This window comes from Bos indicus x Bos taurus, chromosome 18 (genome assembly GCF_003369695.1).
Source record: "Bos indicus x Bos taurus breed Angus x Brahman F1 hybrid chromosome 18, Bos_hybrid_MaternalHap_v2.0, whole genome shotgun sequence".
Taxonomy (NCBI): Eukaryota; Metazoa; Chordata; class Mammalia; order Artiodactyla; family Bovidae; genus Bos; species Bos indicus x Bos taurus.
Genome location: NC_040093.1, coordinates 49,247,626 through 49,391,804, shown reverse-complemented (window position 1 = coordinate 49,391,804; position 144,179 = coordinate 49,247,626). Strand labels below are relative to the sequence as shown.

At 45.7% G+C, this 144,179-nt stretch overlaps 1 protein-coding gene across 1 annotated transcript; it reads right to left on the bottom strand.

The window, feature by feature from the left end:
* Positions 1–73,605: 73,605 nt before the first annotated feature.
* ABCC12 (ATP binding cassette subfamily C member 12) lies at positions 73,606–135,140 on the bottom strand. Its single transcript, XM_027514464.1, has 29 exons — positions 135,022–135,140; positions 131,482–131,637; positions 126,792–126,939; positions 126,280–126,513; positions 124,802–124,975; positions 124,238–124,385; positions 119,613–119,761; positions 116,881–116,988; positions 112,469–112,744; positions 108,557–108,628; positions 106,801–106,925; positions 104,880–104,952; positions 103,000–103,203; positions 99,659–99,793; positions 99,468–99,549; positions 99,319–99,393; positions 96,381–96,470; positions 95,580–95,683; positions 93,336–93,533; positions 92,470–92,696; positions 89,587–89,724; positions 85,928–86,084; positions 81,891–81,980; positions 80,061–80,250; positions 79,446–79,605; positions 78,125–78,203; positions 77,060–77,173; positions 74,474–74,638; positions 73,606–74,371 (listed from the first exon to the last, which is right to left on the bottom strand). The coding sequence occupies exons 1-29, from the start codon at positions 135,138–135,140 to the stop codon at positions 74,279–74,281; spliced, it is 4,083 nt and encodes a 1,360-aa protein (XP_027370265.1). The 3' UTR covers positions 73,606–74,278.
* Positions 135,141–144,179: the final 9,039 nt, after the last annotated feature.

The window sequence follows — 144,179 nt, the reverse complement described above, 5'->3', positions numbered from 1 at the left end:
TTCAGAGAGAAAGTTCTGGAAGGGGCTTCTTCCTGGAAAAAAGAGCTATGGGGAGTGTAAGGAGCCCCCTATTGTCTATAATGCGAGGCATAGGGATTGTGTGAGAGGCACCCTTGTGGAGCATACGTTTTGGAATCTATGCCTGAATTTGAACCCCAGCTCTCTGTAAAACTGACTATATAGACTTACAGAATTTATTTACTTTTTCTGTGTCTAGTTCACTTGTCTGTAAAATGGGGAGGTCTATAGCCATCAGACACTCCAGACCATCTTATAAGCTAAAGAGCAAACAGAAAGAAAAGGCTTTTCCCCAATAATTCTAGTAAAAGTCCCAGCAATGAGTCTGGAGGGCCAGCCTTGAGTCACATACCCTTTCATGCATCAACCAGGGGAAATAGTCTGAATGGGTAGCTCTGTGTCAAATGGCCAATGGTAAAATTGGAGAAAAGGCAGTGCTTAAAAGCCACATGATCTAAGAGTGGAGGCTGCATGGTTCCTCAAAGGAAGTCAGCCTTTCTTGAGCAGCATAAAGAAAAATGGACACAGCTCCCTGGTGGTAGTCTGTGAACCTCATGCTTTTCTGAGCACACAGTAGGTGCTCTGCAAGCACACAGTAGATGCTCAATAAATAATCTTCCCTTTAGCCTGCTAGCACCAAGCCTGACTAATATTGAAAACTCCTTGATTTTCAGTACTATGATCCCATCCTGCTTTTTAGGCAGAAAAGTCTAGAGAAATACCAGGATCAGAAATATAGCATAACACTTGAGAAAACTTTCTCTCACTGTTTCAAAGTTGTGAATGATGCTCAGTAGCCTTAGACTCAGGCTTTGAGCAGCAGGCTGCAAGGTGTCTTTGGAAACTCAGATGGGACTAATAGTCATTCAATTGCATGTGGATCACATGACTCAAAGCGGACCATAAATACACAGTCAAATATGAACCAGGTCCAGTGCTGTCGGTCTGAACAGGGCTTTATGGGGACACCATGTAGGGTCCCAGTGTCCCTGTGGGGACCCTGCTGCCATGGGTTTGTGGCCCCCAACCAGCCTGGGATGCAGACCTCCCAGGACACAGTTGGGGTTTGCTCTTCAGTTAATATGCTGTGGAAAGGAAGTGCTTGTCTGCCTGTAAGTCTGCTCAAGCTCAAATGCCGAGATAGTTCTTTAAAGGCAAGGATAATCTGACCAATATAATAACACAGATGGAGCCCGCCTGGTTAAATGTCACGAAATAAGGGAATTAGGATAATAACAAGAATGAGGAGAAAACCTCCCTCTGTTTTCTCGCCAGCAGCTCTGAGGCTGCTCCAACTAGGGAGTGCTGCAGGCTGGCTCAGAGAAGGAGAGGGGGTGACAGGGACCTGGAATTCCTCCAGCTGGTGTGAATTTGAGGCCGGAGGTTGTGAAAAGATTATGGTCTTTACTCTGTTTTTTTAAATATAAGAATAATGATGGGAAGAATCACATTATCAGACCCTAACAGGTAATCTTTTGTTGGAAAGAGAGAGAAAGACAGGGAGAGATGGAGAGAGAGTATATGAGTACGTGTGTCTGATACCCTGCAGATGATGATGTCATCTCTTGTTGATGGTAAAAAAGGAAGATCTGGAGAAGGGAGCAGCTCCTGGAAAGACTCATCACAGCAAGTGGGTGGGAGCAAAACAGTGCTTGAGAGGCTCTGAAATTCATCGACATCTGGTGGAGGAAGAGGAAGTGAAGGATGTGCTAGTAAATACCGTCTGCTTTACCTGCCCAGCATCACTGGTCCCTTCTGCCTGGAATTCCTTTAGCCTGTTATGCATGGGGTCTGTCTTAATCTTACTTGCCCCTCCTATAGCCATAGTTGATTGGTCAGAGGTGGGAACCTGACCTAAGATGGGCCAATCATAGTATCTCTACCATCCTGGTCATGACTGATTGGTTTAGGAATGAACCTTTGATACATCTGATTCAATAAGCCTCTTCCCTATGAATTTAGGGCTTCCCTGGTGGTTCAGCTGGTAAAGAATCTGCCTGCAATGTGGGAGACCTGGGTTTGATCCCTGGGTTGGGAAGATCTCCTGGAGAAGGGAAAGGCTACCCATTCCAGTATTCTGGCCTGGAGAATTCCATGGACTGTATAATCCATGGGATTGCAAAGGGTCAGACCTGACTGAGCGACTTTCACTCACTAGGAATTTATATTAGAAACATACATCTTCTCCACTCAATGTCTCTCTGATGGATGAAGTAAATTTGGAGCTTCAGGGAGCCGCGTTCTCTACGGTGTAGAGAAAGCCTCTCTATGGAGAGTGAGAGGTAAAGCCAAGGTATAGAAGGCAGCAGGGATGCAAGCGTTTGGTAGCATTTGAGGCCTGGCCTCCATCTGCCCCTGAGGCTCATTCTTGCCTTTCTGTGGCTGACTGCCCAACCTTTCCTTGGATTGCCTTGGGCCTATGAACTTCCATTATTACTTTGGCCATTTCCAGTGGCTTCAGTTACTTATAGCTGAAAAAGCCTTAACAGCTCGGGCACTTAAAATGGTCCTAAGAAGACAGAGAGTAGAAAGGTGTTGCCAAGAGCTTGGAGGAGGAGTGATGGGGAATTAGCAAGCAGTGTTTCAGTTTTCTAAGATGAAGAGAGTTCCGGAGATCGGCTGCACAACATCGTAAACACCATGCTTGAAAGTGCTTAGAAAGATAACTTTTGTTACTGTATTTTACCACAATTTTTTAATGCCTCTGAAAAGAACACAACAAAAACATGCTTCCCCCAAATCTCAAAGTCAGGGGTCAACCTTGTGGCGGATTCAGACCACTGATTATTTTCTTGGTATCAGTTTTGTGACTGAGCTTGAAGCTCTTTTCACCCCAGTCTGACTAGTTCCCATCCCTGATCACCTTTGCTTTGTGTGACCTCATTTTAATAACATGGAGCCTATGAGGCCAAGCTCTAACAAGTAATTTAGAAAATACATTGGTTCCCTCAGAACCAAGTTCATTTGGTTTCTTACAAAGCCTACTCCAGTATTCTTGCCTGGAGAATCCCATGGACAGAGGAGCTTGGTGGGCTACAGCCCATAGGGTCACAAAGAATCGGACACGACTGAGTGACTAACACAACCACAAACCTTGTAGAAATGATGTGGGTCTTTAGCCCTGTAGCCACCCTCCATCAGCCCAGGTGACGGACAGCGGCCTGAGCAGATGCACATGTGTGTGAAGAGGGCCTCAGTCTGGATGGGGGTCTCACAGAGGGCAAGAGAAGGACGCTCTGATCACAGCCCAATCTTAAAATCCTATTCTGGGCTGAAATTGTGGGGAGGGGCTTCTAATGGACACAGTGTGGTCCCCAGCGCATTCAGCACAAGTCGGCTGAATGACGGTGATAAAAGAGACAGGGCAGTGAGTCTTCCCACTTTGGGAAGCTTTCCTCCAAGGGCTCAGCCAGAGGCAAAGCAATCAACAAAGAAAGGATTTCAACAAAGAAAACTCCCGAGCTGATTTCCCTTTACCGTGCTGAAAAGACCTATCAATCACAACTATATAGCTTTGTCCCCTAGACACCTAAATATTTTGTATTTGAGTGTATAATCTTATCCACAAACCGAGAAATCCCTTTCTTTGCAAAGTGTGCTATTAAAGACAAAAATCTTCAAAACATTTAAAGGGAATTGACTTGTCAAGATGAAAATCTGTCCCCCCCGCCAAGATGTAAAAATGGAAAAGGATTTTTATAAAATGTGTGGTGAAGGTGAGTTTACATTTTAAGAGACGGAAGAAGCGGTGGGGGTGGGGGCTAATAGACACACATTTCTTTTCGAGCTAAATGCAGGATGTGTTTTAAAGTGCAAAGTGTAAGATTTTAAAGTCCTTCGGCTTTAAATCTATGCTTGTGTGTGTCTGTGAGCACACCCTGCTGAGGTGGCTCCACTGTCAACACTACATATTAATATTCTGGGCAGCAGCAAGATGATTTGATTTTACCAAATTTGGGAAGCTATTAATAAAAGCAGAATTGAAATAAATCACCATCCTGCAAATGCTGGCTGCTGGACTTTGAGGGAAGGCGAGAATCGTGAGACTGTGCAGCGTGAAAAGAAAAAAAATGAAAACAGTTCCCTTCTGAGCACCCGGCAGGGACGCTGTAGTAAGACCACCAGCTCTCTCTGCTGGAGCCAGCCGTCCCGCTGACAGCAGGTTTGCTCAGCCCTTCTCCCAGCGCTGTGTGGATCCATTTGAGCCCTAACCCTCGCCTTGCTCTTCTTTTTTTCCCCTTCTTTTTTCAAGGACACATACACACACTGGAGTTCATCTGTTTCTACCTCTGGGAAAATGTGATTCACCTTTTCAAGACAGCCAGTTTCTCTGGAAGAAGTTTCTTCAGCCTCAGAAAAACTGATAAAAATACATATTCTGCTTTTTCCTCCCCACAAAATCCTAAGAAATGGGTTTGGACAAAGTTATGAAATAGATAAGGTATGTCTTAGTCACAGTTGCCCATAATTCCCATCGACATCACTCTTCTGTGCTCAACCTGGCATCATTTGACCTCTGATCCTTATCCTGGATGTGTATTCCATCCCTCAGATCCTTCTTTTTTTCTAGGGAATAACAGGTAACAGGGATAGTCACCAGATAACAAACTCTACTCAGTTAATTTTCAAGGAAAAAAAAATCTGTACTTTAGTTAGAACATAAGTTTTTAGCAAGTCCTTGCAGTGCAATTGGTGTTATTGGAGGGTATTTAAAACACAGCAGGTGTCCAGTGAGATAGGGCGATTGGGAGGCTGTTGGGGTGATGGCACTCTCTCTGGTCCTGGCCTGCCACTAGGTTTAAATCTTAATGTTTGATTAACTTCCTTCTCCCCAGACCACGCTGGTTCACTTTCCTGGTCGTGTGTTTGCTGAAAACAAAAGTAACTGCCTGGTATTTTTAAAAGGCAGGCATTACTACCTCTAACCAAAATGATAGCACAGCAGTGGAATGAGGGGCCTATTGACCAAGAGGGCCTCCAGCTTGTGGGGGGTTCCCACTGCCACCTCCCCACTAGATTTTGCTGGTGTGGAACTAGCCTACCAGAACAACACTGAGGGAAAGAAGTTCAGAACTTATTTTGATGCTGAGACATTCGGATCTCTATCACTGACCCTGACAACTGAAGTCTTTTTAGAGGATGTGAGTTTATGTGGAAAACCATAAAGTTGTCATTCAAAATGACCCTGATCATTGGTCAGATAAAGTGTGTGCTATGATGGTTCTTGCCATGACTAGTTCCAAGAAGGAGAAGATGATGGAGTTAGCTCCTGTCTGGCTTCCTGGTAGCTGGGAAGGTCTGAGATCAACAGCTGATGTAGCTCCATTACTTGCTAATAACAAAGATGTGGAGGAGAGCCGATTGTTAAATTTAACAAAACAACAACAAATCCAAAATAATTATTCAGGGAATCACATATCTGCTCTATTTGTTGAGATAATTCCCCAGCATTTCTCTGGACCAAGATCCAAGTCTATTTCTTTGGCTTGTGCGTGCACATATTTGTATATGTCTGAGCCTTCAGAACAAACTTCATGGACCAGGAGAAGCACACAAAGTGTATTTTAGATTAAAGCCAGAAAGTGTGCTCATGTATGCATATTTGTACGTGTGTACATGCGAATGTGTGTGATTGATGTTGCATCCTGGCAAGACTACAGAAATTTGATGAAAAGCAGATTGAAGGCAGCATGGAATTGCCCTGTTCCCCAGCAGTGCTGAACACCTGCTGTTCCTGGAAAGGCTCCAAGGCGCCATGTTGTTCCCCGTGCCTCTGTTTCCGCAATCATGCCTCACGAGCTGGAAGGTCCTCTTCATTACCTCTTTCAAGGCTTAGCTTAAGCATCTCTTTCAAAGCCTTCCTTGACTCTAAACAGGCAGTTAGTCATTTCCCCCATGGTTCCCACTATACCTTGCGTTCTCCTCTGATAGAGCATTAAACCTCGCCACCAGTGTTTATTTACATGATTCTCTCCCCCAGCTGTCTCAATTAGCGCAGGGATTATGCCAGGCAGGAGATGCTTCTGTGGCCACAAATCTGCACTGTGCAGAGCATGAAGACACCTAGCTGTGAGGAAAGCTAACGCGGGCAGCTCCTGCCCAGGCAGCCATCTGCAGGGCGCCAGTCCTGTGCACTGCATGCCTGACTGTCAGAGTGTGACAGGAGTGACCGGGATCATTCTGGCATCTTACCGGAACTTCTAAGGGTTTCACAGATCTCACACCAAAGGAGAAAATCGGTTTGTTTCAGATTTCATTTGAAGAATATTTTGGTGTTATAGAAGAGTTTTAGAAAATGAGAAGATTTCTTTCTGGGTATAATTGATTTTCTTATGTCATTTGCATATGAGACAAGATTTTAATTTTTCTGCTTATCTCAGCTTCGCCATTTGTTCATTTACTTCTTTGACTAGTGTTTACTGGGCAAAATAACTCCCAAATTATCTCATGCACCTGAACATGACACAGAAATCTTTATCCAGAGTGTCATAATGTGGGATTTAGAAATATTGGAGGTACAACCACTGTATTATCCATCTGTGGTAGCTGCCTCCCCGTGCAACTTAATCTTTCTTCTGAAGAAGCCCAGACACCCTGATCATGGAGTTTACAGGAAGCTTACCAGCTCCTTCTGTGAGCACCTTCTCTGCATAGAGGAAGAAAGGCAAGACACAGTAGGGTGTGATGAAGGAAAAAGAAATCAGTCAATATTTATTGAACGTTCTCTACATGCTCAACACAAAGAAGACATAAGGAGAGAACAAAGCAGTCTTCTCCAGTCCCCTTCCTCCAGTCTATCGCAACGACCAAATAACACGTGGGCAATAATTACGAACAATAGAAGACGGTTCATTCCCAATCAGCTTTCCTAAACTTCTTCCGCAGAACTGGTGCTATGGGAAATGCAGGGTAATGATTCAGTCCCTGTTCACAGGGGGCTCCTGGCCTAAGGGACACCAACATGTACCATGTAAGGTGTTCCAGTGGAGAGCTGTGCTTGTGCAGTGAAGCAAATAATATGTCGACTGGAGGCCAGTGCAGCCTTTCAGAGAGGATGACACAGAGGGGTGAACTCTGTGACAATGAACACAGAGGGGGAGACTCTGGGACAATTAACTGCTACTGAAGTATTCTCAGGAGGTATTCTGATTATACCGAGGTCTGATACTGAATAGTATTATCAATTTGTTTGAAGAAGAGTTTCACTTTTCCAAGGCCCATTTGCTTCAAGATGTATCTTAAGCCAAAATGCCCCTGAAGGACATGGGTCCTTTTTCTTTGTTGCTTCCTTTCCCATTGACTTCTTGATTCATTCCACAAACTTTACTGAAGTCCCAGGTTCCAGGCAGGGTTCTAAGGACTGAGGAAACAGTGGCATACAAGATAAAGTCCATGCCTTCAAAGAGCTTTTATTTTGGTGCAAATAAACAAGATTATATCAGCTTTTGACAAGTGCTGTGAAGGATGAAGGTGTGATGGACTAGGAGGTGCTTCATAACAGGGCCGTCCATGAAAAGGCGATGTTTACATGTACAAATGGCTATATTTAAAATGGATAACCAACAAGGACCTATGGTATAGCACACGGAATTCTGCTCAATGTTACATGGCAGGCTGGATGGGAGGTGAGTTTGGGGGAGAATGGTTAATGTATGGCTGAGTCACTCTGCTGTGCAACTGAAACCATTGAATTATTAATCATCTATATGCCAATATAAAATAAAAAGTTGAAAAGAAAAGGTGATATTTGAGCTGAGACCTGAAAATAAGTAAGTGCTGGACTGTGTGAAGATCTGGTGGATGGGTGGGTGGAGGAGAGGCTCTTTTAGGCTAATGGGGTTAGGAAATATCCATTAAACAAAAGTGCCTTCAGACCTTGATCACTCAGCCCATTCATAAAAGGACTTGACCATCAGTCAAGATAGGCTGTGTTCTGCTATAACAGTAAGTGATTCCCAGTCTCAGTGGTTTAGAGTGATACAGGCTAACATGGCATTCATGGCATGCATCCATAGTGTACTGAGGAGAGGGGGTGTTTCATGTCTCCTCACCCTAGGACTCAGGGTGATGGAACAGCCTAGATCTATTTTTTTTTTTTTTTCCATTTGGCTGTATTGAGTCTTGGTTTCAGCATGCGAATTCCTAGTTGTGGCATGTGAGATCTAGTTCCATGACCAGTAATTGAACCTGACTGCCTGCTTTGAGAGCATGGAGTCTTAGCCACCGGACCACCAGGGAAGTCCCCAGCCTATATCATAATTTTGTGGCATATGAAAGGAGAGGAAGAGAAGATGATCAATCACACACTGGCTCTTACAGCCTTGAACTGCAAGAGACCACATACATTTTATTGCCCAAAGGGGTCACATGTGCATACCTAACCCTAAGAGTTCATGTAGTGCAATCCTGCGTTTGTATCAGAAGAACAAAAATGTTTAGTGAACAGCACTAATGACACATTACGTGGGAAGAGTAATGAATTTATGTTTCTCGCGTATCTGGTACGTGAAATCAAGAATTTACACTTTCAAAGTTTGTCAGTGAGCCCAGGCAGTTTTGGCATAGTCTTGCCGAGCTCTCTGAACAAAGGAGCAAGCTTGGCTTCTGCTATGAACACCCCCGTCTTAGTCTGCTCAGGCTGTTCAAACAGAACACCACAAACGGGATGGCTTCAACATCAGAAGCTGATTTCTCCCCATTTGGGAGTTTGGAAAGCTCAAGGTTGTGCTTTGTCCTCATGACCTCATGCAAACTTGATGACCTCCCGAAGGTCCCACCTCCAAATGCCATCATATTAGTGGTTGGGGCTTCAACATGAAACTCTGAGGAAGGACACCAACATTCAGACCTTCATAAGCCCTGCCTGTCACGAGGCGGCCTTTCAAAACCATTTTTCTATCTGAACATTCTCCACTTCCCCTGAAATGAAGGACACTGTGGGCGACAAAATCTCCAAAGATCTGGCAGCCAAACAAATGTGCCTTAATTTCTATCACTTTAGGACCCCAGAGCCACAGAGGAGAGAGGTCCAAGGAGCCAAAGTACCCATGAGATCATGTGGAAAAGCAGAGAAAGTCAAGATCTGCGAGGGTGAAGTAAATGTCCATTGACAGAAATGCTTGGCTCTTCCTCCAGGCTCAGAAGTCTGAGAGGAAGGAGACAAACCTGGCCCCACACCTCTCAGCCTCTGCTCTCCCTCAGCAACCAAAACCCAGCGAGAGATGGTTCATCTCCCCAAATCTCAGTTCCCTGAAGCACATGCTTCAAAATGCTCAAAGAGCAACCGAGAAAAGCCTCTGGGCTCATATGTGTCTGAGCTGGGGCCTCAAGGAGAGCTCAGAAAGCAGTAGGGAAGCCGGGCTCTGGTTTCTAATGACAGTGGGAAAATGCCAGGAGAAGGGTGGGCAGAAGGGGAAGACGAAAGACTGGAAGCATTTCTGATGAAAGAGCCCGAATGAAGTGAGTGTGAGGAGAGGTGGGTGAGAGACACAGAAAGCGAAAGGAATGAGGCAGAATGAGTGCAGGTCAGGGGAGAATAGGTATCCAACGGAGCAGGGTGACCCATCAAGTCACACGGAGGCCAGCTTGGCACAGTGCCACCTGCCAGCCACTCCCACCTTAGGGAGAGGAGAGATGTTAGGTTAGGGTTAGGGTTAGGGTTCTGCCTTTTAAAGCTGAAGACTCAGAGTGGGCAGAAGCAGTGGGTGCAGGATTTGGCTGATGAATGGCTGGTCCCCATTTCTATGTCGATCCTGGAGAGCAAGGGTTAAGGACACTCACCCTGTCTTCTGCTCACAGCACCGATTTTCATATGGGGACCTTCCTTACCAATGCTTAACATCTTCCCTCTGTTACCTTGTGCCGAGTTTGGGCAGGTGACCCAGATTTGGCCAATATGAAGACAGCATCAACCAAATAATTGCTCTGGAGGCTGAGATGTGACCCAAACTAAACCAATAACACTAATAAGCCTCTTCTGGCTGCAAGCTTTCTGCCCAGTTTTCCCCACGTCTACTAATTTGGCTTCTTCCCATGGCCACAGCCCAAATCCAGCGTCCTAATGTGTGATTTGAAAGCTAACCCTGCTATTTACAAAGTGTGAGGCTTTGAGTAAGTTTCTCAAGCTCTCTGTGCTTATTCCCTCATCTGTAAAATGGGAATAATCATATTATTTATCTCATCAGATTGTTGGCAAAATTAATGCATCAACAGATGTCAGTTGCTTAGAATGATACCTCGCACATAGTAAGCTCTCAATAAGCATGAGCCAGCTCACCCCGCCTGTTATCCCATTTGCTGGCTCAGGAAGAGATGCAAAACAGTTGCCATTGCCGCAAGGTCTCTCCCTGCTGTGCCTGCTCTTATTAGAGTACTGGGCTTTCCTCCCACACTTCCTGTGACCTTAAAAACCTGCAAGGGGCAAAGGGAGTCTTGATGTGCGGGGCAAGATTCCAAGGTGCATCCAGCCATGGCCCCAGAGAGGTGAGGTGAGCATCCCATCTTCATGGCAGCAGGAAAGGCATGGGCTCTGAAAGGCACAGCAGCTGCAGGGCTGGCGGTCAGCAGGAAGGGCTTTCTGCAGCTGGGCAGCGAACAGCTTCAAAAAGGACAGCACATCAGTCCCTCCATGCTCTGAAACTTCTCCAAAGGGCTTGGAACCATTTAAAAGTTTATTTGTGGGTCTACTGCCTGCATAGGAATTGAATTATACACCCCTGAATTATATACTCTAACTACAGTCTCCTCCTCTTCATTTTATTTTCTGAAGTCTTAAATTGTCTATATAAAAAAGACAAAAGGTGAACTTGTAGGGGACAATAAGCTAAAAAACTCTGATGTCTCTAGTACTCCGCTTGCTGGGACCTTTCCTGCAGTGATGATGCTGTTTACCTTGGACATGTGGTGGGGTAGCCCTCCAAATGCCCAGGGTTCGTTTTCAACTCCCCCATGTCAGTACACACAGTTCTTTCTTCATGGACCCTCCACTCAGCTTGTTACCATAGAAACTGCTGCCTGTGTCAGAGCACCTCTGAGAGGGTAGGAAGGAGGCATGAGCTGCTGCCATGGCAACATGCATCTCCTCAGCAGCAGCCCACACTCGGTGCCATCTTGATTCCAAAGAGGGGAAAATGGTCATGGGGATGCCTGAGTAGATTCCCCAGGCCGGGAAGTGGGAACTCAAATTACTGATCCTTATCAGGAATTCAGGCAGCTCTGCCTGCAAGGAAAGAATCAGGAAAGTTCATTTCAGAGTCCTGAGATGACCACAGGGGCCAGAACCACTTGAAGTCAAAGTACCAGTGAGGCCGCTTGCGGCATTGAAAAAGTTTAAGTGTTAATTAATCCTAATGTTTCCACTAACATTGTACTCACACGACTAATGCACACAGCATCAGGGTTAACAGTAAGGTGAGGAGTCTGGACTCCACGGAATGAAATGCTGGCTTTGTCAAGTATGGGCTCTGGGACCTCAGACAATGGGTCTGTGCCTCAGTTTTCTAATCTGTAAGATGATAATAACAGTCCCTAATTCGCAGGGTTTCTATGAGCAATAAGTCACTGAGTTTTATGGCAAGCTCTAATCCCATCATATAATAATTCCCCAGTAAACATTCCCCAAATCTCTTATGATTAACACTAGTAATAATGTGATAGCAGTTATGAGTGCTTAACTGACCCCAAGCATGTGCTGAGCTCGTTACTTGCAGTATGACCTTTAGTTCTTCAATAACCCCCTGAGGATGTGCTGTTTTTTCCTGTACAGACCAGAAGCAGAGGCCACGCTAATCAGTACTATCTCTCTAGAGCCTGCATTCTCAATGGGGTGAAGTCACCCCCAGGGGGGTAAAAATTGGCCCTTGGGAGGACAGGGGTAAAAAAAAAAAATCTCTCTCTCTCTTTAGGCATAAGCAGAGATGTATGTAGTATGTAAACAGACATACAGTGTATGTGTGGCACTAATATTTCATGGATGAGTGGAAGGCAAATAAGGAAAAATGTCTAAAAAGACTTTTGATAAAGGTGATAATGAAACAGGGTTGAGAAATTAGCACACAGGAAGATTTGGGAAGCTAAACTGAGGGAAATCCAATGCCAGCCCGCACTCCCTACAGGCTGTCACGACCAGAATGTCCTGACCATCATCCTTTTATACCAGCTAGGTATTAAGGACAGGCAGGAGAAAGCACACCTTCCATAGTGACCTTGGAAGAAATGAGTCCAACACCCAAGAAATCGTTCTGAGCTTGTAAGAAGCAAGACCCCCCATGTAAATATATAGGATCGTTGTGATTCCTGCACTGATGGTAAAGTTGAAGTTGCCTGGGAGTCAAGTCCCAAAGCTCCTCTCTGACCTGTGAAAGAACAGTAGAGCAAAGGCTGGGGTCGGGGAAGCTGGCAAGGGCCAAGGAGGAACCAGCAGACCCCTGCCTCAGTCTCCCCAGCTGCTGGGGTGGACGATTTACTGCCCTGACTAGCTCTCAGGTGTATGGAAAAAAACTGACAGGGCTAAATCTTCCTGGAAACATTTCCCAAAGGACTGGAAGCTTTTCTATCCCCATCACCTAAGCAGATAACCTCTGGGCGTTGAGCTTCTGATTGGAAGAAACAGCACCAGAGGGCTGGCAGGTGGCAATGACCACAGGGCAGTGAAATGGGAGACTCGGAGCCCGTGATGACATCCCCGTGATACACACCACCCCCGCCCACACATCTGCCCCTGGATATGTGAACAAAGCCACTCAGCAGAAATGAAAATCAACCTGGATACTGATGATATGCAACATTTCAGGATTTGCTCAGCAACTTCACATCCATCAGAGCAAGAAAAAATCTCTGCCACTGATTACATAATTACAAGAAGTAGGAAAGAGAGGGAGCAGGACCCATTCAACATTTCCCCAGAGGGGCCCCATAGCCCAGAGAACTTCAGACTGTTTTTGGTTGTAACTAAACTTAGGAGGGACTCCTTACCCTGTAAACAGGGATGTGTACATACCTATGTGATAAGTGCAGAGAAATAATAAAAGTCCTTAAAATATGGACAGTGCTCTTTGATGTTCCCATTTGGAACCTGAAGTAGTCTATTTTTACAAGTGCATGATTCACTAAAACAACTTTGTGGGTCACAAGCCAAGATGTGAAGAAAGCTGTGGAAGATGACATGTGACTCTTTAGAACACCGATGCACAGATGTTAAGAACCTGGGCTCCGGAATCAGACTCCCTTGGTTCAAGATCACTGCTATAGAGAATTCAGCCAAGTTACTTACCTTCTCTAATCTTCATTTCCTTCCTGACAAGGTGGGAGTCATGTTTGTCATATCTAAGCCCCACGGGCTGCTCTGAAATTAACTGAAATAGTGCTCATAAGGCACTTAACACCATGCTTGACACGGCGTAGAAAATGGCCTCTAAATAGTATCATCATTATTACTGTTGCTGTTGTGGTTGTTACTGGTTTTAAATCATGCAGAAGGAGGAATGTGCACTGAAGTGTGGTCATTTGGGAGTTCAAGGCTGGATAAAGTAGTGGTGGAAATGAAGCCAAGACACAAAAGAGAATACTGAATAGTAAGAAGAAGGAGAGGGTGGGGAACACAGTGGGGAGAACCCAGGGTGGGTTGGAAGGGGTGCAGTTCCTTCAACAGGCTGCTATGTGTGTTGGGGTGGGGGGTCAGCCTTAGAAGTCTTCACTTACGGATTTTTTTTCTTGCAAAAATCTAGACTGACTTGTTTTTGGATCACAGTCAGTTGCACCATTAATTCCAGAAGAGAGCATGGTGGCCTAGGTGAACCTGGAGGCTTGTGATGCGCTGATAGAAAATTATACCCTTGGTTTTCTGACTGCCAATCACGGCACAAGGATGATGTTAAATATGTGTCTGAGCACACAGTTTACCCTGCTCCTGACTCACAGGCTGTGTTTACTGAACAGCTGAAATTGCTGGTAAACCTGCAGAAATAGCCCAGTTTGGCTGAAAATCATGGCGTTCAGGCCAGAAGCTATATGCCAGCTCCTCGCCCTTGCCCTCACCCCGCAGGACAGCCAGTCCAGGCACTCCCAGAGCCAGGTGGTCAAGGGAGAGGTGTTGGGGGGGTCAGGGGGTGGTGCGGGGGGTGGGCTGTGCACATGAGGAGGGCAGCAAAAACAGATGGCTCTCAGGAGTGATGAACAAGGCCACTGTTTCCCCAAACTGAGCACTGCTTGTCCCTGAGATGCAGCATTAGAAAGGAAGAGATAGTCATGATGATAATCACAGTAATATAAAAATGACTAACATCTGTTAAACATTTGAGCTCTTTAACTGGCACAGTCACATTTACTCTTCATAATAACTGTGTAGCATAGCTGTTACTATTACCCCCACTTTACACAAGAGGAGTCTGGACTCAGAGATGTCAGGCAACCAGCTGGCCAGTGTCTGAGTGGGGACTTGGGCAGTTTGACTTAAAGCAACATCCTAAGGGAGGCAGCCAGCGGAGTGCATCTTCTATGGAGGGGGATAGTCTTCCGAACTGGGCTTGGAGCTGTCCCTCCTTTTCCAGGTTCAGATGCGGGGGAGGAGGGGTTGTTGACATCTTCAGACAAGTTGGGGTGTTGAGGAGGAGTGGGAAGAGCAGGAAGAAGAGCTGGAAAGCTTGGCTTGAATATTGTCTTTCCAAGAAGTATAGACTAAAATATGTGCTCTGGAATTGCCTTTTAGCTTTCACGATAGGGACATTGAGACTCAGAAAGGGGAAGTGACTTGCTGAAGGCTACACAACCAGTTAGTGGCAGAGACAAGACGAGGACTTTCAGGCCAGAATGCGGCTTCCACAGTCCCAGTGACCACAGTGGAGGTAATAGCAATGTAATAAACATTTACTGAGTGTCTATTATCCACCAGACACCGTACCAGTTACGTGTATAAACTCGATTATGCCTCGCAACAACCTGATGCATGTGTACGTGCTAAGTCACCTCAGTCGTGTCCTACTCTTTGCGACCCTATGGACTGCAGCCCACTAGGCTCCTCTGTCCAAGGGACTCTCCAGGCAAGAATACTGGAGTAGGTTGCCATGCCCTCCTCCAGGGGATTTTCTCCACCCAGGGATCGAACCCAGGTCTCTTGCATTGCAGGCAGACTCTTTACTGCTAAGCCACCAGGGAAGCCTCCCAAGCCTGATCATGTCAGTTTTATTATTATCCACATGAGGAAACAGCAGCACAGAGAAGTTAAGCCACTTGCTCAAGATCACACAGCCAGGGAATGCTCTGGGTCCATCAAAGCAGACAAGGGATTTACTGTCCTTCCCTGTTTCCTTTGCTCAGTTTATTTGGCCCAAATTCCTCCCGATTCCAGTTGCCCACAGCTGCCTCCCCACTCCCCTTGCAGAGAACTCCAGGGATCCTTTCTCTCTGATTTCAAGAAGTCTAGGCTGATGGGTATGGGAAGGTGTGGCAGGAAGCCAAGCCGGCAGGACAAGGAGCAGGGCTCCTACTCTTCCAAACTGAGAGCTTTCTAACAGCTGCAGCCTTGCCGGCTCCTAGGTGGCTGATGGCCGAAAGGAGGGTGTGGGCTGGGCTGTCAGGCTCGTGCATTGTAAGTCTAATAGCTTTGCACCGTCCCCTCAGATTCCACTCTGAATCAGGTGTCATCTTAGATGGAAAGGCTTTTGTTTAATTTGGGTTATCTGGGTGGCAGTTGTTTTTTTCAGCTTCACCCTACCCTTTTTATAGCCGTAGATAATCTTTCTTTCCACAGACAGGCCCAGAAATGTAACTGTATTTATGGGTCAGGCTTCGCAGACGATCATCATTCAGAGGATGAAGACAGGGCAGTAACTCACCGCGGCAGCCAAGGCACCTTCACACACTCGGCTCTCTCTTCCCAAGCTGGCTCACATGGGAGGGGGTTGTGAAGGTGACCCCCCACCACAGTGGAATCGGAGATGAGATCTCAGCCCGGTCAGGGAAGGAGCAGCTGGGAGGCCCAGAGGGGCCTGAGTGAGGTGGTTAATGACCTGCTTCCAGCGCCGTGTGACCTGCGCCAGGTTCTTGGGCCCCCAGCTCTGGAGTCAGACCCTCAAGTTCAAATTCTGACTGATTCACTGACTGGCAATGCGATCTGAGCAAGTTACTCAAACTCCGCAAGCCTTAGTGTCCTCTGCAAAATGCGGATGATAACCACACGCCATGAGATTATTGCGAGGACGTAAGGAATGGAAAGCACTGAACAGTTCCTGGCACACCAGGAGGGTTGGAATATGTTAGGTGTTATTTGAAAGAATGTAGATGAATCTTAAAACATCATGTTGAGTGAGAGAAGCCAGACACAAAAGAGCACATACTGTCTGGTTTCCTTGAGAGGAAGTTCTAAAACAGGCAGGAGAAATCTATGGTAAAAGACATTAAAACAGCAGTTCTCCTTGAGGTGGGAGGTGGGGACAGATGGACCAGGAAGAGACGCAAGGGGTCTTCCAAAGGTAATGGAATTGTCCTGTGTCTTAATAGGGGTGTTCATACATTTGTCATCAAAACTCATTGAACTGAAGATCTAACACCTGAAGTTTACTGTATATAAACTACATTCTCATTAAAAATTACAAGTAAAATCATTACCATTAATTATTATTCTACTTGTGTTTAACATTTTGTGTCCTAGGATCACTCTTAATGAGGAGTCCTTCAGTGATGGAGACCAAACTAGATTAAACAAAAAAGGGGAATTTATTGACTCTCTTCCTTGAAAAGTCCAAAAGAGTTTGGCTTCAGGAGCAGCTGTGTTCAACGGCTATGTCATTCACCTCTCCAGTAAATGCAGATGGCATTAGCTCTCCAGCCTGCATTGTGGTGGTCAGAAGATTCAGAGAAGCCCATCCAGTGAAGTAGTTTGACAGTCACAAGCACTGACAGTCAGAGTTCCAAGGAGTCATCAGCACCCAGGTAGAGAGATCCTCGTCTGTCCCCTCAGCCACCTGCAGGTTCACTGTCCAGAGTCCTGAAGGAGGCTCCTTATAAGCCTCAACCCAAGCCTGAACAGGAGATGCTGAATTAACCCCATCGGGAAGTACTTGTCACCCTCCCCCACAAGCCCCTGTCCTCTGTCCAGCTGCCGTGGTGTCCTTTAACATCTTTAGGGCAGAATTTAAGCATATTCTTCGATGCACTTCCATGTCAGAGAATCACCCTTATGACGTGGTCATCCACACATACTAAGACCTCCAGAAAAGAGGGCTCGTTGCACCGTATTTGTGATAAAAACACTTCAGAAATATTATCAAGGACATGGATAAATATATTAAGGTACATTTAGATTATGGAATGCTTGGTGGTCTCTAAAAAAAGTGAAGTAGGTCAATAGATCTGCTTCTTGGGGGAAAAAAAAAGAGTACATTGATGAACAAACCATTTATTCATCTAGCATTCAACGCACATGATTGGCCACCTACCCAGGACTACTTCTGGGAACTGTAAAAAAAAAAAAAAAAAGAATAAATGGAAATTTCATTTAAATAGAGTTGGGAGACTAAAAAGGGGAGTTCTCACACCCTGTGACCACAGCAGAGCCCAACAGGAAGAAGAAAGACCTCTCTTATTTCCTGTCTAGGATTTGGTCAGTGGAAAGCCATGGACTCTGTTTACTAGAGCCCTCCTGCCTTCCTTTCCCCTCTCTAAAAGCCCTTGCCCTGTGGGGACTTGTGTGCAGCTCACCACAGTTGCAGACCCCAAATTGCAGTTCTCTGTTGATCCTGAATAAACTCATCTTTACTGGAGAAATATCTGGCTGTCTTTTTGTTTTAGGTCAACAGAACAACAAGGAGCAAGATAGACACAGTCCTGGTTCTCATGGGCCTGTTTTTGGTATAGAAAAAGTTGGTGTCACATCCTCAGAAAATGCCTGCTAATGGCCACTGTCCCCAGAGTGTGGGATTTGGGGAAGGCCACAGAAGCTGGGGGTGGTGGGGAAGAAGGAGGGTGGTGTTCTCACTTCTTCCATTGTAGATGTCTATGCTATTTGTTATTTGAATATTTTCACATTGAGTATTTATCACTTTGTAATTTCTGTAAAACCAACAGAGGAAGCAAAATAAATGAACTGCATGTACCCGTGAGCCCACATCATCCACAAAGAGCCAGGCTGGAAGGAGATAGAGCAGAGATAGGGAGAATCTGAATGAGAGAGTGGTCTTCCCCTATTCCCAGGGGGGCAGCTGAAAGGAAATTGCTTTCAGAGTCAGCAAGTCACTGTGTTTCCTTGCCCCAGTACTCCTGATCCAGAGGCCAGGCCTGGCCTGAGAATGTGGCCCCTTGTGGTCCTACGCATAGAATGGGCAGACACCAGCCAGGATGCACTGTTCCCTCTTTGGGAGAGGAGGTAGGCTCTGTCCCTGGCTTCACTGGGACTTCATCATCTTCTCCAGGGCCCCCATCCTGTGCCTTCCTGCACAGAACAATCCAGAACCCTGGTATAATCCTGCAGAGTTCAAGTGCTAACTGTACTGCTCCTGAGCAGTGTAACCCCGGGCACCTCCCTCCAGCTCTCTCTGACTCAGCTTTCTCATCGCTAAAGGGGAGACGATCATAATGATAATGTTCTGAGGTTCTGATAATGAATGTGCTGAGGGTTTAGTAAGCTGATACGTGTCAAGTCTTAGAATAGTGTCCAGCACACAGCAAGAGTTCAGTGCGTGTTAGCTTTATAGTTGTTGTTATGATTGCCTCTTACCGTGGTGATCTTACTATGCAAGAAGTAGAACAAGTTTTTACTTGGCTGCAGTGGCTTGAGCTATTATTATCATCCAGTAAATCTGCCCTCAGAGTTGAATGTCTCAAACCCAGAAGGCCTTAGAAATACACAACCCAACTTCCCACTTTACAGATAGAACCACTCAGGCCCAGACAGGCCAGATCTCAGGTCCTGAAACTCACTGGGAGTATGGATTCACCCCTCTGCCCCTGTGTTAAAGAGTGTGTAGGCACAAAGGCGAGCTCTGAGGGTGTGCTAACTTGATTTGTACCAAAATTTCCCTGCTTTTCTCCTGTGGGTATGACTGGATGTAAATTTCTTGCTGTCACGTGTACCTTCATCTTGGACCACTGTCGCAGTTAATTTTCTGTGCCAGCTTGGGCGGATCACAGGGAACCCAGATATTTGGCTAAACGTTATTTCTGGATATGTTTGAGTGTTTCCAGATTAGATTGGCATTTGAATTGGTAGAGTCAGTAAAGTAGATGGCCCTCCCCAACGTGGGTGGGTGGCATCCCATCCACGGAGGGCATGAGTAGAACAAAAGGAAGAGGAAAGGAGGATTTTTCCTTCCCTGCCTGACTGCTTGAACTGATTCTTTGGTCTTCTCCTGACTTTAAAATGAGAATTATACCATCAGGTCCCCTGGTTCTCAGCCCTTCCAACTCAAACTGAATTACACCAACAACTTTCCTAGGTTTCTGGTTTATAGACAGCAGGTCATAGGATGGTTCAACCTCATAATTATGTGAGCCATATATAGCCAATCTACATATGTGTGTATATGTAGATATTTATATAACCATGTATTTTTTTTAAACTTTTATTTTGAAATAATTTTAGACATAGAATTGCAATGATAGCATAATGTTTCCATATATATACCTTTCATCCAATCTCCCCCAATTTTAATGTCTTATATAACCATATACAGTTGTCAAAACTAGGAAATTAATATTGATGTAATCAGTTCAGTTCAGTTCAGTCGCTCAGTCGTGTCCGACTCTTTGCGACCCCATGAATCGCAGCACACCAGGCCTCCCTGTCCATCACCAACTCCCAGAGTTCACTCATACTCACATCCATCGAGTCAGTGATGCCATCCAGCCATCTCATCCTCTGTCGTCCCCTTCTCCTCCTGCCCCCAATCCCTCCCAGCATCAGAGTCTTTTCCAATGAGTCAACTCTTCGCATGAGGTGGCCAAAGTACTGGAGTTTCAGCTTCAGCATCATTCCTTCCAAAGAACACCCAGGACTGATCTCCTTCAGAATGGACTGGTTGGATCTCCTTGCAGTCCAAGGAACTCTCAAGTCTTCTCCAACACCACAGTTCAAAAGCATCAATTCTTTGGTGCTCAGCCTTCTTCACAGTCCAACTCTCGCATCCATACATGACCACAGGAAAAACCATAGCCTTGACTAGATGGACCATTGTTGGCAAAGTAATGTCTCTGCTTTTCAATATGCTATCTAGGTTGGTCATAACTTTCCTTCCAAGGAGTAAGTGTCTTTTAATTTCATGGCTGCAGTCACCATCTGCTGTTAACTAAACTATAGGCTCTATTTGGATGCCCTTTTTCTGTTCCAGAATCCAATCCAGGCCATCACATAGCATTCAGTCATCAACTGCTTAGTCTTTTCTAATCTGTGACAGTTCCTCAGTCTTTTCTTTTCCTGCATGACCTTGACTTTTGAAGAATACCATAGGCTATTTGAATTTGGCTGAAGATCTTGTGATTAGATGAGGCTGTAGATTTGGGGACATATACCACAAAGACGAGGAGTTCTCATCCCATCATGTCAGGGGAGACCAACATGTCTTATTGCTGGTAATGTTAACTTTCATGGGTTGGTGAAATTGGTGTCAATTGTGTTTCTCCCTATAAAGTTACTGTTTTCCCCTTTCCATACTCTGTGAATTAGATGTGACTCACGGAACCCAGCTCACACTCAAGGATACAGGAGATAAGCTCACCCTCCTGGAGCAAAGCCTATCAAAGAGCTTGTATTCAGTTCAGTTCAGTTCAGTCGCTCAGTCGTGTCCAACTCTTTGCGACCCCATGGACTTCAGCACACCAGGCCTCCCTGTCCATCACCAACTCCCGGAGTTTACTCAAACTCATGTCCATTGAGTTGGTGATGCCATCCAACCATCTCATCCTCTGTCGTCCCCTTCTCCTCCCGCCTTCAATCTTTCCCAGCGTCAGGGGCTTCAGCTCTTCACATCAGGTAGCCAAAGTATCAGAGTTTCAGCTTCAACATCAGTCCTTCCAATGAATATTCAGGACTGATTTCCTTTAGGATGGACTGGTTGGATCTCCTTGCAGTCCAAGGGATTCTCAAGAGTCTTCTCCAACACCACAGTTCAAAAGCATCAGTTCTTCAGTGCTCAGCTTTATAGTCCAACTCTCACATCCATACATGACCACAGGAAAAACCATAGCCTTGACTAGACGGACCTTTGTTGGCAAAGTAATGTCTCTGCTTTTCAATGTGCTGTCTAGGTTGGTTATAACTTTTCTTTCAATGATCAAGTGTCTTTTAATTTCATGGTTGCAGTCACCATGTGCAGTGAAAGCTTGTATTAATAGGCATATATTAAATCCACCACAGTAATTAATTAATATTTGAAATTAGATACTTTAAGGCAAATATCCTATTTCTTCTTAAATTTTCCCCATGAATTTTAGCATATATTGGTGGATTTTGCCTGCAGCAATGAGTACTGCAGTGCTCTAATAGTGATTTTCTATTCCCCTCACTCCTTCTCCAATTATTAATTGGAATTCTTCTTAAGGGAGAGTCAGCCTTTCCCCTCCATTCATTTATTTATTCAATCATTTTTATACAGGGTGGGCTCATGACTATGTATTTTCCTTTTTGGGTTAAAATGCAAGACCATTATTATTTATTTTGTTGATGAAAGTGTTTTAGTTCGTTCACTGGGAGCTATTTCAGGTTGATGTCTGTGACTTTTTAATATGATCCCAGCCTTTAGGGGTTGGTTTTGGTTTGGTTTTGTTGTTTTGTTTTTCTTTCTTCCTGCGAACAGAAATATCTTGACTATTAATCCTATTGTTATTATTATTATTGAGCCATATATTAAAAAAATTTTTTTTCCTTGCAATGAGAACTTTTTAAGGGTTTACTCTCTGTTTTTTAAAAAACTGTATTTATTTTTGGCTGTGCTGGGTCTTCATTGCTGCACATGGGCTTTTTTTGTGGTGGGCGAGGGCTACTCTTCAGCGCACAGGTTCAGTAGCTGTGGTGCACCAGCTTAGTTGCAGGTGGCACATGGAATCTTCCCAGACCAGGAATTGAACATGTGTCCCCTTCATTGGCAGTGAACTCCTATCCACTGTACCACCAGGGAAGTCCTGAGCCATGTATTTTCAAAGCATCAATTAGACATGTTAGTCTTCAGCTCCAAACCTTCTAGTGGTTCCTGTTGTACTCAGACTAAACCCAGAGATTTCCCTCAGCACATGCTGCTGCTGCTAAGTCACTTCAGTCGTGTTCGACTCTGTGAGACCCCATAGACGGCAGCCCACCAGGCTCCCCCATCCCTGGGATTCTCCAGGCAAGAATACTGGAGTGGGTTGCCATTTCCTTCTCCAATGCATGAAAGTGAAAAGTGAAAGTGAAGTCGCTCAGTCGTGTCCGACCCTCAGCGACTCCATGGACTGCAGCCTACCAGGCTCCTCCATCCATGGGATTTTCCAGGCAAGAGTACTGGAGTGGGGTGCCATCGCCTTCTCCCTCAGCACATGAGCCCCTGTGTAATCTGACCTCACTTTTCTTGCTCTCGTTTCTTGCTGAACTTAGCTCCCTCTGGGTTTCTTCTTACACCTGTGACATACCTAGTTTGTTATCTGCAAGTCCTTTGCTCCTGGGGCCCCTCTGCCTGGAGTATCCTTGTCACCTTGGCTAGCTCCTTGTCATTCAAGCCGAAGCCCAAGGAGGCCTCCCTGACCATGAGTGAAGTGATAGGAATACCTAGAGGAGTGACTGAAGAAAACTTAATGAAGGCTTACTTTACAGAGGTACGGATGGACTTATGGGAACCAAGAAAGAAAAGTGAAGCATCAGGGATGAGCCAGATGGGGGACATTACTGATCCCTGGCTTGGAGGGGCAAGAGGAGGAAAGAATGCCAACAGTGCTTGGCAAGAGTTGGGACCACAGGTTCAGGAACTCAACCACTGCCCAACCCGTGGTCCGGCTGGGTCAGAGGTGGGTCCTGGAATGTACTAACCTTTGCCTCCCACTCTTCAATCTCCTGTGAGTGTCCTCCATTGGCCAGACCCAACAGGGAGAACAAAGAGAGGACATGTCTGCTACTGTACCCCACAGAGTTCAGCCTCCTGTTATACAGGGCAGGGGAGAGAACGGATCTGCAGGGGACGATGGAGAATACCACCATTCTGACCACCCAACCAGACCATGCCCATCATTTCATCTGGTTCGTTCCCCACCCTTCCTTGTATTTATCACTATCAGAAATTGTTCCATTTATTTACTGCTTGTTTCCTCTATCCCCACCTCCAACATAATGTGATTTCTGCGGAGAAGAGGCCATCTTGTTCACCACCATATTCACAATCTCTGGCACATAGTAGGTGTTCCAAAAAGAAAAGAAAGTGAAAGTCACTCAGCCGTGTCCGATTCTTTAGGATCCCATGAACTATACAGTCCATGAAATTCTCCAGGCCAGAATTCTGGAGTGGGTAGTCTTTCCCTTCTCCAGGGGATCTTCCCAACCCAGGGATCAAACCCAGGTCAACCACATTGCGGGTGGATTCTTTACCAGCTGAACCACAAAGGAAGCCCAAGAATACTGGAGTGGGTAGCCTATCCCTTCTCCAGGGGATCTTCCCAACCCAGGAATCAAATTGGGGTCTCCTGCACTGCAGGTGGATTCTTTACCAACTGAGCTATCAGGGAAGCCCATAAATAAATTCCATAAATAGTTGTGCGTAAATAAAAAGTGAACCCATGTTCAAAGGCCAAACCTCACATTTGGGCCCATGGTACTACCAGCTGGCTCTTCTCCCTTCAGAATGCTTCTGTGGTAGGAATGATCTGTGTTGGAATTCCTCCAACACGTCTGCTCCACCCTCTCCTCACACAGTCCTCATCAGCACACAGAGCTGACTTTCAGTGCAGCATTGACATGCCATCTCTCTCCCCCTTCTTTCTCTGAGGCCCAGCTCCACTTCCCTCCTAACCTCACCATTCCCGTTTGAATGCAAGTGCCCTTCACCTTCCACTGCTAGCCAGTTTCTGTAGGCCTGTGCTGTCCTCTGAAGCAGCCACTAGCCATGTTTACCCAGCACTTGAACCGTGGCAGCCAAACTGAGATGTGCTAAGTGTAAAGCCAGATTCCAAAGAGTTAGCATGAATAAGAGAATGTGGATATCTCAGTTACATGTAAATGATAACACATTGCACATATTGGGTTAGATAAAATACATTATGAAAGTTAATTTCACCTAATTTCACTTTTTTAATCAAGCTACTAGGAAATTTGAAATTACATATGCAGCTCACAGGGCTTTCCTGGTGGCTCAGTGGTAAAGAATCTGCCTGCAATGCAGGAGACCAGGGTTCGAGCCCTAGGTTGGGAAGATCCCCTGCAGGAGGGCATGGCAACCCACTCCAGTATTCTTGCCCAGAGAATCTCCATGGACAGAGGAACCTGGTGGGCTACAGTCCATAGGGTCACAAAGAGTCGGACATGACTGAAGTGACTGAGCACGCACGCATGTGGCTCATATTCTATTTCTATCGGACAGAGCTGCCCCAGATGAAATGTTTCCAAGAGGCATCGTTTCATTTGCTGCAGCATTCCTGGCACGGAGCATGGCGTCTTAATAGAGATAATAAATACCTGTTGGGACATAGAAACAAAATTTGTGATTACCAAAGAGGACTCCAGGCAATTGTCCCGATCCAGAGATCAAACGCAAGACTCGTGTCTGCTGCATTGGCAGGTGGACTCTTTACCACTGTGCCACCTGGGAACCCCAAACAGAGGGACCTATATTCAATATCTTGTAATAACCTATAGTGGAAAATAATCTGAAAAATAATATATATATACATACATATGATAGATAGAGTGCCTGATGAACTATGGACGGAGGTTCATGACATTGTACAGGAGACAGGGATCAAGACCATCCCCATGGAAAAGAAATGCAAAAAAGCAAAATGGCTGTCTGGGGAGGCCTTACAAATAGCTTTGAAAAGAAGAGACGTGAAAAGCAAAGGAGAAAAGGAAAGATATAAGCATCTGAATGCAGAGTTCCAAAGAATAGCAAGAAGAGATAAGAAAGCCTTCCTCGGGTATCAATGCAAAGAAATAGAGGAAAACAACAGAATGGGAAAGACTAGAGATCTCTTCAAGAAAATTAGAGATACCAAGGAAACATTTCATGCAAAGATGGGCTCGATAAAGGACAGAAATGGTATGGACCTAATAGAAGCAGAAGATATTAAGAGGTGGCAAGAATACACAGAAGAACTGTACAAAAAAGATCTTCACCACCCAGATAATCACAATGGTGTGATCACTCACCTAGAGCCAGACATCCTGGAATGTGAAGTCAAGTGGGCCTTAGAAAGCATCACTACGAACAAAGCTAGTGGAGGTGATGGAATTCCAGTTGAGCTATTTCAAATCCTGAAAGATGATGCTGTGAAAGTGCTGCACTCAATATGCCAGCAAATTTGGAAAACTCAGCAGTGGCCACAGGACTGGAAAAGGTCAGTTTTCATTCCAATCCCAAAGAAAGGCAATGCCAAAGAATGCTCAAACTACCACACAGTTGCACTCATCTCACACGCTAGTAAAGTAGTGCTCAAAATTATCCAAGCCAGGCTTCAGAAGTATGTGAACCGTGAACTTCCAGATGTTCAAGCTGGTTTTAGAAAAGGCAGAGGAACCGAGATCAAATGGCCAACAGCCGCTGGATCATGGAAAAAGCAAGAGAGTTCCAGAAAAACATTTATTTCTGCTTTATTGACTATGCCAAAGCCTTTGACTGTGTGGATCACAATAAACTGTGGAAAATTCTGAAAGAGATGGGAATACCAGACCACCTGACCTGCCTCTTGAGAAACCTATATGCAGGTCAGGAAGCAACAGTTAGAATTGGACATGGAACAACAGACTGGTTCCAAATAGGAAAAGGAGTGTGTCAGTCAAGGCTGTATATTGTCACCCTGCATATTTAACTTCTATGCAGAGTACATCATGAGAAATGCTGGGCTGGAGAAAGCACAAGCTGGAATCAAGATCGCCGGGAGAAATATCAATAACCTCAGATATGTAGATGAAACCACCCTTATGGCAGAAAGTGAAGAGGAACTAAAAAGCCTCTTGATGAAAGTGAAGGAGGAGAGTGAAAAGGCTGGCTTAAAGCTCAACATTCAGAAAACGAAGAACATGGCATCTGGTCCCATCACTTCATGGGAAATAGATGGGGAAATAGTGGAAACAGTGTCAGACTTTATTTTGGGGGGCTCCAAAATCACTGCAGATGGTGACTGCAGCCATGAAATTAAAAGACCCTTAACTCCTTGGAAGGAAAGTTATGACCAACCTAGATAGCATATTAAAAAGTAGAGACAGTACTTTGCCAACAAAGGTCCATCTAGTCAAGGCTATGATTTTTCCAGTGGTCAGGTATGGATGTGAGAGTTGGACTGTGAAGAAAGCTGAGCACGAAGAATTGATGCTTTTGAACTGTGGTGTTGGAGAAGACTCTTGAGAGTCCCTTGGACTGCAAGGAGATCCAACCAGTCCATCTTGAAGGAAATCAGTCCTGAATATTCATTGGAAGGACTGATGTTGAAGCTGAAACTCCGATACTTTGGCCACCTGATGCGAAGAGCTGACTCACTGGAAAAGACCCTGATGCTGGGAGGGATTGGGGGCAGGAGGAAAAGGGGACGACAGAGGATGAGATGGCTGGATGGCATCACCGACTCAATGGATGTGAGTTTGTGTGAACTCCGGGAGTTGGTGATGGACAGGGAGGCCTGGTGTGCTGTGATTCATGGGGTCACAAAGAGTCAGACACGACTGAGAGACTGAACTGAACATACATATGAGTGTGTGTGTGTGTGTGTAACTGAAACTAACTGTACTTAGCTATATACCTGAAACTAACACAACATTGTAAATCAACTATATTTCAATTTTAAAGATAGAAAAAAAAAAAAAAAAAAAACCTCTTGGATACAGGAACATTCCCCACTAGAAGTCTTCTTCAAAGGGATTATGAACTTTTGGAGGACGAATCAGGGCCAAATGCCTGGGAGATAGGGAGGGTATCCAAATCTCAAATAGACTGAGAGTGGCATGCATTTGCTGATTGAAGTTTATTGGGGCGAGATTGAAAGCTGACTGCAGCTCCAGTAACCGAACCTGGTAGGGACTGATGTGTGAAACAGGAAGTAAAGTCAAAAGACCAGATTGGAGTATATGAGGTGTTACCTTTCTACTAAGAATGGCCCACTCAGGGATTCCAGGAAACACATGGCTCTTACAGAAAGAGCTCAAGACCCTAGAGACCTGTTTTGCTCTGCAGGAAGGCTGCCACGTGCCAGTTTTGTTGACAGGAAGATACTTGTGGGTGCTGGCTCTGCACATGTTTACCTGACAGACGGGGAAAATATGTAACCTTTTCTGCTGCAGGAGGTTGTAAAAGGAAGAGCTATCGGCCTCTCCCCAGAGGCAGAGCTTGAGCCAGACATTGTCGTGAACACTTTAGAATTGTTATTTCATAAATCCCTTCAATGCCTCTGTGAGGCAGGTCGTATTACCAGCTCTGCTTTACTGATGAGGAAAATGAAGCTCCAAGAAGTGAAGTAACTTAGCCCAAGTCTCAGAGAGGCAGTGGCAGAGTCAGCAGCAGAATGAAGTTTCTTGCTTCTTTATCCAGTGTACTGTCAGCTGCTCCATACTGCATCCATCCCTAAATTGAAAGAGAGGGAGAGAGAAAGAGAAGGAGAGAGGTAGACAGAGAGTTTGAGGAGTCTGTAATTCATTGGTTTCTTCCTTCAATGATAGAATTTTTCAATGATTAAGTTTTTCCATTTTTCGATTTCTTCAATTTTTCAATTCCTTCAATGATAAGTCTTCAATGATAGAATTTTTCAAAGCAATACAGGTGAGCTTTCTTTCAGAGCACAGCTATGTGACAAGAGCCCAGCTCTAGAATTCTAGAATCAACAGCCAAAGCTACCTCTTTCTCCATCCAACCACTGGTGTTCTGAATCCTCAAAAACAGTATTTCCCAGTTGCCCATGCCCCTTCTTCCCCTGAGATGCTGTGAATCTCCAAGTTTCCTGTACATATACATACAAGAGGCCTTGGGCAGGCAGGGCCCTTGTATCAGTCAGTCACTGCTGTGTTACAGAATACTCCCAAGTGGACGTGTGTGTGGATCTCTGGCGGCCTCTTTGCTTCACAGATCTCAGCTCAGGGCCCAGACCGAAGGGGCAATGACTATTCAAGGAATGTTCTTCTCAAGTCAAGGGCAGAAGCACAAGTGGGTAACAGCAATCCTCTAGCACACTTTGAGCCTCGGTTTATATGCCCATCTGCTAACATCTAATTGGTCAAAGCAAGTCACATGGCCCAGCTCAAAGTCAAGGCAGGGAAATTCACTTCTCCCATGGAGACTGGATGAGATCGGTGGGAGGAAATTTTGTTTGTTTGAGGATAATCCAATCTACTATGTCCCTTCATTGATCTGAGCCATATGACTACTGGTGTCAATGACTATTTGGCCAAGGAATAGAAACACACATCATAGTTCAAAGATAATAGTGGGTGTATTCTTGGTTTGTAAAATAATCCTACAAGAGATTTCTATTACATTCTGGTTCATTATTTCCTAGATTTCAATATTTCACAGGTTAAATCCCATCTCTTAAACTGAACTACATCTGATTTGATGTAATTTGCCAATATATAAATCTCATTTTTCATTACCAAGGTGGTGACATTTCCATTGCAATAACATAGAAATTTACCATAGCATTGGAAGAGAGCACTATTCTCCAATAGTAGTTTTCTCCCTCCATGAATTATTAATGACAAAGACTCCCCTCATAAATCTACTCACTTTTCCATGGCCTTTCCAGACTTTAGAGCTTGCTACTTTTCTAAGAGCTTTCTGTGAAGATTTGCTGTGTGTAAAGGCAAATAGGTTGGGTGTGTTTATTAGCAAGTAATCGTAGATATGTGGGTACCAGTTACGCTCAGGGCACTGCATAGGAAAGTAAAGAGACTGAGTGGAAAGGAGACAGTGCCTACCCTCAAGGAGCTTAGAATCTGGTTGGGAAGATGATATGCTCCCTGTGCTAACACAGGCCAGCCACGTTAGTACTGCAGTGTATGTGTGGTCCAGGTCAAATCGTCACTGGAAATATCACCTTAAATTCCAGAGTTGAGGCCATGGAATAGCATGTTTTTCCACATGTTCTCAAATCTGACCTTTGTAACTTGAATCTCAGAAGCAAATATGAAACTTAAAAAAATAATTCAGTTTCCTGAAATGATGATTTCAAATCTCTTATCAGCAGTGCTTAGGCTTCTCCAGCACTCCTTTCAGCTAAATTTCTCATCTCATCAAGAATGCTTTTATGAACTGATGGAAAAAAACTAATTTTATTTGATAAAAGAAAAATAGAGACACTAGATGGTAGGCATTCATCTTGCTTTTGGTTCATGTTTCGTTATGCATGTCCATTGCATCTGACACTCTTGTGTTAACAAATCCTTGGATGCATCATGTTGGAGTTAAGACAGTAATTTGCGTGCAAATTTGACCAAAAATTCAGTAATGCTGGAGATCCATCATACAGATATAATTTGTTACTGCTGTGATCATTTTCAGTAAAATGATCCAATTACACTCCACATAACTTATTATTAGTTTCTCTCCCTCAACCAGCTGGAAAAGGGAAAAGAGTGTCATGCCATTAGTAAATGGATAAGGTTTGTTCTGTGCAACTCAAAGTCTGATTTTAGTAGTGAATTTTGAGGATGTTAAGCTCCAAGCCTTGTGATCACTTATTTGCTTAATAAATACATACCTTGCTAGACACTGTGCTGGGTATAAAGAGGAAGAAGAGGAGTAATACAAAAAAGTAAGAAAGGAGGGCCCCAGATTCAGGGTTTGCAGTTGCCAGGGTGATGACATAAATGACCCATGTGGGCACAAGGCACTCAGCAAACGGGAGACCACACATCCCTGACTTCTCAGCTCTATCACTTCATGCAAACGTGAAAGGGAGAGGTGTGGCCAGATCATCTACATTTTTAAAAGAAGCCATGAACTCGGGTATTTGGTAAAATGTTCTAATTTGAAAACTGTCTGTTGGCCTATGGCTGCTAATTGGGATGCCCCACTGGAGACAGGACTCCTGTCCTCAAGAACAAGAGGCAGCAGTGGATACAGGTCACTTGCTACAGAGTAGAGTGAGGTTAGTGGTGGGATAGATGTATCCACAAAGTGCTGGCAAAGCAATAAGGAGAGGGAGAGCCTTCCAAGCATGAGGTTCAGCAGGGGTCTTCCCAGTGAGACATCTGTAAAACCTCACATACTTTTTCCTTTGAAGTTCCTGCCCCAGATATGGTAATCATACTAAAACGCACCCAGTTCTCATGTTAAATTTAATTTTTTTTTGTCAACATTTATCTTGAAAATATTTGAATTTTGCAGTATTCATATTTTGGAACTCATGCTTTCTTTCTGAGAGGAACCTCCACTGTGGGTCTCAAAGCTTGTCACAGGCTCACGAATGCCCTATGGGTCCTGATGGATAAATCCTCTTGGGGTCAGGAATGATGGCATAGATCTTGAAAGAGGAGAGTGTTCCAGCAGTAGACAGGGAGCTGAAGAGCTTTCTAGAAAGAGGAAAATGGTGGGATAATGTTCAGGAACATTCTGGAAGGGATGAAGTGTTCAGCCTTTGCCAGAGGCAGTATAGAGAGAAGTCTGAAAAGATAAGGAGGAAAAAAAATTTTGGAGACTAGATGTGGATTTCAGTTAATTAGTTAGTTCAGTTGCTCAGTCATGTCCGACTCTTTGCGACCCCATGAATTCCCGGAGTTCACTCAAACTCACATCCATTGAGTCGGTGATGCCATCCAGCCATCTCATCCTCTGTCGTCCCCTTTTTCTCCTGCTCCCAATCCCTCCCAGCATCAGAGTCTTTTCCAATGAGTCAACTCTTCACATGAGGTGGCCAAAGTACTGGAGTTTCAGCTTCAGCATCATTCTTCCCAAAGAACACCCAGGACTGATCTCCTTTACAGTGGATTTTAGACTCCACTTTTTAGGCTGTGAAGGACCACTGATGGTCCTGAGAGAAGTCTGTCCCTTCATTGCCTCAAATTTATAGTATGGAAAACTGGCTTAGGCAGGAAAAAATGATTTGCCTAAAGTCACCAGAATGAGAACCAGAGTTGGGACAAGAATCTGTGTCATTTGGTTCAGATAAGCTTTCTTCTCTGTACCTGGTCACCTCCTGGGGGTATAACTTGGAGATTAAATTGACAAAGTGTAAGACATAACACTGTCTGAATTGAAATTAGTATCCTCTCTGAGACAAGCTAGAAATACTTTTGGTCCTGGGTCGCTGGGATTTGTAACCAGACCATGTTACCTTGCAGTTGATTAGACTGAACCCGGGAGGCACTGAACCTGGATGCACATGGATTCTTCAAGTCAGTCTCTGATTTATTCCTTTTTTAACCTGTTCAAATTAGAGTAAACTAAATGTTGGGACTGATCAGCCACCCTTTTCCTGATCCTCCATTTTTTAAGGCTGCTGTCTACCCTTGGAAAAATAGTGATTTCAAAAATAACCATGAGTTGCCTTAGTCATTTAACCCACCTTCTCCAACCATTTCAACAGAGAGGGCTTCCCAGGTATCATGAACTCATGAAATCTTCATTTGTCTACAAAGGAGATTTAGTGTTGAAACTTTCCACAACAGTCTGTAAATGTCAGTATTACTCATGGTGTTGCGGAGGAAGTGAAAGTGGGCAAAATAGCTGTGAAATCACCCTCAACTATTAAGAACCTATGTTATAACTCAGAGAACTCTACTCAATGGCCTGTGATACCATAAATAGGAAGGAAATCCAACAAAAGAGGGGATATATGTGTATGAATAGCTGATTCACTTTGCTGGACAGCAGAAACTAGCACAACATTGCAAAGCAACTCTACTCCAGTAAAAATTAACAGAAAATAAAGAACCTGTCCCACTCCCTCTCCTGGAGCTGTCTTCAGGGAGCTATCACATCGTTCCCTAAAAATCTCCAAGAAGGGACATGCTGTGCCCTGACTCCACAGCGTCTACCTGGTGTATTATCATTAGACTTGCACAAAGCTGATTCTCTGATCAAAACTGCAACCCCTTCAACATCCTTTTAACTTCTTCCTTTCTCAGTGGTGTTTGAAACACAGAAATTGACACTCAACTTGTTCTTCCCCTTCTTATTCTTCACATGACATCATTTCTGATGAGACTGGCACCAAGGGCTCTCGGGGGTACAAGCAGTTCACAGGGAGGCTTCCTTGGACTCATGACCCCACGTTCTCACTCTGGGCTGCATTTCAGATAGGCTGTCTTGGAGAAGTTGGTAGCTCACTTCTCTGCTGTCTCTTCATTTCTTTAGGATCCAGCAAACATACTGCCTGCAAAATGAGAGTTCTTCCCTTGTTTGAATCTGTGCTCACAGCTCCTAATTAAATAATAACTTTCACAGCACTCTGCTGTTCTAATCCTGAACAGAATTTTCATTCCCTCTACAACTGAAATCAAAATTACAGGCCTGTCATTTCCTGGATTCTCTCATAAAAGCAAGCATTAAATTATACCTACACTCACCCATTAGTAACTTCTCTTTGTGGTGGGTGTTTAAATGTCTTACAGCGACTCTACCCCCTCTTCAACTTTCCATCCCTCCCAGAAAAGCAATAAATTCCGCCTTGTTCTAGAGTTCCTGTCTAGTTTGTCTTCTAATTTCTTGATGTAACATGAATTTGATTTCATAAAGTTCTTTTTTCCTTCTCTTTGGGAGAGGAAAAGAGAAATGTCTTTCTTATGTAGCTACCATTCTTTAAAGAGTGAGAAGCTGCTTGGAAGAAGAATCATCTTTCAACTTCCAAATTATTCTTGGAGAACTACCGCTTGGGTCCTTTTGAAGACAGATTGGGTTCTTCCCTCTGGGGTTTTTTGCCACTTGATCATACTTCAATGACAACACATGTTCTGGGTGCTTTATGGGGACTGACTGTTTTAATCTTTCCAATCACCCCATGTTCCCATTTTACAGATGAGGAAACTGAGGCGATGAGGTTAATAAACTTTCTCAAGCCCACACAGCTAGCAAGTGTCAGATGAGACTGAATGGAACTCTAGTTCAGAGTTTTTTGAGTGACAAGTGACAGAAGCTTCACTCAAATTAGCTAGGCAAAAAGGAGGGCTTGTTTCCTCACAAAACCGGTCCTTGAAAAGAACAGGAAGGGAGTGGCTTTCTGAGACGATGGAGACTGAGAATTTGACTGCCGTCAGGACTCTCTACTTCTGGTCTCCAGGTGTTCCTTCAAACTGGCTTCTTTCACAAGGCTGGAGTCTTTTTTCTTAACTGACACTCTCCTAGCTTCACAACGAAAAGAAGGCTCTTTGCCCAAATCTCCAATTGTTTAAAAAAGAGAGAGAGAGAAGAAGAAACAGGAAGGGATACTGATTGACCAAGTTGGGCCCCAGGCCCATGACCTGGACCAATCACGGTGGCCGTGGCCAGCAGCCCAAGGTACCAGGATCATTCAGGCTGAGTTAGTTGCCTATCCTTGGAGAGGTTATTGCAGAGAGAGAGAGAAAGTAGCTTCTGGTAAATCACATTTTTGTGTTATTTTTTTTAATTTTAAATAACAAAAAGTGTTTTTATCTTTTTTTTTAAAGAGTACAGAATAGGAGAAAAACAAAACAATTCCCTGAAAGATGGAGAAAGCAGATTTGCCAGTGGAAAAATTACTGCAAGCTGAACAGCTTCAGGAAAAACAGTTTGTGTTAACCTTTATGTTTCTCTGGGTTTTATTGTTGTTCCTGAAGTGGATGGGACAGATCAGGAGGTCTGGCAAGAGTAGCCTTGCAGGTCAACAGTCAGCTGGAGTGGAGGACCAGGTCCTCAGGTGGGAAGGGGACAGTCCACTTTGTCAAAGCTGCCATCAGTTCTGCTTGCTCATTTATGTGGCCTGGCTGGCTCCTGTAGGCATTAGAGTTTGAAGCAAGTGGTTTAATGTATCACCAAATAGTCCATTCAATCATCGGGATGACCAAGGAGAGCATCCGTCTCCTCCATCATCTTTGGCCAACAGCCCATGAAGAAGGTTAATGCTCTGAAGAAGAAAGAGGCAAGGCAAAGGATCTGGCAGTTAAAAACGAGAGTTTTCTTGACAGAATGGCTTATGGCATTTGACAGAATTTTTCAAGGTGCAGAAAAACAAGTTTGACAGCATGGGTTTTAAGTAGAGATTCGTTCATGGCACTTCCAAAGTCAGTCACTGCCAGCCAGTGAGGAGGGGGGAAGATGGGAGGGAGGGGGACTTTATTTCTCTCTCCTTTCTTCTTTCCACCCAGAGCCTCAGTCTGCCCTCTTTAGACGGTTGTGTAAATAGGCAAAACCACTTTCCTCTCATTCCCACTAATTTCCAAGTCACTCTCTGCTTTGGTATTCCCTTTGTGATGATACTTAGAAGCTCCTGGAGAACCATGGACCCCAGGGCATCATATAATACTGAGCTTTTCAAACTGTCGTCTAGGAGATTCTTTGCTGCATAAACCAGGAGATGTTTTCTGGCAAGATGCCTGCCAAAAGCCCTCTAGAGCTTAGAGAAAAGATTTTGTTTGCCCTGATGGGCTGGGACAGAGAGGGCTGATAGTGGAACCAAGATGAAAGTTTCATGCTACGCATTCAGTCTTCATATTTTCCACATCTTGCAGCTGTAACAATGTCGGGAGGGGAGGGCAGGGACCCTGTGGTGGGAAGTGAAAAGAGAGGAAGAAGGTGCTCATTTAGGAAAAGACATGACATCACTCTGGTCAAGCACCCTTCCCTGAGTGCCTGTGAGAAGATGCATCTCTTGCTTCCTTTGATGCGATTATTGGTTCCATTATTGTATTTGTGGTGGAGCAGAAACGTGGCTGCCAGTGACTGTCTGTCCCTTTCTATTGTCCCTTTTGGAATACAACCCATATTTGTGCAGTGGATTCGGTTTTCCTGACTGCTTTGCAGCACCTCTGGGCACTGTTGTCCTCTCTCGTAACTTGTGTAATCACCCTGCCACATTTCTAAATGGTTTTGGTGTTCATTGGTATGTTTTCCTCTCATTTCACAGAGAGAGGAGAAACAGTTTACTGCTCCCTGGTTGCACACCAGAAGTCTCAGCTTCAGCTTTACTATTAGATTTAGAACATCTTGTCCAACCACTCATTTTGCTGATTTTTTTAAGTTAAGAAACACTGTCTTTATCAAATTCAGCTCTTAACCAAAGTAAATGAGAATGTGTTTTAACCACATTTTTTGTTTCAAATTTATAAACTGTGCTCAAGGTCATCTTTACTCTAACAAATGATTATCTTTCACACCACATGAGTCATTTATTCATCCAGCCAGTAATCCATCCACTCATCCAGCCAGCCAGACAACTAGCCATTTTAACAAGCATTTTGTTGAGTGAATACTGTGTTCCATTCACGAACAAGTTCATGAATTTGCACATGAATTTTGCAACTTCCCAGTTGCAAATAATATTTATTCATGTATAAACACCAAATAACAAACATCTTTTTATATTTAAATTCATCCCAGTAATGTTATAGAATCAACTGTATCAAAAAACATAGGTACCATGCAGATATCAGGTTTTTTTTTTCAATTTGTTTATGTTTTAATTGGAGGATAATTGCTTTACAATATCGTGTTGGTTTCTGCCATACATCAGTATGAATTAACCATAGGAATACACCAAACAACTAGTAAGAAGGAACATAGTCCCACCCGTCAAAAAAAGAAAAAATTAAACAACAGATATCAGTTTTTAAAACAAAGACTCACTTTGACTAGGCAGTAATTAAGTTTATAACTGAACTTCCTGGAGAGTTGTTTTTCATTTTTGTTCAGTCACTCAATCGTGTCCGACTCTTTGTTACCCCATGAACTGCAGCATGCCAGGCTTCCCTGTCCTTCATCTCCTGGAGCTTGCTCAAATTCATGTCCATCAAGTCAGTGATGCCATCCAACCATCTCATCCTCTGTCACCCCATTCTCCTGCCTTCAGTCTTTTCTAGCATTAGGGTCTTTTCCAGTGAGTTGGCTCTTCGCATCAGGTGACCAAAGTATTGGAGTGTCAGCTTCAGCATTAGTCCTTCCAATGAATATTCAGGGTTGATTTCCTTTAGGATTGACTGGTTTGCTCTCCTTGCAGTCCAAGGAACTCTCAAAAATCTTCTCCAACACCGCAGTTCAAAAGCATCAACTCTTCCTTCAGTGCCCAGCCTTTTTTCTGGCCCAACTTTCACATCTGTACATGACTACTGGAAAAACCATAGCTTCAACTGTATGGACCTTTCTGGGCAAAGTGATGTCTGCTTTTGAATACACTATCTAGGTTTGTCATAGCTTTTCTTCCAAGGAGCGAGCATCTTTCAGTCACACAGTCACACTCTGCAGTGATTTTGAAGAGTATTACTCCTAAATTCTTAAAAGTAATTTTCAGTTGTGGAAGTAAAGTATGTTCCTATTTCTTAAAAAAAGAAAAAAGAGAGAAAAGGGAGAACAGGAGAGAATGTTACACATGTCCCTTAGTTCGGGTCTCTTTCCTCCCTATGGCCCACCTTGGTCCCCTCCCTTGTCCCTAAAGGCCACCTTTGTTATGAGACTTGCAGAACTTTTTAGATGCATTTATAGAACTATTATATCATACTGTGTATTTAATATATATTTTATTTCATTATATTTTACATAGGTTATATTTATATCAAAATGCACACAAAATAATGCCACATATTTCTCCATGTTTAAATAAAAATGCATATACTCCCTTATTTCTTTATGGCAAATGATTTCAAAGATTTCCCATAGTTTCAGTAGAAATAGACTTCAGTCATTTATTTCTTGTTTTGGGGCATAAGGCCCTAGTTAAACATCAGTGCTTTGCGGGGCAGCAATGTCTGGGCTTGGGTCAGAAGACTGGTGTAAATTTGGAGAAATGTAATTTGCCTAGGTCAATTGAAAAATTGGTGGCTCAGAGGTTAAAGCATCTGCCTCCAATGTGGGAGACTTGGGTTCGATCCCTGGGTCGGGAAGATCCCCTGGAGAAGGAAATGGTAACCCACTCCAGTATTCTTGCCTGGAGAATCCCATAGATGGAGAAGCCTGGTAGGCCACAGTCCACAGGGTCGCAAAGAGTCAGACACGACTGAGCAGCTTCACTTTCAATTGAAAAATGAACCCACCCACTTTTACAGAGTGCACTATGTGATCAACTTCACCTAGGGCATCTCCTCAATAGGTGCTGGGGATTGGAAGAGCAGCTTGCAGCGCCCTGTTTTCCCAGGCTAGCCCTCTCCCACCAACCCATGCGCTCTCAGTTCACTCTCCCTGAACTGAGAGCAGAAAAGATGCCACCCAACAAAAATTAACTCGAAGAAGAGAGAGTCTAAAAGCATGGGGCTGTCATGGTAATCAAGCCCAAACTGGAGGTGGTAGAAACGCAAAACAGGGTTTTAGGTCTTAAAGGCTAAGCTTGCTGTCATTGACAGGAGTCTTCCAGCTCTTCCTTCACATCATAACTCTGCTGTACATTCACTTTTTGCTTCACTCTGGTAGGACTGATCAAAATAAATTCATTTGCCTTTACCACAAGAGCTCATTCCTCACCCTCTGCCCCAAACTTATCACCAGCTCTGAACATGGATAAAGAAAGCATGGTGTCATGCTTCAACAGCACCATTGCTGTTAACATACAGAGAAATTTCTAAACTGGAAGTCTTCTTAGAATTTCTTTTAAAATATGTATTTATTTATTTAGCTGCCTAGGGTCTTGGCTGTGGCACACGGGCTCTAGAACGTACGGGCTCAGCAGTTGCGTCACAAGCTTAGTTGCCCCGGCACGTGGGATCTTAGTTCCCCAACCAGGGATTGAACTTGTATTCCTTACGTTGCAAAGCGGATTCTTTTGTTTGTCTGTTTTTTTAATTGGCAGAAGTCTTTATGCTTAAAAAGCAGGTATCTTAAGTTATAAATCACCAGGATTTATAGACATAGTCAAATAGTCTGGGTATGAAAAATCACATATGTTATCCTAAGAATCCACTTTAAATTATTTATCTCTACAGCGGATTTTCCAATTAACCCAGGGTTCTTTTCCTCAAGATGCTTTTTTTTGAGAGTAATTTTTATACAGGGCTTTTTGTTTTTAACAGTTTGTGTTCATTATAAATAATTTAGGCAATGCCAAATCTATACAGAATGAAGTTAAAGATTTATCCCAAATCTAACCCCTAGAAATAGATACCAGTAAAATAGTGTGAATATTTTTTAAATTATAAAAATATTATTCCAAATACCTCTTTCTCTTTTACATATATATGAATTGGAAGCCACGTAAATCATGTAAACTATATTTCTGTGAAGTGGATGATACTATACATGCTGTGTTTTAAATTTAATTTTACTTAAACTGAGTAGGAAAAATGACGTTAACCTAAAAGAATTTATAAATTTGAAGTAAAAATTATAGTACCACTAGAGGTATTAATTCCTTTAAAAAGCCTTCTTAGATTAAGATAATAATAATAATTAAAACGTGAAAATGTCATTTTTAACTTTATATATCAATTTTAAATAATATTTATTTACTCCATTCTGTGGAAGATATGAAAATCAGCATTACCCTCCCTTCTTTTGCTAGTTGTTAACAAAAATTTTTAAGGTTTATGACACTCATAGGCTAGTCTATAATTATGATTCCCAATTTATTTTGTCTTGATTTCTATTGAGGCGACTCTTGCTCGGAATCTGCCCTTTCCCTGGTGCTTCTTTACTATGCTGGTGGGTGTTCTTTTCAAGAGGACTCAATATTGTTTTTCTATGGTTCTTTCCAATGAAAGTTTGGGTCTGCTACTGTTACATCCAAATGACACCTCGTTGGAGTAGAATAGATTAGAAAACTGCTACATTCAGAGCCTCTGACAGAGATGCGGGCAACTTGGCACTCAGTCTGTTGGGTTTCAGTGGTCCCAACATCATCATGCTTAGAAGAAGAACGAACTGGGGAAAGAGGAGGAGGCCGAGGAAAACATGCAAGAGCGGCAGGGGCTGGAATGACTAGATTCTGCTTCAGCCCAGATGAGGGGAGGGCACCCTGGTCTTCTGCGGGTGCCAAGGAGGGGGCCCCCCCATCACAGGGTGACTCCCACACTTGTTCCAGCTCTCCCACCAGCTGACATGGAATCCAATGGAGGGCAGAAGCACCATAAAATCCCAGAGGACTGGATGCGAGCCTGCCAGGGAACGAAGGAGGAGTTCTGCCACCTGAGAGCTGAACCCTCTGAGGCAAAAGCAGAGTGAAACTAACTCAATCAGAGCAAAGGCAAATGAAAGGGGAGTGAGACTAGGAGGGAATGAAAAGCTGGTGATCAGGCACAGCTGGCCCATTCACAGCAAGCTGAATACCTCGCAATTACAGGATGAGCTCTGCTCTTCGAGAATGTTCACACTCATTTCCTCATTCACAGCCACCCTGCAAAGTTGACAGAACTCGCCCCATTTTATCGCAAGGATGCCAAGCCTGGAGATGCGGGGCTGGGCCTAGGGCCCCACGTGCTAATACAGGTCAAGGTCCTCATGTGCTGCCTCCAGTATATTCAAAAGACAATAAAAAGCAAAGACTTTGCATTGTAATTTTTTTCATTGCCTTTTGCAAGATGGAGGTTGGGCCAGCTACCTAGTGGACATTCATCAGCTTTGACTACCCACCATAGTCCCTTCCCTGATGGCCCACCACTTTCCTACTGCAGAATCATCTTCAGCCCCTCTCCACTGGTGATGGTCTTGGTGAAAAATAATTCTAGGTGATCACCTTTCGCTACAAAAACTGAGTCAATCCCACCCCAGGATAATGAGAGCACATATTCTCTCCCCAGACCTTCAGTCTTGAAAAATGCTGAAAAGAAAAGGGTTAATGGTCAGAGGTCAATCATTGTGGCCATGGCAGATGGAGCAGCTCCTGCCTGTTATATCTTTCCATAAATCTCCATTTGTACAAGGAAGCCAAAGTTGCTTGCTGTTGCAGGCAACCCAGAACCCTAACCAATATGAAGTGCTGGCAGGATGAAAAATCTTTCCTAAACTACAGCCCCCTCCTTGGTCACTGGGGCCCTCACGGAACAACCAAGAAAATGGGAAGGGAGCAGAGAGGACTAAGTCCTCACTGGGCCATGCAGCTACACATAAGCAGGTGGATGGTCAGCAGCATCACTGGGCCATAGTGAGGAGCTCCTGGAGCCTCCACGATGGTGGATTCCTGGCCAACCAGAGGAGTTCCTGTCTCAAGGGGGACTCTGGGACCAAAGGCTGCATTAAGCTGGGGTTGCCTGTACACAGGCTTTGCAAGGAACATCTCAGAAGTGCCTCTCCATCACAAAGCCTTTTCAAAGTGTTATTTCCTCCTACAACTGATTCCCTGCACCAGTAGAATGGCAGGCATCCTATACAAAGGCTTTTCTGGATTCTGACTGCTGTTTGCAGTAGAGATGCTTGAGAGAGCTTGACCAGGAAATGTCAGTGAGTCATCTGGAGTGCTCCTCTCTGGATCTGCACTGAGGCAGCATCCACCCCCTTGGCTGCCCCTGAATATACATTTTGCATTTTATAGCAGACCTGTGTTTCCAGAGCACTTACTTGGGGAGTGGATGGGCATAAGACCCTCTGTAAATCATACCCCGGAGCCCACTTCCTTCAGGCTCTTTCTTGCTGCCCTTGGGGTGGAAAATGCTGCTTACTTGGTGCTATGGGACCTCTGCTTCTCCCGTTTCCTCCTCTTGCTGCCCAGGAAAAGCGATGTAGTTGCTCCTTGTGGGAGTCAGTGTTGAATGAAAGAGTGGGTTTAGGCCCAAACAAAAAGCTTTTCTTTTGCTTTATTTATTCTCTCATTCTTAAGAGGGCTGCTGACAAAACAGAGATAAGGAATAACTGATGGGCCTACAGTTATAGCAGCAAATCCTGCTCTCTGGCCTCCCCCATCTGAGTTGCAGAGTGTGGGCTGGAGAGCCACTAGACGGGTGCCGCTCTCCTGGCTCCTCCGTTCTGTCGTTCCTTCTTAGAAAGGAAGCTCCATGAAGGCTGAGGTGCTGTGCTCTGCATCTCCAGGGCCTAGTAACATGCCTGGAGGGTGGGCTGAAAAGAAGTAGCGTGCCCCAATGGTGCCATGTGGTGGCAGGGAGTCTTTTTCCTTCCAGTCAGAGCCCAGAATAATAATATAGAACACGCAGGGAACTGGGGATGTGTCCCAACGGCCTCATTTTATTAAAAAAAAAAAATACTTTTAATTAACAGCTTTACTGAGATATAATTCAAATACCACACAGTTCACCCATTTAAACATGTACAATTCAATGGTTTTAATGTATTTACAGAGTTGTGCAACCATCACCACCATCAATTTTAGAATATTTTCATCAAGGCCAAAGAGAAACCCCATATGCATTGAGTCACTCCACATTCCCCCGAATTCATTTAACTTTAAAACACTTTATTTTTAAAGACTTTTTTAAAGCAATGCGTTAAAGCAATTACTGCCTAAATACAATTCAGTGCCTTTCTTATTAACACTACTCTTATCTAAACGCATCTATGCCAATGGCCTGATTTTAGACGAAGATGCCCAAAGAAGTGAAAGGATTTACCCCCTCCCCCACAGGACTCCCTGACACTTCTGTCCAGACCACAAAAGTGTAAGTCCCTCTAAACCACTATTTCTTCAGGCTACCTTGGAAATACATGATTTTTTAAATATACTTGTATTGTGGTAAGGACATTGAACATGAGATCTACCCTCTTAAATTTTTAAGTTTTGTTAATGATAGGTACAATGTTGCACACAGATTTCTATAACTTCTTCACCTTGCCTAACTGAAATTTTATGCCTTTCGATTTGTAACTTCCCAGTTCTCTCTTTCACCAGCCCCTGAAAACTGCCATTTCACTCTTTGATTCTATGAATTTGACTGTTTAAATACTTCATGTAAGTTGTATCATGCAGTATTTGACCGAGACTAGTTTATTTCATTCATGTAATGCGCTCAAGGTTCATCCATGTCTTTGCATGTTGTAGAACTTCCCTTCTTTCTAAAATTGAGTAATATTCTGTTATGTGTATATGTTATGTTATGTATATGTTATGTGTGTATACTACAGTTTCCTTATCCATTCACCCACTATGCTGTGCTATGCTAAGTCGCTTCAGTCGTGTCTGACTCTGTGTGACCCCATAGACAGCAGCCCACCAGACTTCCCTGTCCCTGGGATTCTCCAGGCAAGAACACTGGAGTGGGTTGCCATTTCCTTCTCCAATGCAGGAAAGTGAAAAGTGAAAGTGAAGTCGCTCAGTCGTGTCCGACTCTTCTCGACCCCATGGACTGCAGCCTACCAGGCTCCTCTGTCCATGGGATTTTCCAGGCAAGAGTACTGGAGTGGGGTGCCATTGCCTTCTCTGATTCACCCACTCATGGAAATTTAAGTTCCTTCCACATCCTGGCTGTTGTGAACAGTGCTGAAATGAACATTACAGTGATAGTACCTCTTCAAGATCCTGATTTCAGTTCTTTTGGGTAAATAAACTTTTTTTGGAAATATTTACATTTTGTATCTGCTTCCACTTGTGGTAAATATACTTCTCTAAGCCTAAATATGGGCCTCCCAGTTGGCACTAGAGGTAAAGAACCTGCCTGCCAATGCAGGAGACATGAGACTTGGATTGGATCCCTGGGTTGGGAAGATCCCCTAGAGGAGGAAACGGCAACCTACTGCAGTATTTTTGCCTGGAGAATCCCAGGGACAGAGGAGCCTGGCGGGCTACAGTCCATAGGGTCACAAAGAGGCAAACACATCAGAAGTGACTTAGCATGCATGAGCCCAAATACAGAATATTCTATTGAATTAGTAAGATAGAAACTACCAGGTGTCATCTTCATTTCATCTTAACAAGTGGTTAGTCCATGAATACCCCAAATCGAGATTACTGGATCATATGATTTAAAAGGAAAAAAAAATATATGGTTTTAGTTGGTGGTTTAGTTGCTAAGTCGTGTCCAACTCTTACAACCCTGTAGACTGTAGCCTTCAGGGCTCCTCTGTCCATGGGATTTTCCAGGCAAGAATACTGGAGTGGATTGCCATTTCTTTCTCCAGGGGATCTTCCCAACCCAGGAATCGAACCCAGGTTTCCTGCATTGCAGGAGAATTCTTTACCAACTGATCTATGAGGGTCTTGGTTAAGTGCCAATTTTTAAGAGGGATAATTCTTTGGAAAGAATTACTTTGACAACTTGGATGAACTGAAGAAGAATGGGAAAGGGGTCTGAGAGCCATATTGTTTGAATACATTGGGAGTCTGGAGAAGGGAAAGCCATGGAATGAAGACCTGTTATCTTCACATACACATCTTTCCTACTGTGCAAACACTTAGCACAGAGTGTGCTCACCAGAAATATTTGTTGGGTGAGTGATTTAATTGCTTTACTTGGAAAAGAAGGGGATGACGTACTGCATGCCGCTTCAGAAAGCCCGATGATAGCTAATAAGTAAAAAGTTTCGAAGAGCTGTCTGACTTTGGGGGAAGTGGGTGGCATCTGTCAGAGCTGAAGAACGGTGCTTCTCAAATTTCAGCATGCTCCAGAATCACCTGGAGCTCTTTCTAAAATGCAGATCCTGACTCTTTAGGTCTGGGGTGGAGCTGCGATTCTGCATTGTCAACAAGCTTCCAGGTGATGCTGCTAATTGTGGAGCATCCTTTGTGCAGGAAGGATATAGGTGAACTTCCTCAGCGACGTTAGCGTTAATCATCACTTTAGATCACTTCCTTCTCTAAGAATCCCTGAGTGCTGAACCTTCTACAAAAAAAGACAAAGTTGAGAAATCTGGTATGGTGTGATTTCCAGACATACAAATGCATCTTTATATTTATGTAAATCCAGAGATCTCTATGCTGGGAACTGTGATCAAAGGATGGAGGAGGTATTTATTTGTCTTTGTGTTTTCACACCAGGAGAAAAGCAGTCCTGGTGGCTATGATTCTAAAATACTCAGCATATGTGTACCACACTTCACAACGAATCTGCTTGGTTTGATGCATTTAAAACCTGTCAAATGCTTTACAAGCAGAAAATACATAACCCATGCAGAACCCATGAGACAGTTAAGGCCCTTTGCTGTTACTCTCAGCAAAATGGGGTCTCTCATACTCCCACAGCATCTCCATTGAGTCTGTTTCTCTGGGTTACCAGCTTTGCATCCAGATTTTCACCCTGATGCTGTTCCTCCACTTGGCCCTGGAGAGCCCAGGAAATGGCCCTCCAGGCCCTTGAGCTGAGGACATCGGCCATTCCTAAACCGCTGGCCATTCCTTCATCAGCAGAGATCACTGAATTAACAGCTTCCCTTTGGAGTGGGGGTAGCAAGTTGAGAGGAAAGGAAGAAGGAGAGGAGGAATCACATCACTGTGCACAAGTTGCATGCCAGACAATGGACCAGGCTTATTTACACAATTTTCCCTAATGCACATTGCACAATGATTAGAGGGCAGTGAAGGATACAGATAGAACAAGAAGCTTCCTGACTATGCGTTAGTGTCAGGAGTGAGCTAACAGCTCTCAGACTGCTCTCCTGTCCTGCCACACAGGTTCCAACTTTGACTATATCCAGAAACCTCCTTCTGTCTCTGGGGGGCCACAACAGACACCAGAGTGTGCCCAGATCAAGGCTGCCTGACTGCACAATGAGAATCGAGCGAGGCTGGCTCCAAATTATTTCCTCCTTGGGCTGTCTGCTCCCAGGGGTGGCTGCAGATAGCAAATGCAGAAGTCCTGCCCAGATTCTACCCTCACCAAAATTACAGATCCTCTGCTGGAGCCTGAAATGCCAATCCATAGAGTGCCAGAGCCCAGACCAAAATGTTGTTGCCCAAACACCTTGCTATCAATGCTGCTGGTTTCAGATCTATTGTCAATAGGGGAGGAATGGGTTTGTCTTTTTTTTTTTTTCAAATTGAAAAGGGCTAAATTAATAAGCAACAATAGGTATTCTCTATGGACAATTGCTCACACTGGCAAAAAATGTTCCAGGTAAGAAGGACGATAATAATAAAAACAGCAATGACAATGCCACCATGCTTTTTTAGCACGTGGAGGAAATCTCTCTTCAGCAGGGAAGCATTTTCAAAACCACAGGAAATAAAGAAAGCAGTGCATGTTACTCTAATTCACTGTTTCTCCCGTCCAGTGTCTATTTCCTGATAAATAAATAGGTGCAGTTTACAGGCTTTTCTCACTTTCCTTGCTCCTGTGAGCTCTGTTTTCAAAAGCCTCTTAACTCTCCCCCATCCCTCCCTCCAAATTTCTAACATGGCTCTTTTGAATAGAGTTTATGTAAATATTGTTAAACTAGAGTAAGGTATCTTGCATGTAGTAGGTGCTTAATAAAGGCTACCCTGGATAATACTGAAGCACCAATAGTTCCTTATCTTGGCCTCAGCCTGATAGGGAACTACAGAATCTGGGGGAAAGATACCTTGCCTCCCTAATCTAGTTTGCCCTCTTCCATGTTTATTACTCGAGGTTTGTCACTGACAGTCCAGCTCTGCTCAGCCCCCTTGGAGAAGCCGTGTGATACAGATGAAGCCTGAAGCCCAGCCCAGCCCCTGTCAGCCACAGCAGCCTGCACCTGTCAACACAAGGCCCTGATCAGCCAGAGGAGACCTTCAGATGGGACTGCCCTGGCAGGGCCACACTGTAAGAAAGGACCCACGTACTCGCTAAATGGGGGCAGAGGGCAAGCACCCAGATCCTCGGAAATCACAAGGATATTCACAAGCTGAAATAACCTCGGCTTTGTCTTTCTTCTTTCTCCCTCTGAGTAAACAGCGCTCCATTCTGTCTACTCCCTGCCCACAGCAGCCCCTAGTGGCGGCCAGCTGGGCCATGCACTCTTGCACAGGATCCCAGGCATCCAGACAGTTCCAAGCACGCCCTCCCTGCTCACCTTCATCCATCTACTTTTTATTTCTTGCGGGCAGAGGTTAACCTTTTGGTTTTTCAATGCATGCAAATCCACACAAATAAATGTTCACTCACACTGACTCTGTGTAGGGTGGGGGCACCCAGATCAAGAAGCCTTGTGGGTAGAGGGGGTGCAGAGCTGGAGATCAGTGAGGAGGGAGGGTGTCTTAGCAAAACCCAGTGTTCACTGGTACAGCGTGGCCTGGGAAACTGGGGCCTGGCTCTGACTTGGTCTTTTTCCAGCAGAATCTGCTGTTGAAGAGTGAGGGCTGGGCGGGGCAGGCCTCACCCAGAGGCTCATAATGTCTGCTTTTATCCTCACACCCCGACAGGCAGCTGCCAGCAGCCGAGGTGAGAAAGGCACAACGGCACCCCTGAGAGAGAGAGCCCCTCATTAAGCAACAGAATGCCTTCTCTTTTCCCAGGAAATGACTTCATAAAACCTCAAACTTCTACCTTGGATGACAGTTTAAACAACTTTTCTTAAAGAAAACCTAAATGCAGATGCTTATTCAAACAGCATCCCAGGGGAGTCTTTGGATCCCTAACCCGGGTGATGAATTGATGCAAAGACTACTTTTTCTTACGGGAATTTAAGTAGTCAATCCCTTCACAATCCCCCTTCCTGGAATCAGAGGCTGTGGAAATACTAGGCTGCTCCCAGGCCCATTTTGGAGGGGCTGGGAAGGGAAGAGAAATGGATCTGTGGATGCCTACTAGGGGCTGAGGCTCTACTGAATGCTTCCTTCACTAAATTTAGCTCACTTCAGACTCTGCACAGGGAGCCCAGCAGGAGGAGAGTTCTTCTGGGAGGGAACTGATGCTTGGGGGAATGGAACTCTTGATCCTGCCTTTAATGGACCCTGAAGTTTAAATGGATTCAAATGCAACTGAAACTGAGTTGGTTGATTTTGACATCAATTAGTATACTCCAATGAAGTTAGCAGAAGGGGTCTCTGAATTAAGCTCAAAAAAAAAAAAAAAAAAAAAAGATAAGAATAAACAGCCCTTATACTTTCTGCTTGAAATTAAAACAGTGCACAGAGGGCAATTCCCCTAGGGCTTATTTCAAAGTCTCAGAAGATGTTTAACCCATGAGGAAAAGTCTGGAGCTCTGGATCTTGGAGAGAAATATGAGTTAGACAGTAAGTGGATGGCAGATCCTTCCAGCCATGTGTGGTCTTGGACTTGGTATGGCTTGCTTCTCAGTTGTTTGGAGGATGGATGTCAGAGCAGGAAGGCTGGGCATTCAGGGATTAACTTCTAAGCCAAGACCAGGAGAGAAGGAAACTTTCCCAAGGGATCCAGGCAGTTTAAGAACATGAGCCTCCTTCTCGAAAGGCCTGCTCTCAGCTTTCTGTGGGTGACTTGGGGTTATTGAATATTTCTAAGCTCCTCCCAAATCTCAAAATATGACACACACGAACTGTTTCCACCTGTCCATCCACCTTCAGCTAGCTGCCTCGCTAAAGCAGCTTTGGGGAAGGGCACCATGTGGAGAGGGCTTCCCTGGTGGCTCAGCGGTAAAGAATCTGCCTGCAAGGCAGGAGATGTGGGTTCAGTTCCTGGGTTGGCAAGATCCCCTGGAGAAGGAAAAGGCAACCCTCTCCAGTATTCTTGCCTGGGAAATCCCATGGACAGAGGAACCTGGCAGGTTACAGTCCATGGGGTCCCAAAGAGTCAGGCGCGATCTAGCCACGAAACAACAGCAACAGTACCTCGTTGCGCACCCTCTCCCCATGCAGACCCAAGAATCTCCTCCAGCCCTTCCTGCAGCTCACCTGCCTCTCTGAGCCGCGCTCCTCGTGGAGCTCCTGAGACATCCGCTGTTCTTCCTCATGCTCAGGTCACCCTTGGTGATGCTGTCTTGGCACGCATCATTTTGCTGATGCTATCTGTGGTTTGGTGGTGGGCATCCACTCTTTGTACAAAGCCAATCACCTCTTCCCTTTCATCCATTTATTCATTAAATGCCTACATGTTCATTAAGTGCCTACACCGTCTGTCAGGCACTCTTCCAACCCTGAGGATGCAACAGTGAATACAACAGACAAAAGTCCCTGGACCTTAGATTCTCATGCAAGGATTGACCAACTTTTCAGCTCTGTTTTTATAGCTCAAAAGCAGCCATAGGCAATGCATAAGCACATATGGCTGTGTTCTAATAAAACTTTATTTACAAAATGGGTTGCAGGAGGGAGGGATTTGACCTGTGGACTTCAGTTTTAGTGGATTAACAGCACCTCCAATTTTTCTTTGGAAATACACTCTGCTCTTCTTTCATTTCATGTTTGGATAGGTCTGAGTCCACTCCTCAGGGCTAGGGGTGGTCACGTGACCCAGGCTCAGACAAGGTCATAGCGATTGTCTCAGGAATGGGTCCAAAGCCAGCAAACAGATGAGAAGTAATCTTGGTCCTTTTTCTGTGAGTGAGGAAAAAGATATACTCTTCTTCTGTTGGTATTTCTAAGCAAATAGAGTAAGTCCTCAGGGTCATCTTTGTCACAACACAGGGAGAGCATGCATGAGAATGAAGCGATGTGGAAGGAAGGCAGAAGGAAGAATCCTCATGTGATCTCTGAGCACCCAGGATCAACCACGCAGCCATGAATGAGGCCATTTGGGCCTTCCCTTGCACCTTTGGTTGCAGGAGTCAGTAAACATTCCTCCCTTCTCCGTTTTTTTCTTAATCCAATTGAATTGGGGTTCTGTCTTTTGGAACCAGAGTCTTGACTGATACAAAACCCAAACCCATTCTTGAACACCCTTTCTCTCTGTTCTACGTACTTTCTCTGGTCAGTCTTATCTACGTCCCTGAGGTTCTGCTGTCACCTTTATGCAGATGACCTTCCTATCTTTATTTCAGGCCCTAACTTCACCACTGAATTCATACTATCTACTGCCCACTGAATGTTCCTACTGAGAAATCTTGCAAATATAACATCTAAAACTCAACTCATTATATAGCCTCACTCCTCCAAACATTTTCTCCTGTTTCATAATACTACTAAAAACAGCAGCACCAAATGAGCTATATCACTCTGTGCAAGGCCCTCTAGTAGCCAATACGTAATCATTGGTAGTCTTCCCAACTAACATGCAAGGCAGATAGTATAAGCCCTACTATCAGATGAGGTAACTAAATCTCACAGAGTCTAAGCTCATTTGATTAGTAAGTGACTGAGTCACAATTTAACTTCAGACCCAATCTTTGCTGCCTGCCTTCAACTCTTACTATATCAGGCTTAGTGTCATCTTGTTTGGTTAAGAGCACCCACCATTCGATCAGTCACACAAGTCAGTAACTCATATCCCTTTGGTCATTAGGGCCTGCTGACTCTTCTAGGCATCTCTCTGTCTTTCTGTCTCTACACAGCCTTTATCTTGGTCCAGGTTTTTATTCCTGAGGAAACACAGTCTTCTAAATACTCCATCTCTCCATTCCACTCCAGTGTACATTTCATTACAGCATAAAGCCAAACCTAAAAGAACAAAAATAACAAGTCTCTACCTCTTGAGACTCCTCTGCTCAGAATAAAAACCAAGCACCTTAGCTTGAAGCCAAGTGCATTTTCTTTTCTTTTTGTTTTCTTTTAATAGCTTCATTGATATAAATTGTATACAAAAAGTTACACACAATCATTGTGTATAATTTTACACATAATCATATACATTTACACACACATATACACAACGCATATACATACACAACTTGGTAAGTTTGGACATAAGCATACACATATGAAACCATCACCACAATCAAGGTAGCAGACATACCTGTCACCTCCAAAAATTTTCTTGCGTCCTTTTGTATGTCTGAGGTAAAAATATTTAATGTGAGGTCCACCCTCTTACCCCGTGGCTCAGTGGTAAAGAATCTGACTGCAAGGCAGGAGATGTGGGCTTGATCCCTGGGTCTTGAAGATCCCCTGGAGGAGGAAATGGCAACCCACTCCAGTATTCTTGCCTGGGAGATCCCATGGACAGAGCAGCCTGGTGGGCTACAGTCTGTGGTGTCCCAAAGAGTCAGACATGACTGAATACAGCAACAGCAACAAACAACTACCCTCTTAACAAATTTAAAAATTTTTAGCACAGTACAGTAGTGTTAACTATGATCAACTGGTAGAAAGTTTCAGTTAAACACAATGAATAAGTTCTAGAAATCTGTTGTGTAACATAATCAAGGCTGTGGTCTTTCCAGCAGTCATGTACGGACATGAAAGTTGGACCATGAAAGAAGGCAGAGTGCTGAAGAAATGATGCTTTTGAACTGTGGTGCTGGAGAAGGCTCTTGAGAGTCCCTTGGACTGCAAAGAGATAAAACCAGTCCATCCTAAAGGGAATCGATCTTGAATATGCATTGGAAGGACTGATGCTGAAGCTGAAGTGCCGATACTTTGGCCACCTGATGGGAAGAGCCAACTCACTGGCAAAGACTTTGATGCTGGGAAAGATTGAAGGCAGAAGGAGAAGAGAGCAACAGAGGAGGAGATGGTTGGGTGGCATCACCGATTCAATGGACGTGAACTTGGGCAGACTCCAGAAGATGGTGGGAGCCAGGGAGGCCTGGCGTGCCGCAGTCCGTGGGGTCACGAAGAGTCAGACACGACTTGGTGATTGAACAACAACAACACAAGGACATTTCAACCCAGCCCGTGCCCTACCTTTTTAATCTTCTTTCTGACCCACCACTGAATATATTCTTGAGCTAAAGACTACTTTCAGGAAATAACAAGTTCAATCTGCTTTTCTAGAACTATTGAGACCACTTCAACTTGGAATGATACTTCTGTTGTCTAATTCTCCTAAATCCCTTCTCAAGCTCCAATTCTCCTGCAAAGTCCTCCTGAACACTTAAACTTACTCTCATCTCCTGAACTTCATTTTTCTTTCCTCTCATATGGAAAGTTCTCTCTCTCTCTCTCTACTTTGAAACATCTTTGGAGTCTTGTCTTAGGTCACTTGCTAATACGTACATCATTTTTTAACTACATCTTATTTCCCTAACTAGGCAGTAGGTAGCAAATATTTAGAGTCCAGGATTCTTTTTTTCCTTTAATCTGGACATGATTCCAAACACATTTCTTATTATAATTCTTCTCAATGTTGGCTTTACTTTAGAGTCTCCAACAGAGCTTTGCAAAAAAAATATAAACACCAGGTCCCATGACCAGAGATTTGAATTTAACTGATCTCAGGTTTTATTGTAAAGCTTTCCAGGTGATTCTACTATGCAGACAGGATCGAAGACTAATGGCTCAGCACATCACAGAAACTCAGAAAACAGTCAATGGTTATTTGATTGATTGAATTGAGACCAGACGAGAACCCAAATTTAATAATTGATTACTCCACATTTACTTGGTTATCATCACAAGGTGCCTATCCTGCAGACTTAATAAACACTGTCTAAGGATGAGGATGATAATGTCATTGATGATGATAATGATAGTGATGGTGATAAAAACCTCCTGAAACATATTCACTCTTGTGTTTCTAGTCTCAGCAGCAGGACAGTTCCCCCATAAGAAATCAGGTCAGCCCCAGCTTGATCTCTGCAAATTCTTTTCTTCTCTAATAGGTACCTTGTGCCTTCCTGGTCACTCCATACAGGACTCTTTGCAAGACAACATCAGTGGAGCAGACTCACTGGGAATAACCCAGTTCCTTCTCATCTCCAAGGCCACATTTTATAAAAAGCTTAGTTAATTTGTCGTTTTGAGGAACTTTTGGGTACAACTAGTTCTTTTCTTAATAAGGTCTGGTTCCTAGGGAATGGAGAGGGACACAGACTTCTAGTCCAAGACCTAAAATGTGTTTGGAAGAAAAGGCATTTGCATCAATGGTTGTCACCAGTTGTTCAGAGATGTTTGCTAATGAGGCTAGTGTCAGGGCTCCACCCCCATACAGAGTAACAAACTTTGCTTGTCCTGTTAGCGAAGTCCTCTCCTAACCTCACCCAGCATCTGACAACTGTCCTTGGAGCATTCATACAGATGGTATGAGGGTGTAGAGGATGACTCTTTACTGCTGGATTGGAGGGAGCATCTTTTTTTTAATTGAAGGATAATTGCTTTACAATGTTGTGTTGGTTTCTGCCATACAACACCACGAATCAGCTGTAAGTATATATATATGTCCCCTCCTTCTTGAGCCTCTCTCCCACCCCACCCCCACCCCACCCCTCTAGGTCGTCACCGAGCACAGGGCTGGGCTCCCTGTTTAATACAGCAGTTTCCCACTAGCTAGCTATTTTACACACGGTAGTATATGTACATCAGGGCTACTCTCCCAACCCATCCAACCCTCTTCCCCTGCTGTGTCCACAGTTACATTCTCTACATCTGCATCTCTATTCCTGCCCTGCAAATAGCTTTATCAGTACCATTTTTCTAGCTTCCATATATATGCAATGCTATGCTAAGTCACTTCAGTCGTGTCCGACTCTGTGTGACCCCATAGACGGCAGCCACCAGGCTCCCCCGTCCCTGGGATTCTCCAGGCAAGAACACTGGAGTGGGTTGCCATGTCCTTCTCCAATGCATGAAAGTGAAAAGTGAAAGTGAAGTCGCTCAGTCGTATCCGACTCTTAGTGACCCCATGGACTGCAGCCTACCAGGCTCCTCCATCCATGGGATTTTCCAGGCAAAAGTACTGGAGTGGGGTGCCATTGCCTTCTCCGATATATGCAATAATATGCAATATTTGCTTTTCTCTTTCTGACTTACTTCACTCTGTATTACAGGCTCTAGGTTCATAAACCTCAGTTCAACTAACTCACATTCATTCCCCTTTATGGCTGGGTAATATTTCATTGCATATGTGTACCACAACTTCTTTATCCATTCATCTGTCAGCAGACATCTAGGTTTCTTCCATGTCCTGGCTATTGTAAATAGTGCTGCAATGAACATTGGGGTACCTGTATCATTTTGAATTATCGTTTTTCAGGGTATTTGCACAGCAATGAGGTTGTTGGATCATACGGTAGTTTTACTCTGAGTTTTTTAAGGAACCTCCATACTGTTCTCTATCTGTGAGGCAGCCCCGCAGTTACAGCTAAGCATTCAGGACCTGGGGGCTGCTTTGACTGTTTTATAGCATAATTGATTAAGGACTTTTATCTTTGTGAGAAGTCAAATAAGATTTAAGAGGCAAAAATCAGGCATATGCTTTCTTTTTGTTTAGTCCAATTTCCACTTAAAGTCAAAAGAAACCAAAGCAGGTCTGAGCGGATCAGAAACAGGGGGCCTTGGGTAACACTTATTTGGGAGACCATGAGGACAAGAGGTCAGGGGATCAGTGTAGTATGGTGGTCAGGAACATGAACTCTGGAGTCAGCCTTCCTGTGTTCAAACCCCACACTGACCTTTGGCATTTAACTTCACTTCTCTAGGCTTCAATTTCCATATTTGTAAAATAGGACAGTGATAGTAATGGTAACAATCTTGGAATGTTCTAGGTCAGGTAGAGATGAATTGTGAGAACTAGAGCATTGAGGGAGCCTCTGTGACTGTTATGTGCTAATGATGTTGACCCAGATCCTTGCTTCTTGCAGCCTGGCCTTTGTTCATCATAGTCCTCAATTGGGGGAATCAGCTTCCCACCTCATTGGCCAGTGGAGGTCTTACCAGTCCCCAACCCATAAGATAGACCATTTTAACCAGGATCCAGTCAAAAGTGTAGAAATCACACCAGGTCTTCCAAACAGAATCAGGTTTATTATGGAGAACTGGTGACACCGGTAATGCAAGAGCCAAGAAGCCAAACAAAGGACAGTGAGGTGAGCCAGAAATCAGCATCGGCAAGAAGTCACTATCGTCTGAGGACTGGAAGGACTTGAGAAAATACAGCTCTACAGATCCCAGAGGCCAGGCTTCCAGGTAGGTGCTGAAACCATAAGGTGCTGCTAGGATGTACCTGGGACACTGGAGGGAGGGACAGTTTGGTGGAAGCCATGGATGCCTGCCAATGCAGGAGACGCGAGTTCAATCCCTAGGTCAGGAAGATCTCCTGGAGAAGGAAATGGCAACCCACTCTGATATTCTTGCCTGGGAAATCCCATGGACAGAGGAGTCTGGAGGACTATAGTCCATGGGATCACAAAAGAGCCAGACATGATTTTGAGACTGGAAAACAACAAAGCCTTGAAAGAGACAGAGCCACTGCTGTGTATGCTATAAAACAGCATAGTAAACAGAGGGAGACGGGGAAAAAACTGGATTTTCTCCCCATCTCTTTCCATCCAGTGATCAAGGGAGTCTGGGAAATGTAGTTTCTTATGACACCAATTTGGGATACAAAATGCAGGCAATGGTTGAGAGAGATGGGTAGTCGACAGGTGTAGCCACCTCTCCGAGTTGCTAAGGCACTCATCTCCCCTGGAGCCAGCACTGAATTTTGTCTCTTGAGTGAATTAAAATGCAAAGGGGCATTTCTCACCTGAGAAGCATCAGAGGGTCCTGGAACCACACTCCACCCCCAGAGCAGTTCTGTTGGGATGGAATGTTGTAGACAGCAGGAAGGAAAATGAGGCTGGGATTGAGGGAATTAAGTTTCCTTGTTTTCTTTAAATTTTTTCTGACAAGTGCTTTCGTTCTTTTTATTATTAATTTGAAATTTTTCTTTCATGTTCTCCATACATCTTTGGAAGATTAATTTAAACCAAATCTGTCAGTTCCCAAAGGGCTAATCCATTTCTCTGACTGAACAAAGGACAATTATTATTTTCTTATCAACAGAAAAGCACAGCTGTTTGAGTGAAAACCCCAAGAAGCTTCCTGCCTCCTTGGCAATCTGAAGGCTTGAGACTTGGTTGAGGATCTCAGCACAGAATGTCTTGTGGGATTTTTAACATAGTTGGAAGGGAAGGAAGAAAGAGAATGGCTTTTGCCACACCTGGCAAAGACTTTAGGACCTTGGACACTGCTTTCCCTTCACTGCCTCCCACTCCAGTTGTGTGAAAAGGGCAGTTTGCCCTCAACCCAAGGGTAAATGCCTATTGAGGGAGAGGATTCGACTGCAAGCAGAAGTGAGCCTTCCATCTTTGGTACAAAGTTCACAAGCTGGGGTTTCTGGCAGAAATGAAGCCATGGCAGAGACTGCCTAGGGGCACTGACAGACCCAGCTAGTGCTAGGCTACACCAGGATTTGTGCTCAGTCGTGCCTGAGTCTTTGCAACCTCATGGACTGCAGTCTGCCAAGCTCCTCTGTCCACGGAATTTTCCAGGCAGGAATACTGGAGTGGGTAGCCATTTCCTACTCCAGTGGATCTTCCAGACTTAAGGATCAAACCCGCGTCTCTTGCATCTCCTGCATTGGCATCTAGCTAGTGCTAGAGATGCCAAATAAGCAGAGAGACTGGGAAGTAGTGCCCTGGCTTTCCCCTCTTCCTGCCCTCCAATCCTGGCTGGCTTGTGTCCATGTTCAGTCGTGCCTGACTCTTGAAAACCCCATAGACTGTGACCCACCAGTCTCCTCTGTCCATGGGATTTCCCAGGCAGGAATACTGGAGTGGGTTGTCATTTCCTCCTCCAGGGGATCTTCCCAATGCAGGGATCCAGTCCATGTTCCCTGTGTCTCCTGAATTGGCAGGCAGATTCTTTACCACTGAGCTACCTGGGAAGCCTCCTCCAATTTTGGAGCTAGCATCAAAATGAAGATGTGAAAATGACACAGTCTCAGAGCTAGAATGTCAGCCTTCTGACAAATGTCTCCTCCCTTACACATCCCGCCCCCGCCCCTCCCCTCTCACAGACCTAGATGCTGTTAGGATCTGCCCGGTGCCAGGAAGCTCGCAGTCCTTGAGTCCCCACCGTGTCTGGCCCGAGTGCACCACTTCTTCCTGCCTCTGAGCCAGATCTGGGCACTGACTCCCAGGGGAAGAAGGACTCAGTCTGCCTCCCGGAAAACCCCTCAGGCCTCCCCCATCTCTCAAGTGTTGCCTCTTCTGGATAGAGAGCCTGTTATTCTTATACCAAAGCACTACTTTCAGCTTTTGGCTTTATGTTTGCCTGCTAACTATCTGAGCCAGGTTTATCCAATATGTGTCACAGTGTAGGAACTGGTATTCCCTGAAGGGAAATAGAAGTCTGTGGTCAAATAAGCTTGAAAATGCTGGATTAATCAACTGTGGCGGTCACTGTTGATGCCACGTCCCTGACTCTTCAGTGAACGTGGTCCAAGTTTCATGGTCGGAACCTGCATTTCTGTTCCTAAAGACTTTGTTTGACCCTGGGAGTCTACCCTGCTCACCCAAGACAAGCAAGAAGTGCCAAGGCCTGGGCACACCTGAGGAGCAGCCCTCCAGCCAAAGAGCCATGGAGGTGGTGTGTGCCCACCCAGATCTCCCACCCCGCCCTTTCATGGGGGCAGCAGACCCATGCTCTCACTGCTGCAAAGCTCCCCAGTAGGACCAAGCTTCAGTCACAGGGTCGCTGGCCCTGCAACTCATCCTTAGCTGTCTCACTTCCCTGCCTTCATTCCCTATCTATTAGGAATCAGGAAACTTCTTTTTTTGAGCACTTTACAAAACAACAACAATAATAAAAAAAAAAAAAACCTTGTTCTTTCCTCCCCCCTCTTTTTTTTTTTTTTTGGTTGTGTTGGGTCTTTGTCGTGACGTGGAGGACCTTTGTTGCATCGTGTGGCATCTTCGTTGTGGTGAATGGGTTTCAGTAGTTGCAGCGTGCCAGCTCTCTAGTTGTGGCACATGGGCTCCAGAGTGCACAGGCTCAGCAGCTGTGGCTCACAGGCTTAGCTGCCCGCGCCTCCCCCCAGCATGTGGGATCTTAGTTCCCTGGCCAGAGATGGAACGCATGTACCCTGCATTGGAAGGCAGATTCTGAACACTGGATCACCAGGGAAGTCTCTGGAATCAGAAAACTTTATCTCAGTCAGTGCTCTTGGGAAATGGAGACGAAGACACACCCAAGACGCATGTTAAGTCTCCAACCAAGGCCCAGAGTCTGAGGCCTTCTTAAATATATTTGACTGAGGAACCCTTCTCTCACAGTTTATCTTGAAGAGCGAGGGTTCTAGAGAACAGTCTTTGGGAAGCCCTGTGGTAGCTCCTGGGCAGGACGTGCACTTGTCACAGAGTTGTGTCAAGGGAAGAAGTCAGGGATGGGTTGGATGATCAGTATGTGAGGCAGGAGAGATGTTGGTGAGGGAATATTCAGCCTCCCAGAAGTACCTGGGCTTAGGACTCCTCAGGGACAGAGCCCTCCCAAAGGCCCAGGCTGCCCAGAAGTTCTGATGTGGGTGTTAAACAGGTTCATCTGCTGTTACAGGGCCTGCTTTGAATTCCTGCTCTCCTATATCAAGGACAGGGTGTGGATTAGGCTAATTCCTAGAGGATTCACACTTCACAAACAAAGAATATTTTGCTGCCTGGGAGGGAACAAACCGTCCTGCCATGTTCCTACCTGTAAGGAAACGGTACCAATCTCCTTCCAGCTGTGAGATGGAGAGGCAGAGACACCCCGGACTGGGCAATTATGTCAGGAAACTCAACATTTGAGATGAATGGAAAATAGCTGGGGAGGAATTTTTCCAACTTGGCTTGAGCAGGATTGAGTCCGGGTCTGAGAGTCATTCAAGCGAAGCAGAACCTGCAGTGTTATAAAATAGGATCATTTTATAGTTGGAAAATCTAAGGTGTGCCCTACCAGCAAAGCACAGGCATTTAACAATGTTAGTGGAAGATGCGGAAGTTGGGAGGAGGGAAATCAACCATGAAACGCTGGGTCGAACCTATGTTTGGAGTCCAGAGCATCACTGAGGCACAGGGAGACCCTCCAAGTTTCGGCAAGGACTGGGAAATTTTACTTTGCCCTAGAAGGACATGGGATGTCCTCTCTGGGACACCCCACAGTACTGTCCCAGGAAATACCTGTGATGATCCACAGCAGACAGAAAACTCTGTCTGAACCTGCACACAGATCCTTAGCCTTCCGCTTGGCAATTGCTTCACGTTTGGCATTTGGTGGTCTGTTATATATGTGATGGGATACAATTTTAGAAGAGAATGTTCCGAATCTTTCCTGATCCCCTACCCACTCCTGAACATTATGGCCGGGCCTGCTTCCCACCCTCCAAGAAGGGCATTGCTTAGCAGACCAGCTCTTCAGAATTGGAAGCACAGAATCTAGAGAAAGGAAAAGGGAGAGAAGCACAAGGGGTCTGGGAGGCAGAGTTGAGAGGGGGAGTTTTCCGGCGTGGCTTGGGAAAAATAAGATCAGAGCTGCTGCAGCGCATGAGCAAAATGGATGAGAGAGAAAACAGGAAAGGGTTAAGAATGGCTGAAGATTTTTGTGCCCTCTTTGGTGTCTGAAATATATAAACTAAGCATAGGAGTGCTTACTTTGAAATTAGTCTTGATTGTGGAGCCTCTTGAACTCTAAACCCACCTTGGGACAGGGTTTTGTGGATCACAGCATAAAGCACTGCATAGATGCACATCCAGACCCCAAGACTTTAAACAAATCCACTCACCCACAAAATGTATGGCTAACAATCAATAAAAAGAGGCATCGGGACTTCCAGCCCAGTTCTCAGCAGAGTGTCAGGAAATCTTTTCTTCCAATCCTGTTCCTCACCGTTTACCAGTTTTTTTTCTCGACTTCTGACTTTCCAGTAGTTCTCCCCTTTTTGGCCCGAGCATCCCCCTTGAACTTGAGCACAGAAGTTGACATCCCTGGTGTTGATCCTTGCTGTCCTTAGGAAACAGTTTTTTCTCTTTCTGGTTCTCTCCTGTCCTAAGCCTCCAGCCTGAGCACAGCCCAGCCTTCCTCAAGCCCCTAGACCACCCAGATGCCTGATGTTAACTGGGCTGGCTCTGCACCCCACCACCACTTTTGATCGTGTAGAACATGTCCATTTCCCCTTAAACGGTACCTTCGCATTTATGTCCTGTCTACATGCTGTGCTCCCCACTGCCAGGCCTCCAGCTCTTCCAGAGCAAGGGCTCAACAACTCCCCATCCCAGAACCAGCTTCAGTTCTCAGCCTGGGAGAAACATCAATAGGAACAAAGGTATTTGGAATTTACCATGGTGACACATGAGTTAACAGAAATCCCAGAACACCAGCGAGGCTCCTGGATAAATTAGAAATCATAGGAAACAGGGATGCTATTTTCTGGGCAATAGCCAAACATTGATGATTTAACAAGAGCAGTTCACAGAGCCTCCATGACTTTCCCACACTGAGTCAAGGTTCGTCTTTGCTCATAAAGATCAGACCTCTCCTGGCTCAGCTGATTTCTCCCAGGTGGACTGCATTTTTCCCAGGCCCCTACAATCCTGCCTTGTGTAGCCCTCTCTGCCCTCTTCCTCCTCCTCATTAAACCTAGAATCTGGAATCTGATAGAACCCAAACTTCTGTAGGTCTGTGATGGAATCTTGAGTTGTTTTTTAATTAGACTGTATTTTTTTCCTGTTTTTATTTACTTTTTTTTTGGTTTTTTTTTCGTATCTACTATGGGACAAGCCCTCTGCTGGGCTCTTGGGAATACAGGGACAGTCCTGACATTAAGCAGTCCCAATGCAATCAAGAAGACAGTCAGGAAATTACAAAATGCTGTTGTGATGGGGCTGGTATATTGCACATGTAGAGGAGGGCTGCCCAACCTCACCTCTACAGGTAGAAGCTAAAATTCCCACTGCTTTTTCTTCATCAGAGGAGGGAGAGGGGCACCACTGTGGGAAAGTCACCAACCTGCACGGCACAGCCTGAGATCCCATTGCCCAGCTCCCAGTAACACACAGGAAATTGTGAAGCCTGAAGCCTTAGAAACACTCCTATTACATCCATCTTTCCTTGGAAAAGCTGCCCAAATCTGACTGGTCCCTGGCCTTCTTCCCCATTGTGGTTACCAACACCTCCAAGAGAGCTCCATCTTCAGGCAGGTGCCAGGAGCCCATGGAGCAATGATTCTCCGCTGCACCCCTCAACACCCCTGCCTTCCTCTGGTGGAAGCCTGCCCCCAGGGACTCCACTCTGCCCACAGTTGCAAAATGTAATTTTATAGCATCATGCTCTTCACGTTCTTGACTTCCAACTTTTCCTCTGCTCTCACCCTCATCCTCCTTTCTGGTGCCAATCTCTTGAATCCTGCCATGCCTTCATGTTTCCGTTTAATCAGATAGCTCGTCTCTGGGGCTGCTGTCACCAAGGGCTTCCACCAAGGCGCTTTTGGTAATCATTTTCTGTGTCTTCCCACATCCCTGCCCCCCAGCACCTCTGACTGTGCTCTGCATCGTTTTGTTGTTGTTCCTCACTTGGACTCATTCATGAAAGCCATTTTAATTTGTTTTCTGCTTGAGTCTATTAATACAAGGCATTTCCATTCTATTGCCCTCATTAATTTTGTTTGTGCTGCTGACTTCAACCCAGTAGATATACATCAGTCCAGACGTGGTAGCTTTGCAGAAGGGAGAGTGGAAAGGCTCCGCTTAGCGGTTAGAGTTTGCATTGTTTCTGGTGATCTGCATTCTTCACGACCTCTCTAGTGTGGGTGATGGGTTTCTCTTCCCAACTATGAGCTCCTCCCAGCTGCAGCCTCCTTCTGTGTCTTCTCTGTATTAGTGACAGCCCACAGGCTTGCCTGCCTGGCTGGTCAAGCCCTCCACTCCCACCTTCTCCCTGTTCGCTTTCCCAGACATTCACAGTCTGGGCAGAGAAAGACCAGAGTCCTCAAAGCAACCCTGTTGCACACAGGAGCTCTGACCACTGCTCCCCACCCCCAGGATGGTGGTCCCTCCATCATGTACTTGCCTCCCCCTTCAGCTCAGAAAAAATCAGGGAAACCTTAAACTCCCTTGGACAATGAGGATATTTCCAGGGGCGGGGGGAATAAAGTCATCTGGGTTTGAGCTGAAATGCTACCTAGCTCATCAGAGGGGTGGTGGCTAGCACAGACCTTCTGCTCCTCCTAACGTCAGAGGGAGAGAGAAGGGGTTGGAGGGTGAGGATGAGCAGTTCTGAGAGGCTGGGCAGGTGCCATATGCGTTCATGTGTGCCTGTGTGTGTGTGAGACAGAGTTGCAGAGAGACAGAAACATACCCCTCCAGGGAGCATGGTAGAGTAAAAGAGCTGAGAAGATGAAGCCACCAGACCTCAAGTTGCTTTCAGGCAAACTTCTCTTTCTTCTGAGTCCCCATCTCCCCTGCAGTTAGATGAACAGCTGGAACTGTGTGGTTTCCAAAGACAGCAAAAGAGACACAGATGTATAGAACAGTCTTTTGGACTCTGTGGGAGAGGGAGGGGGTGGGCTGATTTGGGAGAATGGCATTGAAACATGTATAATATCATATAAGAAACAAATCGCCGGTCCAGGTTCAATGGTACTTTTAAAATGTAGGATCCTTGAGCAAGTAACTTCATTTCCCTAGGCCCTAGTGAAGCATGGATCCCAAGGTTGGCATCACAACATCTCTTATGAGAAGTGTGTAGGGTCATCCCGAAAAAGTTGCAAAACAGGGTTTGGCACATGGCAGGCTCTAAACAAATCTGTTCTTAGTTCTGTGCTTCCAGATGCTTGTGGAACAGTGTAATAGTGCAGGGGACCCCCTGGGATTGGCTTGGAGGAGGAGGCTTTGTGCAGGGCAGGCCTGGGCCTGAAAGAACATCTGGCTCCCCACCTAGCCTTCTTGTGAGGGCCCTTCTCCCCATTCAAGGCACGACACAGCGTGGCTCTTCCAGAATAGGGAAATTTGGGTACTTTGGGGTCAACACCCCATCAACAGCAAAGCCCCAACAGGCACAGTGCTGTCTAAAAGAGATTAGAAACACCCAGGGTACATGGTAACATCTTCCCCATCTCTCAGTTCTTCTTTCTTCTGTATTGGCTTCATTCTCAGGCAGACGCTCTCCCTGGGATATCAAAATTGACATCTGGAAGCAGGAAGTTAAAGAGGTCTGTGGCTCCCTCACCTCCATTCAAGCAGAGTTCCCTGGTTCCCCCTCGAAAAAGTGAAAGTGTTAGTCATTCATTCGTGTCCAACTCTCTTCGACCCCACGGATTGTAGCCTGCCAGGCTCCTCTGTCCATGGAATTCTCCAGGCAAGGATACTGGAATGGATTTGCCTTTCCTTTCTTCAGGGGATCTTCCCAACTCAGAGATCAAACCCGGGTCTCCTGCATTGCAGAGATTCTTTATTGTCTGACCCACCTTAGTTCTAGCTAAAGCCCTGGGTTTGACTCTCACTGGCCTGGGGTCACGTGCCCACCCTAGACCTCTCATAACACCACAGAGGTGTGACTCACTGGTTAGCCCACCCTGAGACACAGTTGGTGAGTCAGCATCATCTGAACTGCCTAGGACCTGGGTTAAGAATAAAGTGGGTAGTGGTCCCCCAAGAAGTGCTGAGATCTTGGAAATGATGGGTTTGGGTTTCAGTTGAGCTTTCCTTGATCTTCTGTCTCAGTTAGGCTTTCCCAGAAATAGACCCAGAGATAAGGATTTGTATGAGAGTCATTTATCAAGGAAGACTATACTGGCCTTCCCTGGTGGCTCAGTGATAAAGAACTCAGCTACCAAAGCAGGAGATGTCTGTTCAGTCCCTGGGTTGGGAAGATGCCCTGGAGAAGGAAATGGGTACCCACTCCAGTATTCTTGCCTGGAAAATCCCATGGACTGAGGAGCCTGGTGGGCTACAGTACATGGGGTCGTGAAGAGTCAGACACGACTTGGCGACTCAGCACACACACACACAGTTTATCAAGGAAGTACCCCCAGGGAACATCTGTAAGGGCAGAGGGAAAGCAGGACAACGAAGAGGAGAGGTCAGATTCTGGCCATGTCCTGGGCAGACTCCCTGATCCCGCATGGGACCCTGCCAGTGTGAGTTTCACTTCCAAAGAGCCCCAGCCTGAGACTAGGGGGCTGGCCTCCTTTAACCTGGAAGACTGTAAACTTCCAGGTTCTTCTGCATTTCCTTTTGTGAACTCAGTGACTCCAGCAGCCCAGGGTAGTCCTCGGGAGAAGAGGAAATGGTAGAGCCCTGGGAAAGCAAGAGCTGGCTGGAGCATCCCCTGACCAGAGGGATCCAGGCAAGTCACCAACAGCGTTTCCTAAAAGGCCAGGGTCCAGGCTCATTTTTCTCACTTCACACCATGTCCTCCACTTTGTCAGTCCAGATAGTAACATGTTGCCTTCACTGAGAATGAGGACACTTGGCTCTAAAATCCCTACATCAGAGAACACTGAGGAATTTGATTAGTGTTGAAGCACCATGATGACCACTTCAGTTGCCAAGCCAAGCATGCTCTCTGCACAGAGCAGTCTCATCATTTCCTAAATGATCCTGCTGTGCAGATCACCTCAGACTGACCCATTGCAGGAGCAAAGAGACATGCAGTGGAAACGGGTGTGCCAGAGGAAACTTGACTTCCCTTCTACCACGTGCCGGGGAGAGAGCTTCCGGTGGGCGGGCAGCCTGCTTGTTGCCGGCTGGTGAATGTGAGCCTTGCATGTCACTGGCAGTTTGTCCTCAGGACATGCCTCCTGCCCTGGGGAGGGGGTGATGTGGTGGAACCAAACCACTCTGTCCCCCATGGCTTGTTGGCTCCATAGCAGTGGGATTGTCCAAGGCCTGCTCTCCTTGGCCAGACTCCCTGGATTGCTAATGAGCTATTTCCAGCAACTGCCCTAATTGTTCCCACAACAAACTGTTCTCCACCACCAATTATATCCCAGCCGTTGGTGGTCTCCAACTGTGTTTGGAGATACAGACAGTGAAGTACCTGACAATTTTTCAACCAGTCCTCAGCCCTAGTTAGGCAGTCACCTGCCGTCATCCGACAAGCTGAATGCTCGCCTCATGTGTTTGAATGACTTTCTCAAGCAGGAACACCCTTCCCAATCCCCCGCCTTCATGGACCCTACTTGTCCTGCTGGGCCTGTTAATCGTTCTCACCTCTTCTGACATTCATTTAACTCCTCCTTTTTATATAGAAAGTGAAAGGGTTAGTCTCTCAGTCTTTTGCGACTCCTTGAAACCCCACGCACTGTAGCCCACCATGCTTCTGTCCATGGGATATTTTTTCAGGCAAGAATACTGGAGTGGGTTGCCATTTCCTCCTCCAGGGGATCTTCTTGACCCAGGGATCAAACTCACTCCTACATCTCCTGCATTGCAGGTGGATTCTTTACCACTGAGCCCCTGGTACAAATTTCTCATTAAAAGAAATGCAAGGCCAATGTGTGTTACTTGCTCAGTCGTGTCTGACTCTTTGCAACCCCATGGGGTGTAGCCCACCAGGCTCCTCCGTCCGTGGGATTTTGAGTTGCCATTTCCTTCTCCAGGGGATGTTCCTGACCCACAGATTGAACTCGAGTCTCCTGCATTGCAGGCAGATTCTTTACCATCTGAGCCACCAGGGAAGCCTTCACACTTACTAGGTTGGCCTTTAAAAGGAATGAAATTCTGACACATGCCTTGGAGACATTATGCTAAAAGAAATGATCCAGTCACAAAAAGACAAACACTATATAAATCTGCTTACATGAGATGTCCAGAGTAGTGAAATTCATGGAGACAGAAAGTAGAATGGTGATTACCAGGGGCTAGGGTGGAATTGGGGGTATTATTAATGGGTATGGAGTTTCAGTTTGGAAGGATGAAAAAGATCTGAGGCTATGTGGGTGGTGATGGTTGCAGAACAATGTAAGTGTATTTAATGCTACTGAATTGTTCACTTGAAAATGGTTAAAGTGGTAGATTTTACATTATATATACTCTAACATAATAAAAATATTTAATGAAATATAAAACAATTGCCATAAACCAAATTTGCCAGAGGCTCCTGGAGCTGAGGGTAAAGATCAGCTTGGCTGCCTCCATGCTTCGTGCAGAAACCGTGGCAACAACCCGGGTCTGGCCCTTTAATGCCAGTCCCACAGAGGGCAAGCCTTTCAGCGGAAGCTGTGAACATGCACACTGGGAAGTCAGGCAGACCCTCTCTGTGGAAATCAGCATGTCTTTGAAGGTTTTAGTGCCCGATTTAGCCTCACCCAGAGGTGACCTTCTACACAGGGCCAAAAGAAAAGTGATTTCTTTGATCGTCCATATGACCATAAACTGACCTCCTGCGCTTTTCAATTCATTTTAAATCACACGGTTCTGGCCAAAGTGATTCCACCTCTTAGCAAAGAATATTTCACATTTTGACCAGTAATTCTGGGCCAATTTCAGACTTGTTCACTTGAATAGCAAGAATAAAATCTGTGAGTTCTTTCTGGGTCTTTCTGATCTCAGGCAGCAGGGAAGGAAATAGTCGTAAGTGGCATGAGTCTAGGGCAGAAGATGAGAATTGCAAAGTCCTCCTTGCTTAGATGTGAACTAGGGTTCATTTGGGCCACATCCAAGGTTAGAGGAAGACTGGTGTGCCTCCAGGGCAGGGACCTGAATTCGCTTTCCTTGGGTCAGACTCAGTGTCTTCCCAGAAAGAAAGACCACATTTTCTTCTGCATCATTTATGATGTTTTTGGCGGCAAGTAACAGCAACTCATCTCTAGCTGGAGAGAATTCAGCCTCTCACATGACAAAGAGGAGGGAATGACTTTAGAGTCAGCAAACCATCTGCTCAGCGTCATAAGCAAAGACTTATTCTCTGTCCATCTCTCCACTTCCTCCACAGGCACGAGATGGCTGCTGCAGCTCCAGACGCCGTGCTCACACCAGGCCATGGGAAAGAATAATTTCCAGAACCCAGCCCCGCCCCAGCTGACTCTTCATTGGCCTGAATTGCATCACACACCAATGCGTAAACCAGGAGTCAGCAGTTTTTCTGTAAAAGGCCAAGAGAATAAATATTTCTGGCTTTGAAGACATGTGTTTGGTTGTACTCAGGTCTACCAAAAAGGAGCCATCAGTAATGCATTAACAAATGACAATGGCTCTGTTATGAAAAAAGTTTATTGATAAAAACAGACAGACTGGACTTTCCTGGTGGTCCAGTGGTTAAGCCTTCATGCTTCCACTGCGGGGTGCATGAGTTTGATCCCTAGTCAGGGAAACTAAGATCCTGTATGCCACATGGCAAGGCCGAAAAAAAACAAAACCTTAAAACAAAAAACAGGCAAGTTGGATTTGGCCTATGGGCTGTAGTTTACCCATCCATGCTCTAGATCGACCATTCTGAAATATATCATAGGCAATTTGTTGTTATTTTATAATACTACTTGTAAGTGGCTTATTCTATTTTTTGCTGGCATCTAAAAAAGATATTGGAGAAGTTCTAATTCATAATATGGAATGTATGATCATCTAATAGGCATTTTAACAGAACACAGCAAAACTGGGACACCAAATGAAATAAAAATTTCCAAGAATTTCTTACGTTCTAATGAGCATCAAAGTAGACACTAAGGGAAGACTCAGAATTCAGTTAAACCTTGTTCCGTACTTACTTTGTAGCTTTACAAATTAACATTTGCAAAACATCTAGGGCTCACTATAATCCCCTTGGAAGTCCAAATTCTATTCTCTAGAAGCTATTTTCATATCTCCTTTTTATTCTTCCTGTATTGAAAGTCAAAACTGAAAAGAACTCATTCCAAACCTCCAAATTTTATAGATGAAGGAATGGAGGTTTGGACAAGGTTTGGACAAGGAAAGGACAAGCCACTTTCCCCAGATCACACAGCCACACAGAGCCAAAATTAAGACCCAAAGCCAGGCTGTGGTAGGTTGTAGTATCGTTAAAAATATCTGCTGCCCCTCCCAAGAGGTGGAATCTACAAATTCCTGCAAGGAAAAATTTGACATTTGCCTTGGCACACCCCTCCCTGGAACCAGAGTATATAACCCACCTCCTTGCTGAAATCCAGAGTGGCCAAGTGACTTGTCCATGAAGTGTGGTGAAGTGAGCACGTGGCCCTTCTGATTACTCCTCCAGCCTGGGCTACAGGGTGAAGGAGATAAGCAGCACCGATACAGCTGACCTGTGATAGACACGTCATGTGAATGTGAAATAAACCCCTGAAATGTGAGGCTGTTTGTTACAACAGCTTGACTGAGCCTAATCCTGACCAATACACAGGCTTTACAACTCTGAACACTGGGCTCTTTCTCACCTGGAGAGTCTCAGGTTTCCTGTGGTGCTACTCAGAACTGTTGTTGTTCAGTCACTCAGTCATGTCCAACTCCGTGACCCCCATGGACTGTAGCACCTCAGGCTTCCTTGTCCTTCACTATCTCCCAGAGTTTGCTCAAACTCATGTCCATTGAGTCAGTGATGCCATCCTACCATCTAATCCTCTGTCACCTGCTTCTCCTCCTGTCTTCAATCTTTCCCGGCATCAGGGTCTTTTCAAATGAGTCAGTTCTTCATATCAGGTGGCCAATGTATTGGAGCTTCAGCTTCAGCATCAGTCCTTCCAATGAATATTCAGGGTTGATTTTGTCAAGGATTGACCGGTTCAATATCCTTGCAGTCCAAGGGACTCTCAAGAGTCTTCTCCAACACCACAATTCATAAGCATCAATTCTTTGGCACTCAGCCTTCTTTATGGTTCAACTCTCACATCCATACATGACGACTGGAAAAACCATAGTTTTGACTATACTGAACTTTGTTGGCAAAGTGATGCCTCTGCTTTTTGATATGCTAAGTTCGTCATAGCTTTCCTCCCAAGCAGCAAGCGTCTTTTAATTTCACGGCTGTAGTCACTATCTGCAGTGATTTTGGAGCCCAAGAAAAGAAAGTCTGTCACTGTTTCCATTGTTTCCACGTCTATTTGCCATGAAGATATAGGACCAGGTGCCATAATCTTGGTTTTTTGAAAGCTGAGTTTTAAGTCAACTTTTTCACTCTCCTTTTTCATCTTCATTAAGAAGATCTCTAGTTCCTCTTTGCTTTCTGCCTACTGTGATACCATCTGCATATCAGAGGTTATTGATATTTCTCCTGGCAATCTTGATTCCAGCTTGAACTTCATCAAGCCAGGCATTTCACAGATGTACTCTGCATAGAATTTAAACAAACAGGGTGACAATGTACAGCCCTGATGTATTCCTTTCCAAATTTTGAACCAGTCCATTTTTCTATGTCTGGTTCTAACTGTTGCTTCTTGACCTGCACACAGGTTTCTCAAGAGGCAGGTAAGGTGGTCTGGTATTCTGATTTCTTTAATATTTTTCACAATTTGTTGTGATCCATACAGTCATAGGCTTTAGCATAGTCAATGAGGCATAAGTAGAGGTTTTTCTGGAATTCCCTTGTTTTTTCTATGATCCAATGGATGTTGGTAATTTGGTCTCTGATTCCTCTACCTACAAGCTCTAAAATCCAGCTTGTATATCTGTAAGTTCTTGGTTCATGTACTGTTGAAGCCTGTTTTGAAGGATTTTGAGCATTACCTTGCTAGCATTTGAAATGAGTGCAACTGCGTGGTAGTTTGAACATTCTTTGGCATTTCCCTTCTTTGGAATTGGAAAGAAAACTAACCTTTTCCAGTCCTGTGGCCACTGCTGAGTTTTTCAAATTTGCTGGCATATTGAATACAGAACTTTTACAGCATCATCTTTTAGGATTTGACGTAGCTCAGCTGGAATTCCATCATCTCCACTAGCTTTGTTTGTAGTAATGCTTCTTAAGGCCCACTTAACTTCACATTCCAGGATGTCTGGCTCTAAGTGAGTGATCACACCATCGTGGTTATCAAGGCATTAAGACCTTTTTTGTACAGTTCTTCTGTGTATTCTTTCCACCTCTTCTTGATATTTTCTGCTTCTGTTAGGTCCATATCATTTCTGTCCTTTATTGTGCCCATCTTTGCATGAAATGTTCCCTTGATACCTCTAGTTTTCTTGAAGGAATCTCTATTCTTTTCCATTCTATTGTTTTACTCTATTTCTTTGCATTTTTCACTTAAGAAGGCTTTCCTATATCTTCTTGCTTTTCTTTGGAATTCTACATTCAGATAGGTATATATTTCCTTTTCTTCTCTGACTTTCACTTCTTTTCTTTTCTCAGCTTTTTGTAAGCCTTCCACAGACAACTATTTTGCCTTGTTGCATTTCTTTTTCTTGGGGATGCTTTTGATCACCACTTCCTGTATAATGTTATGAACCTCTGTCCATAGTTCTTCAGACACTCTCGTCTATCAGATCTAACCCCTTGAATCTAATTGTCACTTCCACTGTATAATCATAAGGGATTTGATTTAGGTCTTACCTGAATGGCCTAGTGGTTTTCCCAACTTTCTTCAATTTAAGTCTGAATTTTGCAATAAGGAGTTCATAATCATGATCTGAGCCATAGTGAGCTTCCAGTCCTGTTTTTACTGACTGTATAGAGCTTCTTCTCCATCTTTGGCTGCAAAGAAAATAATCAATCTGATTTCAGTATTGATCATTTGGTGATGTCCATGTGTAGAGTCATCTCTTGTGTTGTTGGAAGAAGGTGTTTGCTATGACCAGTTTCTTCTCTTGGCAAAACTCTGTTAGCCTTTGCCCTGCTTCATTTTGTAGTCCAAGGCCAAACTTGCCTGTTACTCCAGGTGTCTCTTGACTTCCTACTTTTGCAGTCCAGTCCCCTATGATGAAAAGGACATCTTTTGGGGGTGTTAGTTCTAGTAGTCTTGTAGGTCTTCACTGAACTCAACCTCATCTTCTTTGACATTACTGGTTGGGGCATAGACCTGGATTACTGTGATATTGAATGGTTTGACTTGGAAATGAACAGAGATCATTCAGTCGTTTTTGAGATTGCACCCAAGTACTGCATTTCGGACTCTTTTGTTGACTATGAGGGCTACTCCATTTCTCCTAAGGGATTCTTGCCCACAGTAGTAGACATAATGGTCATCTGAATTAAATTCACCCATTCCAGTCCATTTTAGTTCATTGATTCCTAAAATGTCGATGCTCACTCTTGCCATCTCCTGTTTGACCACTTTGAATTACCTTGATTCTTGAATCTAACATTCCAGGTTCCTATGCAATATTGTTCTTTAAGCATCGGGCTTTGCTTTCACCACCAGACACATCCATAACTGAACATTGTTTCTGCTTTGGCTCAGCCTCTTCATTCCTTATGGAGCTATTTCTCCACTCTTTTCCAGCAGCATATCGAACACCTATTGACCTGGGGGGGTTCATCTTTCAGTGTCATATCTTTTTGATTTTTCATTCTGTTCGTGGGGTTCTCAAGGCAAGAATACTGAAGTGGTTTGCCATTCCCTCCTCCAGTGGACCACGTTTTGTCAGGACTCTCCACCATGACCCATCCATCTTGGGTGGACCCACACAGTGTGGCTCATAGTTTCATTGAGTTACACAGAACTGTGATCCATGTGATCATTTTGCTTAGTTTTCTGTAACTGTGGTTTTCATTCTCTCTGTCCTCTGATGGATGAGGATAAGAAGCTTGTGTAAGCTTCCTGATGGGAGGGACTGGCTGTGGGGGAAACTGGGTCTTGCTCTGGTAGGCAAGATCATGTTCAGTAAATCTTTAATCCAATTTTCTGCTGATGGGTGGGGCTGTGCTCCCTCTCTATAGTTTGGCCTCAGGTCAGACTATCATAGGGGTAATAGAAACTCCTCCAAAAGGACTTATGCTGAGTCTCCCAGGACCGCGGCTCCCAGTGCCCCTGACCCCACAGCAATCCACCATGGACCCACACGTCTGCCAGAGACTCCCAAACATTCACAGGCAAGTCTGGCTCAGTCTCTTGTGAGGTCACTGCTCTTTTCTCATGGATCCTGTGCACTGGATTTTGTTTGTGCCCTTCAGGAGTCTCTGTTTCCCCAGTCCTGTGGAATTTCTATGATCCCACTGACCTTCAATGTCAGATTCCCTGGGGATTCTCAGTCTCTTTGCTGGATCCCCAGGTTGGAAAGTCGGTTGTGGTGCCTACAACTTTCAAAACAGTGCAAGACCTTCTTTGGTATAATTGTTCTCCAGTTTGTGGGTCACCCGCCTGGCAGCTCTGTGGTGGGGCTAGTGGCAATCTCTTCCAAGAGGATTTATGCCACAGGCTGTGTGTGAGGAGCACACATTCCAGCGTCCATCTGCCTGGGTTCAGATTTCAGCTGTGTGATGGGCCAAGGGCTCTTTTGCCTCAGCATCCTCATCAGTAACATAAAGATCGGTACCTTCTCTACAGTGATCTGGTGAGGATTCAACAAACTAATCTGTGTTGTAAGGACTATAATCCACCTCACTTGATGGCTCTTTGCTTTGTTGCACTTTGTACATACTGAGTGTTTTACAAACCAAAGGTTTATGCCAACCCTGCATCGAGCAAGTCTATCGGTATCATTTATCCAACAGCATCTCCTCTCTTCTTGTATCTTTGTCACATTTTGGTAATTCTCACAATGTTTCAAACTTTTCATTATTGTTGTATTTCTTATGGTGATCTGTGATCAGTGATCTTTAATGCTAATAAAAGAATAATGATGATGCCAATAAAAAAATAACTCACTGAAGGCTCAGATAACAGTTACCATTTTTTAGCAATATTTTTTAATTAAGATATGTATGTTGCTTTTTAGACATAACACTCTTGCACGCTTTAGTGGACTACAGTATAGTATAGCAAATATAAATTGAATGCACACTGGGAAACCCTCCCCAAAATTGTCTGACTCACCTGTTTGCAATATTTGCTTTATTGCTGTGATCTGGAACCAAACACTATCTCTGGGAGGTCTGCCTGTACTGGCTAAACATTGGTTATTATTATTCCATATACTTTCCTCCTGGCTGACATTTCGACAACAGTAGGGGTTGAGAGGTGAGGGCTCTCTGAGACTGTTCCATGTCGTTGCATATGCGAACAACAGTCTTCCCATCAGAAGTCAGTCTCTGCTGTGTGCTGTGCTGACAACCACCATTGTCCCTGCTCAGGACAAGGGGAAGGGACAGGAAGGGCTCTTGTGGAGAGATTACATGCAGGGTCCTAGAGTCAGACTGGCTAGGGTTCAAGTCCTGCCTCTGTTTTTCCCTTCTTACACATCTATAGCTCAGTTAGTAACCTGAATGAGCCTCAGTTTCCACCTCTGTAAAATGGGAATAATAAAAGTTTCCATTTCACGGACTGGAGTGAAGATTCAATGAAATTATTCACATAAAAATGCTTCCCACAGTGCCTGGCACATGGCAGGCGCTCACTAGGTGTCAGGCAGTAGATGATACCAGCCAAGGGAAGCGGGGGCAGAAGCAAGCGGCAGGAGGTGATTCATCTTTCAATGCACCTGAACAAGCCGCAGGGATCTTTATCGCCTTGGCTTCCCTCTGCCTTCCTGAGATCATAGCCTGATTGTCTGGCTAGTGCTGAGTTGGTAGAAAACAAAGCATCCTCCCCACATCGCGCAGCTGGCATGGATCCCCATGACCAGCACAAACTGCCTGGTCTGCTTGCCACATGGGGGAGTCACTGGGCATCCATCAAGGTGGAGGCTACACTCAGCGTGAGGCAGCTGGCCAGTGCATGTGGGTTTAATGACCCCAGATCAAGGTCACATACCATGATGGAGGAAGAATGAGATTGGGGCAGTGGAGCATTCTAAGATGCACTGTGCCCTTTCACAGGGAGATCTGAACGGCATGGAGCTGCCCACGAAAGGAGCCCCCTCACTCCTGGACTTTTCAACCACATCCTTTTTGCTGTGTACCCTTTTGCTGTGGCAGAGTTGCTGCCCAGCTACCTTAGCCAGGACCCTGATGCTCACCAGATGGGGAGCTCTACCTGCGGCTGGTTGTACTTACTTCACCTCCTGTCCTGCAGATACCTGCCCAGGCCTGGTCAGAGAGCTGGAGAGTGCCTTGTTGAAGACACATCCCGCAAGCCTAGCCTTTGAAATGCTTGCCCATAGCCTGTCTGCCCTAAATCTCAGTCTCTCCAGGTTAAACCTGCAACATGCAAATATACCCAAGGAGTAGGGAGATGCGGGGTACCTGCCAGGATGAGCTTCCTCATGGTGTCAAGCACTCCTGTTACTCACTTTTGACCACCATGTGCCAGGCTTGTCTTCCTCATTGTTTGGAAGGGTAGGGTGAAGTACGGGACCAAGATTAAGAAGGGTTTGGGGTGGGGAGTTCATGGGCCACAGCTGCCCCATGCCACATCTAGAGCTCAGCCTGGGGACCGGGAGGAGAGTCCAAGAAACCTCACCGAAACACCGCCAGGGACTTCAGTCCTAAGGAAGAAGAAGCAGATAGACTATGGAAAATACTGCACAAGAGCCCTTTGGATTTCCTTTTTTTTTTTTTTCCTTATCAAATGTTATTATGAATTAGCAGCACTCACTCCTGAGCCACTGGGACTATGTCTTTACAGCCTCCGTCGTAGCAAACCTTAAGGCTGGAAAGAAAAGCCTTTTATTTGAGAAACACTGTGGGGGTTTATTACTGAGTCAATGGAGAAAGCAAAAGGAGTCTGTGAGAGGAAATAGTACAAAGACTAGAATATCTTCAGCAAAATAATTGCAAGGCAACATTTCAGGGTAGTTTAATTTCCTACTGCATTTTAATGACCAATATAGAAGATATAAAAATGTCGTTTACAGACAAACTCCAACATTTTGTTTCTCTGGTTGTTCTAATAGATCAAATGGGACGTACAATATGATTTTTTTTTAAATTTTTTCACCAAACACTGTAATCAATCTTTCAAGCTACAGATCTGTGTAGTTACCTCTTGTCACACACTCAAAATAGATATGCCTAGGAAGTGGGAAGAAAAGTCTTCTTTTTCCTTCTGATAACCAGGCAGGAAACCTTTACAAAGTACATCCTTAGGCATTCTCCCATTCTGTTCGTAACCTTTTTTGGAAGTTACAATGTTTTCATTCCCAGGCTCTGAGGTGTACTGATGAGAACACAGGAGGGATGATGAGGGATTTAGGAACTGAGGGTCAGTTTTCTAATCCATGAGCTTCTTCTGCCTCTGCTCATCACTGAGAGCCAGACCCAAGCCCTCCAGGAGGCATGTGCTGGGCAAAGCAGGGAAGCAACCTTCACCCTGGCTCTTCCTGTGTTCCAGGCTCTGGGACAGGGCAGGGCAGGGCGGGGTAGGGGGTGGGATGGTGGACCAGATCTAACCCCTGAGATGACGGTCCCTGACCCCATAGGCGCATCTGACTTGTCTCACACAGCCTCCTCTTCGTCTAAAATCAGCTGACGGCATCCTTTGGAACTCTTATATTCGGACTTTGTTTTCTGCGGCTAGTAACATCGAAAAGGCAGAACCTGGCTTCTCAGCAAGGACTTCAGGCTTATCAAACTCGACTACCTGGAAGTCAGAGAAGAAGAGCTGAAATTGTCAGAAAAAACCTACCCACCATAGAGCCCAAACCACTAAAACCTCTGGAGAGGTGACACCAACTTTCTGTACCTTCCCGTTTTCCATGACCAGGACACGGTCACAGTTGAGGACTGTGTTGAGCCGGTGGGCAATGGTCAACACAGTGCAGTCTTTGAAGGCATCTTTGATGGTGTTCTGAACAAGAGTGTCAGTCTTAGAGTCCATGGAGGCAGTGGCTTCATCCAGGAGAATGATCTGTTGGGGAAGGAACGTTGTGAAAGTCACACCAAGCCAAAGCTGTACCTAGAGGGAAACTTACAGTCTTAGCTCAATTCATTAAAAAACAAAAGAAGAAGGGCTGAAAAGTAAGGAGCTACGTATCCATCTCAGAAAGTTAGAAAAAGAGCAAGAGAAAAAAGTCATGTCACACAACCTTTATCTTTCTCAGAGGGAATTGACTTGCTGGAGTAACAAGACTGTACATTCTTTACTTACCTTTTTCTAAACGGTTTATTCTAATCCCACAAACTAGTAGGAAGAAATGCCCCATGATCTTTATCTACTGCGCTTATGAGTCAGCATGAGGCATAATAACAGCTCTTGTATTCGTTTCCGGTTTCTGCCGTAACAGAGTCATACAAATCAGAGGCTCAAAACAACACACACTATCTTACACTTACTTCTAGAGGTCAGAAGTCCTAAAGCTAAGGTAGTGTCAGCACTGCATTCCTTCTGCAGGCTCAGAAGGAGAAACGTTTTTCTTGCCTTTTCCAGCTTCTAGAGGTTGTCTGCATTCCTTAGCTCGTGACCCCTTCCTGGTATCACTCTGACCTCTACTTCCATCATCACTTTCTTTCTGACTCTCTTGCCTCTCTCTTACAAAGACTTGCGTAATTACACTGGGCCCACCAAGGTAACCCAGTGTAATCTCCCCATCTCAAGATCCTTGACCTAATCACATTTGCAAAGCCCTTTTCCCCAGATAAGGTAACACATTCACAGATTCTGAGTATCAGGACACGAGTATCTTTTGGAGGGGGGGCGGGGCATTATTATGCCTGCCATAGTTGCTGCTGTTGCTAAGTCACTTCAGTCGTGTCCGACCCTGTGCGACCCCATAGACGGCAGCCCACCAGGCCTCCCCGTCCCTGGGATTCTCCAGGCAAGAACACTGGAGTGGGTTGCCATTTCCTTCTCCAATGCATGAAAGTGAAAAGTAAAAGTGAAGTCGCTCAGTCGTGTCCGATTCTTAGCGACCCCATGGACTGCAGCCTACCAGGCTCCTCCATCCATGGGATTTTCCAGGCAAGAGTATTGGAGTGGGGTGCCATTGCCTTCTCCAGCCTTCCACAGTGCTGGTTTGCAAATCAGAGGACTTGATCAGCTCAGCTCTAACTCTTCTTGACTTTGGCTAAATTGTATAACTTTCCCAAACCTCTATTTCATTGTCTGTAAAAGGACACCTTATTATGTATGTGAAATGCAAGGACAACCCATCAGCACCCTGTAGGGCCACAGTCAGCAGTGAACGTATATTGGCCCCCTTCTCTGCCGTTAGCATGCTAGAGAGCCCATGTGATGGGTTACGCTTTGATCAGGGTTCAGAGGGCATGATTTCTTTTTTTTTTCCACTTCAAATTATTGATTTTACTATAAAGTTAAAATTTTACCAAAATATTCTTTAATATAGTAAATAAAAGCCATGTCAATTACCATGTCTAAGGCTGTTCACCTCTACCTATCACAGTTTTGTAGGATATCATAAGATACAACTTGGTGGTGATGCTTTAGTCACTTAAGTCGTGTCTGACTCTTCCGACCTCATGGACTGCAGCCCACCAGGCTCCTCTGTCCACGGGATTTCCCAGGCAAGAATACTGGAATGGGTTGCCATTTCCTTCTTCAGAGGACCTTCCAGACCCAGGGATCGAACCCAGGTCTTCTGCATTGCAGGCGGATTCTTTACCACTGAGCCACCAGGGAAGCCCAAATACAACTTAACATTATGGAATAGCCTGAATTTCTTATGGCAGAATTTTCTCTGGGTCACTGAATTTAATTGGAAGATTGTAGCAAACTTACACTTAAACACACAGAACACGCTTACAATTATCTACCTAATGTTTAAATACCTTCTTAAGAGTGGACAAAATAGGCAACCACTTATTTGTTTTCATGGTATTTTTTAAAGTCTGGTTGATTGGAGAATGGGATTTCTAAAGCAGCAGCAATCCTTTCCTTGAAATCAGTAAGCAAAGATGAGTAAGTCACTAAGAAAAATGAGCATAATTTTATAGTCCTCATAGACTGGCATACTGAAGCCCTTTTTCAGTATCCTGGGTACTGTTTATCAGGCCTCAGACTTGTTCAGGGACAAAGGGGAAATGTTGAGAGGCTGATTTCTCAAACCCAAACCACTTAGGAGGACAGAAAGAATAGCTAAGCAAGCCCTCCGGGGAGAGGCCCAGGGGAGGCAGGTGTTATTGCTGTAAATAGCTGTTATTTTTCAATTTTTACCCTTCACAACTTTGTCTTAAGAAAAGTGATCGGTTTTTAAATGGACCGATTCCTTTCTCTTTGCTGAAAGACAAACACGTGGCTCTGTCCCCTGGATTGAGCGGCGCTGCAGGGAATATCAAAAATGTGACTGATCCATTTCCTGTGCTGCTTCCTTACTTTTGAATCACGGAGAAGCGCTCGGGCCATACAAAGCAGCTGACGTTCCCCTACTGAGAAGTTTTCTCCATTTTCTGTGACTTCTGCCTGTAATTTTTCCGGGAGTTTCATTATCTATAAAACACAGAGAATGCCATATCTGTACTGATGATCTATAAAATTGTCCTGCATCCGCTATATTGATGGCCCCCTTCTCTTGCATTTATCAGCTGGCTTTATTTTACTGCAGAAAAGAAAGCGCAAGACAACAATCATTTCAATATTGCGAACAGGCACCAGGGAGAGACCAAGGAGTAGGCAGACATTAATAATTTAAAATCACAGCGTGATTCATAGAACCCCGTAGACACCTTGCCAAAAGAGTACAAATGATGCACAGATGGCTCCAGAGAAACACAAACAACTGCAAATGGCTTTCAGCGTCCCTGTTTCCACGGATAAAACAGAGATGGGGTGGGTGTTTTCTGGTCATCAAGGAAAGGTAAGACAGGGTCTGATTTATTTAGCATTTTAAGTCAAAGCAGCTTTGGGAGATGCTCACCTTGGTCCCAAGTCCCAGGGAAAAATTCCCTCTGGGCTGCAGAAGTGCCCATGCTCACCTGCTGACCCAGCCGCAGCTCATACAGGACAGGGCCATGTCTCACAGATGGTTCGTTCCATACCATACCCCTCACCTTCCCAGAGCTTATCTGTTTCAGTAAGCAAATGAGGCTACTGGCACTTCCTCTGCTCTGGAGTCAGATGGCCTTAAGTTCAAGTCTCCATTCTGCCACTCAGAGCTTACTACACTGAGTCTTAAGTGCTGCATCTCTAAAAGTGAGGGTAGGAGTACCAACCTCAGAGGGTTGTGATCAGGACCAACTGAGATACTGCAGGTAGAGCTCTTGACTCTATTTAGGCCATTGAACTGGCCTAATAAATAGTCTATTGCAACTCTTAACAAGGAGTGATAAGGATCAACATATGTGGTGCCAGCAAACAACTAGCCAAATTTAAACCCGGACCAGGTATTTGGGGCACTGGGGCTAGGAAATGGACGCGTCCTGGACAGCCCCAGTGACCTACTGTGTCTCTCATGAATGTTCTCTCCAGAACCTGCCAGAGCATCTCATCACTGTGACTCTCAAACGGGTCCAAGTTGTACCTGCAGTGAAGGAAAGGAGAGGAAACTGAGTTTCTGAGGATGAGCGGATGGAAGAGTATATTTTCCACAGCACGAGGGGAAGAGCAGAGGAGGTAAGTGATGACACCGTGGCAACAAGGGCAGTGCTTAGCCTGGGACAGTGGTCCATGAAACACAAACCTCAGGCCGAGAGACCACAGACCCATGACTCTGGGAGGGAGCAGAGACCACACCAAGGTGGGCAGACCACCGCCAAGCGAGGCACCAAGGAGACACATTCAGTCCTCTCGGTGGCTCTGTGCAGAACAGCAGGTCTGACCTCGTGCAGAGTCTTGGCAGAGAGAGGGAGCAAGCAATTCCACTCACTGGTGCGTTCACTCTGCCTTGAGAGGCAAAGCTTTGTCAGCAGCTTCAGGGCCTTGCAGAGGGTGAGCGCCTCACGTGCAGGGTGTGAGTCTGGTGTTTCAAGACACGGAATGTCCTTCTTTTCACACAACTCTCAATATGGCCCCCTACTTCAGCTGGAACCCAGTCGGCGAAAGGTCCCTCTTGTTAGAAGGGCAACAGCTGCACTGGGCTAAATGAGAAACCGTGGTTTTCCCCCGTGCCTTGCCAACAGATCCTGAACCCTGTAGAGGTTGCGATGGCCCTACTTTTCTTGTACTTGAGCAGCTTCTGATTACTTCTCTCTCTCTTTTAATATTTATTTGTTCATTTGGCTGTGTCAGGTCTTCTCTCTAGTTGTGGCTCACAGGCCCCAGAGCAAGTGGGCTTAGTGGCTCTGCAGCCTGTGGGATCTTAGTTCCCCAACCGGGGATGTAACCTGAGTCCCCTGCATTGCAAGGCACAGTCTTAACCGCTGGACCACCAGGTGAGTACCTCTGTTCACTTCTTAGTGGGAGTGAATTGACGAGCTTCCAAAGGACGGCTACATATGTAGAATAACCGTTTATTGTATTGTGCAAACTGGGGTGATTTAGGCCACGGCTAAACCTGATACAATCCTGGACAGGCATCCCAGAGTCAACCGGGATGTCTGCTCGCCCTGCACACAGCATCTTGCTTATTTGTAATGCAGTTTATGAAACACAGGTTTCAGGGCCTTGGTCCTCAGCTCCCCCAAAGCTTGTGAACATCTCAGGACATGACTTCCCTCAGATAGAACAACCCCAGGCCAGCCACCGTGTGACAACTTCTCAAAGCTCTTGTTACTCTGATTTCACTATCCAAAAATAGGGATGCACAGCGATCAAAAACAGCTACCTTACTGTACCTACAAACAGGACAGGATCCTGGGGGATCACAGTCAGCTTGGTTCTGAGGTCTTCCAAATCAACAGTGCAGATATCCACGCCATCAATGAGGATCGTGCCACCAGCGGGCTCCACCAGACGAAACAAAGCCATTCCTAAGGATGACTTGCCTGGAAACAATAAATGTAGAAGCAGCAAATCTCACATAAGTTTGCATTGCATCATATCTGAGTATCTGTCTAATCAAGTGAATTTTTAATGCAGTGAAAATGGCTCTGTGCGGATGAGTGTACAGACAGAAGTCCCACTCTGCAGGGGTGATTGGCTGCCCTAACACTATTACCCTGCCCATCCCTGCAGGGCTGTTAGCGCGTGACTCATCCTCTGGGCCTCATCTCACCAGAATGATTCTCACTTAATTAATTCAAAAACTGATGTGTGTTTACTTCCAACTGCATACACACCCATTCAACCTGAAATCTCAATTTACAATAAAGACATTTCAGGAAAAAAACAGCCAATCCGCCACACACACACATCACCCTCTGGTGTGATGTAACTAGCACACCCAGTGGAAATGCAAAGAAAACAACCTGCAAAAGACGCAATCAGAGCTGGTCCTCACCAGAACCTGTTCTTCCAACGATCCCAACTGTCTGCCCACTTTGGATGTTCAAGTTCAGCCCGTTGAGAACAAGGGGAGAATCGTCTCTGTATCTCATCTGATAGTCTCTGAATGTTATCTCCCCGTGGCTGGGCCAGTCGTGAGGACAGGTCCCCACCTTGAGGCGGTGAGTGCGTTCGGGAACACAGGTCTGAAAAGCAGAATGACAAACGGCAGGTTAGTAGTCATTTGCTTTCCCATCCATTTCACTCATTCGTTCATGCATTCATTCACACAGTTCTAGGTACTGGTATTCAAGACGGTGAACTAGATCAAAAAGGATACTGCACTGCAGAAACTCACATTGCAATGGGGAACTCAGATAACAAAACAAGAAAAGAAGTGAGAAATGAAGACACTTAAAGAGACTATTGCTGTAGAATACAGAGTATGTGTGGTGAAAAGGGTAGAAGAAGTGAAAGTAACGGTGTTAAGGAAGGCGTCTGTGAGGATGTGACATTCAAGCCAAGACCTGGAATGCTGAGACAATGCCAACTATGAGAAGATTCGTTCCAGACAGAGAGCTGCTAGTGCAAAGGCCCTGAGGCCAGAACAAGCTCGAGGACTTGGAGAAATAGAAAGAAAAGTTGTATGGCCAGGGCTTAGTGAATAGAGGGATGAATAAATATAAGGAGCAGTGCATACTGGTCCTTGTGAGCCTCAGCACGTGTCAGCATTATGAGCAATCCGGACCAAGCCTTGAGAGATTAGCAGAATTCAGTCAGACACAATTTCATTATCTGCTAGAGTCACTGCGGTGTTAGAAGTAGGAAGCACAGCATGTCAAGTTCAGAGTTACATGGAAAAGGAATTAAAGTTTCTTAAGAGCCCAAGAAATGCAAAGTCTAATTAAGCAGTGAAGTAACGTGACTGCATTACAAGACTAACCCCTCCTCTGAATTATAAAGTCCCTGTTAACCAGGGAGAAATAAGACTCCCATGATCCCCATTAGGGTGGCTGACCAGCTCAAATTGCTGGTCGATAGGCAACCACAATTAACTGAGAAAATAATAGTATTCCTAGACAGTGAATATTTTTAACCCCTAGAAGATTTAGAATTAGTAATAATAGTATTTAAGAGAAGCAAAATTATAATGGTAATATTTTTAGTTTATGAACTCTGCATACTTGGTGTTTTAACTATTCATAATGTTAACAACATTCAGACTGTGATTCTAAATTAAAATGTATAATTGAATAACTTATTTTAACATGGTTTTAGGTTTAAAAACTTACTGTTTATATACTGCATTGGGATTGTTATGAGAACTTAAAGCTCTCCATATTTATAAGTTTAATTTATTAGATTTATATAACCTCAGGAAGGTTTGTTTGTTGAATCAGATTATCGAGGTACTTAAAAAGGAAACGGAATACATTAAATTTTAAAATGCAGTTTAAAATGTTTTAAAGTGTTTAATTAAGTTTGCAAATGGAGCCAAATGCTGTTCAAAGGCCCTTAAAAGTGATTGCTTGAATTGGTGAGACTGCTTTCCAAAGAACAGCAGGATTTGTAAGGGGAACAGAAAAAGCTTTTAAAGAAGTTAGACTAGATTTTTAAATTTAGTCAGCCAAATATTAATTTTTAGAAACTAAAGTAAGCCACTGAATTCTCTTTTCTGGGTACAGAAACCCCTTGAGGAAATATTTTTAAAAAGAACCTCTCCCTCAGCATTAAGGACTTTAGACTATATAAATACGGATTTTAAGAAAATCCACACGTGAAAAAGGAGCAAATGCCTAAGTTCTGCCAGAGTTAACTGGCTCCTCCTCTGGCCCCAATTTCTTACCGAAATGTACTCCCTGAGCAGCTCCACGGAGGTGAACTTGGCCTGGGTCTCGGTCCCCGTTCGCACGCACACTTGGAGCAGCCCGCTTAGCTATGGAGGGGGAACAAGCGACCGCAGTCAGAGCCCTTTCCGCCTTCAGGGGCAGCTGTGAGTCACCCTCCGGTCTCACTCAGGACCACACAAAAATAGGCCTCCGCTCCCAGCCAAGGGTCCAGATGTAAAGACACTCCTGTTGGGGTGTTTTGCCTTAAACACTTCCTTTGTGTGTAGAAACAAATGGTAATTACATCCTCCCTGGCACTCCAGATGGTCAGAGTCAACCCACCACAGCATCGCTCCAGCACAGATCTCTTGATTGGAGCGGTGGGGAATTCCTGTAAGCAGAAGTTCTCCAGGGGGCCTCTGCACTGCTGGGTGCCCACCCGTTGAAGCCACTTTGTGGGGTCCTGCACCTCTGTGCCCTCCCCGATTACCCCGCCTGCAGCCGGAAAGCCCCAATCACCACAGATGGTAGAAAAGGAAGAAAACCATCAAGCCCTCAGCCTGCTTCAAACATGAGAGAATCTAGCCTTAGACCATGGCCTGCTAAGGACACCCGCCTTAGGCCAGGATCCCCCAGAAGCCAACCTGAGATTTGAGGACAGGCGTGTACTGGGCAGCTTGGATGGTGGTTCCCCCACAGATACGCCCTAGCCAAATCCCTGGTCCTTCAGCCTGAAACTCTCTTCCCTCTGTCTTCCCTTGGCTCCTTCTTTGTCAAGTTCAGATATCAGCCCGCAAGTCACCTCCTGGCAGAGACCTTCCTTGACTCTATGGGGTCTCATGCAGCTTCCTCACTGACAGCCAGTTACCCTGCTTCATTATCTTCATAACAGTTCAACAGTTTCTGAAGTCTTATTTCTTTACTTGCACACTTATTTATCCCATCCCACTAGAATGTAAGCTCATGAGTGCATGGACTTGCCCAGCTTGTTCACGGCTGAACCCACAGCAGCCGGCATGGTCCCAGCTCCTGGCAGGTGCTCATTGGACATCTGGTGAGTGAGTGAACGAATCCTGCTCCTGAGAAAGGCACGTACATTTTTGTTGTTGTTGTTGTTAAATTTAAGGGTATCAGCAAATGAACTTAGGTACAACAGAAAGAGACGAGCTCATGGTTGCCGAGGGCGAAGGAAGTGGGGAAGGGATAGTTAGAGAGTTGGAATGGACATGTACATACTGCTATATTCAAAATGGACAGTCAACAAGGATCCACTGTATAGCACATGGAACTCTGCTCAATGTTACGTGGCAACCTCGATAGGAGGCGAGTTTGGGGAAGAATGGATGCATGCAAATATATGGCTAAGTCCCTTCGCTGTTCACCTGTAAAGATCTCAACATTGTTAATTGTCTATACTCCAATACAAAATAAAAAGTTAAAAAAAAAAATCAAGGGTATCAGCTCTTCAAGGCCCCAGGCAGCCCTCCACAGGGTAAGAATCCCCTTGTCAGCACAGTGCTGGCCCCAGGAAGGGTTTGTTCTCTCCATGATGTTATGTGATGTTACTTTGCATTTGCTTTCTGCTCTGTGGGACTTCACAACAAATTCTCATTCATCTAGGAGTCGCCTCTGTTCTCAAGGGAAGCTCTGTAAGCTGGATTTTCTGTATTCTCCAAAGGGGGCTAATGCTCAAGAAAACCAGTTGCAAGAAACATATCCCCTAGATCTTTTTGTGGGCAAGTTCTCCAGCCTTACAGGCATGTTTGAAAACAGTCTCACAGAAAGCTGGTGATATCTCCCAAGAGCATGACCTCAGTTGAGGAAAGCTGAGACAAGTACAGGAATCTAGTCGACATCATCTGTTTAATACTTTACTAGGCAACAACAAATAAGATCAGCCATCAATGAGGGAAACTGCCTACCCAAGGAAAATCCATTTTCCTCGCTTAACATAGTGTCCTGAGCATATGTTTTTGTTCCTCCTCTTTTCCAAAGTATTATTAAAATGATGGTAGAGAGACTTCAAAAAAGGAATGGACCGTGAACAGCAGGGGCTTGGGAAGAGGTATTGAATGAGAGTTACAAGTTTCTGGAAGATGGAAAAAGGATGAAAGCCTTTTGATAGGATAGAGGCAGAGTGTGCTGCAGGGGCTTCCAGAGTGTTCTCTGTAGCAGAATTCAGAGAGGGTCCAGGTATGAGGGGCCCTCAAAGACTGACTGAGAGATGGTGCCTTGACAAAACTCCTGTTGGACCCGTTTCTTCCCCTTCCTCATCTTCCTCCCAGCTGGACACTACCCCTAGGCCAACATACACACACACACACACACACACACACACACACACACACAGAGGCTTCTTTAAAGAAACTGAATAAATTATTTTGGGATAAATGGGGCTCCTAGATAAAGCCCCTTTAAAACTAGATTTGTGTGCCTGGAGGCCTGCTCCCTGGCTGCTTTCCTGAAGTGAAGCAGCCTGTGGACAAGTCCAACTCACCTATCCACAGTCATAAAACCTCCTATCAGGAGAGACCTAGTGAAGCATACACAAAGACAGAGGAAACCCTGAAAACCCAACATAGATTCTCATACTTAAACACAAAAGGATGAAGGGACATATGAACAAAACCAATGCAGGGAAGAGCAAGAACCAGATAACAAACAGAACCAGATAAACAAACAAACAAAAAGCCTGACCCTGGAAAACAGCAGATATCAGTCAAAGAAGAGAGGAGAGTTTAAGAAAGGCAGAGTTTAATCTGATCAATATCCTCAGAGACCTATAAAATACATGTTTAAAGATGATTCTTTTAAAAACTCAGAGGCTAAGAAAGAGTATGTGAAAATTAAGTATGCAAAGAATGGCTGAATGACAAAGCAAAGGAAAATTCCCAGAATAAAAATAAAAAGGCAAGAACAGGGAGACTTTGAGATGAAAGAAAGGAAACACAGAGTGCTGATGCAAGATATCCAATATTCAAGCAATGTGAGTCACAGACGAGAAAACAAAGGGAAAGGAGACAAAGACAGTATCAACAGGAGGCAAAGAGTCAGGGAGGGAAAGGAGGAATTTTTCCACTTGAAGAGAGACTTGACTTTATTCTCTTCCCAGCCTGAACAGAATCAATGGAAACAGACCACCACTCAGATTCGTCGTCCTAGAATGCCAGAGCACTGGGGATAAGGACTGCATAGGAATGGCTTCCAAAGAGAGAAACGTGAAGCACGTAGCCTGCGTCTACTCTATGCAAACTCAGATGGGTATCAGACCCAGATGGGGGTTCAAATCCTGACTCTCACACATGCAGGTGTGTGATCCTGGCAAGTCTTCCTGGGCCTAGGTCTCCTCACCTGTAAAATGGGGATTATGGCATGCCTACCTCATGGATTATTGTGAAGATAAATGAGTTAATTTATGCAAAGGATTTAAAACAGTGCCGAAAATAGCGTATGTTTCCCTATTATCATTATCATTCCTTATTACTATTATTTCCATATTGTTGTTATTTTTCAAAAGAAAAACACCAAAGCAACTTAAAAGAGAAGTCAGTAATTATTTGTCATGGACATCATGGCTGCCTCTCCAATATTTCCTTCCCTCTTCCCATTGTGGGGCAGCTGTGTGACTTGGGGCAGGATGGAGTGTGACTCCCTCCCTTGGCCTAAACCAATCATCTCAATCCCATCAGTTCACGAATTATCAGTAGTTCTGGGATGCCTAAATTAATCCAGTAAGAGTAAAGCAAGGGCTTTTGTTCAGTGGCTGGAGCAGGAAAGACTTTGCTCCCGCTTTCTTCCTGCTAGAGCCCCTAGAGGCTGCCAGCCACCATTGTACAACAATGAAGGAAGTCATTATGGGAGGATAAAGCCAGGGGCCATGATCCAACTGTGCCTGAAGCCCATACAGAGGCCAGACCTTTTAACCATGTGAGCTGCTGCGAGCCTTCTTTATTATTTAAGCCCATTTGAGTTAGGTTTTCTGTTATGTCCACCCTCCCTGATACACTCTATGCCAGAGCCTCCAGGCCAAGCCCAGCCTTACATTAGGTGTTACCTGGATGATGTAAGACAATGACAAGCCTTTGGAAGAAGCACTGATTGAGGAGAAACTCAGGGTCACCAACAAGGCCACAATGAAGGTGACGATGTTCATGAGGACATCCATTCTTAGAGCAAACCACCTGAGAGCGCAGTTAAAGTACAGCAGATGGCTGCAGTTTTCATCATTCAGCATCTTGAACCTAACATTAAGAGATGAGACAAAGCAGAAGGTCGGGTTGTAATTCCATAGACTTAGGGTTAGGGCTACCAGAGAAGTAGGGCAAGAGGAATTTTTAATCAAAGGCCAACACATTAGTACATAGGAATCTCTTACAAAGATTAGTATAGATCCAGACTCTAAAATCTGCCACCGTAAGCATCTTTGATTTGCACGTATTTTGAGAAATCCCAGGTGGCAACAGAGTATGGTGCTGAGTGGGCTCTTCTGTCTTTCCCAGAACTGGCAGCTGGAACCCATAGCTGAGAACAAAAGGGGCTGAGAACCTCATGTTCAACCTTCAAAGGACCCTTGTCTTCAGGGTAGCCGTCCCCCAAAGGCCCAGTGGAAATGACTGTTGACCCCTTTGATCTATAAAGGGGGTGGGGGGAGGCAGAGGGAATCTCAGTGTTTGTGATGGTAGGGAAAGGAAGAGAGAGTGCTGGACTGGTTCTCCTCCCCATTTCAGGGAAAGAAGATTCGAGGCAATTGCTTATAAAGCTGGAGGGAAAAAGAGTAAGCTGACATCTTGCACTCCTGCTGCGTGTCTCCTGGGCCAAAGAGGAGAAGGGGCACCGGGCAGAGCGAAAGAGCAATGACACAGCTAGGGGATGGGGAAGACCCATGCCTGGAGTTGCTCATTCCCCAGATGTGTGGAAGATGGTCCTGCCCATTCCTGCAGTACCTACAGTGGGGGTTCAGAGGGAAGGTGGCATGTGGGGCTACAATCTTGATGCCACACTAATTGACATGAAGCTAGAGGCCCCACATCAAAGGAAAGCAGTGAGGCTGCCAGGTGGAGCTCACAGAAGAACAAAGTAGAGCCCATGGGCAGTGTCCAGCAGAGTGGCTGGGGACCTGGGTCCTGGTGGGGGCTCTCCCGTGCCACACCACATCTGCATGAGGAGCTGGATCAGCAGAAATGAGCAGCAGAAATAGACAGTGGTCACCTGAGAGTGTTCCTTCCCCTACTCCCCGACTCCATCTCCTTGCACCAGCCTCAGATAACCAGGCTCAGAGAAAAGGGAGGGGGTGTTTAATACAACAGACCAGGTGCTTCCTAACAGCTACCCTGCCCCCTTGCCCGAGACATATGGCAACACAGCACGACTGCTCCAATTCTCTGAGCAGATGCCCAGGGGGCGGGGGTGTGTGCTATGACTTGTGTACATTTAAGAGCGTAATTTTAACTGAACCAAGCTAAACAGACCAGAAGGGACATCAATCACAATTGCCACTAAAGGTTCCCCTGACCTCCTGGGAGAGGGGCTTCTTCAGAACAACTGGTAAAAGAAATTATTGGTAAAACTGAAAACCATTCGATGTTTAAACCCCTAAGAGTTGAGATTCCTCCACTGGCACAGTCATGACGTGCTCAGGCACTGCTGCTCCATCCTGTTCTAAACCTCCTCCAAGGATTCTGGCCTGAAACACCTCTGAGCACCCAGGCTGGCCCTCTCTGTTTCCACTCTAACTTACTTTCCTCAGTTAAAATATTCTTCCAAACACCATGATGTTTTTAACCATGTCGCTGTAAAGCCTACAAATTCAACTGACTGCTTGAGTGACTTAGGAGTCATCTGTGGTCTTCTCTGTGTGCTTGGTTAGGTTGTGCAGAAACAGAACCACTGGCTGGGGTCAAATTGGAATTTGACCTCAAACCTTTTTTTAGTGCTGCAGCATTTTTGTCTGGTTGCAAAAGCAACTCAGGTCAGAAGCCCAAGCCCTCTGGGCAAGTCCATGACTGGAAAGAATGGATAAAGACGGCAGAGCCCATCAATACTGTGGGGGCTCAGCTCGCCTATAGGATCGTTCTGGAAACCTTGGAGGACAATCTGCTGGAAGACAAGGCTTGATTCTGTTGCTTGTTGAGAGTTGATGAATGGCCCATGACCAAGACACTGGAAGGAGGATTGACAGATGATGTTCAGGTCAAACCAGTAGCAAGACTAGCTGCTGACTGAAGTAAAGACAAGCTGGACTGCCAGGTCTACACTGAGGTCGTGGGTGCAGGGAGAAAGAGACGCAACCTTTGAAGTGTACATTAAACTTTTGAGAAAGAAAAGGATGGGGGTGGAATAAGAACATCTGTGCGGCAGAGACACTATGCTGCTGCTGCTACTGCTGCTAAGTCACTTCGGTCGTGTCCGACTCTGTGCGACTCCATAGACGGCAGCCCACCAGGCTCCCCCGTCCCTGGGATTCTCCAGGCAAGAACACTGGAGTGGGTTGCCGTTTCCTTCTCCAATGCAGGAAAGTGAAGAGTGAAAGTGAAGTTGCTCAGTCGTACCCGACTCTTAGCGACCCCATGGACTGCAGCCCACCAGGCTCCTCCGTCCATGGGATTTTCCAGGCGAGAGCACTGGAGTGGGGTGCCATTGCCTTCTCCAGAGACACTATGCCGCACCTATGTGACTGAAATCTGGCCAGTGAATATACATAAATGATAAGCATCTTCATTGGGGTCCTCCACTCACATCTCTGCTCTTACCTTCCAATTAGACCAGAGGAGCTGTGAGATGGAGAGAGACTGTGTGCTTGAGTACGGAGCAGAATCGCCGACCCCTGCCCCATGGACCCTTGTTCACTTACGACTTGAGGAAGAATAAACATGTGTTGGGTTAGTCCCTAAAATTTAGAGCTGTTTGTTACCACAGTGAGCCTACTGTGACTGATAACACAGTGATAACATATGATTATATGATGTTTTAGAAGTTTGGAGCTGGACGACTCCAGAGAAATGTATTAACCTAGCCCTGGCATCTTCAAAAGAAGAAAACTGGTCCATCTATTAAATGAAATGTAATGTAGCCTTGTGGGCTTCCCTGGTGGCTCAGCTGGTAAAGAATCCACCTGCAATGTGGGAGACCTGGGTTCGATCCCTGGGTTGGGAAGATCCCCTGGAGAAGGGAAAGGCTACCCTCTCCAGTATTCTGGCCTGGAGAATTCCATGGACTGTACAGTCCACGGGGTTGCAAAGAGTCGGACACAACTGAGCGACTTTCACTTTCAGAATGACCTTTACAAGGAATATGTAATAACATGAAAAAACTGCTATTTAAAAATACAACAAGAAAAAATGACTCTAAATGCTTCAGAAATAGAAAAACAGAAAAGATTGGAAGGAAATACACAAAAATATGACTAGGATTTGGGTTGCAGGCCTATGGGTGATTCTTGTTGTCGTCATTATTTTCTCCTATTTTCCTGACCTAAAAACATTCTACTTTTAGAGAGGAAAAATAAAACATGTAAAGCACCATGGTAAGCTTGTCATTGGATGAAGTTGAGTGTTTGGGGGCCTCGGACACTGGGGGAAAAGGCTTAGTGCATGAGGGGCTCCCCCTCCATTCTACCGGCTCTCCATCTGGCCTGTCCACATCCCTCAGACTTCCCTCCTCAGAGCCGGGCCAGTGGGGAGCAGAAGCCCCGGGGCAGCCCAGCCAAGGACTCACTTGCTAACGCAGTCTTCCCTCCTGTTGTAGGCGTGGATGGTTCCCAGGCCCTGCATGGATGAGGTGATGTGGGAGAACCAGGGGGACCGGCTGATGTTCTCCACCTTCTTGAGCTCCTGGATTCCTCTGTGGAAGACGCTGCAGGGAGACCACGAGAGCCCCAGATAGGGTTTCCCAAGGCTCCCCTTGGCTCACTCAAACCCAACTGGGCGCTCAAGACAGATGTTCGGTGCCAGCGCCACTGAACGAGGGAGGAGGGGCTGGCCCGCCTTTCTCCTTTGGGAGCAGCCATCCCTGTGTGCCAGGGAGGGAGGGAGGGTCTCGGAAAATCGAGCCACTCCTTCCTGCATTCTCAGTTCTGAAGGCTTCCTGTAGCAAGAGGGTCTCACTGCACATGCTGTGACTCTAGTCTTTTCAAAGACTAGAGATTTTCACACACTGCAACTCCTAAATACAATCCAACCAAACAAAAAGGGCTTACCCAATGGCTCAGTGGGTAAAGAATTCTCCTGCAATGCAGGAGACACAAGAGACGAGACTCCTGGGTTGGGAAGATCCCTGGGAGAAGGGCATGGAAACCCACTCCAGTATTCTTGTCTGGGAAATCCCATGGACTGAGGAGCCTGGTCGGCTACAGTCCAAAGGGTCACAAAGAGTCGGACACGCCTGAGTGCCTATACACACAACCAAATAAAAAGGGATGTCTTCCAATTCTGAAGGAAAATCTGAATCTGGCATATCAACTGCCAGCATGAGGTCTTCTAAAGGCAGTTTCAAAGGTAATTTTGAGCAATATACAAACATCATCTCCTTAGGAACTGACTTTAAAACCAGACTCTTCACAGTATGTAACTCCCTCTGGGCCCCAGTGAGTGCGAGACCACTGCCCTCAGCATGCACAATGGCAGCTGATCCATGACAGTGAATCTGACCCAGGGCAGAGGAAGGGAAACCTCATTTGTTCAGAGTTCAAGTGAGTTAGTTAGAAACATCAAATAATTCAGTCTGGATCAGCCTGATCTGGCCTGTCTTACAGCAAATAAGAATGCAGTGCAGAGAAAAACCTTTTGCAAAGTAAATAAAAAACAGAGAGGAGAACAGACAGGAACGACCATCAGACAAATACGTGGATTGTAAAAACTAACACTAGCCCAAGTAATCACTTTTCTTAATAAGACGTGGCACCCACGACGTGGGAGATTCTCCAGTGGCTCAGTGGTAAAGAAGCTGCCTGCCAATGTAGATGTGGGAGACATGGGTTTGATTCCTGGATTGGGAAGATCCCCTGGAGGAGGAAATGGCAATCCACTCCAGTACTCTTGCCTGGAATATCCCACGGACTGAGGAGCCTGGCAGGTTACAGTCCATGGGGTCACAGAGTCAGACACTGAGCGACTAAGCAGGCACGCACCGTTTATATTTGTAAAAAAGAACTGCAGACATCATTTTTATTAGATCATCACAATAAACCCTTGAGGCCAGACACGGAGGCCCACGTGTCCTCTCCTGGAGTCACCAAGGGGGCAGTGGGAGACGGAAGTGAGAGCCCAGCTCCCCCAACTCCCAGGGCGCACATGCTAGTTCCCACGGTGATGCCAGCTTCAGCCGAGGATGCAGAGACTGCGTCTCCCCCCATGCGTCCCTGCACTCATAGTTTCCACTGTCGGCTGGCTCATCCGTGGACTTGATCCACAGCCTTGAACTATCCAAAAACAAACCCATAATCTTGATCACCCTCAACTTCGTCTCCTCCTGTGTCACTCACATCTGTCTTCACATTGCTCCCCATCTTGGACGCATCCTTGGCCTCTCCCATCCCCTAACCTCAGTGAACTATCCTGGAAATGGCTTTAGGATCTACCTGTTTTCTGCCCAGACTGCTGCTGCCTATGTCTCATCTCTCAGTCAGACTCTGCCCTGCAAGAGTCTCCAATCCTATAGCCCTTCTCCCATCTTTCTGAAGCTTCATTCACCCTCCACACTGTGGTCAAAGCAATATTTTGCAAGCTCAGCTCTGAGTGTGGTGTCCCTGTTTACGGGTGGATGTGGGTCCAGGATTTGTGGGCTGAATCCTTTGCAATCTGGGGGACCCTCTTCGAGATGCTGTGTGTCCAGTCCAAGGCAATTTTGTTGAGTTTTATTGAAACTCAAAGTTCGTATACCATTTAGGCAGCCTAGTCTCATCTGATCCTTGCGAGAACCCCTTTGGAAGAGGGCAGGTGCGTGTTTTGATGATTACCATTTTAGAGATGAGGAAACCGAGGCTTGCAGCATTCCTTTGACTTCTCCAAGTTCCTCCAGCTAGTTGTGAAGCAGAGCTGGGATTCTAATGCAAATTTCATCTCATCTCCAATCCTTAGCCCTCACACAATGCCACCAGCTGCCGGCTGAGAACTCCAGCTCATCCAGGACAGGGCGGAGCTGGGTTTCCTGGAAAGCTGGGACAGATGCTACCCTCCCGCTTTTCCCCAGGGTGGGTGAGAAGGTGGGCACAGGGACCCCCCTCCCAGTGCCAAACAGATGACCACATCAGTGGTCAGGTGGGGCTATTTCTCAAAGCTCAGAGAGATTGAGTACTGGTCTCCTCTCTCCTGCAGCAGCAGAAACCGCAGAGCCCCATGGTTAAGAACATAACATCAGTCAGAGAGCAACCACGGTTGCTACTTTCCTGACCTGGGACCAGTGACTTAATCTCCCAACCCTACCCACCTCTCAGCATGGCTCTGAGGATCAAATGCCTGATGTTCGCCGAGCACTTAGCACAGCGCCCAAGTCAACATGCTCCGGCATTCAGAGAAGACAGCAAGGACTCAGCACCACCGGACACCACCCGGTCCCTGCTCAGGTTTTGCATGCTCTGCTTTAAACAGCGCATGGACCTACCGTAACAGAATGAAGAAGCCTACAGCCAGGATGGCCAGGACTAAAAGGACAGCAGGGAACACGGCGGCCAGTATCACGAGAATAAACAGCACCATAAAAAACTGCTGCAGGAAGTTCTCGGCGTGAAACGGCAGCCTCACGTCCAGCTCGTCCATATCCTTGGAGAAGCGGTTCATTAGCCTGCCAGTGGGCGTCCTGTCAAAGAAGCTCATGGGGCTCTCCAGGATCTGCGGGTGACCATGGAGAGTCAGCATCGAGGTGCACGTTTGGTGGCCCCGACCCCCCTGCCGCCGACACCCCGGGAGGCCTGCCCGGTGCCTGGGATCGCGAACCAGGCCTGAGTTTCCCTCTGGGGTCCGACATCCTGGGAAAGGGAGGCTGCGGCCACCGTGGAGGAGTGTGACAGGGGAGGGATTCAGCCTCCATGAAGGGTGGGGGGATTTTGTGCCCCAGGGCAATAAAAAGTCAAATCCCACTGTCTCTATGCGGGCCTCCCTCGTGCGCTCCAGCCAGGGACCTCCCCGGCCACCGGGGAATGAGGAGGGGATCCCAGGGACTCAAGAGATGCTCTCTGGGCCTGCGCTCACCAGCTCCATGGCAGTGTCCTCAGGAAGAAAACTTCCTGACCACCCTCACCTTCACCCCCAGCCCCGTCGGGCCCATGACACGCCTGCAGCTCCCCAGAGTTTACCTTTGTGGTTGATAATTAGATATGGGAGACTCAACAGTAAGCTCAGTGAACAACTGTGTCTACCCCAGAGCCCAGCACAGCGTCTGGCGCATCGCAGGTGATCTGTATAAACCCCACTGACTGATGTACCGGGATATGTATGCAGCCCCCAGGGCGAGGGGCAGGGGGACTGTACCTTGTCAAACACTCGGTCATGCAGGGAGGAGGAGGCCATCAGCGTGGTCTTGGTGAACATGAAGCCTTTGGTGATGCCAAACACCAGTATGGACACCATGCTCCCTGGGTACACCCACTGGTACACCCTCAGCCCGGAGTCTGCCAGCACCATGCCCACCTCGCACGTGCTCATGTTGCTGTGAGGCCCACACTTCATCTTGGGAGGAAAACAAGAAGCACCAAGAAGTGATCAACTGTCAAAAGAATGGGAATTTTCCAGAGAATGTTCCCAGGGAAAAGAAACTAAACGGATGAGCATAAAAGTTAAGAATGAATCAGGCGGTAAAGTCAAGTCAGTTCCCTGCGGGGCTCTTGAACTTTGCATGGGTCCTCCTGCTGGGCTCTCTGGGATGCCAAGAGCCCCTGGCCGACGAGGCTCAGCACAGTCAGTGGAAAAGCACAACAGACAGACCAGACCTGTACAGGGCAGTCGTCTTGGAAACCAACAGTGCCTCAGGGGACCAGAGGTGATGCCGGGCCAGGAAAGTTACAGAAGCAACAACATATGGATTCCACAGGCTGGCTGTGCAACCCTCAGCGGCCCCGACAGGGACCTGAAGGCAGAAGCCACCGGGCCTTTGGGGAGACTCAGGAGCATCTCTGTAGGACAGGTCAGCCCCAGGGCCCCCTTTCTTTCCTTTTCTGGGGGCGCACCTAGGAGGGCACTGGTTCACTGCCCTGGAGTCCCCAGGGGGTAGGAGGGAGTCTGATGAACCAAAGACTCTGGGAGGATCCAAAGTGACCCCACTTGGCTCCAACCTGCCCCAGGAGAACACGTTTTTGCCTCCATTTCTGGGGAGAGGCCATCTCCTCCTCCTGAGAAATTGGCAGTTTCATTCTTTTCTGGGCTGTGTGCTAAAAGTCAAGACTGCCTTTGGGGAGCAAACAAGCATCTTCCTTTTAAATGCCATTTTGCTGATTACAGCCCTAGAGGAAATGTAAACCAGAGGTGGTGGCTGATGGATGCACATCCATAAAAGCAAGAGCATCCCTGGGGAGCTAATCGACCAAAGGACCAGCTTGAAGAGGAGGCTTCACTGTGCTGTGGGCTGTGTCCACGGTGTCTGGGGGTGGAGCCAACACATGGGTAGGCCGTCATGGCTGCTGCCCAGCTAGCATAGCACAGACCTACTGGGGAGGCTTCAGTCTGGCTAACACCCTGGGTTCTCCAAGGAAAGGGCTCTTCAGGAGCAAGCAAGGATCTGGGGGAATGTTCCAGAGGTGCCTCTCTTTCTGCAAAGTGCAGGCCATCCCCCTGAGACTGGTCTCAGGGAGCTGTGCTGAACTCCAGGAGAGAAATCCCATCCTCTCCTCTGCCTGTGTCTTCCCAAGGCCTCCCCACTTTGGTTGTCATAGCAACAGAACTATACCAAAATGTAATCTTGGAGGATGGGGAGGCAACCTCACAGCATTTCCTGGGGGCTCCAGGAAAGCTTTGAAACCATGGGCCAAAAGCTGGGAGAGTTTCCAGCAGGCCTGAGGGAGAGTAGACTTATCAGTCCTCAAGAGGGGCCTGGCCTGGATCAAGTTTGGGAGGCAGGAAGAGGCCTGCAGGGGCCCTGCAGCAGATCCAGGTTGACTTTCTTTTTTTTTTTTTAATTTTATTTTATTTTTAAACTTTACATAATTGTATTAGTTTTGCCAAATATCAAAATGAATCCGCCACAGGTATACATGTGTTCCCCATCCTGAACCCTCCTCCCTCCTCCCTCCCCATACCATCCCTCTGGGTCGTCCCAGTGCACTAGCCCCAAGCATGTCCTCTTCCTTTAGAGGGACTTTGGGGAGCCAAGCCAAGTGGAACCCACTGACATCAGACACTGTCCGTGATGAGATGTCAGCTTCTCTTCAGAGGCAAGAAGATGGAAATCTGCCTTAGGCTTTGCCAGTCCCTCCCAGACTCTCCTCGGAGGTCCCTTACAACAGAGGCTGCAAAAAACTGACCCTATCCTGCCTGTGTGTGACTCCAGACAGGCTGCATTTGCCTGGCACAAGCTTTTTAGCCAATCCTTTAAAATTCGAAAGTGGCACATACAAATTCAGATGCCCTGCTTGTCTTGAAAGATCAAAGGGGACTGCGGGAGTCAAGTTGCATAGTTGTAAGCCGCTGACCTCGGCCTTGTGGCGGGGGCTGTGGGAGGCTCATTGTGTTCAGACTCTTAGCAACTGACTCAACATTTGCCAGAGCCAAAGGGGAACTCACCTGTGAGCCCTTGTCTAACCAGACACCCAGCCACCAGCTGCTGAAGGCAGAGCTGCCGATCATCAAGAGGAAGAGGGACACCACGAAGAGAGAGAGCAAGTACCCTGCAGGGGAAGAGAGAGGGCCAGGGGTTACAGAGGCCGCGCGGCAGCGTGGGCTCCTCTTCCTCGGGGTCCAACCCTGGTGGGGAAAATCGAAGCCTACAGGGAAAGGGCTTCCACCCTGGGAACCACTTTCTAGGCTGACGTGACAACTCTGAGCATTAGGTCCCAGAAACCCCAATGGGGACATCTATTCCACCTGGTTGGAAAACGGACCCAAATGTCAACATATCTAAAAACAAAAAAACACCACTATTCACTGTAATAGAAGTGACTCAATGTTTTCAAAACAAACAAATTTTAAAAAACCCAGTCTTGCTAGAGAGTGGCAAGAAGTGGAACTATAGGTATCTTCGGCACATGGCAGTGATTCTTGCCCTGAAGGCAGGCAACGAGCGGATGGCACGGCACTCAGAGATTAGAGTGCAAGGTTACACATGCACCACAGCCAGGTCACGCTGCTACTCATTCAGTTTCAATAAATAGTGTCTGGCAGCTTTAATGGAGATAAAGGATGATTCCATTTAAAAGGCTGCTTTATCAGACTTTGGATTATAAGGGGAAAAAAATAAAAGCACTGATAAACGACCCTAGCATAAACAGAGCAATTGTTAGAGAAATCATAAAACATGAACCCAACAGTTTAAGAAAGATTTTTTAATGCAAATTAAATCAAGAAACCCGTTATTTTCTACCAAACCTCCAGAAGCCTTAATGTACGTGTGATACGTTTTCCAGGTCACAGTTCCTTCCCGGGGGGACTCAGTCTGGATGAGCTGGTGCGGAGGAACTGTGGAGACAAACACAAGTCCTGTGACACCCCCAGTGGTGCAGCCCCCTCCCGCCCACCTCCCCACCCCCACCACTAAGGCGGGTTGTCATCCTTCCTTCCACTAGCCCTGTGCTTTGAAATTCCCAACACACTTTTGCTCGTTTTATTCTGCTTGGTCCTCATGACAGCCTAGTAAGGCAGGGGGCTTTCAGTCTCCTGAGACATATTTATTAAGCAGCTACTATGTGCTCAGAGTGCTGCAGTCCATGAGGTCGCAAAGAGTCTGACACGACTGAGCGACTGAACTTGAACTGATGTGCTCAGCTCTGGGGAGACAAGGCTTGTCCTTGTCTAGCTCTACAGAAGCAGATCCTAAGATGTGAACACATGCAGTTTACTCTGGAGCTAAAGGGTACAGGGAAAGGAAGCCAACAGTAAAAGGTGTCTCATCAAGGCAGCGCTCCCTGCTCCCCCTCCCTACCCACTTCCATGAGCAATGGTAGCTTACCCCAGCACAGAGAACTCTCAGACTGGGGCACAACTACATCTCAGAGGTTTTTTGCATGATCAGTGAGACCTGGGATGTTTCTACACCAACTCCCATTGGCATCGGGTGAGGGCTCCCCCCAGGGGGTTAATTCCCCCACACTTCAGGCTTGACCTGTGTCTGGCAGCTCCCAGAGAGCTCCAGGCAAAGAGCTGCAGGTGTGAAATGCCAGTTGGGAGTTGGGCTGGGTGGTGCAGAAGTGCTGAGGGTACCCATGCCATCTACTCCAGGGCCAACAAGGTCTTCACCACGGAGACCACACCATGAGAAGAAACCAGGGCATCCTCCCAGGTGTGTTCCTGGATCCCGCCACGTGGCTCCCCCACGTCCTTTCCATTTTCCAAGGTGTAAGGGCAAAGGACCACAAGCTCCCACTGGAGCAACGTCCAGAGGTGCAGGCATGAACTCCCAGCAGCCAGGAGTGAATGCACATCTCTCCCTCTCCAGCATGAGAGGTACGAGAATGTCGGCTCCGAAGCAGCATTCTATGCTTATACCTGGCTCTTGTAAACAGAGATGACTGCAGCCCCCTGCGCAGGGCTCTTGGTACCCTGCCCTGGCAAGGAGAGCTCGCATCTCAAAGGTGCCTTTGTGAACAGAGCTGCCATTATCCCCTCTGCCTGGGAACGCTCGCTCGAGCTTCTTTAAAATGTTCAGCCTGACTTTTGCTCATCATCGTGTCTCCCTCTGGGGCTGCAGCATGCAGGGGTCACCTTGATGGGTCAGCAGAGCCTAATGAACAGCATCCTGGAACGTTAAAGGACCTGTCAGACCCCCTTGCAGTCCCAGCCCAGTCAGCTCTGCTGCTGACACTGCGGGCTGTACCATCTTCAACCCTTCCATTCCTACAGCTCTCGGAGAACTTAGCTTCACACCTTCCCTTTCCTCTCCAGAGAAGAGGGTGGGGTGAGGAGAAGAAGAGGAGTGGGGTTTACTCTCCCCATGAGACCCCAAATCCTTAGTAGCCTGGAGCTTCCCTAGGAAAGCATGGAAGAGACTAAAAGGGCCCCACTTCAGCCTTGGCCGCCTCCAGAGCGATAAAAATATATTGTCCAAATGGGCATGCGTTTGTCACAAGCACCATTAATGGTGCCAACTTCCATCGATGTGAAGACTCACATTTTTTCCCACATTCTAACATCTCTGAAATCAGGATGTGCCCCGTTCGGTAGCATGCCATATCATTTAATTGGCAGAGACTTTTCTTAGTGGTACATAAAATGACGCTGCTCTTAAAATAGATGGCATCTTAAATGTGATGAAATATACTAAGGTTTTTTTTTTTCTCAGCCACATATTATTAAGGGGCCTCGCTGTGGGCATTTTTAGGAAGGTGCATTTTGATTCCTGTCTTCTCAGTGCCCATGGAGGGGCAGGGCATACAGCAGGTGCTCAACAAATGCTGAATGGATGAAGGGATGAAAGGCAGCAGAGTCTAAGAAGGAGGAGGAGTTTGACCAGCCTGGTCCGTGCCAGGTTTCTCTCCCATATCTCTTCTCTCTGCATTCCTGGAATTACCTGTTACCCTCAACTCCCAAATCCCCCTGCTTTCCCCACCTTTTCACCAGAGTGTCCTGGGCAAACTCCTACATATGCTTAAAGGACCAATTCAAAGGTCGCCTCTTCTGTGACGCCCTTCCTGATTTCTTACTCCCACTTCAGCTCCTTATTACTCTTATCACAGCTGCCCATGATTATCCTTATACCTATGGCCACCACCAGACCAAAAGATTCTGAAGACAGGGGCATTCTAGCTTAGTGACTGGCATATAGTAGAATGCTGAGTCCTTATTTGTGGGAAGAATGAATACCCTTATTCCACCTCGACCTCTTCTCTGCTGTACAATTCTTTCGCAACACTCAGCATAAAGAGTGGGAAGCATCTCATCTCCTGTGCATGCACTGTTTTGATTATGCACATAATCTCTCTGCATTGTTTTGATCTTTCCAAATAACAATAACAACAACAATTAACAACAATAACAACTATATGTCAGGCACTGTGCTAGTCATTCTATGTAGAGTTTCTCTTGCAATCTTTGCAAGAACCTATGAAGTTGGTACTCTTATTTCCCCCATTTTTTGGATTAAGAAACTAAGGTTCAGCATGGCCAAGTATCTTGCTTCAAAGTCCTAAAACTAATAAGTGGTTGAGCCAGGATTCAAACTCAGGGAGTTGAACCCCAAGGCTCACAGTGCAGTAAACCACACAATTCCAGCTGCCCACAAAGGACAGCATGCCTGTACTTCTCTATCCCAAATGGTAGATGCCCAGCAAATACTTAAGAGTATGTAACTGAGGGAAGGGACAGTAAATACCTTTTATATCTACAAATTCTGATTCTGTTTCAGATTCTTTTCCTTCACGTTTCTCATCTCCTGGAGCCAAAACTAGGGTGAGAAATAAAGAAAGATCTGTGTCCGCTCATGAGCCATGAATGATAAGGGAGGTGTGATGGGAACTCTGATTGTACCAGCGTCTTCATTTCTCTCAAAAGGGCTCTCCTTAAGGGCTTCCACCGCTGCTGCATCGTACATGTGCTCAGGATCCTAGGGACAAAATGAAATTCCTCTGAAAACGAAATGACAGAACTTCTCCAAGCCATAAATTATAAGGGAAGGCACCCAGTCTCTTGCACCCAAGTAGGGAGAGACTGACCTTGAATTGCAACCCACGGAGATTGTGAATCAGTTTTGCATAGCGTCCCCTCTCCTCCATTAACTCCTTGTGGGTTCCCTTTTCACAAATCTCCCCGTCTTCCAACAAGATGACTTCATCACAAGACTCTAAGAACTGCAGGGATAGTAAAGCAATACAGTGAGCTTCTATCTTGGAAGAGATGGACTCCTATCCAGTAGCGTCCTGGGCTCATGTGATCCAGGGGTTCTCAATATTGGCAACACTGATATTGAGGGCCAGATAATTCTTAGTTGGGGGTGAGGTGGGGACTGACCTGTGCATTGCAGGATATTTTGCAGCCTCTCTGGCTTCTATCCACTAGATGTTAGGAACACCCCCAATCCCAGGTTGTGACAAGTAAATGTGTTTCCAGACATTACCCGATGTCCCCTAGGAGATAAAGCGGCCCCCAGTTGAGAAACACTGACTCAGTGCCTATGTGTCTCATGAGAGCACATGAGGGGCCTTTGGTTGTTACTGTGAAGCACGTTGAAACTTCCTCTGCTATTGATCCCTATATGAGCCTCCTTGCTAAGAAATGTGATCACCGGAACTTGGGAGTATGAAATTAACAAGGTCACTGAAGCCATGATTTGGTGGAGAAGGGAAGTATGATCTCAGCGATGGCTCCTCTCTGTTGTAACATTACAATCCCTCCTCACCATCCTTATCCAGCCCAGGAGATGCAGCCCATGGCACAGGCCCTGGCCTCCAGGCCACATTACCTGGCTTGAGGAGTTTACACCAGTCTTATCTGTACCTTTAATGATAGCATCCTACATTTGGTCCAAAGCACTTCTGTTTTTCTAATTTGAGTTCCTTTCATTTCTGTATCATGTCTGAGATCAAAGAGCTGCTAAGAGGACTTTCCTTTCATTTTGGAATGAGACTAAGCTCTCTCCATAGGATGAGCCCATCTAGAGGCAGGAAGACCCTCCTAGAGGTGGACAAGATGCTATGAGATCTAAGACAGTTCAGGCTGAACAGGGCTTTGCAATTCATGTGAGAGGTCTTCCCTTGTACTTTGGGGTTCACACAAGGGCTCACCTGATGCTCTTGATTGAAACCCTGAAAGAAGTAGCTGCACTTGGTAACTCTGCATCTTGGGTTTGTGGGGAAGAAGCCAAATGACAGCAGTTTCTCTTGGCCTTGGACAGCTCCAGCCTTTCTGGCTTCTTTGGACTAACTGCCTGGTTCCATGTCCACTTTCCCAAACGGCCCAAGGAGGAACAGCTGGGTCTTAATATCCAGTTGAGACACTTTCTGACAGAAAGTCTCTTCTCATCTTTGCACAGCATCTTCTAATTTTCAAAGCCTGATTTCATCTCCTCTCTGTCTCCCACAATCCAATCAAGAAAGCAAGCAGCATGATTATCAGCCCATTTCCCAGATGGGGAGACTAAGGCACAAGTGTGAGAGCACACATTCCAGCCCCTGACGCTCCTGGTGAAGCCCCTCTGGCCAGTGGGCTCCCAGTTCTCTCCAGTGAGACGGAGCGTGATCTGTGCAGCTTTGTTCTCCAAACACAAAATCTGGCCCTGGGTTGGATGTCAGGAGTCGGCCGCTGGCCTCATTTCACTTGTTTCCTCAAGTTTCAGAAGAGCAATTGTCCAGTCTGAGCACCCAAAAGCATCCAGATTGCCTGTGGACCCCCGAATGAAAGTAGCCGGAGAAACGTTCTGGAAAAGCCCAGGGGCTTCAGGTCCGCCTCTGAGCCCCTCCTTCCCATAATGGATGACCGGATTGAGACTCCAGCGCCATCTAGTGGCTGCCTGTATTTTCAACACGCAAAAAGTAAGATGAAATGACCTTGGTGAAAAATAGAGTCTCTGAGGAGGCTGAGCCTCCTGCGATCTAGTTTGAGGTCATTCTGCTGGTAAGCAAGGTTCAGAGACTGGGCCAGGGCCAAGGTCACGTTATGCCCCTTGAGGACTCCTGCAAAGACAGCTCTGATCCACATCCATCGGACCCTGCAGGAGGATAGCCCTTCCCACTGCCTGTGGTCTCCAGGGAGAGCTGGTCACCACATTTAGCTCCTGGGCTGGGCAAGAGCCTGTTCTGAGTCACCTCACGGGGGCCCAGAAGAAACCCAGCCTTGTCCACACCCTGCCCCTGCCTAGCAGAGGAACAAGGAGCTCTTATCTCACCCGCCCAGCTAAGATGCTTCCTGGAGGTGATGGACACCACTCGGGTAAACCTCATACGCTAAGTTCAGATGCTTGGTGCTTCTGAGACCTCTAACCCTCAGCACAGAGAGGCAGAGGTTGGGGCAACACCACAGGTATAGGAAGGCCTTGTTTTCCTGATCCTTGAAAACCCAGCCTTCTTTTGGCCACTGACAGAGGAGCCTAAAGATGCTGGGTACTGCATCCTGTAACCATGGCAACTTCACATGCTGACATCTTGGAGCCCTCCCCCAGCTTGTCTTACCCTTGCAAAGGCCAGGAGTCCCATCTCTTACTCCTAGTTTAACTTTTCCCACTGGGTGGCCGAAGAGTCAGAAGATAGGACTTCTGCTGCCGCTGCTCCAACTGACTTCTCATTACAGTCCAACGCAGGGGCTCTCTCCTCCGGCAACACACACACACACAGATGCACAGAACACACCTCTGGGGACTCACTCACTTACTCACTGTGGATAAGTCAGGACCAACCCAACTTATCTCTGGGTGGAGGGGGTCCTGAGCCCTTTCCATGGGGCTGACACAGGAAGCACTGTCACCACTTTGCCAAATCCCCAAGCTTATTCAGGGAGTTCAGTCAGTCCCTTTCCTGGGCGACATTCATGTTCCTAAGCCTGAGAGTGGCTCCGAGTGGGGAAAAGCTTCTTGCCTCAGCCCTGAAGTCCTAGTCTCCAGCCCCTTTCCCCTAGGGAGTAATACAGGGGCATCTGAACCCCGATCAAGCGTTCATCGTCTCCTGTCACCCCCTGCCCCTGGCCTCGGGCCTGCTCAGCCCCTGATGGAGAAGAAGGCTGTTCCTACCTGGCTTCCCACCTCCCCACCATCAGTGATCCAGAGCTGGAGGAGGTGCCCCGTGTCGACCCCACAGGTAGGAGTCAGGTGTTCCTGGAAAATTTCCCTCTGATGAATGGTCTTGGCTCCACTGAGCCCAAAGCTAGGGTAATGGAGGCCGAGCCCAGAGAGGACTGGGCAGGGCTCCATGCAAGCCTGGATGGCTGGGGACCATCACAGCGTCCTCTGCCCCTTCCCTGACCTGGCCCAGGTGAGGACTGCAGGTTTAGGCAGAAGAGGAGTCTTTGTGAGCATCAGATGCCACACCCATTACATGACCTCATGGGTCCTGCTGGTCCCAGTCACCTGCAGCTGGTGGGTCACCAGGACAACAGTCTTCCCCCTGAGCGCCTTCTTAATGCACTCCTCAAAGACGTGCTTCCCCACGTGGGCATCCACGGCCGACAGCGGGTCGTCCAGCAGGTAGATCTCATGATTCGAGTAGATGGCGCGGGCCAGGCTGATCCTCTGCCTCTGCCCCCCAGAGAGGTTGAGGCCCCGCTCCCCGATCTGTGGACAAGGGCAATGCTACGGTCCGTCATCAGGCCCCATCTCCCACCCCGCAGTGCTTGGGGACCAGGAGCTTCCTGGAGACTCTTCAGCAGACCGCTCACCACCATGATCCATTCCTCCACCCCCTTCCAGGAACGCCCTGGCCACACCAGGTACCCTGGGCAGTGGGAGGCTCCACTTCTGCAGGAAGCCTGGTGGGCAGTGGCAACTAGGGAAATGCTCCTTCCAGTGTTGAGTGAGGGGTACCTGGCTCACAATACCACCACCCCAGTGCAACCCCATAGGGAGGGCTTCATCTTGACCAGTAGCACCAGAGGGCATTGTTGAGCAGGAATCTCTCATTGTGGAGCAGGAAAGCCAGTGGACAAGTGAACAGGGGGGAGAAGTGGCTGGGAGCAGAGGGTCAAGGAGGGGGTGTCTCTATTTGTCCACATGTGGATCAACTTTTCACTCCCACTAAGCAACTCTAAGCTCTATGAAGAAAAGAGACATGTTTGCTTTGTTCACCATCACATTCCTAAGGCCTGGCACCATGCCTGGACCAGAACAGGTGCTCAGCAAACATTTGTTGAAAAGGTGAAAAGCCTAGGTTGCCTGCTTGAGGTGATTCTATCCAACTGACCCCAACGCGAGCCTCCAGGACTTCAGCCAGGCATTGACTGAGCACTAGGGCAGGACACATGAAGTCAGATAAGGAAAGTCCCCTCTCTACCGGGAGCTCACATCTTAGCAGGGGTGGGTAGTTTTAGTTTTACGCATAGTGATGGCACAAAGGAGATTTTAACAAGTGCCGACTGAGAAGCATAAACTAAGTACTTTGGGGCATATTACTTTAGACTCTGGGACTCAGGAAAGTCTTCCTCAAGGGGATGGATTTGGAGTGGGATCTCGAATGGTAGTAATTGGCAGAAGCAGAGGTCTAGACCCTGGAAAGCGAGGGCAGAGCTAGGTAAGCACGCAGGGGTGGGTGAACGCAGACACTGGCAGTGGCTAGGGCTTCAGCGGTTGTGGTGGCCATTCCCTTAATGCAGGCACATTGCGACACCAGCAGAGAATGACAGTGTGCTCTGAACTGGGCTTTCATCAGGATGCCTTCCTTCTCTGGGCTCCTGGCAGATTGGGAAGACTGAAGAGGGCCCACTGGGATGGGGAGACAGAAGGTGGCCTGGGGGCTCCCCTCAGCCACCTGAGTTGGCAGGCTCAGCCCCCGCCCTTTAAATGAACACCCTTCAGGGGAGATATTTGGAGATGACTCTTACACTCCTGGGCGGGTAGGGCCAGCAAAGCACGAAGGGGCCCGTGAGCATCAGCCACAGTGCTGTACCCCCAACCTCTGTCTTTGGAGGACAAGCCAGCCTGGGAGGTGGGGAAGCAGCTTTTGCCCAAAACCGTCCCTGAGATGGCAGACAAACTGGAAGCGACCCCAGGAGTGACCAGGCGGCGCCCAACCCAGGCGGAGCTGGTGTCACATCCATTGTGATATCTCCCAGGAAAGGACCCAGGTGGAGAATACAGGATGGTAGAGCCTGACTTTCCCCACAGTTCCTGGGACCCTTCGGTCTTCTGGGGCACCTGGATATGATGGAGCCAGAGCCTGCGGAGCTTCAGCCCAGTGGACCTGGCGTTTGGGCGGCTGTGTACTGCTATGGGGCTGAGCTCTGGGTTCTACTCACCTCGGTCAGGTCTCCATAAGGAAGGCTGCTCAGGTCCTCCTGGAGGGCACAGACGCGAACTGCATGCTGATACCTGTGGGAGGAAAGCTTGAGGTCAGCACAGTGAGAAAGACCCCACGTCCATGCAGCCCAGGGTGGTTCAAAAGGCACACTGGTGTCATGGGCAGGCAAGGAGATGGCTGGTTGTTTGATCTTTGATGTCCAAGGGCAACTCCCTCTTACTTCTTCCCACCTATCTGATGCAGAGTTGACTTGGGAGGGTCCCTCCCCTTACAGGCTTCCCAACATTTGAGAAAGATGAAATCAGTGCACGCAAGACCTCTGAAGAGAAAATTACTCATGGGGGTCAGAGCAGGGAGTCACCAGTGAAGGCTGAGGTCGCTGGAGGAGATGTCCCAGAGGATGCAAGACCACTGATGGACAAGAAGATGCGTGTGGGTGGCACCAGCAGAGAGTGAGCAGGCAGATCACAGGTCTGCACCAGGTTCTGAAAGCACTTGATGCCCTGAGCATTGAGCCCATGTGTCAGCTTCAGGGCTGCTATGCCTGGTGGCTGAGACCATTAGCTTTGGAATCAGAACAACCTGGGTTTGAATCCAGCTGGGTAACCTTGAACAAATGACTATACCTCCCTGATCCTCACTCTCCACCCTGTACATTAGGTTAATAACTCATTGGGTTGGGAGAAGTGGGAACGCTGTCTGACGCTCAAATTCTCCATCAGCAGTAGCTACAACTAATGTTCTCACCTTGGCCAATCTTTGACTATGAGACTCAGGCTGCTCGGGACATCTTCATCTTTCCACCTCCACTCCCATCTTAAACTTCCTCCCACCCTCCTGCTTCCCTTGGTCCTGAGAGTCTCAATATCCATCCCAAGAGCAAAACCTGTGCTAGAGATGCCACACACAAAGGGTGCTCAGTCCATCCTTCAAGGCCCAATTCAAGTGCCACTCTCTCTTCCCTCTTGTGGCCTCTGCTGCCTCTGAACAGTCCGGCACAGTCTCCTGCCCTTGGCATATTCCTTCTTGGCCCATTGTCATCTCTGTGCATCTCCTACCATGCATTCCAGGCTTGAGCACTTGAAGGCCAAAGATACATCTGAGCCACCCCGGTGGCCCCCATGGTCATACACAGTCCTGTGTCTTGCAGGTATTTGGTAAATACTTGCATTCTGATGCCCTAAGAAATACAGACAAGAATCCCTTCCTTTAGTCTGCCTCTGCAGAGAGAAGCCGTTCCAGACAGGGCTGGGAGGAGGCAGGTCAGCTCTCCTCTCTGGGCCTTAGTCTCTTCTTCTGTAAAATGGGGATATGATGCCAGAGTCCCCCTAAATGGTTGGTTATGGGACTCTAATAAGAGAATGTACATGGCAACAGATCAAACTTGGCAAAGAACCTTAAGAATGTGTTTCCAGAGCTTAAATATAATGGCCCTATATGTGGATTCAAAAATTATGAATTTTGTTTTCATTCCTTTCATGTTGAGGACATCAACAGCAACATATCCCGACAGCTCTGGTGTCAGTTCATAGTTTCAGGGTTGATTAATTGCATACCTGCTGCACACAGTTTCAAGGAAAGTTCCTGTTACTTGGCCTAAAGCAAAATTGTCAGATTCCTCTTGCTGCAGTCAGACACCATATGCACTGTTACAGAAAACCTCAGAACATATGCTACTCTGCATTGGGAAGGAGTGCTGATTCCATTCATTTCTGGGAGTGTGATCTCAGGTCTGCAGAAGGCACCTCTCCTGAACTCTGGGATCAGGAAGAGAAAAACCAACACCTTTCCATGTATGATGAATGTTTAATCAGAACTCATTAAAGAAACCCACTTAGCAATCATTACCAATGACATCAGCCTCTGTAGCAGAGTGTACCAAACACAGAAGTACTTCACACTTTTAAAATTAATATTACCTTTGGTGATCATACTTTTCTCCAAATAGTATGTTTTCTCTCACATTTCCATGAAAGATCCATGCTTGCTGGGAAACATAGGCCAGAGTCCCATTGACGGCCACGATCCCTTGTTGTAACTGCATCTGAAGCAACAACACCAGAGAACCCTCAGGAGCCAGGCCTCACTGTCTTCTCCTCCGGGCCCTGTTGCACTTCTGTGTGTGTGCATGAGTGTATGCTAAGTCGTTTCAGTCATGTCCGAGTCTTTGCAACCCTATGGACTGTAACCCACCAGGCTCCTCTGTCCATGGGATTCTCCAGGCCAGAATACTGGAATGGGTCACCATGCCCATCTCAATCCCTGGGTAGGATCTTCCCTACCCAGGGATCGAACCCACATCTCCTGTGGCTCCTGCATTACAAGTGGATTCTTTACCACTGGGCCACCAGGGAAGCCCCGTTGGACTTTTGCCACATGCTTATTCCATGAGCACAAATTCTGAAGGCATGGAGGGTGACATGATGTCTCGCCACACACAAAGCCCAGCTTTGCTGACCAAGGCACTCAAACACGTTTGAGAGGCCAGGTGGGAATGTTCCAGAAGGGGCAGAGGTAGCCCTGCATGCTGGAGAACACAGGCTGTGGGGCTGCTGTGGATACCATGCACCTGTCACGTGGCAGCTGGATTCTGTTTTCTCTGGGACGTTCCAAAGGAGCAGGCCAAGAGTAGAAGTTAGAAGGAGGTAAATTTCACTCCCAATACAGCTCAAAATTCCCCAAAGAGGGATCAGGGTGAGGTCATGAGTCCCCCATCACTGGAGGTATCTGAGTAGAGGCTGGCTCGTCTCTTACAGGATTTCCTGGAAAGGATTCCAGGTGGAGAATTAGGTTGGGTCACCTGTCATGCACCTGCCGACTCCAGGGTTGTCACAGAGACACATGCCAAATCCCAGAGCACAAGGGGCTGAGCAGCTCACCTGCCTCAGTCCCCACCTCTGCCTTCAAGCAGGGAAGGAGCTGTCACTCTTCCTACAAACGAGCCAGCTGAGGCCAGCAGAAGTCACCCCGTTTGGAGAGGCTCTTTTGAGCCTGGCATTCCCCTGTCTCCACTGCAGGCAAAGGCAGTCACAGGTCTCAAGCTCTTTTGGAGCGCAGAGTGAGGGGGAAAGGGACTTAATATTTTTCCCTGAATGTTTCTCTTTCACTTGGGAAGTCTTGGTAACTGTGAACGGTTCATTGACTGTGGATACAGTGGACGGCTTGACCATCTCCCTGGGGTCACGCAGCTAGAAATGGCAGGCAAGGGACAAGAGCCCCCCATTCCTACCACGAGGTGTGCTTTGGTTTGTGCATTCATTCAGCCCCTCCTCCAAGGACCAGCACCTCCTCTGGGCAGACGCGGGGGAAATGGAGGTGGATCTAAAGTTCCCGTGATTTGCAGGTTCTCAGGTGCTTCCCTGCCAAGCCACCTGGTTGGCCTTTCTAATCAGCGCAGGCCAAGCATGTCATGAGAAAACCGTGGGTTTAATGACCCGTCTCTCCCTCTGACCAAGATGGAGCTCCAGGCAAGAAAGCTCTCACTGCTTAACTCAGTGGGCAAAGCAGAGAGAGTGTGGAAGGTCCAGCCCCTCAGGCCTGGAGCTGCCAAACGCATGGACTGCCTGGGACTCACTGTTCACTCTGAGGACAGCATCCCATGCGGCCAAGGCCAGGACCCTGGACAAGGCGGGCAGGGAACCACTGCACAGTCACCGCGCTGCGCACGCAGCTCACCTGTCCTAGCAGAGCTGCGATAAGGGAGCTCTTCCCACTCCCGACATTCCCGCAGATGCCCAAGATCTTCCCCTATCAGAAAAACAGAAAAAAGACCGTCAGTCTCCCAGCTCTTAGAGGGTCATCCGCAAATTGTGCTGGCCAGGCCAGGCAGGGGCCAATGGGTCACTGCTGGCTCTGGTGAGGTGACAGCCGCAGCTTCACACCCCAACCCTGATACACAGCCTGGGAGGATGCTGGAACCTCAGCCCTAATTGGGTGCCTCCCCTGCACAGCCCAGCACAGTGCCCGGAGGACTTCTAGAAATCACGTATAAGCACTGATGCGAAACAGCCTGTGCTGGTCTGGGACACACAGGCCCTGAATATGAGAGTTGTCCTGTGCCCAGACTCCAGGAAAGCAAATTCAATGGACGCTAAAGGCTGCACAGCCCAGAGGGACGGGGCAGCCTTGAAGTGCAGAGGCCTGGGAGCTTTCTAAAAGTCCTCTTAAAGCACCCTCCCACCATAACATCTCAGTCTGAAATTACTGAGCAGTTATGTTGTTCCAGCATGTTGGGTTCATGGATTTTTCTATGGCTGCAGATATATTAATTCAACTAGTAAATCATTGTTAAAGCCTGCTTTGTGCCAGGTGCTGTTCTGAATCCCAGCAACAGCACAGTACAGCAAAGAACACAACAGTCCAGTCTGGGTCTACCCTAATGGAGCTTATGCTTTAGCTGGGCAGACAGTAAACAAGATAATTAAATAAAATATGAAGTGTGACAGATGCATGCTGTGGAAACAAATAAAGCAGGCAGGAAATGGGGGTGGAGGCCTTACCGGGAAGGTGGACATCTTAGCTTGAGTTCTCCCAGAAAGAGGACCCAAAGCAAGGAGTTGAGTGACGGAAGCTTGTTGGGGAGGTGCAGGAAATACCAACTGGGAGGAGGGGGATGGGACAGGAGAAGGAGGGTGGCCCATCAAGGGTGTGCTGTTGGGTCAGCTCCCACAGGAGGCAAATGAAGCTCAGTGCTGCTGGGAAACTCAAGGAATCGCAGAAACTGAGTCTTTCTCCTCCCAGTGGTTGAAGGAATCGGGATAAATATCCCACAGCCAGTGTCTGAGAGCTGCTCCCTCGACTGTTGATGTCTTGGCTCATTAAGCATGGTGGGGAGGGCACCCAGGCACACAAATGCTGATCTGGCCATTGGAAGGTGGCCAGGACACACGGATGGGTCAGTGATGGTACCTGCTACTGGTGATGTCTGAGCAAGACCCAGGGGAGGTGAGGGGGTGAGCTGTGTAGCAATCAGCAGGGAGCCACCGCTGGCAGAGGAGGAGTCCATGTGGAGACTCTGAGGTTGGCACAGACCCACTCGAGTTCAAGCAGTTATTGCAATGCTGTGGTTGCAACATCTGGAACATTCTCATTAAGACCTGCTCCCAGGGCTTCCCTGGTGGCTCAGTGGTAAAGAATCTGCCTGCCAATGCAGGAGACACGGGTTTGACCCCTGATCTGGGAAGATCCCACATGCACAACTAAGCCCATGTGCCACAACTGTTGAGCCTGCGCTCGAAAGCCCAGGAACCGCAAGTACTGAGACACCATGCTGCAGCGACCAAAGCCTGCACAGCCCAACCCATGCTCTGCAACAAGACAAGCCACTGCAGTGAGAAGCCTTCACACACCAACGAAGAGTGGCCCCTGCTCTCCTGAACTAGAGAAAAGCCTGCACAGCATCAAAGACCCAGCACAGCCATAAAAATGAATAAATAAAAATTAAAAAAAAAAAGACCTGCAGCAATCCCTCGGAGCAAAGATGCCCAGCATGGGACCAAATATGACTCCTTTTCCACCGGAGCTAGATCAGAAGGGCCTCGTGCTGGCCTGCTACCCCAGCACATGAGGGTTGCTGCCTGTCCTCACTCATCCCTTGGGTAAGTCTTCACGGAACACCAGGCACAGCAGTAGGCACTAGCGATAAAACAGTGATCAGGGCAGATGTTTTGTAGTCATCGGAGCTGCACATAAATAAAACTGATCATTTTAATTCCACTAAAAGAACTACAAGGAAAGGGGTCATTATGGAGACTTTGAGACAAAGAAACACAAGGATGGATCCAACCAGCCTAGGCATTTGGCTTTTCATTGAGTCCTGTCTGCTACTCGCAGCCAGGTCTGAGCCTTGTTTCAGCCTAGATTTATCCTTGTTTTCAGCAAGAAATCCATGAGGCCTCACCCCTGAGTTTCTGATCATTCATTTGTTCATTCAGAAAACATTACTGGGAATCTATTCTGTGCCAGGCACTGGGCCCAGTGTGAGGTCACAGCTGTGTAGAAGATATGGGCCCTGACCTTGAAGAAGTTACAGTCTAATAGAATCTTGGAACTAAATTTGGGAAAACATGGATGTCTTGAATTTAGGACACTTAAGGGCAGCACTTAAGCTGGATATGATTATTGGAGGAAAAAGGCAACAACCATAGCTCATGTCCACAGGGACTTAGCATTTGTGTGAAGTCTTTCTGTCCTCACACCCACCTTGGAAAGTCAGTACTATTGTTAAAATACCCATGGAGCAGGTAAAGAAGCTGACTTCAAGAGGTTAGAGAGTATATTCAGGTACACAGCTGACCAGTGGCAGGGACCGGAGCCCAGGTCCACTAGGCTGGAGAGGAAGAGCCCGAACCCCCAGGACAGTGTGCTGCCGCTTTGACTTCACCTTACTTCACAAAACATTGACCATGTTGTTGATGACAAGTCAGGAGCAACCAGTGTACTGAAAAGGAGGAAAGCAAGTGCAGAGATCAGAGGCAGCTTCTTTACAACCCAAGAGCAGTTCACTGAGGCCTCTTGGGAGCAACTCTGAAGGCATGGTTGAAGTAATCTGGGTGCTGCACGTCATAGGCGGGGTAAAGCGATGAGCAAGCAAGTGCACACAGCAGGACTTAACTGAGAGCCAAGCTCGACTGCACTCAGCCAACCAAATAGCATTTCCAGTGAATGCGTGCAGACAGCCTTGTTAACTACAAGAAGTACCACTCTACACCAGCTATTGAGTTTAGCATCACATAATACATAAGAACCTCTCCCTCTATAGTGCTCACATGGGGAAAAGGTGAGTCAACAAGATGGGAGATTAAAATATTAGGCACAAGATTAATGCTGAGCCCTTTGCAACAAAATCAACACTGCCATCCAGGGAGCACGGCTGCTGAGTTCCCAGGGCAAGAAAACCACACGCAGGAGAAGGTCAGACATTCCCCAAATGCAGAGCTTCTCTAAACACTCTACCCCACCCGCAATCCCGAGGGGGCAGGCAGCAGACTCTGGCTGGCTTCTGTTGCTGGGCCGCTTATTGCTCTCATTTCGTTTTTTCACAAGAGCAGCGTCTCATAATGGTTAAGTGCAGACTGTGGGGCCAGGCGCCCAGGGTGTGAAGCCCTCTTCTGTCACTTTCGAGCTGCGTGGGTTGAACAAGGTATTTAACCTGCTGTGCCTCTGGTTCCTCAGTCATCAAGTGGGGTGGCTATAGACCCATCTCATAGGGCCACTGGGGTGGTTAAATGAGTTCATTTAGTACCTGGTAAATAGAAATTGCTCGTAATTGTCAGCTATTACAATCTATCATAGGACTCCAATGTGAAATTAACAACAAATCCAAAAAGATTTATGAAGGCTAGTCAGTTTGAGTCTAGCCACCTGAAATGGAGTGTCCGTTCAACCCTGGAACTGGTTGCCAACTCCTCTGAAATTTGAAGATCAGCACAAAGAACCACTAAGACCACGGTATTCTCTCAGCTTGGAGCGATAACTCCATGGCTGATTTACTAGCTTTAAAATTTAGGGAGAAATGGAGACATCCCACCACCACCTCCTGCTCAAACTGAACCATATTCAGGCCACACCTTTGGAACACATACCCACCTTTCTCACCACAAAGCTTATATTGTGTAGAACTGATTTGGGGCTGTCATATCGCTCCTCCTCATCAGGGGCTCCCTGAGCTGATGGACTCAAGTTGTACGCCTCTGGCCTCTGTTTCTTGAGAAAATGCTTTTTCTGGTTCTGCATCTTCTTTAGGCCACTTTTCCTGCTGGTTTCTTGCTCCCATGTCAGGGTGGCATTTGCTAAAAGCAAGACAGTATCTGGGTCTTCTGGTTGGGTGATGTAAGATGGGGGGCTTTTAGCTATGAGAATTTTCTAAGATTAAAGAAACAAAATTAACTTGGCAGATGTCATCCATTTGCAAGAATCATCCCAATATATCTTCTAATGACCCCAAATCACAATCTTGGCAATTCTACCTGGGACATCCAGGAAAGGTATTCTGAAGATATTCCCCCCAGGAAAAGCTGAAACAAAAATAGTCCACTAGCTCATACTATCCAGGACAGACAACTCTTTAACCACAAGGCCTATCTGGGTCACCCACATTGGAGAATGCTGATTCCAGCTACATTTTTACCCTCACGCCCACGAGGGCCAGTTTATGCCAGTCTGGGCAGTGGGCTTTATTGCTTGGCACTGATGCTTATGAAACTAAGGTCACATGTTCAGCCTCTGCTGTGTCGCCTTCCTAAGTCCCCACTCAGCTCAGTTCAACAAAACACCTGCCAAGTGCTTATTCTATGCTAGATTCTGGAGTAAGCAACAGAAATGCAAGTATCAATAAAGCACTCTTCCTGTCCTTGAAGAGACTGCAGTCTCGTAGGAGACGGGAACACCCATGGGTCATTTCCGTGAAATGTAATAGGGACTGCACCCTATAACTGTCAGAGGTGGGATCCTTGATCCCCATCCTGGAGACCCATGTATCATGCCCGAGCTGAGTCCTTACAGTGTTGTATAGGCCGTGATGAGGGAGGGGAGGGGAGGAGAGCTTTATCTTATAGTAGAGGGCACAGCGCAAGCAAATGCAAGGAAACATGCAATAGTGTGGTTTTCAGCAAGAAGGGTTATGAAGCAAGAAATTCAGGATCACCAGGCCCAGAGCCCAAGGTAGAAAGGAAATGAGGTGGAGATATAACTGAGGACCCGCTGATCAAGGGCTCAGCCCTGGAGGGTGAAGGACAAGGATTTCAAGCAGGTTAATATCAGTGATCAGACAAATCATTTAACAGCTCAATTAACAGTGCAGCATGGATTTGAAAAGGACAACTGTGGAAAAAGATGATTGGTTCTTAAGTCACTGTGGTACTTCAGGTGAGAGACTATGAGGCCTTAAATGAAGGTGATCCCCATGCCTAGTGGGTGATGCCCACTAGGGACAGAGTGGAGGTGAGGAGTCAAGACATAGAGTTTTTCCTCTAGCCTAAGACAAATAATGTGATGAGATCGACTTGGGTCTTATTCAAAAAGTAATAATGATGCAATCTTCCAATTGAGTCTTACAAATGGTACCTCTTAAACTTGAAGGAATTCAGTAATCACGAGGTGAGTCAGCAAGATTCATGACTGGTTGGATATGGATGGAACGGGAGAAGAGGGATGCAGGAACCCACGTGCACGCACTCAGTCGCGTCCGACTCTTTTCGACCCCACAGACTGTAGCCCACCAGGCTGCTCTGTCCATGGGATTTCCCAAGCAAGAATACTGGAGTGGGCTGCCAGGCCCTCCTCCAGGGGATCTTCCCGACCCAGGGATTGAACCCATGTGTCTTACGTCTCCTGCATTGGCAGGCAGGTTCTTTACCCCTAGCGCCACCCTAAGACATTTAAAACAACATCTACATTTCAGGCTTGAGTGAATAAGATCTTTCCATCAGTTCAGACATCTGAACATGTTGCTCTCTTGACTGAAATTCTCTCCTTCTTTCCTTTTCTTGCTTCAACTTCAAAGCCACTTAATCTATCTTTCCTGCACATCACATCCTTACTGCATATAGCAGTTGCTGGGGTACCTGGTCCTATACTAGATTGGAGGCTTTTCAGAGTAAAAACCCTCTTCTTTGTATTTGCATTTTCCACAATGCTGTGTATATGGAAGCACACAGGAAATCTTTTTTTAAAATCAGAGTATAATTGATTTACAATATTATATTAGTCTCACATGTACAATATAGAGATTGCAAATTTTTATAGATTATATGCCATTTAAATTTATTATAAAATATTGGCTATATTCCCTGTTCCCTGTGCTGTATAATATACCTTTGTACCTTATCTATTTTATACACAGTAGTTTGTAGCTCTTAATTCCCTTACCCCTACCTTGCCCCTTCCCCCTTCCATCTTCCCACTGATGACCACTAATTTTTTCTCTGTATCTGTGAATCTGTTTCTTTTTTGTTATAGTCAGGGTTTTATGTGGTTTTCTTTAGATTCCACATATAAGTGATATTGTTCAGTATTTGTATTTCTTTGACTTATTTCACTTAGCGTAATGCCCTCCAAATCTATCCATGTTGATGCAAATGTGAAAATTCCATTCTTTTTATGGCTGAGTGGTATTCCACTGTATATATGTACCACAATCTTATTTATTCATTCATCTATAAATGGACACTTAGGTTCCTTCCATATCTTGGCTTTTATAAACAACACTGCTATGAACAGTGGGGTACACGTGCATGTATCTTTTCAAATTAATGTTTTTGTTTTCTTCACATATTTACTCCAGACTTCCTGGTCATATGGCAGTTCTGTTTTTAATTTTTTGAGAAAAAAAACTTCCTCTCTTCTTTTGTTCTCTTCCTTTGTGATTTGACAATTATCTTTAGTGTTATGTTTGGGTTCCTTTCTCTTGTGTGTGTATCTCTTATAGATGTTTGATTTGTGATTACTATGAGGTTTATATCTAGCAATCTATATATGAACACATGATTATTTTAATCATTTCATTTCAAATGCATTTTAAGAACCCTGTGTTTTTATTCTCCTCCCCTCATGAGTGCTGTTTTGCGTATTTTACATCTTTTTGTTTTGTTATCCCTTAACTGTTTATTGTGGATTTAGATTAGTTTAATACTTTTGTCTTTCAACCTTCCTCCTAACTTTGTACCTTGTTGACTTACTACCTTTACTGTATATTTGCCTTTATTGATGAGCTTGTTTTGTTTGTAATTTTCATGTTTCTAGTTGTAGCCTTTTCTTTCCAGCTTAGAAAAGTCCCTTTAACATTTCTTATAAAACGTTTTATGGTTCTGAACTCTTTTAGTTTTGCTTATCTGTAAAGCTTTTGATCTCTCCAACAAATCTGAATGAGAACCTTGCTGTGTAGATTATTCTTGGTTGTAGACTTTTCCCTTTCATCGCTTTAAATATACTGTGCCACTCCCTTCTGGCCTGCAGAGTTTCTGTGGAAGTCAGCTGTTAGCCTTATGGGAGTTCCCTTGTATATAACTTGTTGCTTTCCCCTTGCTGCTTTTAATGTGCATGCTGAGTCCCTCAGTTGTGTCTGACTCATTGTGACCCTGTGGACTGTAGTCCGCCAGGCTCCTCTCTCCATGTAAATTCTCCAAGCAAGAATACTAAAGTTGGTTGCCATTTCCTACTCCAGAGGATCTTCCCAACCCAGGGACTGAATCTGCATCTCTTGCATATCCTGCATTGGCAAGTGAATTCTCTACCACTGCTCCACTTCGGAAGTCCCTGCTGCCTTTTACCACTTTAACTGCAAAGTGTCTTGGTGCGGTCCTCTTTTGGTTTATCCTGTTTGGCACTCATAAATCTTTGGTGAATGGGTAAGTTAAAAAAAAACAGAGTGGCTAAATGGGTGTATAAATATGGTGCCCCCAGGCTATCATCACTCTGTCACCATCATAGGACAAACTAGATAGGCAAGGGGGGATGGCTCAGTGCAGACTGAACTCCACTCCTGGAACAACTCAAGATTTATAGCTTGGAAAAAGAGTAGAGGGTCAGGAACATCATCTCCCTGAGCGGAGACTCCATCTTACTTTTACTAAAAGAACAGGTCACCTATAATATTCTGCCTCTATCCTGCTTGATGCATATTTATGTATCCAATACTGAATGGAGGGTCTTCTCCCAGTATCCACCAAACCAATGACCCAGCCTTCCAAAGGGTTGACACATGCATGCATGCTAAGTTGCTCCAGTCATGTCCGACTCTTTGAGACCCCCTGGACTGTAGCCCACCAGAGTCCTCTGTCCATGGGATTCTCCAGGCAAGAATACTGGAGTAGGTTGCCATGTCCTCCTCCAGGGACTCTTCCTGACCCAAGGATCGAACCAGCCTCTCCTGTCTCTCCTGCATTGGCAGGCGGGTTCTTTACCACTAGCGCCACCTGGGAAGCCCCAGCCTCCCCTTCCCTGAGAATTTTCCCACCCAAAAATGAGATCTCTCTTCCCTACTCACCCAGTGTTAGTTATACCTTCATTCTCCTTAGAGAGACATTGGCTTCAGCCGCTGCTTTGACCGAGAAAGGTAAGATTGCAATTGAAAACTTCATTACGTTAAACATGGCAATCACACTAAATGCCTGAAGAACAAAAGAGAGGTATAGAGTTTAAGATGGGATGTTGCCTTGCCTTTGAACCATTAAGTCCATGGGGATTAAACTTGCTGGAATGAGAAACAGTAGCACAGTTGGGATTCTCAGAGGAACAATTTTCTCATTTCATGGCTCAGAAATCATGGGTTGGCAAATTAAAGATATCAACATCTTAATCTATTTTGGTTTTGGATTTTCATCAACATGGTGGGAAACTTATCCCCTTATCTCTGTCAGTCCAGAGGATAAAGTCCGAGAAGGGCCTCTAATTGAGTGCATTTGGAAAGCCCCATCCATCCCACATGCTTATTTGGCCTAGACAATTCACTGAAACCTTATGCAGATTTTCCTAAATCGTCCCCTTCTCTCAGAGACATCTGACCCTTCAGAGATAGAGCATCCTTTTATACACCACACAGGCCAGTGTTGAAGGTGGAAGCTCCCTGCAATGATGTGCTTGGCCTAGGCTGGTTGCTCGTTCTCCTGCCCTCAGGGGCTGGCCTCCATGTTCTACCTCCACACACTCATAAGGGACTGATTTGAGGGCCTTTGTTCCACCGCCATTTCCAAAAAAATCCTCCTCTTCACTAGGGCCTTCCCCACTGAGCCCTGCCTAGTGGGTGGCTAATATCATACGGCTTTAGTGAAGACAAGTTTCCTTGCTCTGTGAGTGCCCCAGGGGGGACATGATCTCATCTCTCAGATTTCATCTTCTCATCTGCCCGACTTGTAATTAGCAGCCTCTCCCTAACCACCCATCTAAGAAATTAAAAACACAACTTCCTTCAACAAATCTGGAGTAATCCTTCCTGCTGCTGAATGGGCCCTGTGGACAGGGCTCCCAGGTGTCAACTAATCCCACGTAGTTCATTAAGAGCATGATGAAGGATGCTCCCTTCATCACGAGCGAGTTCAGTCGCTTCAGTCATGTCGGACGTTTTGCGACCCCATGAACTATAGCCCACCAGGCTCCTCTGTCCATGGGATTCTCCAGGCAAGAATACTGGAGTGGGTTGCCATGCCCTCCTCTGGGGGATCTTCCCGACTCAGGGATCAAACATGCATCTCCTGTGGCTCCTGCCTTTCAGGCAGATTCTTTACCACTGAGCCCCTGGGGAAACCTGCCCTCCGCCACCTTCATCACATCTGATCCTAAATACATCCCCAAAGAGAACTCAGCTCTTCCAGGTTCCAAAGCACCTCTTGGCTCAGGAAACCCAGAGCCCCCAGGCTGCCTGATGTGACAGCACCTCAGGGCTGACCTCCTACTGATGTGACTCTGGCAGAGAAGCAGACTGCAAGGATTATTAGTCTAAAGAAATACAAGCCTAGCATTCAGGCAAATTGCTCTGGATCTAGATTTCTTCTAAATCATTGTTTTAGAAAATACTAACTACATGCACTCAATTTGGCTTCAAATTAATTTGCTTGGTGTGTTCTGGGGGGAAAAAAAGATTTTGGCTTGGGATCATAGACAGCAGTTACAAGAACCAGGTAGCATTCATTCAGGCTCCAGTACAATCATCATTGACATTCATACCGGCTTTGGGTTTGTGGCTAGGTTCAAGCTCCCAGAGTGTGTGTGTGTGTGTGTGTGTGTGTGTGTATGTGACAGAAAACTGTGCAAAAAAGTACCTTCTAAAGAAACATGGGCAGTAATGGGACTGACAGCCTTACAATGGATGCACCAGAAGAGATCCTGCTTTCTCAAATGTTCCCCCCACCTTCCCTCCAGATCCCTGATTTTGGTGCAATTCTTCCCCTGTGAGCATACTTCTCCTAGTTTATTTACTTTTCTCTCTCTCTTTTTCTTGCCTCTGTGTTTTTTCCTCCAACCACTTGCCCTTCAGACACTTGTTCAATATCTGTTTGTTTATTTCAGTTCGGAGCCATTCCCCCTCTAGCTCAGGTTTACCTTTGAATGCACAACCCCCTTGTAATTCAAGACCCCCCGCAACTTCAATCCAATTCTCCCTCTGAGGCTTTCAACTCAGTTATGCCTGGCCTGGGTGAGCATCAGGGTAATAAGAAGAGCAAACACTTCTGCAGAATTTGCTGCATTCCAGGCGCTGGCCCATGTGCTTTGTGTAAAAGAACTTCTGTCTTCACAGCCATAGAGAGTGTCATCACCCCATTTACAGATGATAAAGCTGAAGCAAGAGAGGCTCCATGAACTGCTGTAAGTCACAGCAAAGAGTGGAGCGGGGATTCAAACAAGGGGGACTCTGATCTAGACACCATACTGCTTCTTCCAACACCAACACCTCCTCCCACCCAGAGAACTTCCACAAACTCTGCTCCTGTCATATATATGTATACATATGAACAAAGGGCTCCTTTGGCTTCAGTTTTGTTTTCCAAATGTAAAACTGTGTTCCAACATTAACTACTATCCCTATCCTGTAGACTAAACAAGAATTGCTACTAAGCTCTCCTCTTCTCCCTGTTAGCCCAAGTACTGGTTTTAGAAGTTGGGATGGAATTCTGGTGTCACCTGGCTCACCATGATAAGGTGTTCTGGTGCCAGGGCTGGGCAAAGGTGGGGAGGAGCTACCCATCTGGCACTTGGCAGAGTTTGGTTCAGAAGAGGCCAGTTCTAGAGAGGCACTTACCACAGGGGCGGTGAGCTTGCGTCTCAGGAGGATGTGGCAGGTGAATGTCAGCACAATGGCAATGGTCGATGCAATGGGGGCCAATGCTGAGTTTCCACTCTGGACAAATCCAGCTTTTTCCAGTAACTTCCTTTCCTTCTTCCTTATACCTAGTAAATAGAAATGGTCCATAGTGGTCTTAATTTGCATGTCAAGCACCAGCATTAAGAAACATATTACTCAATGGAATATTGAAAGTGTTAATCACTCAGTAGTGTCCAACTTTTGGCAGTCCCATAGACTGTTGCCTGCCAGGCTCCTCTGTCCATTGAATTCTCCAGGCAAGCATACTGGAGAGGGTAACCACTCCCTTCTCTGAGGGATCTCCCTAACCCAGGGATCAAACCCGGTCTACTGCATTGCAGGCAGATTCTTTATCATCTGAGCCACCAGGGAAATCCAATGGAATATTACTCAGTCATAAAAAAGAATGAAACATTGCCATTTGCAACAACATGGATGATTATCATAATATAAAATTTTAAGTAAAGTCAGAAAAGACAAATATATGACATCACTTATATGTGGAATCTTAAAAAATAATACAAATGAATTTATTTATGAAGTAGAAACAGACTTACAGACATATAAAACAAAGTTACGGTTACCAAAGAGGAAGAGGTAGGGAGATGGATAAATTGTGAGTTTGGTCTTAACAGATACTTGGGCTTCCCAGGTGGCTCACTGGCAAAGGATCCACCCAGTTCCTTTAGGTGATGGTTGGATCCCTGAGTTGGGAAGATCCCCTGGAGAAAGGCACAGGAACCCACTTCAGTATTCTTATCTGGGAAATCAGACACGACTTGGTCAGACATGACTCGGTCGGACACGACTTAGCAACTAAACACAAGAGTTGGACATGACTTAGCCACTAAACTACCATAAACCATACTGGAAAAGAAGCTGAAAAATATCAGATTCTTTTCCATGTCATCCACACATGAATATATACATATACATGTGTGCTGAGTCACTTCAGTCATGTCCGACTCTTTGTCACCCTATGGACCGTAGTAGCCCACTTAGGCTCCTCTTTCCATGGAATTCTCCAAGCATGAATACTGGAGTGGATTGCCATGCCCTCCTCCAGGGGATCTTCCCAACTCAGGGATCGAACCCACATCTCTTGTGTCCTGCATTGGCAGGTAGGTTCTTTACCACTGAGCCCCCTGGGAAACCTATATGTATATATATACATAACTGAATCACTTTGCTGTATACCCCAAACTAACACACCACTGTAAATCAAATCAACTGTGTGTGAGCATGCTGAGTCACTTCAGTCATGCCCGACTCTTTGCAACCCTAGGGACTGTAGCCCACCAGGCTTCTCTGTCCATGAGATTCCCCAGGCAAGAATACTGGAATGGGTTGCCGTGCCCTTCTCCCAACCCAGTGATTCAACTTGCATCTCTTACAGCTCTTGCCTTGGCAGGCATGTTCTTTACCACTAGCGCCACCTGCTTCAATTTAAAAAAAAAAAAAAAAGGCATAACTTCTGCTGGATCCTCCTGCAAATTAGTGTTAAGGGCTCCTGCTGAGAACTTTAAATGAGAGGAAACACAGACAGCCCTGAGTACAATGCCGGCATGCACTGGGGCTCAGTGCTTGTCAGCTGCCATTGCTGGATGGCTTCCAAGGTCCTTTCCGATCTGATTCCCTGTGTGTTAGGAATCGTACGCTCAGATGCCTACAGGTAAGCAATGTAAATGAAGGGAGTGGGCAGAGAGCAAGACCAGAGCGAGGGTGTCCCAGGCTCGCTAGACTGTTCTGAAGTCTGAGATCTGGAATTTTGTGAGACATGGCCCTACATTTAAATCTTGGGAACTAATAGAAAAAGTTAAAGTACTGTAGGAGCCAAACAAAACACATATGCCAGCCTGAAGACTGCCAGATTGAGGCCCCTGCCCTGTGTCTCAGGAACAGCTACAAAACCCAAAGAACGTGTCTGCCTTCCGTAGTCCAGATGATACCAAGACTCTGTACTGCTTTCGGATAGAATTCAAGCGCTCCTCCCCTGGTGTTTAAAGTCCTCAACAGCAACACTAGCCTCCTCCACAAAAACCCTTCCACGTTAGCAGCATGCTGCCACAGCCCTGCTCGGGCAGTGTGGCCTATGGACCATGTGCTGGGCTGAGCCCTGCACAGGCAGGCTTTCATTAACCCGCTCTCCCCACCACGTGACACAGGAGAAGCCATCACTATGCCCCCCTGACAGTAGAGGAAAGTCTTCCTGGGCTAAGTGACTTGCTCTTTAAGAGGTCAGGGCAGAATTAGAATCCAGTTCTCCTGGGATTCAACACTTACTGTCCACACACCCTTCCCCTCGAGAACAGCAGCCACCTCCTCTCCAAGCACAGCCTCTAGGCCTTTGCTCCTGCCCAGTGGGGCTTCCCCAGCTCCTGCGGTGTCCACATCCGTCCTGTCCTTCAGGGCCCCTGCCAGGAGGCTTTTCCTCATCTCTCATGCCCATGGATCTCCTCTCAGTTTCTTTTGTGGCCTTTTACTCATTTCATTCTATAATTAATTCATGTTTGCCTATTATTTTTAATAAATTTTAATCTGATGTCTACTATATGCCAGGGGCTGTGCCTGGTTCCAGGGAATACAGGGGTAAAGAGGGTCTAAGCTTTTCCAGGAGGAGCAATAGACAAGAAACAAACAAGTAAATAAGATCATTACAAACTGTGTTGCTGCTGCTGCTGCTGCTAAGTCACTTCAGTCATGTCTGACTCTGTGTGACCCCATAGACGGCAGCCCACCAGGCTTCCCCGTCCCTGGGATTCTCCAGGCAAGAACACTGGAGTGGGTTTCCATTTCCTTCTCCAGTGCATGAAAGTGAAAAGTGAAAGTGAAGTCACTCAGTCGTGTCTGACCCTCAGCAACCCCATGGATTGCAGCCTACCAGGCTCCTCCGTCCATGGGATTTTCCAGGCAGGAGTACTGGAGTGGGGTGCCATTGCCTTCTCCGACAAACTGTGTTGGGTGATATGAAAGAAATGAACAGGGTGACAAGACCAAGAGTTAAAGACGGAGTGGACCTGCTTGGGACTGTGGTGAGGAAGGCCTCGTGCGTCACTGTCATTACTTTAGGAGACCCACAGTTAAGATAAAGTCAGCACGAACATCTAGCAGAAGACATTCGAGGCAGAGGGAACAGCAACTGCAGAGCTCCGGAGCCATGAATGGATGTGGATGCTGTTTTAAAAACAGAAGATTCGAGTGGCTCGTGCAGAGTTATCAAGGCCTGGGATAAGATGTGATGAGGTCAGGAGGTCAGCAGGGGTCAGATGGTGCTGGATCCAACAGGCAGTTGGAAGGAATCTGGACTTCATTCAGAAGTCCTAAATTTGAAAACATTTAAGTGTGAAAAGAAGTCACTAAAGATTTTTCAGCAGGGGAGAGACAGGATCTGACTGACATTTTTAAAAGGTCATTCTGGCTGTTGAGTGCATCGTGGATTTTACGGGGCAGGCAGAAAGCAGAGGTTGCATCTAGAAGTTCTTTCCATAAATGGGAAGGGAGAGGATATTGGCTTGGACTGCGGTGGCTGTGGAATGAAGAGAAGTAGACAGATTCTGGGTATATTCTAGAAGTAGAGCCAACAACCTGATAGCTATTTTTGAACTTAGCTCATCCTTCCTCCATTTTAAAAACAGAGATCCTTTCTAATTATTTTGTGTGACTCCCATGGCCTTGTACATAGTAGAAACTTGGTACATATTTATTGAATTAAATTGAGTTACACTGAATTACATAAAATGGAATCAAATATAATCACATCAAATAAACTGTATTAAAGTGAGTTCAATGTGCACGGAAGTATTGCTGGCTCTTGAAAGATGGTACATAAGGCTGCCAGTGTCCCCACCTGGGACACTTCCTTCGGCAAGCTCAAAAGCAGATTTTCTAAAGCCACTTTCAAAACTGTGGATACACAACTTTGGGTCCAATTACAGGCTGGTCTACAAGTGTAATTGTAGATCCAGAGAGTCGGCTGTAACAGTGGTTCGGATCATTAACTGGTCAACCACCTGAGTCTATGTCAGCAGTTATGTAAATGTTCCTGCAATTAGATTTGCATTTTTATTTGATTGAGAGTTTTAAATATCATCTTTAAAACAAAACAGCTATATATGCATTCTCCTATCTGCCTAAAGCATGTCAAGTCAGTGGGACATCCAATCCTGATGAGGCTGCTGCCAGCATGGAGGGGACACGTGTATAAGTGTGAGTGCGTGCATGTGCCCATATGGATAGCTTCCAAGTCAACGAAGTAGCCTGAGCCAGCTCTTCTACTCATAACGCTTTAGTGGATTATTTTTGTGAAGGGTAGCTGGCCAGTATAAGCACTCACCAGCCTCAGTATGGCTAAACCATATGCCACTCACCTACTAAGCTTTGGTTTCCCTAGAAGAGATGCCTGGGTCTATTCCAAAATCTCTATACTCTTTTGAAAAGCCTGCAGACCAGCTTGGAGGTCCCCTCAGTCCATTTCCAGAATTCCCAAACCCAGAATCTTAAGAATCCATTGGAAAAGCACACTCTACGGGTTAAGTGGTTCTTTCAGCAGTTGCTCATCCTACCTCGGATGGTGTTGGTAAAAGATTTCTCCCAGGCATACATTTTAATCAGCTTGATGCAGGTCAGAAACTCATTCATTGTCTGAACTCGCTTGTCTGTCACTGAAATTGCTGATCGTCGGAAAGCTGAATTGAGCTTAGCCAGAAACATCTGAAATCAAGGTACAGTGTTCAGAGAGAATTGTTGAGTTGCTGTTGGCCTAAAAATCCAGGGATTGGAGTGTAAGTGCCAGGAAAAGTTCTAAGGGAGAGATTCTCAGCTGAATCCTTCCACTGAGTTGTGGTCAATGTTCTCTGGGGACACAACCTGAGTCTGGCCAGGTGATACAAATGCAGGAATCACCAGGATACGAGGGAAGCACTGGGGATTTTGACAAATTGAAGAAGCATGCCCCCTTCCCCAGGGCATTCAAATTCAAGTTCTTTAAATTCAAGTTCTTTAAAAACTATGCTGTCCATGAGCCCAAAGTAAGGGCTCAGGTTTCAGGGCCAGGCCCTGGAAGCAAAGACTTCTACCCACTTAAGTGAGAGTGTGCGTGAAATACAACTGCAAAGACTTGCTATTACCTGGATGGGGATGAATAGCAAATACACGGATATCCCGATGAGAGCTGTGGGCCCCAGAATGAAAAAGGCGTACACTGCACAGACAGCCATTAGGATAGGGATGGTGGCTGGCAAGGGACAAAACAAGGCAGCTTCAAACAAGGAATAACTATCACTCGATAGTATATTGAGCACCTGGAAAGAAAGCACACAGGTTCAGGCTTTGGAAGGGCCACCCGAGCATTTCCCCAACTGACGACTTTTGGAAGGGCTGGGGCATCTGCGGAAGGAAAGGGAAAACTGCCTTAAAGGGGCTGGAGGTCATCAGAGAACCAACACAGTGAGTCTTGTGAGTTTCATTCTATGACTCTGGAGAAGCCAGTCTTTTAGGACTGAGAATCCCAGTGAAGAAAGGCGTAAATACCACCTGGGAGTACATCGGCAAAGCCCACTGTCTACCTGACAGCTCTCTCTCCTTCTTCCTTGTTAGCACAACCCTGCTGAATCAGGGCATCCGTGGGCCCAGGAAAAAGACCACATTTCCAAGCCTGTTTTGTGGAAGTGTTGTGACCATACAGCTATGCTCAGGGCAATGAGACACAAGCCAAGGTATCCAGTGGAGCTTTGGGGGTGCATTCTGACAGGGAGCCAACTCAACCTGGAAGACATATCCCTTTCTCTTCTCTGCTTCCTCCTACCAGTTCTCTGAAACATGACCAGGATGTCTGGACCTGCAGTTTCCATCCTGAACAATTATGAAAACCATGTACTAAGGTAGTGATAAAGAAAGATAGAAGAGCCTGGAAGCCCCCATTCCAGCCCTCCATCACCCTCTTTCAGACTCAGGTAGACTGAAATAAATTCATCCCATTTAACCCACTGTTATTTGGGGGTTTTGGTTTTACACAAGTGAATCTAATCATAATTGATACCGGATGCTTTAAACAAACTGAAAGAGCAACTGAAAGAAACAGTCTCTTCCCTTACCTCCCTTACCTAGGGTTCCCTTGGCCAGGGAAATATTCTCAAGTAAAAGGTGAAGATTTTATTGCTAAGGATTAAGGGCTTAAGGAAATGTCAACTCTAAAGTCCAACAGGCATGGTCTTTGTTGTGACTTGACATCCAAAATATTACACAGTTGGAATCATCAGATCCGTTAGTCAGTCGATTTTATTAAATGCCATAGCATGCTCTGTATTGCTTCGATGTCCTCCCTGACAATCAGAGGGATTGAATGAGGTCACCCCTAAGCCCTGTTCCAACTGGAACAGGGAAGCCTTTCCAAATTCTCCAGCTTGAATGGAGTCCTCCTTTCTCTGAATTCTTCTGGTGTTTTGAGTGTCCACCACTTCACTTAGCAGGAAGAAGGGAAATGATGGACAGGACACAGACAACCCACAGAGGGGGCAGATATTCCATCCAGGAAGCACAGCTCACACATATTCAGAAAACTCAGAATGCAGTTTCCTAAAGTTAGACTCCTTCTGGACCAGCTTACCTCACCAACAGAGATGTGTGTCAGCATCTTGAAGGACACCAGGTTTTCAAAAACCAAGGTGGAGACGGCCACCTTCAACCGGATTGCCGTGCGGTAATTTATGGCCCAGGCGAGGGCCCAAAAGAGGACTTTGGTAAACTCCGTGGTGAAAAGGGCTGCGCACAGGCCAACGCCAATCCAGACCTTCCTGGAGACGCTTTCGGTCTGCTGCAGGATTTGGTGAATGATAATTGTCTGTAAAACAGTGTGGTGGGGAGAGGAGAGTGCGCTGGGGTTCGAGGGAGGTACAGAAGGTTTCAGATAATGTCAGCAAGCAGACTTTATGAGGCAAACCTTTTAATTAATTTCAGTGGTAGCTGCCATGCTTGACAAGGATTAGCTTTATGAAAATTCTCCCCCAAGGAGTGCAACAATGTACTAAACCCACCAGCTCGTAGAGAAAGTAACTAATAACATTCTTTGCCAGTCTGGGGACCTGGGAGACAAGGCCAGAGAAGGGCCACTGCACTCACCGGCCCTATGGCTGCCATGATAATGCACAGAATGTTGACCACGATATCCATCAAAACACGCGTCCTCTGGAATTTCCAGACCACTCGGCCCAGAGAGGCTTTCTCGGGACCCATCCTTTCTATCTCTTCATCCCAAAGGATTCGAAATCTGTGACAAAAGAACAGGAAGAAGGAAAGGGACTTATACTCCCACTTGCTGTTGAAAGCTATGCTGATGGATAAAACATTGCAAGAATCCACAACCCACATCCCTGGCAGTGGCAGCTTCAGAACAGCATTAGTTCTCTCTTCTTTTACAGCAGGGGTCCCCAACCCCTGGGCCATGAACTGATAACAGTCTGTGGCCCGCTAGGAACTGGGCTGCAGAGCAGGAGGTGAGCAGCAGGTTTCATCTGTATTTACAACTGTTCCCCATCACTCATGTTACTGCCTGAACTTTGCCTCCTGTCACATCAGTGATAGCAGTGGATTCTCATAGGAGCATGAACCCTACTGCGAACTGGGCATGCAAGGGATCTAGGCTACACGCTCCTTATGAGAACCTAATGCCTGATGATCTGAGGTGGAGCTGAGGTGGCGATGCTAGCGCTGGGGAGTGCCTACAAACACAGATTATCATTAGCAGAGAGATTTGACTGCAGAGACCACAATAAATCAATTGCTTCCAGACTCATATCAAAACCCTATCAGTGAGTGGCAAGGGACAATTAAGCTGCATCTGGTGGGTTCCTGGGGTCGCAAAGAGTTGGACACAACTGAGAGACTGAACTGAACTGAACTGGTGGGCTCCTACTGATTCTGCATTAAGGTGAGTTCTATAAGTATCTAATTATATACCACAATGTAATAATAATACAAATAAAGTTCACAATAAATGTGACATGCTTATTATATGTAATATGAAACCAATCCCTCACCCCTGATCCGTGGAAAAACTGTCTTCCACAAAACTGGTCCTTGATGCCAAAATAACTGGGGACCATTGTTTTACAGGGTGGATGGGACATGGGAGTGGCAGGGGCCAGAGCCCTGACACAGAACAAGCTGGGATCTGGCATTTGGGCTCTTTCCAGGACCTAATTTCCTCCTCCTGCCTGTCCCTGGCACAATACCAGTTGTGACAGAAACACGGAGGTGACAGAGAAATCAAGAAGAAAATATCCAGGGCAAGAAGGAGTTTGTCCATGTCAAAAATCAGAACGGAGGCCAGTGTGCCAGGCATGTAGGGGCACAGGGAGGCAAAGCAGGGCCAGATCTCATGGGACCTCATAGTCCTCAGGAAGGAGATTAGATTTCATTCCAAGTGCAAAGGAAGGCATTGCAGGTTTTTAAGCTGATGTGACAAGATCACTTTACATATCTAAAAGAACATCTGGCTGCTGTGAGAATAGTGGGTTATGAGGGTCGGGAGCAGGGAGACCACCGTGGAAGACCATGGGCATCCAGGTGGGAGGTGGCTGAGAATTTACAGAAAGGTAGACAGTGGAGACATTAGGACTTACAGATGAATTAGATACGGGAGAAAAGGAGAACTGTGGGAATGGAGTTAACAGAGATGGATATCATCAGGTAGGGCTGAGGATCAAGAACTTGGCTTTTGATGTAGGATACTTGTGAATCACCCAAGTCCTGTTGGATGGTGGGTGTATGAACTCAGAGTCTGAAAGAGAGGCATGGACTGAAGATCACATGTTATTAAGGTTGTTAAGCATGTGTTTGGAAAAGGATCTGAGCTGATGTTGGGTAGATGGAAGGCAATGTTAAAAACAGAGAGAGAGGTAGAAGGAAAACCTGGTACTCCACAGACACTGGTCCAGCCCATTTCTCTCTGTGTCCCTGGACTGTAGGAAACCACCACTGACTGAGATTCCTTCAGGACATGGATAAGGGGACGCGAAGGCACAATTGCAGGAGCATGATTGGAACTCACAGCCCTTCAAGCATATAGACCAAAAAGAAGGAGAATTCCAGAAGAAACAAATGCAGAGAGACGACTTTGAGAGCTTCCCCACTGCTTAAAACAATGCAGCCATTAGAAACATGAAGGAGCTGGGCTACACAGCAGGAGGTTTTTGTGCTGTGGAAAAATATAAACTCTTAACTGAAAATAGCGAAATGGCTAACCATGAAATACTATGCTTCATTTTTCCTTCAAAGGAAAAAAGATGACCTGTGAGTAGGAAAGAAGAAGAGGTATTGATCTGCAGAAGATGGTAGCACCGGGTATGTTTAATCAGAGTAGAAAACATTCCAGACGGATGCAAACCAGCATTTAACAGTGTTGACCTCTGGGGAGTGGGGTGGGCGTATGGTGGGGGTACTTCCACTGCTTAAACTTCTGTTGCTTTAACATTTCTGTAATGAATCTGAATTAGGTTGAACCACTGAAATGTATGTTTTGGCAAGTCAAAATTATCAAATATTTCATTCGGTTCAACCGAAACATATTTTGTAATATGAAAGTCCACAATGTTCTGTAATAACCTAAATGGGAAAAGAATTTGGAAAACAATGATACATGTGTGTGTATATCTGAATCACTTTGCTGTAACACCTGGAACTAATACAACATTGTTAACCAAGTGTGCTGCTGCTGCTAAGTCACTTCAGTCATGTCTGACTCTGTGCAACCCCACAGACGGCAGCCCACCAGGCTCGCCCGTCCCTGGGATTCTCCAGGCAAGAACACTGGAGTGGGTTGTCATTTCCTTCTCCAATGCATGAAAGTGAAAGGTGAAAGTGAAGTCGCTCAGTCGTGTCGGACCCTCAGCGACCCCATGGACTGCAGCCTACCAGGCTCCTCCGTCCATGGGATTTTCCAGGGAAGAGTACTGCAGTGGGGTGCCATTACCTTCTCTGTAACCAAGTATACTCCAATATAAAATAAAAAACTTTCTAACACCATACACAAAAATAAACTCAAAATGGATTAAAGATCTAAACGTAAGACCAGAAACTATAAAACTTTTAGAGAACATAGGCAAAACACTCTCCGACATACATCACAGCAGGATCCTCTATGACCCACCTCCTAGAATATTGGAAACAAAAGCAAAAGTAAACAAGTGGGACCAAATTAAACTTAAAAGCTTCTGCAAAACAAAAGAAACTATAAGCAAGGTGAAAAGACAACCTTCAGAATGGGAGAAAATAATAGCAAATGAAGCAACTGACAAACAACTAATCTCAAAAATATACAAGCAACTCCTGCAGCTCAATTCCAGAAAAATAAACGACCCAATCAATAAATGGGCCAAAGAACTAAATAGACATTTCTCCAAAGAAGACATACAGATGGCTAACAAACCCATGAAAAGATGCTCGACATCACTCATTATCAGAGAAATGCAAATCAAAACCACAATGAGGTACCATCTCACGCCAGTCAGAATGGCTGTGATCCAAAAGTCTACAAGCAATAAATGCTGGAGAGGGTGTGGAGAAAAGGGAACCCTCTTACACTGTTGGTGGGAATGCAAACTAGTACAGCCACTATGGAGAACAGTGTGGAGATTCCTTAAAAAACTGGAAATAAAACTGCCATACGACCCAGCAATCCCACTGCTGGGCATACACACCAAGGAAACCAGAATTGAAAGAGACACGTGTACCCCAATGTTCATCGCAGCACTGTTTATAATAGCCAGGACATGGAAGCAAACTAGATATCCATCAACAGACGAATGGATAAGAAAGCTGTGGTACATATACACAATGGAGTATTACTCAGCCATTAAAAAGAATACATCTGAATCAGTTCTAATGAGGTGGACGAAACTGGAGCCAATTATACAGAGTGAAGTAAGCCAGAAAGAAAAACACCAATACAGTATACTAACGCATATATATGGAATTTAAAAAGATGGTAATGATAACCCTGTATGCGAGACAGCAAAAGAGACACAGATGTATAGAACAGTCTTTTGGATTCTGTGGGAGAGGCGGGGGGGATGATTTGGGAGAATGGCATTGAAACATGTATAATATCATATAAGAAACAAATCGCCAGTCCAGATTTGATGCAGGATACAGGATGCTTGGGGCTGGTGCACTGGGATGACCCAGAGGGATGGTATGGGGAGGGAGGTGGGAGGGGGGTTCAGGATTGGGAACACGTGTACACCCGTGGCGGATTCATGTTGATGTATGGCAAAACCAGTACAATATTGTAAAGTAATTAGCCTCTAATTAAAATACATAAATTTTTAAAAAATAAATAAAATAAAAAAACTTTTAAGTCCAATGACAACTTTTAAAGTGAAATAAAACACCATGCCTGGCATAGCAGACAGCAGCCCAGGTGGAGTCCAGCCAGCACAGAGCAAAGTGAGATTCCAGCCACTCCTGTCCTGATGTGGTGATCCTACCAACCAGCTGACAGCTGTGCCCGAGTGGTCCTGAATCCTCAAGCTCTCAAGAAGCTCTTTCTCCCCACCAACTCTCCCCAGTATTCACCTCCCCAGCAACTAGGCCAGGAACCAATGAGAAGTATGATTTTGCCAGTTAAAACTGTGAAATATTAGCCCAGTCAGCCCAGCCCACATCTCAGAGAGGAGCCGGGGAGAGTGGCCACCGAGACCGGTGGGTGTAGATTTCCCAGTGGGGAAATGGGAGCATGTAAAAAGGCCCGCAGGTCCCTTCCCAAGGTGGGCTCCTCTCTAGACGAAACAGACCAAACAGACCCTCATACCTTTTGGCATTGGTGTCGGATGAGTCGTACAGCGACAGCGGGGGCAGGGTGTCCACAGTCAGCGTGTGCTGGTAGCCTCGCACCATCACGGGTGTGAGCCAGGAGAATGTAGCAAACGAGAGGAGCCCTGCGTCATCCACAGGGTTGGGCGCCAACCTGAAAGGGCAAAACGCTCGGTGTCCCAGGGTGTTGGGGTCCTTGCCTTGAGTCCCTGGCTAGAATTCTTAACTACAGGGATAACCATAGCCTCTCTCAGTGGTGACTCACATCACAGCCCTGTGAGCAGTGGTGTGCTGGGCCAGCTCCTTCTAGCTTGTAAGAGCTGATTGTTCAATTTTTAGGAATTCTGCAAGTCAGTTCTTAAACATAGCCAGTATTAAAAATTAAATTACATAAATGTAAGTAAATTATCTTAGAGACAAATGCAATCAATATGCAAAACTCATAGCTTCCTAGATTATTTTACTGGATTTTACTCATATCTGTTCTTTCAATTATGTAAGTCTATGACCTCTGTGGTGGAAATAGCGCAGATAATAGGACTCTATTACCATGCACCCCTTCTCAACTTTGCTATCAGTGACAACATGTTGAAATCAGCCATGGTGGGAGAATTTACACCATAAAAAATGAGAAGTGCTACAAACAAGGGAATTCTTTTAGTGAGCCAGTTGTTAAACATTTAGCAATGACCACCCCATGGGAAAGAAGGTACCTGCTTCATTTGGCATGAAGAAATGGAGACCAGGTAGCTGATCATCAGAGGAGTTGGGCGCCTGGCTTTTGCTCTTGGGAGGACGGGGAGGGTCAGAGCAGGGTGTGGGGGTGAGCCTGCCCAAGGAGGCAAGAGCTAAAGTCAAACTCATGGTTTATCGTGTGGATGGAATGGATTAATGTATGTAAGCTACTACACAATACTGGGCTACCCTGGTGGCGCTAGTGGCAAAGAACATGCCTGCCAGTGCAGGAGATGTCGAGAAGATCCCTGGAGGAGGAAATGGCAATCCACTCCAGCATTCTTGCCTGGGAAATCCCATGGACAGAGGAGCCTACAGAGCCTACAGAGGTGGGCTATGGTCCATGAGTCGCAAGAGCTGGACACAACTTAGCTACTAAACAACTATGATATAAATATTAGCTAGCAGAAAAAGGAGGACAGGGGAGGTAGAGGAAGTGGAAAAGAAAAGCAATAAGGGAGGAGGAAGAGATGTGTTTCTGCCCTTGAGGAATTAACCATATAAGATGGAATAAGAGTCTACTTGCTGAATGTTCGCTATATTCCAGGCCCTGGAAGAGCTTTGTACTTGTAGCAGATGCTGTCAAGATGCTCTGAGTCACAGACTTTGTGTAGACTTTGTCACATTTACCTCCAATCTCAGCCGTGGAGGACAACGCTGTGCAGCTTGGGGTCTGCTGACAGTGTCCCATCTCACAGGTGTGTTGTGCCTCTTTTCACTACCTTCGGGGTCTTCTCAGAGCATAAGTGTAGCCCAGAATTGCAGGGGGCTAATGATGGCTCAGACGGTAAAGCGTCTGCCTACAATGCGGGAGACCCAGGTTCAATCCCTGGGTCGGGAAGATCCTCTGGAGAAGGAAATGGCAACCCACTCCAGTACTCTTGCCTGGAAAACCCCATGGATGGAGGAGCGTGATAGGCTACAGTCCATGGGTTGCAGAGTCAGTCACGACTTCACTTTCACTTTCCATGCCCCCAAAAAGAAAACCTAACTAATGGAATATAAGAGCCCACAGACAAATGCCCCCACCTCCCATCCTATGGGTAGAAAATTGTACACTTCTGGAGAGGGCCTAGTAGAATCCAGTCCCCATGTCTACAAGCAGTGACACTGACAACACACACGTTCTCCTTCCCTGCCTCACTCTCCCTAAATCTTTCCTCCTGCTCCTTGATGTCACCTCCCAAATGAGCTACCTGCATCTAAGTTTTTGACTCATGCTCTGCTTTTGGGAGAATCCAAGCTAAAATAATAGTAATAAGGTATTAATGCTATGTGCCTGGTACATAGTAAACATTTCCTAAAGGGTAACTTTAATGCATTATATCATATAATCCTAACAACAGCCCAAGTATTTGGGTGACATTATGATCCCATTTCATAGACAAGAACATCAAGGCAAAAAGAGGTTATAGTACTTACCCAAGTCTTATAGCTAGTGAGTGGTGAAGCAAGAAATCAAGACCAACACTTGCTGACTCCCATCTTTCTCTTAAGCACTATATCACACTGCCTTTCCACAAAATTGTGAACAGAGCCAAAACAGTGGGTACTTAGAGCTCTCCTGCCTGGAACTAAAGATGGTAGCCCATGCCATGACCCTTCAACCTTCACCTCTCACCTTAGAGGGCTCACAGGTTTATCTTTGGTCTACGTATTCTGGAAGGACAGCAGGGCTATATCATCTCACCATGGAGATGTCACTTGGCTTTCTGCTGCTCAGAGGACAGGTTATAGGGCACTTCTCATGTAGAAAAGGTGTGTGTGTTTGCATGCATGTGCGTTCAGCTGCCCAGTCATGTCCGACTCTTTGTGACCCCATAGACTTTAGCCCCCCGGGCTCCTCTGTCCATGGGATTCAAACTCTCATCTCCTGTGCTCCTGCATTGGCAGGCAGATTCTTTACCACTGAGAAAAAGCAGCTTTTTAAAATATTATAGTTAATGTAATGTTAAGAATACACATATAGTAATATAATATCACATTATAGTTAAGCATGTGAGCTTGGAAATCAGACTTCCCGGGTTCCTATTCTGCAGTTCAACCCAATTCTCTCTCTCCATCTGTGTTCCAGACCCTTGCAGCTTCTTCCTTCAAGACGTCAGATCTGTTTCTCCACACCTTGAATCTGGGCTTACATGTGACTTGATTTGGCCAAGAGAAGGCAGTGAAAGAAATGGTGAACCTAATGCAGGCTAGCCTGCTGGAAGTTCATAGTCCATGGGGCCCGCCTTCCCCCAGCCCATCACCCCCAGAAGCACAGCCATCTTGCTGACCAGCAATGCATAAGAAAATCTGGTCATGCCTAAAACAATCACCGTTTATTTAGCTCAAGTTGCTGAACCACTTATAAAATTTCAAGCTAAAGAAATGGTAATTGTTTTAGGCTACTAAGCACAGAGGCAGTTTGTTACCAAGTAATATCTACGTGATTAACTTTGTGCACGTTATTTATTTATTTGTGCCTCACTTATTCACACATCAGATAAATATAATCACAACACCTCCAGGGTGGTTGTGAGGAGTGAATGAGAAGATATTTGTAAAGCACCCAAACAGGTCCTGGCACATGGCAAGCTCTCCTTAAACATTTGCTCTTGCCTCCTTTCCACCAAAGGAAAGGAGGATTCTTGAAGTGAATGGTCAATAAATTTTAAAAATGGATGGGTGGATGGAAGGCCAAAACTACAAGCATACAGAGCAGCAATGTGGGAAGCAGGGGCAGTGTTCACTGTCCTGATGGGCTGGAAATGATTCCTGGACGTTCTGCCCAGACCTCCCTTCAATCCTCCTCCTGACTTACCTTGCATAGGGTCTCACGGGGATCATGGTCTTCAGGCTGGGGTCATATCTCTCTGTGAATGATCTCCGCTGGCCTCGCCGGTCCAGGTCAGAGATAAGGTAGGGGCCATCACCCACCATCTTGATGGCAGTCTAGAGCCCTGGGCTCTTGGTCTAGCGACCTTCACTCTGCAGCAGAAAGATGAGGAGATGAGGACACTCTGAAATGGGGTTAGGCAGCCCCTACTCCACCCAGATCAGTGCCAATATGGTTTCACCAATTAACCTTTCACACCATGGGTGAGAGTGGTCAGACGCCCCATAATTCCCTCAACTCCCCTAAGAGCCTTCCTTATTAGCAGACATTCTGTCCCTCTTTTTTCCCATTTTGGGCTGACCAGGAGAAAAGCCTATTGCAGGTTTTCTACCAGGAGCCAGCCGATAACAAAGCCTAAGTACCAGCCCAGCAAAAGAACCCAAGAAGATGTGTCTGCTGCCTTAATGTGACCCAGATTGAAGTTTGTTACACATACAAACCCCCTTTTCTCCCTAATTCTTTCAGATACACACATTCCTATGCCTCCATACTTAAGGATCAGAGAACTTCAAAGAGACCACCTCTCAGGACCAGGCACATCTGATCAAGTCTGCATCCTTCCCCCCACTTCTGTGACAACTGTCCCAAAGAGAAATCAAAAATTTAGGTTGAGAGGACACTTTTGGGAGTGCCTGTCCAGTCCACAAACCAACCACACCATTCACCAATCACCTAATCCTAAGTAATAGAGAACAATTCCTGAAGGTTTTCTATGCCTAGTTCAAACTCTTTCCTGGTCCATAGCTCTATTCTGGCCCTAAAGTTCCATGACATTCTGCTCCTCATATTCTATCAATAAACTCTCTTTTTTAACCTAAACTATCCCAAGTTAGTTTCTGTCACTAGCAACCAGAAGCCTCGCCATTATAAATACACAAATCCTATGAGTTCACTATGGAATTTTTCACGACTAGAAACATAAAATTAATCAATCCCTATTGAGGTTTTAACGGCTGATTAACCTATGGCATTTCAGAGTTGGAAGTAACTTCAAATACGATCTTCACAAGCTCCTCATTGTTCAGAAAAGAAAACAGAGGTCCAGAGAAGAGAAAGGATTTACTCAAGAGTATATGTAGTTGTGACATCAGATTCATGGCTAATATATACCTCATTTATGCTTCTCTGCCTCCTGTCCAACAAAAGCAATTTGTAGGTGAATCCACAGAACATCTGAGAAAACCTCAGAGTCCCTAGAAGGACTAACAGAAGGTGTTTCTCTCTCAAAGGCAGTTAGTAAAGACTAGAAGACATGACTAGTACTTTAAAGGCAAATGAGAAATTTATCAAAGAGATGGAATCATTAAAAAGAACCAAAAAAAGCATGCTGGATCTGAAAAATGCAACAAATAAAATGAAAATTGTAATAAAGAGTATCAACAGCAAGAAAAACATAAAAGTTGGAAGATAGGAACTTCGAAATTATCCAGACAGAGAACAACAAAGGAAAAGAAGTGAAGAAAGCCTACATTATCTATCGAACACAACCAAAGGAAACAATGTGCAAATTATTAGAGTTTCAGAAAAAGAGAGGAAGAAGGGGATAGAAATCTAATTTAAAGGAATAATGACTGAGAACTTCTCAAATTTGGGTAGAGATTTTCATATCCCATTTCATGAAGTTAATAGGTCACCAAAAAAACTGAACTTAATGAGATCCTCTCCAAGACACATTTTAATAAAACTGTCAAAAATCAAACTAAACCAGAATCTAAAAAGCAGCAAGAGAGAAGAAGCTCATTACTTACAAAGGAATCCCCGTAAAGGTATTGGTAGATTTCTCAGCAGAAATCTCACAGGTCAGGAGAGAGTGGGCTGGTATATTCAAAAGAAAAAACTGCCAACCAAGAATGCTGTATCTGACAAAGATACTATTCAGAAATAATGGAGAGATAAATATTTTCCAGATAAAAGCGGAAGGCTTCATTACCTCTAAACCTACATGAAAGAAATGCTAAAATGAGTTATTCAGGCTGAAATTTAGATCTGTGATCTGAAAACATATGAAAATATACAGCATATTGGTAAAGTAAGTACATAATCAAATTCAGAATGCCCTACTACTATAATATGTAGTGTGTTAGCCATGATGGGTGAAGCTGTGTTCCCTCCCTGCTGTTTACCTGGGACCAAACTATGGTGGAGGTAATGAAGATAATGGCCACCTCCTTCAAAAGGTCCTCTTGCATGTATTGCTACACTCAGTGCCCCCAACCCCGCAGCAGGCCACCATGGACCCACGCCTCCGCTGGAGACTCCTGGACACCCACAGGCAAGTCTGGGTCAGTCTCTTGCGGGTTCACTGCTCCTTTCTCCTAGGTCCTGGTGCACAAGGTTCTGCTTCTGCCCTCCAAGAGTCTGTTTCCCAGTCCTGTGTAAGTTCTGGCAGCTCTATGGTAGGGTTAATGGTGACCTCCTCAAAGAAGGCTTATGCCATACCCAAGTCTGCTGCATCCAGAGACCCTGTCCCTGGGGCAGTCCACTGCTGACCTGTACCTCCACAGGAGACACTCAAACGCAGTTCTGCCTCAGTCTCTGAGAGGTACTTGGGTCCTGGTACACACAAAGTTTGTTTGAGCCCCCTGAGCATCTCTGGTGGGAATGGGGTTTGATTCTAAATGTGAATTAACCCCTCCTACCATCTTGCTGGGGCTTCTTCTTTGCCCTTGGATGTGGGGTATCTCCTCACAGCCACTCCAGCGCCTACCCTCTTACTGGGGTTTCTCTGACCTTGGACATGGGGTATCTCTTCACGGCTGCTCCAGCAAAGCACAGAATCCCTTAGAAGAAATGGAATAACCATCATAGTCAACAAAAGAGTCTGAAATGCAGTACTTGGATGCAATCTCAAAAATGACAGAATAATCTCTGTTTGTTTCCAAGGCAAATCATTCAATATCATGGTAATCCAAGTCTATGCCCCGACCAGTAATGCTGAAGAAGTTGAAGCTGAATGGTTCTATGAAGACCTATAAGACCTTCTAGAACTAACACCCAAAAAGATGTCGTTTTCATTATAGGGGACTGTAATGCAAAAGTAGGAAGTCAAGAAACACCTGGAGTAACAGGCAAATTTGATCTTTGAGTATAGAATGAAGTGGGGCAAAGGCTAATAGAGTTTTGCTAAGAGAACACACTGGTCATAGCAAACACCCTCTTCCAACAACACAAAAGAAGACTCTACACATGGACATCACCAGATGGTCAACACTGAAATCAGATTGATTATATTCTTTGCAGCCAAAGATGGAGAAGCTCTATACAGTCAGCAAAAACAAGACCAGGAGCTGACTCTGGCTCAGATCATGAACTCCTTATTGCCAAATTCAGACTTAAATTGAAGAAAGTAGGGAAAACCACTAGACCACTCAGGTATGACCTAAATCAAATCCCTTATGATTATACAGTAGAAGTGAGAAATAGATTTAAGGGACTAGCTCTGATAGATAGAGTGCCTGATGAACTATGGACAGAGGTTTGTGACATTGTACAGGAGAGAGAGATCAAGATCATCTCCAAGAAAAAGAAATGCAAAAAGGCAAAATGACTATCTGAGGAGGCCTTACAAATAGCTGTGAAAATGAAGAGAAGTGAAAAGCATAGGAGAAAAGGAAAGATATACCCATTTGAATGCAGAGTTCCAAAGAATAGCAAGGAGAGATAAGAAAGCCTACCTCAGTGATCAGTGCAAAGGAATAGAGGAAAGCTCTATTCCTGTATCTATTACATTTAACCTTTCTGTGCCTCACTTATTCACACATCCAATAAATATAATCACACCCAGGGTGGTTGTGAGGAGTGAATGAGAAGATGTCTGTAAAGCACCCAAACAGGTCCTCGCACATGGCAAATTCTCCTTAAACATTTGCTGTTACCTCACCATTTGGCCCCAAGTAAACAGCAGGGAGGGAACACAGCTTCACCCATCATGGCTAACACACTACATATTATAGTAGTAGGGCATTCTGAATTTGATTATATACTTACTTTACCAATATGCTGTATATTTTCATATGTTTTCAGATCACAGATCTAAATTTCAGCCCAAAGAACTCATTTTAGCATTTCTTTAATGTATGTTTAGAGGTAATGAAGCCTTCTGCTTTTATCTGGAAAATATTTATCTCTCCATTATTTCTGAATAGTATCTTTGTCAGATACAGGAAAGAATGGGAAAGACTAGAGATCACTTCAAGAAAATTAGAGATACCAAGGGAACATTTCATGCAAAGATGGGCTTGATAAAGGACAGAAATTGTATGGACCTAACAGAAGCAGAAGATATTAAGAGGTGGCAAGAATACACAGAAGAACTGTACAAAAAAGATCTTCACAACCCAGGTAATCATGATGGTATGATCACTCACCTAGAGCCAGACATCCTGGAATGTGAAGTCAAATGAGCCTTAGAGAGCATCACTATGAACAAAGCTAGTGGAGGTGATGGAATTCCAATTGAACTATTTCAAATCCTGAAAGATGATGCTGTGAAAGTGCTGCACTCAATATGCCAGCAAATTTGGAAAACTCAGCAGTGGCCACAGGACTGGAAAAGGTCAGTTTTCATTCCAATCCCAAAGAAAGGCAATGCCAAAAAATGCTCAAACTACTGCAATTTGCACCCATCTCACACGCTAGTAAAGTGATACTCAAAATTCTCCAAGCCAGGCTTCAGCAATCCGTGAACTGTGAACTTCCAGATGTTCAAGCTGGTTTTAGAAAAAGCAGAGGAACCAGAGATCAAATTTCCAACAGCCACTGGATCATGGAAAAAGCAAGAGAGTTCAAGAAAAACATCTATTTCTGCTTTATTGACTATGCCAAAGCCTTTGACTGTATGGATCACAATAACCTGTGGAAAATTCTGAAAGAATTGGGAATACCAGACCACCTGACCTGCCTCTTGAGAAACTATACAGAAACTATGCAGGTCAGAAAACAACAGTTAGAACTGGACATGGAACAACAGACTGGTTTCAGATAGGAAAAGGAATACGTCAAGGCTGTATATTGTCACCATGCTTATTTAATTTATATGCAGAGTACATCCTGAGAAATGCTGGGCTGGATGCACAAGCTGGAATCAAGACTGCTGGGAGAAATATCAATAACCTCAGATGTGAAGATGACACCACCCTTATGGCAGAAAGTGAAGAAGAACTAAAGAGCCTCTTGATGAAAGTGAAAGAAGAGAGTGAAAAAGTTGGCTTAAACCTCAACATTCAGAAAACTAAGATCATGGCATCCAGTCCCATCACTTCATGTCAAATAGATGGGGAAACAGTGGAAACAGTGGCAGATTTTACTTTTTTTGGCTCCAAAATCACTGCAGATGGTGATTGCTGCCATGAAATAAAAAGATGCTTACTCCTTGGAAGGAAAGTTATAACCAACCTAGACAGCATATAAAAAGCAGAGACATTACTTTGCCAACAAAGGTCCATCTAGTCAAGTCTATGGTTTTTCTAGTGGTCATGTATGGATGTGAGAGTTGGACTGTGAAGAAAGCTGAGCACCGAAGAATTGGTGCTTTTGAACTGTGGTGTTGGAGAAGACTCTTGAGAGTCCCTTGGACATCAAGGAGATCCAACCAGTCCATCCTAAAGGAAATCAGTCCTGAGTGTTCATTCAGAGGACTGATATTGAAGCTGAACCTCCAATACTTTGGCCACCTGATGCGAAGAGCTGACTCATTGGAAAAGACCCTGATGCTGGGAAAGATTGAAGACAGGAGGAGAAGGGGATGACAGAGGATGAGACGGTTGGATGGCATCACTGACTCAATGGACATGAGTTTGAGTGAACTCTGGGAGTTGGTGATGGACAGGGAGGCCTGGCATGTTGCAATCCATGGGCTCACAAAGAGTCACACATGACTCAGCAACTGAACTGAACTGAACTGATATCTATAAAATGTTTTGTGTAAGCTCATGGTAACCACAAAGCAAAATTCTACAAAAGATTTGCAAAAGATAAAGAAAAGGGAATCAAATCATAATACTACAGAGAATCATCAATTCACAAAGGAAGGCAGAAAGAGAGGAAAAAAGAAACAAGGGAACTACAAAACAGTCAGAAGACAATAAGATGGCACTAGAAAGTCCATATGTATTAGCAACTACTCGTGTAAATGCATTAAGTTCTCCAATCAAAAAGCATAGAGTGTCTGAATGGATTTGAAAAAACAAGACACAACTCTATGTACCTAAAAGAGATTCATTTCAGCTCTAAGAATATACAAAGGTTCAAAGTGAAGGGATGTAAAATGATATTCCATGACAGTGGAGACCAAAAGAGCAGGGTAGTTACACTTATATCAGAGAAAACATCAGTTCAGTTCAGTTCAGTCGCTCAGTCGTATCTGACTCTTTGCGACCCTATCGCAGCATGCCAGTCCTCCTTGTCCATCACCAACTCACAGAGTTCACTGAGACTCACATCCATCGAGTCAGTGATGCCATCCAGCCATCTCATCCTCTGTCGTCCCCTTCTCCTCTTGCCCCCAATCCCTCCCAGCATCAGAGTCTTTTCCAATGAGTCAACTCTTTCCATGAGGTAGCCAAAGTACTGGAGTTTCAGCTTTAGCATCAGTCCTTCCAAAGAACACCCAGGACTGATATCCTTTAGGATGGACTGGTTGGATCTCCTTGCAGTCCAAGGGACTCTCAAGAGTCTTCTCCAACACCACAGTTCAAAAGCATCAATTCTTTGGCACTCAGCTTTCTTCACAGTCCAATTCTCACATCCGTACATGACCACAGGAAAAACCATAGCCTTGACTAGACGGACCTTTGTTGGCAAAGTAATGTCTCTGCTTTTCAATATGCTATCTAGGTTGGTCATAATTTTCCTTCTAAGGAGTAAGCATCTTTTAATTTCATGGCTGCAGTCACCATCTGCAGTGATTTTGGAGCCCAAAAAAATAAAGTCTGACACTGTTTTCACTGTTTCCCCATTTATTTCCCATGAAGTGATGGGACCAGATGCCATGATCTTCGTTTTCTGAATGTTGAGCTTTAAGCCAACTTTTTCACTCTCCTCTTTCACTTGCATCAAGAGGCTTTTGAGTTCCTCTTCACTTTCTGCCATAAGGGTGGTGTCATCTGCATATCTGAGGTTATTGATATTTCTCCCGGCAATCTTGATTCCAGCTTGTGCTTCTTCAGGCCCAGAGAAAACATACCTTTAGCCAAAAACTGTATGAAGAGACAAAAGTTATTACATAATAGTAAAGGTGTCATTTTATTAAGAAGATATGATAATTTTATTGGTGATATATATATATATATCTCTAATATTAGAGCATCTAAATATATTAAGTTAATACTAACAGATTAGGAAGAGAGAAATAGATAATAATATAATATTATAAGGAACTTCAGTACTTCACTTTCAACATTAAATAGATCATCCAGATAAATAGATCATACAGATCATCAATAAGGAAACATTGGGCTTGAAATATCCTTTAGATCAAATGGACCTAACAAACATATATAGAACATTCCATCCAACTGAATAGAATACACATTCTTCTCAAGTGCACATGGAATACTCTCCAGGATAGAGGATATGTCACAAAACAAGACTTAGCAATCTGAGAAGGTTAACATAATATCAAGTATCTTTTCTTACCACGATGGTATGAAACTAGAAATCAATAGCAGAAGGAAAGCTGAAAAAAATCACAAGTATGTGGAAATAAACAGCACACTTCTGAGCAACCAAGGGGTCAAAGAAAAAATCAAAAGGGAAATAAAATAATCTTGAAACAAATGAAAACAAAACATACCCACACCTATGGGATGCAGCAAAAATAGTTCCAAGATAAAAGTTTATAGTGATAAATGCTCATTAAGAAAAAAGAGACATCTCAAGCAATAACTTTATACTTCAAGGAACAAACTAAGTCTACCAAAGCAGAATGAAGGAAATAAGTATCAGAGAAGAAATACGTGAAATACAATATTTAAAAACAATTCAAAGGACCAATGAAACAAAAAGCTGGGAGGGGGATGTTATAGATAAAATTGACAAGCATTTAACTAGTCTAAGGGAAAAAAAAGAAATGAAAGAAAGAGTAGGCAGAAATTCAAAAAATCTTAAGAGACTATGAACAATTATATACCAACAAATTCTGTAACAGAGAACATGGAGAAATTCATTGAAATATACAGTTTATTAAGATTGAATTATGAAGGAACAGAAAATCTTAACAAACCAGTTATGAGTAAGGAGATTTAATCATTAATTGGAAATCTCTTAACAAAGAAAAGCCCAGAACCAGATGGTTTCAGTAGTAAATTCTAGCAAATAAGTAAAGAAGAGTTAAATGACAGTCTTTCTGAAACTCTTCCAAAAAATTAAAGAGTAGGAAATATTCCCAAATTCATTTTATGAGGCCAGCATTACCTGATACCAATGCCAGATAAGGATTCTATAAGGAAAACAAAGAGAAAACTACAGGCCAATTTCCCTAATAAATATCAATGTAATAATATTAACAAAATATTAGCAAGTTTAATTCACTGACACATTAAAAGGATTATATGCCATGATCAAGTGGGACTTATCCCTGGGATGCAAGGATGGTTCAACAACACTAAATAAATACTCCATACTTACAGAATAAAAGACAAAATCATGCAATCATCTCAACAGATGCAGAAAAACATTTTTTTAAAAAATACAACATCCATTCATGATAATGAAAAATCTTAGGTATAGAAGAAAAGTACCTGAAAATAATAAAGGCCATATTTGACAAACCCATACATAATATCACACTCAGTGGTGAAAGGTTGAAAGCTTTTCATCTAAGATCAGAAAGACAATGATGCCTACTCTCACTGCTTCTATTCAACACAGTATTGGAAGTCAAAACCATAACAATTGACAAGAAAAGGAAATAAAAGGCATCCAGATTGGAAAGAAATAAGTAAAATTATCTGTATAGATGATATGACCTTATATATAGAAAATATTTAAGGCTCCACCAAAAGAACCATTATCACTAATCAACAAATTTAATAATGTTGTAGGATAAAATATCAGCACGTATAAACCAGTTGTATTTCCATACA

Excerpts from the sequence above, each read along its gene's own strand:
- ABCC12 (XM_027514464.1), bottom strand. The coding sequence starts at position 135,140 with ATGGTGGGTGATGGCCCCTACCTTATCTCTGACCTGGACCGGCGAGGC. Across the intron at positions 99,794-102,999 it reads TGGTGACCCACCAGCTGCAG|TTCTTAGAGTCTTGTGATGA; the intron begins GTGACTGGGACC and ends CTATCCCTGCAG. Across the intron at positions 78,204-79,445 it reads CTGTTTGTAGGTACAGTAAG|GTACAACTTGGACCCGTTTG; the intron begins GTAGCTGTTTTT and ends CCTTCACTGCAG.